The 144,179-nt window shown below is 48.0% G+C and overlaps 1 protein-coding gene across 1 annotated transcript; it reads left to right on the forward strand.

Moving 5' to 3' along the window:
- Positions 1-7,929: 7,929 nt before the first annotated feature.
- Positions 7,930-56,953, forward strand: LOC140387997 (interleukin-17 receptor E-like protein). Its single transcript, XM_072471446.1, has 18 exons — positions 7,930-8,183; positions 19,654-19,687; positions 21,627-21,773; positions 24,214-24,323; positions 29,051-29,165; positions 30,644-30,688; positions 32,314-32,453; positions 33,099-33,167; positions 34,660-34,714; positions 37,355-37,518; positions 40,320-40,364; positions 41,094-41,151; positions 43,937-44,085; positions 46,539-46,604; positions 47,052-47,106; positions 49,663-49,773; positions 51,479-51,533; positions 55,086-56,953. The coding sequence occupies exons 1-18, from the start codon at positions 8,067-8,069 to the stop codon at positions 55,120-55,122; spliced, it is 1,572 nt and encodes a 523-aa protein (XP_072327547.1). The 5' UTR covers positions 7,930-8,066; the 3' UTR covers positions 55,123-56,953.
- The last annotated feature ends 87,226 nt before the right edge of the window (positions 56,954-144,179 follow it).

The following is a 144,179-nucleotide window of genomic DNA, read 5'->3' on the forward strand; positions in this document are numbered from 1 at the left end:
ACACGGGCCCGCCTGCGGATTGGTGGGCCCCGATCGTGGGCCAGGCAACTGTGGGGGCACCTCCCACGGCCAGATCCCCCTGCGCCCCCCCCCCAAGTACCCGGCGCCCGCCCGCGCCGCCAGATCCCGCCGGTAAGGGACCTACTCCAATTTACGCCAGCGGGACTGGCAAAAGATGGGCGGGACTTCGGCCCCTCTCGGGCCGGAGAATACAGGCAGCCCCGGTGCCCATTGAGTCGCACCGGACCCCGCCATTCTCCGAGGCGAGTGGCGCGACTCACACCGTGCCGATTTTTGGGGGGCCAGAGAATTAGGAGGACGGCGGGGGCGGGATTCACGCCGACCCCCGGCGATTCTCCAACCCGGCGGGGGGTCGGAGAATCCCGCCCCTGCTGTTTGAATTAAAGGCACAGGCTACTTTGCCATAAAATCACAGGTCCATTAAATATCCAGGGGTCAACAATGTAATAACAGAAATAAAAGAAACGATAAATAAGGGAAGAAACAGAGAATAAACAGGAACAAACAGGAAGGGCCTTTACTGTGTTAAGTAATGTTCTGCACAAAAAAAACACCGGTCCCAAAAGTAAATAAGCAAAAGTGCAGAATATCTATCTAGCCTCACCTCACTACCGTTTATCAGACAACATCCGTCATTCTACAGCACTGAAACCATTATGTCCTATGGAAGAAAAGCAAAATACAGTGGATGATGGAAATTTGAAATTAACACAGGAAGTGCTGCAAAAACGTGGAATGTATGACTGTAGCTGTGGTGTAATGCTGGAAGCAGAAACAGAATAAGTGTTTTGAGTTGAATATATCTGTCCACAGATGCTGCCACATCTGCTGAGTTTTTCCACACTTTCTGCTTCCATGTCTCATGGAACATTTGGTTACCTTAGTCTGTTTATTATTAAGGCCAACTTGTAGACTAAGTGGTCATGTGGATGACATGATGACTGCTACGTAAGGTGTCATAAGTTAGGTGCCGCTCCAGGGAGACCAGGAGTGCTGGCCTATCAGACTAATCCAGGAAGGTACAGGTATACACTTTATTAAACTTAGTGGGCCCTGAGGCCTTCACGATGTTTGAATATTTTGTTTTCCAGTTAGAGGAGGAGAAAGTGGAACCTGAGATAATGTTAAAAATGTTTGAGAACATTTGTTTGTCAGTGAAGAACAGTATACTTGATAGGCACATGTTTAATAATACTAACCAACGATTTGATGAGTCGATACAGTCTTACATTACAACTTTAAATGTTTTAGCAAATAAATGTTCATTTGGCACTCTTACTAATGAGTTAGTCAAGGATTGCATTGTGTGTGAGGTTATTCATGAACGGTCCGCCTTCTCAACCTTGCCTCTCGCCTGAGGTGTGGTGATCCTCGGGTTAAATCACCCACCAGTGAACCCTCCACCTCAAAGGGGAAAGCAGCCTATGATCATCTGGGACTATGGCGACTTTACCTTTACCTGTGTGTGCAGTCCATAGTGATCTTGTCCACAAGCAGCTTCTTCAGGAGAAAGATCTTGGGCAGAATCCCCCCTCCCCGCCCCCCCCCGCCCCCCCCGCACCGCGCCGGTGCATGTGCTGTGGTGGTGAAGACGTCTTGCCATTGGCCAGCGGCAGGATCTTCTGGTCCCGCCGCTGTCAGCGGGGTTTCCCATTGTTCCTGCTCTCCGCTGCCGGGGAACTCATGACGGGTTGTCACCCTTGGCAGAACGGGAAGATCCCCTCGGAAGGCACAACCCTAACTTTGCAATCAGCCATCAGCATCTGTCTGCTAAATGAGCAGTCAGAGAAAAGCAGCAAGGAGTTAAGGTGGGAAACACAAGTTTTTGCGGTACATAGCACGCCCAGCCCTAAATGCGGTGGCCATCACCCTCCGAACAGAACTGCATGTTTAGCATTTCCTAAACGCTGCAATAAATGTGGTAAATGGAACCATTTTACAAAAGACGGCAGATCTAAACCACATCAGCCTTCCGGTGCCACATTGCAGCCAGTCAGTCCTCCAAGGCTCGGAGCATGAACAAGGTAAACAAACTGGAGCTCAATCAGAGCAACAAAACAATTGAGCTTCCAACAACACTCCGCTGTGAGAGTGTCGACTCCGCCATGGAGAAGGGTGAGATCTTCACCATCTTGAACATTGCCTACAGCAACGCAAGGCTAAAAGTAAAGATTGACATTGGAGCAAAGAGCATTGCTCAAGCAAATGCTACAGAAACTAGACCCATATGCAGCACCAAAGCCTAACACCCAGGTGGACCTTTTGACATGTGGCAGACAAAACATCGGCACAGAAGGTGTGGCCGCTCTCAATTGTATGCAGAGCAAAGGAATCACGATACTGGCCCCTCATGTGTGCTGACAAGGAGATGTGCACCATACGACGCGCTCTAGCTGCATCAAGCCAAAGAACCACCGTGCCTACATGAGGTCCCGGACCTCCTTTGGTCATTTACGGCAACTGACATTTTTGACTGGGATGGTGGACTACATTTGGACTTGTCGACTCATAGTCCAGGTGGTTTGTACTCAACCACCGTCCAGACATGAAATGAAATGAAAATCGCTTATTGTCACAAGTAGGCTTCAATGCAGAGTAATACAGTCAGAATAAAGCTTAAAATGCACTTACCAACACATGGCATCCCTCAGATGATAATGATGGACAATGCTCACCAGTTTGTCCCCAGTGAGTTTCCGAACTTTTCACACACATGAGACTTTGAGCACATCATGAGCGGCCCCCTATACCCATAGTCTAACAGGCTGACGGAATGGACGCAAGCTCAGCCAAGCACCCACTAGAGAAATGTGCCCGCAGTCACACAGATTACTATGCCGCACTCCTCAGCCTGCAAAATGTGCCAAGGCAGGATCTGCCTTCATTGGCACAGTGACTGCTCTCCAGGAGCACCAAGGCTGCAATCCCCATTGCCAAGGACCTCTTGCAGCTGAATAATGAAACGAGTCTGAGTGGCGCCCTCATGGAGCTATGATTGAAATAACACCTGCTCAAACAATTCGGATCCAGACCACACGCGGCAATGATAAATTGGCGGTGGCACACAGCCATGCCACGCAGCCAAACTATGATGTGGCAGTCTCAGATGGTGCCCACAACATATAAAAATGGTCTCACTTACTGGAGTTATTGGAACCACCACAATACCCCGGCCATCCAGCTAACATACAGGCCCCTTACACCAGTGAAAATGGAGGCTTCTCCAGAAGCCTATGCAGCAGGCCCTACAGCCACTGGGTACACTGAAGGAACAACTGATATCATCCGTATTGAGCACTCCAGCCCGAGTACATTTCCAGCACAGCCAAGTGGCACAATCACACACTTGGAGAGTTTGACAAAACCAAGTATAAGGTTCCAGGACTATACCACGGACTAGACTACAACTGGCCCTCATCTTTTAAACAACTGGGGGGGAGGGGGGCCCAGCCCACGGTGTGGCCGGGGGGAGGGGGGGGGGGGGAGATACCCGATGGGCTATGCATCAGTCTAATCTGTGTTTCATACAATGTAAACAGTTATGTTTCTTTTGCCCTGTTCAATTTGTATGTTGTAAAATATTTTGCGCACGCTGTTACAACTCAGTGCCACCAGTTGCCCAACCTAAACAGGGAAGATGTAGACTGAGTAGACACTTGGATGCCGTGATGGCGTAGCTACTTAAGTGAGTCATATGTCAGGAGTGTGAGAGTTCTCCCCGGATTGCGGGCAGAGTTACAGCATGTAAAAGGTGCTCAGAGCACCAAATAAAATTGTTGTTGTAAGTCACCGGTCATTGGAACCCAGCACTTCTACACAACTGCCCCTACCCCAAACAAATTTTTATTCAACAATTTTTAAAGCAGTCCATTGCCTCAGTTTCAACTTTTATTGTTGGGAATCTGCTCAACATACTTAAGACCTGTTCCCATTGTAAAAATGTAGAAATGGCTTAAATTGATTACCCTCTGGGGAAAAAAGAATATAGGGCGAGATTCTCCGGCCTCGCTCGCCCGGCGACTGGAGAATCCCGCCTGAGGTCAATGGACTTCTCCATTGTTCGTGTCTCGCCCTTGGCGATCTTGCGGTAGGTGGGGTGGAAGAATCCAGCCCATAGATACTTTACAATGGGCGGGTTTCTCTGGTCCGCCAGCCGCTTGGTTCTTTGCCGTGCGCCATTCAGTGGCGGTGGGATTCTACCTTCCCATCACTTGTCAATGGGATTTCCCATTGTAACCACCCCACACCACCGCAAAGCCCGCTGGCGTGGGCACACTGCCAACAGGAAACTTGAATCGCAACATCCGGAGAATTCTTTTTTTTTTAAAATATATTTTATTGAAGTTTTTCAAACAAACATTTTCCGTTTTTACAACTTAATAAAGGAATATACATTAAACGTTACTTAAATAATATATTAAACTGACAACAGATGGAAAAAGATAAACAAAAAGTAAATATCAACAACTAACTAAGAAAAACAAAAACACGGAATAATCCCCCCCCCCCCCCCCCCCCCCCCCCCCGGCTCCCCCCCTCCCTTCTGGGTTGCTGCTGCTGTCTTTTCTGTTTTTCCATTATCGTTCCACGAGATAGTCAAGGAACGGTTGCCACCGCCTGGTGAACCCCTGAGCCAATCCTCTTAATGCATATTTTATTTGTTCCAGTCTTTTGAACCCTGCCATGTCGTTTATCCAGGCCTCCATGCCCGGGGGCTTCGCTTCTTTCCACATAAGTAGAATCCTTCACCGGGCTACTAGGGACGCAAAGGCCATCATCCGGAGAATTCTGACGAACATGTCCTTTCTAAAATAACATGGGACATTCCCTGCAGTACTTTCCTTATATTCGCTGGTCACACGCGTCACCTGTGGTTTGGCTCAGATCCATTTGGCAACAACATTCATAAGTCTTCTTCATTTCCTATCTCAAAAATTATGTAGATAATTCTTATAGTCCAATAATAATTAATTCATATAAGGAGAAATTATATATGATCAATTAGTTCATCAAAAAGATGTAAATTGGACAAAATGATTCCAGCCTGATTAAGCATACACATCCATTTAGGCTGGAAATTAGCATAGTAAATGCAATTGGAGTGCATTTACGAACGTACAGGATTATGGAAAAAAATACAGTGATGTGGGACTAAGCACGACTGGATAACCTTCTTCAATGCTGAGAGTTTTTTATGATTCTTCTATGAAGTGTAATTCTGGAGTAATACTTTTTTCATCACATGTGCAATTCGATGTACAATTAGAGATGCCAATGTTCCCACGGTCAATACTTCACTCCCATAAATATTAAAATTTGCATGCAAATAAATATTTAACAACCTGCAGTATTTAGTCATGCTCCAAAACACTTCTAAAGATATGCTTAAGGTTGCACCAGAGGCCATGAACCAAGAAGATATATAACACATTTCATCAGTGATTGGAGACTTCCATGTGATGGTTCCCTTGTGGGAAAAAAATCTTACAACCCACAGCTATTTGGAACATTTATTAGGTCTAGACCTTTGAAACATGAGCTAGAATTGCTGCTACTCAATAATGGTTAGGTATGCTCTGTGACAAAGCAGAAATATTCTACCACTTACAGGGCCTTGCATGTGTTTAGCCTCAAATGTTTGAAATATATTCTGTGAAACCATTGCTGAACTTACCCTATTTAGCCTTAAAGGCAGGTGCACTTTATTTCATTTTGAGATACATTTGTCAGAACTGTGTATATGTGCAGAGAAAGCAGACGTGATCAATAAATTAATATACATGATTGAATTGTTACTTTTTTAATTTAACAGTGCGAGGTAGATGGCAGCCTTTGGATAGATTTTGAACGTTTAAATTATGCAGTTTCCCCTCTGCATTGATTTTCTTCCTTACCTGGAGACGACAATTCAAGCGAAGGTAGAACTACATTGCTGGAGTGAGGTCCCAAGTGACAATTCTTTCTGTGTGAATCAGAATGGTGAGCATCAATTGATCATGGAAGCCATGTTCTCCCCGTGTCTGCGTGGGTTTCCTCCGGGCGCTCCAGTTTTCTCCCACAAGTCCCGAAAGACGTGCATGTTAGGTGAATTGGACATTCTGAATTCTCCCTCTATGTACCCGAACAGGCGCTAGAATGTGGCGACTAGAGACTTTTCACAGCAACTTCATTGCAGTATTAATGTAAGCCTACTTGTGACAATAAAGATTCTTATTAAATAGTCAGAACTTCATCCGAGGTGAACAGTTTATTTGAGAATTTTATCATTTACAAGTTAGCTGTACTGTGTTGCAAGACTTTACTTCAAACTGTAAACGGTTAAACCATGACATTTAAAAAATCTAATATAACTGTAGACATTTGGAAGTATTCCCTTATCATTATGAGTTAAGTTTATTAACTGGAAATTGCACAGAATCAATATAATCTATAGAATTCCGACAGTACAGAAGGAGGCCATTCAGCCTATCGGGTCTGCTCAACCCGCTCCCCGAAAGAACAGCCTAACTAAGCCCACTCCCCTAGATTATCCCCGTAACCCCACCTAACCTGCACAACTTTGGACACTAAGGGGCAATTTAGCATGGCCAATCCACCTAACCTGCCCATCTTTGGACATTAAGGAGCAATTTAGCATGGCCAACCCACCTAATCTGCACATCTTTGGATTGTGGAAGGAAACCAGAACACCTGGAGGAAACCCACATAAACACGGGGAGAACGTGCAAACTCCACACAGTCAGCAACCAAAGGCCGGAATTTAACCTGGATCCTTGGTGCTGTGAGGCAGTACTGCTAACCACAGAGATAATTTGTATGCTTCAGTTACTGTAAACTGAATATCAAACATCCCACCATCACCAACCTCTCAATCTGAGCTGCTCTATTTACCCCTTCTCTCTTGAAACTGGCATGGCAATGCTGGTGGCGCTCAGTATTTTGTCCAACAGCTAGCTACAGGTACACTTTTGGGTAATGTGAAAGGAACAGTTACCTTGAAAGAAATGACAACTTTAGACAAACAACGGGAACTGTGCTGACGAAAATACTCTGTAATGTAGTTCCTTTGGTTATGTAATAGCAATTTTAAAAAAATGTTAGGTATACACAGCCTAAAAACATAATGAAATGAGTTTACTATATATATTTTGCAGATCTTGCATAGAATTTCCATGCTCCTTATTTTGTAACTTCTGCATCTCTTAATGGTTTCTTATTGCCAATCAGCACAGTGTTCTCAACATATTTGGAGAGATGCACAGGCTGACTCAGTGGGTCTTTTGAATAATCAGAATGTTTTATTCATTTGTAAGTCCCAGAGAGAATGGTGACTACTATTGTTTTGTACACACCGCTCCAGCTTTATGTTACATAACTGCTCACCACCATGTTATCATCCAGCTATGGATTGTTAACAGTTAGAGAAATCTGAACTGTTCTAACAATAGAACTATCCCACAAGATTTGATGTTTTACAAAAAATGGACGAACTTTATTGTATATTTAAAAAATCAGTATCAACTCAACAATATTGGTTTTAACCACACAAGTTTACTTCTTTCTCCCCACAAGAATTTTCTTATCAGACACATCAATCTTAAAGCTTTTTTTATTTCTATAAAAGCCACCCGTAAGTATGCCACAGCCCCCTGGCGAATTCTCTTCACGAGGTGAAACGTTTTTGCTCAGAATTCAATACACATTTTGGACCAAGTGGTCGAATGAAAATGCCAAGGATTGATGTAACTAACAGGCTGCGTATTTCTCGCACTGCTCCAAGCAACATGGGGCCGGGATTGGCTGTTAAAACCTTTTCCAAGAAGTCGTTTAATTGAAAGGAGCGGCTTTTTATTTGTCAAGCAGCGCCAGGGGATAGGAGGCAGGAATGTCTGGAGGCGGGGCAGGGGACTTCGGGTTGGCTTTTCGCTGCAATGTGGAGGCGGCGAGTCAAGTGTCGTCTTAAAAGGAAACTGTTACAGGTTGACGGTCAGCTTAAATAACGAGTCTGTGCATTACATGACACACTTTAAAGCGGCAAAGGCAAAATGCGCTGGAAGAACTGCTCTAGTCGGCTGAGCTGCCTCCTCACTATTTTGGGGCTGAACATGTTTTGCTGTCCCGCTATTGAGGACATCACTAAATGTGGACTCAGGTGTTCTCAGGTAAAAAAAAAATCTATCGGTGTTAATTTTGCAGTCATGCCTGTATTTTATTTTAATCTCCATTATACTCTGATAACGTTTGTTTAAATTGTGTTAATTTTAACAGGGGATTTTCACAGTAACTTCATTGCAGTGTTAATGTAAACTTACTTGTGACACTAATCATAAAGATTATTATGTTTTACGGCCGCCCCCCTCCCAAAATGTTATTTTGTTTCAAAGATTTTCAGTGTTTTCTTGTCAAGTGTCTCAAACCAAGGTGTTAGTTTTTGACCCTACGCGTTCTAGTTATTGAAATTAAAACACAGATGAAAAAAAATTGGGTGATTTTATGGGGAATCTTGTGGCTAGAATGAAGACAGAACTTGTGCTTTGAGGTTCAGAGTTGGACCCAGTTCCCAAAGATGAGAAGAAAGTAGCCGCGACAGGACTGCTTGGTCCTAACCCATCTTTTTGTTTATTGTTCTATCACAGCAGCTGACATATAATTTGAGGCAGTGGTGTAGTGGTATTCTGGCTGGACTAGTAATCCAGAGTCTCAGGATAATGCTCTGGGGATCTGGGTTCGAATCCCGCCAGGGCAGATGGTGGAATTAGAATTCAATAAAAAAATCTGGAATTAAAACTGATGATGACCATGAAACCAATGTCGATTCTCATAACAGAAATCCCATCTGGTTCACTAATGTCCTTTCGGGAAGGACATCTGTCATCCTTAACTGGTCTGGCCTACATGTGATGACTCCAGACCCACAGCATGTTCTTGACCCTTCAGTGTCCTCAGGAATGTACAATGAATGCTGGAGCAGCAAGTGACGCCCACATCCCAGAAACGAATAAAGGAAAAAAAATTCTGATCCGTGGTAAATATAGAGATAGAAGTTAAGAATCATATTTTCTCTGGGAGAATTAACAATGATAAATATTTTGCCAAGAGTGGAAAGTAACAAAGCTGTAAATATAACTAGTAGATGACCCATGGTTTGGAAATCAGGACCAGGAGAATTTCCCCCTGAGGGCACAGGTACAGGTATAATCTACAGTTTCAAGAGGCATTGAAGCTCCATCTAGTGGTATAATTTTAGAGTTGCAGATATGATTGTGTGTAATAATGATGGTGGAATGTGAACAGTAAATCGAATATGCTGTTATCCCATACCAGAGTTGTACGGCCTAAGTTGGAGATTATGGTTACTCTCTCCCCTGTTTTGTTTCTATCACCCTCATCCTGCTCCTATCTTTTCTATGTATCTTTAGCTCCTGTCTCTTTCTTTCTCTTCTGCTTCATGCTTACCTTTTTCTTGCTCGTCTGTTCCTTTCTGTTTTCCTTTCAATGTTTCTTCTTTGCTTTCTAAACTGAGGTTGTCAATGGCAATAGGAGATGTAATTATATTCAAAGGTTTACATTCCTGCAAGTTAAACTCCTATTGCTCTTATCCGAGATGTTGCAAATTTTAGTTAAGATAAAAACACAGATGAAAAGTAATTTTCGAACCATTTTGAGTGATTTTATGCGAACCTGGTGATTAGAGCCAAAGCACGACTGATTATGAACGTGGATATAGAAATATATAATGGGAAAAGCTGACAAAAGAAGGAAACCACACTGGAGGTAGAGGTGGATGTTTAAGAAAATAGATGTGTGCAGATATGCATTTTTGTCATCTTTCAATTAAGATATTAAGCCATCTGATCTTTTAAGGTGGATGTAAAAGTTTCCACAGGACTATCTCAAAAAGCAGAGTAGTTAACCTCAGTGTCCTGGCCAATATTTATCTCCTCACCAACGTCCGAAAAACAAATCATTAGGTCAATATCTCATTGTGTGTGAAACAAGACTGTGCCTGCTGTGTTTCCTATGTTACAGCAGTGACTACACAATTCAGAAGTATTGCATTTTCTCTGAAGCTCTTTGTAACATCTCAAGATCATGAAAGATACCGTTGAACTGCAAGTCTTTCTATTGAGAAGATTATTACCAAACAAACATGCTTGTAGATTAGATCTTTGTGTTAAATGAGCAGATTGTGGCTGGCACAGTGGTTAACACTGCTGCCACACAGCGCCAGGCACCTGGGGTCGATTCTGCCATTGTCTTGTGTGTGGCATTTGCACTCTCTCCCCTTGTCTGCATGGATTTCCTCCCACAGTCTAAAGATGTGCAGGTTAGGTGGATTGGCCATACTAAATTGCCCTTTAGTGTTCAAAAGGTTAGGTGGAATTAATGGGGTTATGGGGATAGAGCGAGAGCCTAGGTAGGGTTGGTGCAGGCTTCATGGGCCGAATGGTCTTCCTCTGCACTCTGTGGATTCTGTAGGATTCTATGATTTTAAAAACTCATATCTATTCAAAATAACCCATTTTATAGTATATAGTTGTCAGGAGTACAAAATTCTGTCAGTCACGGTGTCTTGACGAAATCAGTGTCCATCAAGATACGTACACTTTCAGCTGCTTTAAGGGTATTTAAATAGGGTATAAAGCAATTAGCAGTAATACAAATGATACATCATCACTTAATGCAGATGTTTCTTTAAGTGATTAGAGCTTTCACTCAGCATCTTTGCCTGTTCACTTGGTTTGGGGGGTCTCTTGTTCACAAGTCTAAGTTTTTGACCATTTATTCAAAAAAGGAGCACGTTTCTTTTCCTTTGACTGATATTATAGGTTAGAAACTGGTAATGGCCTGTATTCAGGTGTGAGGATTGTGCTTTCTAACGAGCCACTGCCCATTGTCACTGAGGCGGGTGGCATATAAACTTTGTGATGTTTCTTCACTTACTTGATTGTAGCATTGGTCTGAGTAGGGTCCACCCTACTAGCTTCCTGTGTATTCTGTTTCTCTTTAAGGCAGACTGTTCTTTTAAAGAGCATCACAACTTGAAGGAAGGGAGCTGATACTGGTTTCCTGCACTGATACTAGCTGCATGTTGAATCTATAAAAATGGAGCACCAGGGAAGGCTGAGGGTTCATCACTTGTTGCTGAAGGTCTTGTTGGTGGAGGTGGACTGAAGGCAAATTGTTTGGTTGGGTACGGGGGAGAGACGGAAAACGGGTGACATCGAGGAAACGGGTGATAAGGGAATTCAATAGTAACAGTCACGTCCCAATTCGCCAGCTGCAGCAGGAGGCCACACATCTGACTGTAATAAAGCCACATTTGAACCCAACTTTAGTCTTTGTGCAATTGATCGTGCATCAATTTATTACAGTCAGATTTTCCACAGAATGGATATCCAAATTAAGCCCGATTGCCTGCAGCTGGATCTGCACTTGTCCGACGCCAGAAAAGACTTTACTCACTGGCTAGCATGTTTTGAGGCCTACATCAAGGCTGCGGACCCCGCGCCAATGGAGGCTCAGAAGATAAACGTCCTGTACTCCAGACTGAGCTCCAGCGTGTTCCCGTTGATCCAAGACGCCACGAATTACACAAAAGCAAATGAACTCCTTAAGGAACACTATGCGCAGAAGGCGAACATGCTCTTCGCCAGGCATGTACTCGCCACCCGCTCGCAACTACCTGGTGAGACCATCGAAGACTTCTGGCGGGCCCAAATTCCACTCATCCAGGACTGTGACTGTCAGGCCGTTACGGCCGCCGAACATGCAAATCTCCTCATGCGTAATCCCTTCGTGACGGGGATTGCGTCGGACCGCATCCGAGAATGATTACTGGAAGGGGCCACGCTTGAACTGGCGGAGACGAAAACCTTGGAGCTCTCCATGATGGTCGCATCCCGTAACGTACAATCGTACCCCTCCCGCCGCGCTGCCCACCCATCTACTCCTTCCTACCCCTCCGAAGACCTCCTCAGCCGGGGCCCTGCCTTCCCAATACGCCTGCGCCGCATGCCGATCTGCGCAACCCAGGGGTCCCCGCTGCTACTTCTACAGTCAGCAGAAGCACCCCCGCCAACACTGCCCGGCCCGCACTGCAGTTTGTAAAGCCTGCAGTAAAAAGGGCCACTTCGCGAGAGTGTGCCAGGCCCGCGCAGTCACTGTGATCACGCCCACTATCGTCCCCTCCCCCACGCCAGATGCACAATGGGTGCCGCCATCTTCTCCTCCCGGGTCCATGTGCGACCAATGGGCACCGCCATCTTGTCTCCCTTCGGCCACGTGTGCCCTATGGGCGCTGCCATCTTGTTCCGACCCCGCAGTGTGCGCACCATGGGCGGTGCCACCTTGTCCCAACCCCACAATGCGCGCACCAGGGGCACCGCCATCTTGACCCCCCCAGGGTCTCCGGACATCCCGACATCAGAACTGCACATGCTTGCCACCCGAAGCATCCGATGGCTACCCGCAGCTCGCTTCAATGACGCTGGACCAATCTCGGCCGCACAACCTGGCCACCGCGTCGACGACGGTTAAAATCAACGGCCTCGCGACCTCGTGCCTGCTGGCACCGAAAGCTTCGTTCACACAGATACGGTAAGGCGCTGCTCCCTCGCGGTCCACCCTGCCAATCAAAGGATCTCCTTAGCATCCGGATCCCACTCCGTCCTGATCCGAGGCTTTTGTGCAGTCACCCTCACGGTCCAGGGCGTAGAATTTAGTAACATCCACCTCTGTCCTTGCTAATCTCTGCGCTGCACTCCTGTTGGGCCTGGACTTCCAGTGCAACCTCCAGAGCCTCACCCTCTAATTTGGCGGGCCCTTTCCCCCCCCCCCATTACCGTTTACGGCCTCGCGACCCTCAAGGTCGATCCCCTCTCCTTTTTTGCCAATCTAACTGTGGATTGCAAGCCCGTTGCCACTAGGAGCAGATGGTACAGCACCCAGGACAAGACCTTCATCAGGTCTGAAGTCCAGCGACTGCTGAAGGAGGGTATTATCGAGGCCAGCAACAGCTCCTGGAGAGCCCAAGTGGTAGTGGTTAAAACTGGGGAGAAACACAGGATGGTCGTGGACTCCAGACCATCAATCGGTATACGCAGCTCGACGCGTACCCCCTCCCACGCATATCTGATATGGTCAATCAGATTGCGCAGTACCGGGTCTTCTCAACAATTGACCTGAAATCCGCCTACCACCAGCTCCCCATACAGAAGTCGGACCGGCCAGACACTGCCTTCAAGGTGGACGGTCGCCTCTACCACTTCCTTAGGGTCCTTTTCGGTGTCACAAATGGGGTCTCGGTCTTCCAGAGAGAGATGGACCGAATGGTCGACCAGCATGGTTTGCGGGCCACCTTTCCGTACTTGGATAATGTCACCATCTGCGGCCATGACCAGCAGGACCACGATGCCAACCTCAATAAATTCCTCCGCACTGCCACTCTTCTCAACCTGACCTACAACAAAGAGAAGTGTGTGTTCAGCACGACCCGGTTAGCCATTCTCGGCTATCTAGTCCAAAACGGACTTCACGGGCCCGACCCCGACCGCATGCGCCCCCTCATGGAACTTCCCCTCCCCCACTGCCCCAAGGCCCTCAAACGCTGCCTGGGGTTCTTTTCCTACTATGCTCAGTGGGTCCCAAACTATGCGGACAAGGCCCACCCACTCATTCAGTCCACCCAATTCCCCCTCGCGGCCGAGGCACAACACGCTTTTGCCCGCATCAGAGCAGACATCGCCAAGGCCGGGATGCGCGCAGTGGACGAGTCACTGCCTTTCCAAGTAGAAAGCGACGCTTCAGACGTCGCCCTTGCCGCCACTCTAAACCAGGTAGGCAGACCCGTGGCATTCTTTTCCCGCACCCTTCATGCCTCTGAAATTCGACACTCATCCATCGAAAAGGAGGCCCAAGCTATCGTTGAAGCTGTGCGGCATTGGAGGCATTACCTGGCCCGTAAGAGATTCACTATCCTTACAACCAACGGTCGGTAGCCTTCATGTTCAATAACACACAGCGGGGCAAGATCAAAAATGATAAAATCTTGCGGTGGAGAATCGAGCTCTCCACCTATAATTACGAGATCTTGTATCGCCCCGGTAAACTCAACGAGCCCCAGATGCCCTCTCCTGAGGTACATGTGCCAGCGCACAAGTAGACCAACTCCGGGCCCTACACGACAGCCTTTGTCACCCGGGGGGTCACTCGATTGTACCATCTGGTCAAAGCTTGCAATCTTCCCTACTCCGTCGAGGAAGTAAGGACAGTCACCAGGGACTGCCAGGTCTGTGCGGAGTGCAAGCCACACTTCTACCGGCCAGACTGTGCACGCCTGTTGAAGGCTTCCCGCCCCTTTGAACGCCTCAGCGTGGACTTCAAAGGGCCCCTCCCCTCCACCGACCGTAACACGTACATTCTCAGTGTGGTCGATGAGTACTCCAGATTCCCCTTCGCCATCCCATGCCCCGATATGACGTCTGCCACCGTCATCAAGGCCCTCAGCACCATCTTCGCTCTGTTCGGTTTCCCCGCCTACATCCACAGCGACAGGGGATCCTTATTCATGAGCGATGAGCTGCGTTAGTTCCTGCTCAGCAGGGGTATAGCCTCCAGCAGGATGACCAGCTGCAACCCCCCGGGGAAACAGGCAAGTAGAACGGGAGAATGGGACGGTTTGAGGGCAGTCCAGCTGGCTCTATAGTCCAGGAACCTCCCAGCCTCTCACTGGCAGGAGGTCCTCCCTGACGCTCGACACTCCATCCGGTCACTATTGTGCACCGCCACTAATAGCACACCCCATGAAAGTGTTTTTACCTTCCCCAGGAAGTCCACATCCGGGGTGTCGATCCCGACTTGGCTCGCTGCTCCAGGACTGGTCCTTCTCCGTAGGCACGTCCGACTCCACAAGGCGGACCCCTTGGTGGACAGGGTTCACCTGCTCCATGCCAACCCTCAATATGCCTACGTTGAGTTCCCCTACGTCCGCCAAGATACTGTCTCACTCAGGGACCTGTCACCATCAGCTTCCACCCCAACACACACACCCACCAATGCTACCCCCCCCCTCCACCTCCCACCGCGCCGCCAATGTTGACCCCACCAGAGCACCCCCCCTCCCATTTTCCGCACAAGAGGACGAAGAGGACTTCTGCACGCTCCCGGAGTTCGCCGATGACTGGCCAGCATCAGCACTGCCACCTCCACCACCGCCAGCACCGACTTTGCCGCCACCTTACGCTGCTCCCAACGAAGCACCGAAGCACCGGACCGGCTGAACCTTTGACGGAATCCAGACCGTCAACATGGACTTTTCTTTCCCTACCACTGTACATAATTGGACTAATTGTATATAGTTTCACGTCACCTTGCCGGACTCATTTTTAACAGGGGGTGAATGTGGTGAACCACTGTAATAGGAGATGTAAGGTAGGACCTGCACTACAGGTTTGCCGGTAGCTCCTGCCGGCTGGTGCGCCCACGGAGAACTGTATAAATATGCATGACCGCCAATGCCCTGCCATTTCACCAGCTGCAGCAGGAGGCCACGCATCTGACTAATAAAGCCACAGTTGTACCCAACTTTAGTCTTTGTGCAATTGATCGTGCATCACATATTTAATAGTTTAGGATTGTACCTGGTACACAAAGCTAAAAAAACCCATAAAAATAGTTTAGAAGTTCTCTGTCTAAATTGCCATGGCAATGGAGTGGCCATCATCTGTAGTTCTTATACCACTCTGTATCCTAATTCTGCAGCATCTTTTTTGTTTAATGTCTCAACCACTACCCTCTTTCCTTTAAACTGATTGGCTGTAATCCAGCAAAGCACCACCCCCTTCCTCCCCATCCACTGCAGTAATTTACTCACTGAAATCTTTTCTCCATTTCCCTCACCTAAGCCTTGCATATGTGATTCATGTTTCTTGACACCCAGATTCCTATTCCATGGTCCTTGGGAGTGTTTTGCACCCACTACCATACTCTGTTTTGCCTTGCATATCTACTTCCCCTATTATATTTGCGGCCTCCTCCTTGACCTCACCTTCGTTTAAAGGCTTATCCCCTCTGAGATCTTTCTCTTTGTTCTTGGGATGTGGGTGTAACTGGCTAGGCCAGCATTTATTTCCCATTCCTAACGTCCCATGAGAAGGTGGTGGTGAGCCGTTTTCTTGAACTGCTGCAGTCCATGTGGTGTAGGAACACCCACAGTGCTGTTAGGAAGGGACTATTAGGATTTTGACCCAGCGACATCTTAATAATGGACAACGTATTTTCTTATCATGTTCTCATTTGCCATTCTATTCACATCTCATTCATTGTCAATTCATTCTCCCTTTACCATCTAACTATGGTAGAAACTATCCCCAGCTCTATCACTAGCATGCTGTTATTCCTCCTGTTCTTTTCTTTTATTCAACTTTACGTTTGATGTCCATCGTCTGCACCAAATCCCACATGGTCTTCCATTTGTCCTGTTCCCCTGGTAAAGTACTCACCTTTGTGTACTCAAATTACACTGCCAGATCTGGCCTGACCATCTTGGGCAATATTGTTTCTCCCTTTTTGCAATCAAATCATCTTCATTTTGTAGGATCTTTCCGATAGTTTTTTAAAACTATTTGTTTTCTCCTTTTTTCACATTTTCTCCCAAATTTACACCCACCAACAATAAACAATAATCAGTAACAAATATGTCAATCCCCATTTCAATAACAACGATCCCATCCTCCCACCAAACCCCAAACATTAGCCCGCATGTTCACACAAACAAATGACAAAAAGGAATTAGGGATCATCCATAGTCGCCATTAACACACATAGCCCCCCTCCCACCCATACGCCCCAACTAATGTTCGATGTTATTCAGTTCTTGAAAGTGAATAATGCCCATGAATTGTAGAACCCCTCCATCCTTCCCCTCAGTTCAAGCAAGAGTCAAAAATTCCAACAGGTCCCCCTGCCACGCCAGGGCACAGTTTGCCCACACCCCTGCCTGTAGTTCCTTCCTCTTTTCCAGCTTCCTGGGTCCCCACCTTCTGCATAACTCCTATCTACCTCCAACATCTCATCTATTACCCTCTGCTGCTCCAACCTCTCCTCTTTGTCCACCCTGGCCTTAAACAAAATCACCTCACCCCTCACCACCGCCTTCAGAGCCTCCCAGACAACTGCCTTCGACACCTCACCCGTACAGTTGAAACCTACATATTCCTCAATTACCTTTTCAATTTTGTCACAGAATCCTTGGTCCCCCAAAAGTCCCACATCTAATTTCCACCCCGGCCTCTGCGCTACCCCCTTCTCCAGTACCATATCCACCCAATGCGGAGCATGATCTGACACTGAAATTGCCGAGTATTCCGACTCCTTAACCCCAGCCAGCAAAGCCTACCCCACCACGAAAAAGTCGATCCGCGAGTATACCTTATGGACTGCTGAGAAAAACAAGTACTCCCGTTCCCTCGGGTGCAGAAACCTCCAAGGGTCCACCCCTCCCATTTCCACCATCAGCCCAGCCAACGCCTTCGCCCCCCCGATGGGACCATCGAGCGCGGCCGTGACGGGTCCAACCTTGGCTCCTGCACCAAGTTCCAATCCCCCCACTATCCGTTCATGTGTGTCCAAGTCGGGGATGGCCCCAAACATTTGCGAATCACACATTGTCCCAATTGGGACTGAATACACTTAACAGTGCCAAATGCTGACAATAATCTGGGTGGGGAGCGGCGGCGAAGAATCGGGGAAACCTCCGAAAGCGCTGCAAATAGTGGCCACTGGCGGGAGCTCCACTCGATGCAGCCAACCTGCTCGCAACCGCCACCCGATCTTTTTGATAGTTTAAAAAAAATAAATTTATAATACCCAATTCATTTTTTCCAATTAAGGGGCAATTTAACGTGTTCAATCCACCTAGCTTGCACATCTTTGGGTTGTGGGGGCGAAACCCACGCAAACGCGGGGAGAATGTGCACACTGCACACGGACAGTGACCCAGAGCCGGGATTGAACCTGGGACCTCGGCGCCGTGAGACTGCAGAGCTACCACTGCGCCACCGTGTTGCCTCGTCTTTCTGATAGTTAAGGATAGCCACAAAGTCTCCTTCTCAGCACATTCTTATGGAGTTTGAACTCGCTGATTGGGTCACTTACCTTGTATAATCTCTCAAACTGTTTCAATGGTGCCTTTGGAGCACTGTGTCTTGATGGTCAGATTTTTGACAGCCATTGGCAGCTGTATGGTAAATTCTCTGTATTAGTAAAAGACTGGGGGAGAAAGAAAATCCACTCCTTGACAGAATTTCCTTGTTGCTGCCAGGCGATATCTTTCATTAGTAAAAGAGGCTGATCCAATTACAGCACAAAGCTCAACAGTGGCATCATGAGTCAACCTTGGATATTTGGATATCACAATATCACTTCCTGCTGGCATGATGATTCACTTGTGTTCGCTGGCCAACCTGCCTTAGGTAATCTGTACATTGGCTTCGCTTAAAATAGTGTGTATAAATACAGGCTACATGATTTGGATAGAAGTGTGGTTCAATGGCACACTTGGGCCATCTCTCAAGGCCCATTGTATGAAAACAGCTCAACTATTTACTCATCTAAATGTAAATTAAACCAAAATTATTAAATAGTTTGTATAAATGTCTGTATTCTTTTGGAATTGAAAGACCAAATTGGCGAAATGCAAATATTTGTAGTATTGCACAACATTAAGGGGAAATTATTTTATTTTCTTCCTCCTTCCCTTTTCAAAAGATCACTTGTAATGATGCCAGAAGCCCTCGATGGCATCTTTAATTTGATTTCAGATGACCTACTTTATAGCCTAGATATTCTGGTGGTATAACCTAGATATTGTGGATGATAAGATTCAACGGAGGAACAATTCTGCTGTGTATTATTGATCTTTTATTGCAATGAATGTTGAGCTGTTTTCAGGCTGTGTTCATTTTGTAGTTTGATATGAATCGTTTTGGTATGTATTTTTCCTATGGAAGAAAAAACTATTGAACCACAGTGTGGAACCACTTCCTCAATAATATGCAAAAGTAAACTACTTCCTAGTTAAGTTTGCAGCAGGTTCACCAGTGTATGACGGAGGAAGATCAGTAAAAGTTTTAAGCTTCGGTGAAACTTTTTTTTTAAACCTCATTTACCCTCAAAATAATTCATTGTGTGCGATGTGTTCTAAGATGCTTCGAAGAGATGTTTTAACGCACTATATAAATAAAAAGAAATTAAAGGTGATCCCAGGCAATTGCCCTCCGAGCAATTTTATTTGCAGTAGAGGCGGGTTTGCAATTTCCTTTCTTGACTGACATGCTTCACTGCCGGCTCCCACTTTTCTTTCATTTTACCGTAATGGCGGTAAGAGTGGGCGAGATTCCTGGTCAGCCAAGTGATGGAAAGAAAGTTGGAGCCTCATACATCATTATCCATAGCATCCGACTACAGCATGCACGTAAAAACTGCACGCTGGCACGGCAATTATGATTCTGGATAATCTTGTGGCACACTACCACCATTCACACATACTTAACCACATGCACATAGAAACGTGCTTTTACACACACACAAACTGTGCAGAAAAGATCTCTAATTATGTTTTTGTTCTTTCAGGGTCTCCAATGCAAAAGCAAAAACATAACTTTTAGTAAGTATTACTTTTTAAACCGTAAAATAATTTCTAATTTACAGATATAGCAAATCTGTTTTTCTGGGAAGGTCTGAATAAACCGATGCCGTTTAAGTGAAGCCGGAATCCAAAATTAGCTCAGACCTCCTGATGGAGGTCTTTGGGCAGAAGGTATGCCTGCTGCAGTGAGTGTATCTGTCTCAGCTGGACATGAAGTCTTCCCTCCCCTGTGAGATGTTGCGGTTAACTGAAGGATGAATGTTGTCCAGGACAGAAGAGAAGCGATTTATTGCAGTCACAGTCAGATCTATTTGCTTCTGCGTTTTTGCAGTTCATTCCTGTTCTCAATTGTTGAACAAAAAAAGGGCAATAGAAAGTCTTTAATGATGTGGCAATTAGATGGTGCAGTGGGTTATCGCTCGCATTCAATTTAGAACCAGACAAATTAATGAACTACTGCACCTCTAAGGGTGCTAAGGGAATGAATTTTAACAGTTTTTCAATCCAGTTGCTCAGGAGAATGAGCTAATGATGAAATAGTTTGAGGTCCAGGAGGTACACTTCTGCAGCTGAGGCAGTAATCTTGTTACTGGGTAACAAGAATAGCAAAAGCTTTATTCGGCAACAAATTGTTCTGTACCCTGCCAGCGATTGTTCAATGCTGACACTGAGTACCTGAATGGTAAAATATCCGTTTCTCAACACTAGCATTCCACATCTTGGTAATCACAAAACACATTCCAATAAAAAAACAAAGTATAGTTTTTCTCCTCTCTGTTTTGAGTATTTATTCAGAATATATGACACGATGGCTGGATACTGGTTCAAAACTTTTAAGTAGACCTCCTCTAAACTTTGATCCTCAAAGTCTTTGGGAAGGACCGTAATCAGGAATTCTCGTTGTTGATCTCCACTTCTAGGCTCTGCCAGGAGCAGTGTGTCCCTGTGCTATGGCAAGACGTTCTGGTCATCTTAATTGGGATCTCGAGGAGCATAATTGCACTATTCCTGTCAAGTGGGGACCAAGCAAATCTGCCCTATTGATTCTACTTTCTGACTGTTGGATTGTTTCACCAACATCAATGTTCAAATTTGTTTGTTTCTATGCATAAGAGACCAATGTAAACACAAGACAATTTATTCTGGCAATTCTAGAAACATTATAGAACAATTCTTTTTTTAGAAAACTGTTCACAATGCCATTGTGAAGTTCAAGCAGTAAATTGCCATTAGAGTGGTTATTTTCTGTGATTAAATTGCCCATTAACAGCTAATTACTTTTATTCAGTTTTTTTGTGCAATACTAGTGTAAATGAGGGGGGTTCTCACAAAAACCTATAAAATTCTAACAAGACTAGAAAGGGTAGTTGCAGGAAGGACGTTCCCGATGGTGGGTGTGTCCAGAACCAGGGGTCACAGTCTGAAGATACGGGGTAGACCATTTAGGCCAGAGATGAGGAAAGATTTCTTCACCCAGAGAGTGGTCGGCTTGTGGAATTCGTTACCACAGGAAGTAGTTGAGGCCAAAACATTGTATGTTTTCAAGAAGCAGTTAGATATAGCACTTAGGGCGCAGGGGTTAATTGCCTGATCCCCCCCCGAAAGTTGGAGTCGCACTGTCAAGGCACCGGATCTATATGTTATGCTGTTGCATTGTCTAGTTATACATCTGCATTGAGAGAGACTTGCCAATTTTATGCACATAATTATTCATGGGCAATGCTGGGAGTTATTGATCATCCTTGGATGCCCTGAGAAGGTGGTTTGAGGTCTAGTCCTTGGCCTAGCAGTATAAGTACTTCCGCAAAATTATTAAGCAGTGAAACTTGAGGTATAGTTGGAGGACAGGCGCTTAGCTCTCAACTAGGAGGCTAACCACTAAATATGGTTTACATTAAAATGTGTGATATGATCCCATACATATCTAGCAATATCATGCAATCTATTCCCCTTGTAGGTGAGCAGAGCAGACCATGCCGAAAGCGTTCATCGTCCCTGCCCTCAAAAATTGTGGAGGATCTCAAAATATTTACAGTGGTGAAATGCATGAAGGAGAGGCAATGTTCCATACATCTGAAAGTTAAAGGGACATTGATACTTGATGGTAATGACATTTGTACTTTCACCAAAGACTTGAAAAGAATGTTTGGAAGAAAATTGTATCCTTGTTGCAAGGATAGTGTGTGACAAGCAATTTAGATTCTGGAAATTGCATACATCGATATTCTTTCGTTCTAAAATTTTGGAGGAACATTTCTGTAGGGTTCTCCTTGTCTTTGGCTGATGTTTTTAGCCAGGCGCATTGTATCCCTGGGGATGATGCTGACACAACGGACAACCCTAGTGGAAATTTCAGTTTATTTTCAAAGTAATTTAATATACAAAGTAAATATTAAGAAAACAGTCCTGTACTTGCTGGTAGAAAACCCTTTCTGTTAAGACCACGCAGCTCATAAACGTTACTGGCCCATAATCTCCTGCTTCCCCAGCGTTGCACTTGGGGGGGTACCCCAACGATGCATTGAGGAGCCCCTCCATGAATGTTCCACGTAAGGCTTTACCAGGCAGTTGCTGGGATAATTGTACTGGGTTGGGACCCATCTGACAGAAGTGTTTTAAATCGCTAGCTTTGGGTTGTTCTACCAGCTTTACTTTGATACTTACTCTGAAAGAGTTAAAGGAAAAAAGTCACTTCTAACAGAGTAACTATTTAAAAAGCCCAGACTCAGCCTTGCACATGACACATGACCCCCGCAGGAAACCCACAACACTACCACCCCCACCCTGACTCAACCTCCACCAACTCGGCCTGACCGCCCCACCTGATCCATCCACTCCAGTTTGAGCCTACCCAATCAAGCAACCCCCTTCTCCCCAGTCCGACCTGACTACTCGGCCCCGGTCCAGCTGGTTACCCCTCCAATCCTCCCTCCAGCCCGATCCAACCGCTACATCTTCTCTCTGGTCCGACCTGACACCCGACCCCTCTCTCCAATCTGATCTGACCCCACCCATTTTTCAGCTCTGGCTCCTCTCTCTCTCTCTCTCTCTCTCTCTCTCTCTCTCTCTCTCTCTCTCTCTCTCTCTCTCTCTCTCTCTCTCTCTCCCCCCCCCTCCTCCCAGCTAGTGCCATAAAAAATGGGGCGTTTTGTATCTCTCTGCACCCCAGTTACTCCACATCAATGCAGCCAAGGATGCGCTTGATCACTCCTCTCTCACCCAGCCTGAATGAGGGAAGTTGGGTGAGACAGGGGCTTTGGAATCGCAGCATTGGTAAGTCTGTCAAGAGTGGCAATCCGCCGGAGATTGCCACTCTGAGGAAGTTGCAGGCCAAGATCTAATTTCATCTGGTGATACACTTGCAGGGACCCAAAGATAATCTAATTACAGTAAATGGCTGACAATCCACTATCTCAAACAGTTGAACTCTTTTGTTCCCAATAAATTGATCACAAATTTGAATTTATAGGTTGTGCACTGTAACTTCCTTGATTACATTGTGCTTCATCTGACAGGAAAAACTGACAATGTGGAAATGGTGTTATTATTTTACATCCAGGGGAGCAATAGGCAATGAATGTTACTCAAAACACTCTGTATCACACTTCCTGCTGCACACTTCTCGAGCAGCAAGGATGCGGAGCCGCCTGATGTTTCACAGGCGGATATTCATTTTCTGAATTGGCAGCAGAAGACATCGTGATTCACAACCGTTTTATTGTGAGAATATAGTTCAGTATAAATACCTGTTTCAACTCTTGCCTTCTGGATCCTCTCCCTATCTAGAAGCAACTCCTGACCGGGTAAAACCCATTTCTTAAGTTTAGGTTTCCATGAGCATTACCTGCTCTCAACTCGCTCTGAAGTTGATCTTATTTTACTCTTAAGGGGGCTGGCATTTCTAACATTGCCACCTGAAACTCCGGGTTGGAGATGAAGTTATGACCAAAAAAACATAAAAAGATAAGCAATAGGAACAGGAGTAGGCCTGACAACCCTTTAACCCTTTAATAAGGTCATGGCTGAACTTTTACCTCCAATCTAATTCCCTGCCCCTATGTCACTGATTGCCTCATACTTTTTGCCAGCTGAGCAATAATTCTGAATCACTTAGATCTCTTTATCTTTCCAACTGCAAGGCAAGGCATGGCAATAAGAGGTGAAAGTGTAAGTTGCAAAGAAAAGAAGGCCGATGAAAAGGGACATGTTCAATTTGGTTAAATGTTAATTTGTTCTTTAAGGATGTTTGCCCTTAGCTGCTGAATAAAAAAGATGATAGTATCTCTTGTGTGATCTGAACACACTTGGTGTACGTGATTGGCTTGTGAAACTATTTGAAAGCTTCAAAGGGGATGTTAATAAGCAGGTGAACATTTCTATTAGGAAACGCTAAATCTCCACATATCCCAGCCAGTAACTGACCAATCCCCTATTCAAAGTACAAAAGTTGACTTTGAAGATAATACTGCCTCTTCCCCTCCACTTCTCTCAAATGTCATGTTCATTAAAAAGTGTCTTGCATTTACTTTGTTCTTGCATTTCAGAGCATATCCGTGGTGTGGAAATGTGCTCTATTTCAATGAGCACCTTACAATACCAATGCGCTGTTGTGAAATTCAAGAAAGATGCATATACGAAGCTTACAGCACATCCTGTAAGTTTGAACCTCTGAATGTTTAACTCTTAATATTGATTATGCAGCGAACCCGAGGGCAAAGGGGGTATCCCGGCAAAGGGGGGTGTGTGGTTTCAATGGGTACTCCCGCTGGCAGCAGCAGGACCAGAAGATCCCGCCAGCGGACAATGGTGGGCAACCTTCCGCTGACAAGAAGCACACCACGGGGAGGGGGAACATGGAAAATCCCCCACCCAAACTGTATTAGGCTAGATGCTGTAATAAAGCTGCACATCCCATTGGTTTAGACTTGCTTCTAATTTTTATTGTCCAAAGATTGTGAGTTGATAATTGTACAGTGAAGGCAAAAGAACATCACAGACCTTGATGAACAATGGGACCACCAGACAGTCTCCTTAATACATGAGGTTAAAGGATTGGGGGAGAAAAAACATGTCTTGGCTTTCTGTGGAGAATTGAATGGACAATTAATTTGCAAATGCAACAACTTAATGAAAAATCATGAATGTTCATTGGAGATGCAATTTTCCTGAAGGTAACAGTGCAGTATTGAAAATTGGCCAGTAATGTTTGGTGATTCACAAATCAGAGTATCTATAATTTGCTGGTTGATTTGTGCATTAATAACTGCATGTGTCATTCAGATATTATTATCTTAAATTATCATAAAGTTGACCCATTCTGTTTGATAATAATGGTATCGGATTGTAGGGATTATGTTACTAGACCTGTACTCCAGGGGCCTGGACCAATAAGCCTAAAATCACAGGAATTTGGAACATGAGGCTGCTGAGCCATTTGATAAGATATTGGCTGATCATTTACTTCAACTTCACTTTCCCACCCTGTTCTCATTTCCTATATCCCCATGGTGTCCAACAAGCTATCAATTTGGTCTTGAACACTCTCAGTGGTTGATCATTGTGGGGGTCAGTTTGTTCAGCTGGCTAGATGGCCAGCATGTGATGTAGCATGGTGCCACTGGGGTGGGTTCAACCCCCCGTACTGGCTGTGGTAATTCATGGAGGCTTACAGAGTGGCACCCCTCAAACTATATATAACCAATTTTCTCAAGGAATGCCTGTAGTACGTTGTGGACTACGGCTAATTGTGCATTTGCAGCACAGATATCTAGGATGGAGAGCTCCAAAGGTTTCAAAATACATTCTCCTCCTTTTCAGCCTGAAATGATCAGTTAGGGGAAATAATCTCTCAGCGCTTAACCTTGTCATACCCTCTCACTGAGATAACCTCTCATTCTTCTAAACTACTGGGAATATGGGCCATTCTGCTCCATCTCTTCTCATTGCACATCGCTCATGTTTCAGGGATCGATCTAATGAACATTCGTTATTGCCTCTGGGATAACACGGGCTGCTCTATCATGAGAGGCTGAGTAAATTGAATCAATGTTCTCTGAAGTTCAGAAGAATGTAGATGATCTCGTTGAAACATTCAAGATGACAAAGGGGCTTCACAGGTGTTGTTTCCCTGGCTGGGGAATCAAGAACAAATGGGCACAGTTTCAGGGTAATGGGTCAATCATTCAGTTCCTGGATGAGGAGAAACTTTGTCTCTTAAAGGGTTGTAAATATTTGGAATTCTCGACTCCAAAGGGTTGGAATGTTGCATCGTTGAATATGTTTCAGGCTCGGATCAATAGATTTGTGGGCCAGGATTCTCCCTGCCGGGGACTAAGTCCCCACGCCGGCGGGAAAACCGGCGCCAATGACTCCGGCGTCAACGGGCCCCCAAGGTGAGGAATTCCCACCTGTCTCGGGGGCTCGGTGGACGCCGGAGGGGTTGGCGCTGCTCTAGCCGGCGCCGAAGAGACTGGGCAAGTTCACGCATGCGCGTAACGGCCGTCGTGATCTTGCGCAGGCGCGGAACCGCCAGCGTGATTCCGCGCATGCGCATACCGGCCGTCGTATTTTTGGTGCATGCGCAGGGGGTTCTCTTCTCCGCGCCGGCCATGGCGGAGCCCTACAGGGGCTGGCATGGAAGGAAGAAGTGCCCCCACGGAACAGGCCCGCCCACAGATCGGTGGGCCCCGATCGCGGGCCAGGCCACCGTGGCCCCCACCCACCCCCCCCCGAGATCGGAGCCCCCCGGGGTCGGATCCCCCCGAGAACCGCCCACGCCAACCTACCTGCCAGGTCCCGCCGTGTGGGACCATGCGTAACCCACGCCGGCGGGACTGGCCAAAAACGGACGGCCGCTCGGCCCATTGGGGCCTAGAGAATCGCCCGGGGGGGGGGGGCGCTGCCAACTGCTCCCGACCGGCGTGGTGTGAGACCTGCCCCCGCCCAAAAAACAGCGCCGGAGAATACGACAGCCGGCGTCGGGGCAAGATTCGCGCCACCCCCCCTGGGGATTCTCTGACCCGGTGGGGGGTCGCAGAATCCCGCCCTTAGTCTCTCTGGGAATCGAGGGATATGGGAAATGAACAGGAAAGTGGAGTCGAAGCCACGATCAGCATGATAATTTTGAAAGGCAGAGCAGACCTGACCGGCCATCCCTACCCTTATTGCTTTTGTTCTTATAACACAGACTATAAGAGCCTCCACCATTTTTTGTGGGGAACAAGAGATGTATTATTTTGTACATCTCAAGAATTAATTAAAATAATTATTATTGGTGACACTGGGTGCAAATTAATATGATCATTAAGATAACAAAGCAGAATGGAGACATTTTTCCTCTGAGGCCGAATAAATTCAAAGTGTTTGCAAGGTTCCAAATTAATTCTATTCAGATACAAAATCAGATTCAGGAAATCTAGGAAAGGATCGGACTCCAAATATTGTTTAAGATCCAAACCAGAATTATAGATTCAGCATCTCTTGAGGTGTACTTATTTAAGGAATCATTCCTGACCTTCTTGGTTTGATTTTGATCGAAGATCTGTGTAGGCTTGGAAAATGACTGCCCAAATTCTTTTTCAGTCTGAAATTTAGCTTTGAAAAGCTGACCAGTTTTAACCCCATATAGCCCTTTATGAAGCACTTTTAAGCAATGTTCTTAAGTGAATGAGTCAAGTTTCAGCATTGGCTTTATACAAAATGCTAGCTCGTTGTAATATTTCTTAGAACCATAGAATCCCTACAGTGCAGAAGGAGGCCATTAGGCCCATCGAGTCTGCACCGACCCTCTGAAAGAGCACACCCCGTACAATTAAATACAATTAATAGGACCATCCGGCAATGTAAGAAACCAGCCAACCCATCATCCTGCTGACAGTTCTTTGAAATTATTATCTAATTAATCCCACTCCATGTTCCTTGTGGTTGACTCGGCAAACTATAAAAATTGTGATTGAATCTGCTTCTCCCAAATTTTCAAGCAGTGATCTGGGTTTCATAATGACTTGCAGCATAACAATGTTTTCCTTTATCTAGACCTTGGTTTTTTTTTGCCAGTTATCGTTAGCCCGTGCCCTTTATTGTCAGCCCACCTGCCATTGGAAATGTTTTCTCCTTATTTACTCCCCCCTCATAATTTTGAAGACCTCCATTCAATCTGTCCTTAACCTGCCCTGCTCTAAGAGAACAAATGCCATTTTCTCTAGCCTCTCCCCATAACTGAACTTTCTTACCATGGTATCATTGTCGTCAGTCTCACCTACACCCTACTCCAAGTCCTTGATCTTCTTGGGTTTGGTGCTACTGTGTTGCCTAAAATTGGACAGAATGCTCCTGCTGAAGCCTAACCAGTGATTTAAAGGTTTTGCTTGTAGTCTACCATAAAGTTAAATAGGTTTTATTAACAACCTTATTGTCCTGCTAGCATCAGGGACAGTTAATAAGGTAGGAATTACTGTTGCTGATAGCGCTGTACAAACGTTTCATGGACATGTATCACATTCTTTTATTTTAACAGGGGTGGTGATGCTTTTAAACTTACGGTCAAACACTCTTATCAACACCACTGTTAGGTTTATAATTTTATACTGGTACATTTTTGTGAAAATCATGGAAATAAGTCTAAAATTGTCGAATCATGAGCATTCCACCAGGATGATTTGTGGCAACTTAAATTATCTTTTGTTTTTATACAAACATTAAATTTGAGGCATTTTCTGAATTTGCTGGGCCATGTGATTTGCTTGTGTTTTTATGTCCAGGGACATGTGGGAAAGGATGATAGAGAATGAGATGAGGTCAGGTTGCATTGACTACCCTTGCATTCACTCGAGTACATAAGATTAAGGAGTGATCTAATGGAGATGTTCAAGATGATTAAAGATTTGATAGTTTCTCTCGAATTATTCTATGTCCAGTGATTGAGAAATCCAGAATAAAGGGGCATAACCTTAACATTAAAGCTTCCGGAATAATGTCAGGAATGTCTTAGCCATGCAAAGGTCAGTATGGAACTCTCCTCCCAAAATGCGTCTTGGTCAATTATGTCAAAACTGTGGTTGATAGAATTTTATTAGGAATATGGAGTTGAGGAGGATGAATCAAGTTCAGATTAACCATGGTCAAAACGAATAACAGAACAGGTTTTAGGACTGAATGGCTTACCTTGCTCCTATTGTGAAGATTAATTTGTCTATTAATTTTTAAAATCAGCATCTGAGAATAGCTAACTTGTGCCTTGCTTCTTGAGCGTGGTAGAATCTCTAGGCTAATTTTCAAAACTTCACAAATTCAAATAAATATGACCCTGAATACCAAATTCTATTGCCATGAATATATTGAATGAGGAAATGACAAATAATATTTCTAATTCTTCTGTTACAGGTAGAAATTGATTATGACTGTTTCAGTGCTGAAATGAGGGAATATACTTATGTGACACTTAAAACAATCCCTTACTATTGTGATGTCCACTTAAAACAGGAGCACCTAGTAGGAGGTAAGAACACATGTAGCTTACTGAAGTCTCATATCAACCCTTCCTTGATGGTGCATTGGGTTATTTCTGATGTGATATATCGCGTTAAATCTTCCAAGAAGTGGCATTCACCATCAGATTACCACTCCGCTCCTTTATATTTACCTTGCACCGTAGCTCCACATTTCTGACCCTGACATCTGAATCGGGCCCACTGAGACATATGACGCATACCTGTTCCAGTACTTCCTTCATAGTGCAGCAGTAGCGGGGAAAACTATTCATGTCCCCTTTAGATGGCACGAGCTGCCGTACAATGTAAGTTTACATGTCCCAAGGCCACTTCGACAAAAGACAAATGGGTGAGGGGATTGGATGGACAGGTTAGTGAATGGGGTGGATTGTCAGATGGCTAGGGGGTGGGGAATATGATTGGGGGATGGGTGGGGTATCCTTGGGTGGTCGGGGGAGTAGTCCAGTGAGGAAACGGCAGGGTGAAGGGTGGGGGTTCAGTAGTATAACCGCCCTGGTCTTAGAACTAGTTTTCATCCTTCTAACCTTTTCTTGGGGAACTATTCTTGTAAGTAAGCCTGAATCATCCGAAGTCTGTGACTCTAATTCAGAGTTTCGGAGGGTTCCAAACACAGGGTACTCCAGGATACGATTTTCTGGAGACCAGATGACCTGGGTCTTTAGCTTCTACCAGTGGGGGAAAATCATGAATCTGTGATGGAAACTGTGGGTGACTTTACATCATTTTCACTTTTGACTGAAATTTCCCTTTTGTTCCACAAATCTTGGGTGAGATTTGGCTGAGGCAAACATTACCAATATGAAACTAAAATTACTGCCATCAGACAGCAACCAAGGAGCATAAATATTTGATAATTTAGTGTGTAAATAATAATATCCAGTGGATAAATATACAAATTAAAATTGGTGCAACATTAAATTTCCATGACTAGAACAAAGAACATTACAGCACAGGAACAGGCCCTTTGCCCCACCAAGCCTGCACTGATCCAGATTTCTTATTTAGACCTATTATTTATTGCCTAAACAATCTGTATTCCTCCATTCCCCGCACATTCATGTGTCTATCAAGATACATCCTAAACGTTGCTATCGTGCCTGCCTCCACTACTTCACTGGCAACGCGTTCCAGGCACCCTCCACCCTCTGCGTGAAATCTTTCCCCGCATATCTTCCCTGAACTTTCCCCCTCTCACCTTGAACCTGTGCCCCCTTATAATTGTGTCAACCAGTCTGGGTAAAAGCTTCTGACTATTCACCCTGTCTATACCTCTCATAATTTTGTAGGCCTCAATTAGGTCTCCCCTCAGCCTCCGTCTTTCCAACAAAACCAATCCGAGTGTATTCAACCTCTCCTCCTAGAAGGTGGATTTCTCCATCCAATGGAAAAAGAAAATCTAATTGTATGATTATCCTTTATTTCTTGTAGGTGTTGGACATTAACTGGGTCTGTTTTTCTAATTTAGATTGCACTAACAGAGAGATTGGAAGACACATGCCAACCTGCATAGGTACAGTAAAACTCCAATGAATTATATGATTCATATGATAAGTATTTCAAGCTCTGATATTTCATCATTTTATTTTTTTAAATTTCTTGTGCCATATACTGACCGATAGGGCAGGTGGGTAACCCGTTCCTTTGTCTCTGTAATGAAACATTAGAGGCTGGATTTTGCAACAGGCTTCGGGACCCTGAGGTCCAGTCCCCATTTGCCAGCAGCGAGACTGGCTCAGGAATCATTCAAGGAGGTAGCCTCCTAATTGGTTATCTCCACATTTACTGTCCTAATAAGGATGGTTGGTGGGACCTCTGTGCTGTTGGCTCATGGTGCCAGCAGCTCTGAAAGGTGGGTGCTGCTGACTCAGTTCGGGAACCGCAAGGGTACCTCAACATGAAAGGCGCCCTCATTGGGTACACCGCAATGAAGAGGTAAATACAACCTAGACCAGCAGGTGCATCAGGATGGAAGGGCAAACGCCTCCACTGGATCATACTCGGCTGTGATTGCACCTTTTCATGCTCGCATTCCATTAGGGAATGGAGCCTCAGGTTCCGTGGAACCCCATCCTCCATTGAGTTGGCAACCTGATATAATGCTGGCGAGGCCACAAAATCTCCCTAATTGGAGTCTTAACCAGTGTCATTAGCTATGCACCTCCAATTCCCAGCCTTTCCTCAGGGAAATTCTGAGGCAACGTGAATGCACTGTGGAGCCATCTTGATGCTGTGTTCCCCTATTTTCCTGGCTCCCTCAACCTATGAGCCTGCCCTTACAGGCCAGAAAATTCACCCCTCACAATTGGTGGCTAGTCCTTTTGTTTTTCTTTGCCTATTTCACCCAGGAGAAGTTTCTTTCAAATTATTTTATTGCTATGTGGCCATCGTGGATGAAGCCAAAATGTGTTCCCCATCCTTAGTTGCCCTTGAGGAAGTGGTAACGAGCTGACCTCTCGTGAATATGACTGAGTAGTTTGGCATGCCACCAATTCAGAGGACAGCTAAAGAGCTAGGCACAAAGAGCCATTGCTGTCGGCTGCAGTCACATGTAGACCAGATCGGGTAAGGATAGGGGATTTCCTTCCCTGAAGGACGTTAATGAACGAGATGGAGTTTTAAAATAACAATTGGGATATCTCATGGTCACCATTACTGGGATTACCATTTTAATTCCAGATTTAATTATTATCATGACATTTTAAACTTGTACATCTGGATCCTTAGAGGCGTCTGTAGTCCTGTAAATAAAACCATTATTCTACTGCACCCTTGCAATTGCTTTGTGCCTCATAATACTGTAATGGGATGGCTTAGATCAGAGACTTATGCTGGGGATTTACAATTACGTCACAGTAAGGTATAAGATATACACGGATTGAGTTCTAACATGTTCACTGTCTTTGGTGGTGTGCGTTTTAATAAACCACAATACAATATAAAATATGTTAATCTCTCAAGCTTGGCTCTCGATGTGTATGATTTATAATTAGCAAATTGGATGTTGGTATGTACGTTTTTTTCATATCTTTTTAGATGCAGAGTCATTGAAATGCTCAACTTATTAGTTGGCGGTTCAGTAGGTTTTAGTATTTGAATACTAAATAAATTACTATTGATTTCCTTACTGTTTTTCAGCTGGCAAATTAGACTATGCTATTAACAAAAAACAGAAGACATTATCTGTTCAGGTTTCTGACTCAGTAGAAGATCACGCCTACAATGTGCGTTTATGCCACAAATGGTTTACCTGTGAAGATTTGGGAATAAATGCATTGGTAAATAAACACTCTTCTCTTTCAACATTTTTTTGGAGGAAATTGAATTTAGGCCCCAACATTTCTGAGTGGTCTGCTCTGCTGCTTCAAGCTTGGTTGGGTGGAATCCCAACCCATTTTAACCTGGGCCACACACCCTGTCCCAATTTCCAAGGGTGGGTTTGTTCCAAGGCAATGCAGTGCCCCACTGGCACGCCTTTATAAATTGGTGTGATGCCACGTAGTCCTCCCAAGTCTTGCTGTTCAGCTCTTCATGTAACTTTGTTGCCACTGGACAAGATAATCAAGCCTCGCCAAGATCAATTACTTCAGTCGAAAGGAACGAGCAGTAACAATCCATGAGTTCCAGTGAAGTAGTTCACAGGTGTAAAAGGATGGGATTTTCCAGGGAAGACCTGGAGCTATTATATAGAGGGAGGAGGCTGGTGATTTGCCCACTGGCATCCTGGGAAAATGCAAAGGCCAGAGAAAGAGGAGCAGAATCTCGATGCGCTCGGGTTCCACACCAAATGTCCTACTCAACCCTAACTCAGTCCTCTCCAGGCTCAATAATGTTTGGAGCTGCACATTTGATTCTTTGCTCCCTATTGTAATTGGATATTTATTGTCACCATCTGACTGCTGAATGTAACTTTTTTTTTTCAGATTAAAGTCCAAGACTCAAAAGAAGTCACCTTGCCATACTCTCAGATATTGCCCTGTTTGTGTATTGAGGTAATTCCTGAGTTAGTACAATGGTGTATTTGCATCATTCCATTGAAGGAATATGATCTGTTTTTGAAAATATAATTGTCCGTCGAATGTGAAAGGCTAAATGCTCATCTGTTCTGTCAAGAAAATAAATTAATGACTTGTCATGTACTGAAAGTACAAAGGATTTAAAGAACTAATCAAAATATTTATTTTTAATTGTCCTTAATTTAATACTGTTATGGAAAATCTGTCCAGCTGTTAGGGGAGGTGGTAGAATAGTGGTAATTTCAATGGACTAGTTATCTGGAGGCTCAAAATAATGTTCCAGGGGTATGGATCCAAATCCGGGATTGAAAGCTAGGTCTGAATTTCCTGCTCCCACCCAGGTGGGACAGGACAGGAAAATCCTGGTCCTAGGATGCGATTTAATAGCTTTGTCGCACCTGACATGGTTCACAATGCTTGGGACGTCTCGTGAGATTCAAACGAACCTCGTGAGACGTGGCGATCCGGATCTTACCAGTGCAGGGCTAGATCTAGATCAGCATATTTAAATGAGCCATGGGGATCATTTAAATACGCATTCACTGGATTCTCCCTGAGCGCGGGATTCACCAGCAGCTCCTGGGAGACCTCGCCAGGGTGCCGTTTAGTACTGGTTTCCACAAAGGTGGACCGGTCGTAACGGCACCTGTTGGGGGAGGGGGGGAGGGAGGGACGAGTCTCCCAAGCTATTGGAGACCCCAGAGTTGTCGGGGACATGGTAAAGTGGCATCCTGGCACTCTTGCTGGCAGCTGGGCACCTTGGCACTGCCAGCCTGGGTGACATTGCCAGGCTGCCCATGCCAGAGGTCGTCCCGGGTGTGCCTTACCCATGAGAGGTGGTGTGAGGGGGGTTTTGAGAATCCGGAAGAGGTACGTGAGTGAAGTGGGAGTCCTGAGGCTGAGGGGGGGGTTTAAAGGTTCAGGGCCGCCAGTGTAGGAAATGATTAAAGTTCGGCCTCGACGGGGTGTTTCTCGCCGAGGCCAAAAATGTGGCAAAGTGTCTTTGAATAGCAGGGTTAGTACAGAGGAACACCCTGCTAACATGCCCAAAATCGGACATAGAATTTTTTTGGTTGTAGTAATGCTGACCATGAAACTATCAATGATTGGTATAAAAAGCCACCTCGTTCCTTCAGAGAAGGAAATCTGCAATCCTTACCCGCTCTGGCCTACATGTGATTTCATATCCAGAGTAATGTTAACTGCCCTCTGAAATGACCTAGGAAGTAAATCATTTCAAGGACATTTAGTGATGGGCAACAAATGCTGGCCTTGCCAGTGACCTTCACATTGTATAAAAGAAGAAAAGCCTTCAGTGGTCTTATAAGATCTGTAAATGTTCTTTTCGCATGATTATATTCTTCCCAGGTTCTCATTTTGTTGCCTTTTATTGTAGCAAAACTTGTTATCCACTTGTAAGCTATGCTATGCTCTCAAACTCTATACACATGCTTTGTTGTATTTCCAGGGCTGGTCAGCGCTGCCTGATGCCAGGAGGGTTCAACTTTGTCCATTTAAAAACTGTAAGTCCAGAATTGAATTAAAAACCGCTCTTGTGTGCTTTCTAAGTGACTTGAGCTAAACACATCTGGGGTGAAATTAAACATTGACAGGGACATATTCCTTTTGTTTCTGACTACCAGGCAGTGAGTGTAACAGGACACCAATGTGAAACTGCCTGTTTTATCTCCCTTCACCCCCCATTTACTTGTACACATTTATATTACTTTGTTGTGGGTTAATCTGGAGTTTTAAGCTGCGACATTGACTTAATGATTTAATTTTGACTCCTTAAATTGTATTTCGCACAGCACTTGGTTTATCCATAACTTAGGTTTCTGGCCTTATCCCACTGGGTTTCTTGTGGTTCAGGTAGTGAGTGACATTAGAAATATGCTTCAATTGTTTCTGCAATCTGTGTATACCTCCCCACCTCCATCCAAAGGGGCAGGCCTAGTAGCTTAAAATGAACTGGTCATGGGATGGGGAAGGGGGGGCAGGGGGTGGGGGGGGGGGGGGGGGGGGGAAATGTGTAAATCATCGTTAATTAAGAGCATCCATTTGCATTGCATGAATGTTGCCTACAGGGGTTGCCTGCATTGTTCATAGGCACTCGGTGCTCAATGACTGGTAGAAGTAAGGAATTGGGTGCAGGAATCAATGCATTTACTCTGGGCACAAATCTACATTATGTGTCTGCCCAGACTCAAAGAGCAACAAATAGGTCGGCGGTTGAGTAAAATATTTTCAAATATAAAGGCCTGGATTCTCTGATCCCCCAGCCGTGTGTTTCTTGGCAGGGTGCCTTTTGGTGGCGGCGGGATTCTTTCTTCCCGCCGCTTGTCAATGGGATTTCCCATTGAAGACATCCCATACCATCGGGGACAGGGAATCCCAATGGCCGGAGAATGCTAGTCAAAAATGCTTACACCCCGAGTCCTCCATTCTTTTCCTCTTCAACAGGACTCGCTGGATGACCATCTGATATATAAGGACTCAGTGGTCAGGAGATTTGCTGGGGTCAGGGAAACATCCTTGTGGTGCAGCAAGTTTCATCCAACCAGGGTTGTGCTTCATTCACAAGCATATTTTCCGGTGGCGGAGGCGGCCCACAATTGGCCGGCGACAGGATTTTCCAGTCCTGTCAATGTCTACAGGGCTTTGCATATCTCACAGCCTCCGCCACCGGGAACATACTGTGGGCAGGGGGGGGGGGGGGGGGTGTCACGATTAGCGGGGCGGGAAGATCACGCTTGCGGAAAGGGCATAAAGGTTTTGGCCTATGCTTCGATGTGGTGGAATATACAAAGAACTGCCTAATTTATGTCCATCTGAAATTTAGTATAATTCATCTCGCTTTGTTAATTTCAAGCAGAGGCCTGCTTGGACACGTATTAAGGGATTTCTTATATTACTTTCCTTTGCCTGGTATCGTAATAAAACCATCAGAGTGGGTTGGGGGCTAGGGTATTGGGGGACCTTTCTGATTATTTCTGCTGGTTTTGCACCCATGTTCCAACAAGCCCTGGGTATGCCAAAAAAAAAAGATAACTTTAGACAGTTGCATCCAGAAAATTGAGCTAGTATTTTATATTGGTTCAACATTCAATTCACGCTACCCAGGTGCTGCCTACAAAATGGCCCATGTCAAAATTGCAAGATTCTATCAATTGCAGTAGTTCAAATATGTTCCTCAAATTGCACGGAATTTCTTGGGTACACTAGTTGGTTCACTGAAAGGAATTTTTTGGTATCAAAAGATCTTTATCTTACGATGTTAGGCCAAATTTTCCATTCTGGAGACCAAGTCCGGTGATGAAAGAGAAAGTCGGAATGACGTTCATTGGACACGCGGGATCTTGTGCTGTTCAGCTCATTAATGATGCAACAGCGTGGAGGATGTTGAGTATGGTGACGGGGCAGGCAGGGTGTTTCCTGCCTCAACCCTGCCATCAGCTCTTAGGCTCCAATGTCCAGGCGCCATATTTGAATGGCATCCAGAGAATGGCACTCTTGCTCTTTGTTACTTGAAGCTCCCCCCTTCCCCCACAGTCCTCCCTTGGTTTCACCCCTGACCTGTGCCCAGTATTGGTGCAATGTGCATGTCCGGCATCTGATGTCCCTTAGTGGCGGTGAGAAAGAAAGCCGAAAGCAGTGTCTTCTGACCTGAAAGATGTCTACCTCGCCAGGCGCGCGCCATCTATATACAGTCTTGAGATAGAACCTTTAAATTCCCTCTAACAGTACACATTTGGAGGGGAGGGCGGAGATTCCAGTGTGTGGGGCTTTTAATGAGTATTCATGAGACTCCCGACATAGATCAGCAGGACACTCGACTCACCCTTAATCCTCCGTGCAAGTTGGAAGAGCAAAATTCCAAACAACTTTCCCATTGTTGGGCAACTGACTTTTGACCTCCCAGCAAATCTTGCTTCCCTGCCGGCCCCGCTTCTTGCTGCTGGCGGGAATGGAAAATTCAGTTTTCAGTGAATTTAAATCGGTCCACTCCCATACGGAGAACAAGACGCACCTTAAAAATGCTTACCTTTTGCTGACAATTTTGTGCTCAGCTCAATTAATATAACACCTGCTGGTGCCTATTGTAACTATCTGTATTGTAGTTGCAACTGTTCTTCAATCCTGTTTCTGGTGTCTGACTTCAGATACAGCTGAACTCTGGAATGGCATAACATATGATCATGGAACACAGGAGTTGGCATGGGAACCGGCCTGCCCTGTGGAGGTTGGCGTAAATCTCTGCTGGACGACCGGAAGCAATGACCATTGCACCGACCTACAAGACTCCTTCCACAGAGTCCGACAAAAGGTAAGTGCAGGCATTTAGCAGTTAAATGCAAAGCAAAGACTGTTAACATGACAAATCCTGCATAATACCTCCCTAGATCCTAGGCTGAGAGGAGACATAGATATTTTCAATGAGGTTGACAAGGTCAACCTCACTGCAGGATGAGTCAGTAACTGGAGGGCATGGTTTTGAGAACAACAAAGGATTGAAGGGAAAAACCATGAAAAAGTAGATTAGCATTTTGTTTTGAATAAGAGTTGAAGGAAGGGCAGGGGAATTTAATTCCGCATGTGACTATTTCAATGTGCAATGAACAAATCAGCAATTTACACAGTACACTTGAATCAGGAGAAAACAATTTGTATGTATTGCGCTTGCTGAAACTAATAACTCCCCTTTTAAGAATCAAACTGTGCAATCACCAATTCGATCTATAACACCATAAATGCTTTCTGATTTGGACTATTTCCAATGTTTAAGTTTGTCTACCTTGCGTTGTAACTACCTGAGGGGATGTTTTCCTCAGGAGATGGAATGACATTTATTTACATTTAACAACGTTTCTTCAAATTCAGTTGCCTCCATTTTCTGGTGGGTGATAAGATTTTAATCATTCTCCCCACAGAAAGCTGGCCAATCATGGTGCCAGTAGGTTACAAATGTAAGGCCAGTTCTGGAGAACTGCAGATTATTGCAAATAGGTGTAGCCTAAATTCCTGTAGGGCAATTTCCAAATTTTGGAAGTGATTTACAGATCAATAACAATGGAAATATATCTATATGTTAGAGCTTTGAACGATGCAGAGAATCGATTTTGGAAGTCAACCTTGATAAGCCAAGGCTTAACCAGCGTTCAGTTTTAGAAATGTGTGGCTTGAATAGCAAATTTCATGGTTTATTTTGATTTCCCTTCTGTGTATTTGCAATGACATTTTTTAAAATGACTGACATGGGGAAGAGTGTGACACACAGCCTCACACGTCATCACACACACTGCTTCAATCCAGCAGTTAGATGAGACCGAATATGAATTATGATGCTGTTTTATTTTACAGCCAATAAGTGAACATACAGTAGCACATTAATCTACTTTCTAGTTTTGCCTTAAGGGGTCCCCTCCTCATAAATAAGAAACAATGCCACCCTGTCCTGATTAGTGGGCTAAAATATTTGCTTTTTCTCAGTCCCAGCATGTTCTCAGATCACTGCACATGCTGGGCTTTGCCATCTATTTTTTTGTACAAATTTAGAGTACCAAATTTTTTTTTTTTCCAATTATGGAGCAATTTAGTGTGGCCAATCCACCTATCCTGCGCATCTTTTTGTGTAGTTTGGGTGAGGCCGACACAGACGCAGGGAAAATGTGCGAACTGCACATGAACAGGGACCCGGGGCCGGGATCGAACCCGGGTCCTCGGCGCCGTGAGGCAGCAGTGCTAGTCACTGCGCCACCTTGCCGCCCACGGCTTTTCTATCTAGGAGCTGAATCTTCCTTTGGCAGCAGGGGGGGGGGGGGGGGGGGTCCTGCCTGGAGGGACGGCAAGAGACCTGTGCTGTCTCTTCTTTGGAAAGCGTGCAGGTTTTATACCTATCTGGCAGATCCGGATACCTCCTTCCAGAATTGAGTCCATTGAGGTGTAATTCCCGCCTTCCTAGAGCTGTTGGCTGATCGGAGGCTGGCCACTCCTGTGGTCGAGAATGCCATAGAGGAGACTGGTAGAATGGTACATCTGGAGTCCCAGCACCAAGGAGAAGATAGGTAATGGGATGGGGAGGGGTAGGGAGTGGTGTTCACAAAGAGACTCTCTTCGGGAGCAAGGAGGGGTAGGGTGGGGGGATGTGGATGTCAATGGCCTTTCCCCTGCCTCATGTCCATGTCCTTGATCGTGCACAGGCTAGTGTAGATCAAGGGACTACACCCCTCCAGCTGACATGCAGCCCGCAGTTTAACCAGTTGTGCAGGCTGCATAGTGGCACATCTGCCTGGATCTGAGCAATTTGTAGAAGAGGCCCTTACGCGATCATTACCTGATAACTAAAGGATCTCGAGTGGGGGAAGGACAACCATGAGCTTTCCCACTCAGAACCCCTTTCTAATGGAGGTGGAAAGGGGCCTAGCATCGGTCCCGACGCCAAGCCACCAAACCTTCAGGCCCTCCCGTCTCCCTCCTCGTATCAGGTCAAGGCAGAAGATTCCACCCATTTCTCAACAACCCGGGCCTTATTTGCCAACAGATTTAATCAGTTAATCTAGAACGTTTGGGTCTCTGTTCACTTGCCCCTATTTTCTGTGAATACAGGACACAAGGTGTGTGTCTCGAGCTTTGGCCCCCCCCACCCCCCCCCCCCCCCCCCACACACACACACACCTCTTTTCCAAGGGATGGAATTGCATTTAATTCAGATCTTTCCTGTCAAGCTCCTCCACTACTATCAGCCAGTTCATGCTGTGCACACAATAGTAGAACCACTTCATATGAACCATTATGAAATAATTTTAAATGACGAGAGCAGCTTAGAAGTTCATAGGTTCAAAACAACAAAGTTCCAACAAAGGAACAATAGTGAGAAACCTTTCTTCATGAAGAGTGATTAATGCAAGGAATTGATTCCTGGTTAGGGTGAAGCTGAAACACTGGCATTGCCTAATCAATTAGGAAAATTAAGAGTCATTCTTGGTGAATGAATTAAAATGAACTGACTTTCACTATCTATAATTATTTCATGAGATAAACTTTTTACGCATATAGTTTGTTTTAAAACACTCCAGTCAATTTTTCTCTGAAAATAATATGGCCTATTTCAATTACTTTGTCGAACAGGTCAGGTATTCGCGTGTTGATCCACATCCAAGCCTCTGTGTAAAGGTAAAGTGCTTTCCAGTCTATCATTTTAAATAGAATTCTTTAATTTCTAGTGAATTCTGCAAAACCTACCTGAGCCAGGTGTTGGCAGGATTCTCCGCCCCTCCCAGCCTCATGTTTCTCAGCAGCACGCCATTCGCTGGTGGCGGGAATTTCTACCCCCACCGCATGTCAATGAAGCCACCCCAATCCACCTGGAAACCTGCGGGTGGGGGTACGCCCCCGGCAGGAAAAGAGACTCACAGTCATTTTCTGCCACACGCACATCCCAGCTGTGGACAGCACTGAAGTGCAGGAATCCTGGCTGATGCTCTTTATTTCGGATTCAGCTTTAAGAGTTGCGTCGGCGAATTGTCATACTTCCACTGTTACTGTATTGTTGAACGCAGTCAATTTGAGCGCAGACTGGGGATGCAAGCTGGGTTATTTTGAAGCGTGAGGTTGCAATAAATGCTACGTTTTTCAGCTGAGTGTTCTTTATGTTTTCTCAACAATCAAATGTCAAGGATTGGAAGTATAATGGCAAATACAGGGACTTTTTTTTGTTTGGAACTGGAAAAATGTTGTTCTTTTCAATGTTTTGTCAGGGAATCTGCACTATTACATAGCCACATAAAGCTGCCTATCCTCGTGCATGCAAGTGTAAAAACGAAGGTTTTACAGATTATTAACACAGAACATGTCTGTAATCCTCATTCTAACTTGAGTATAAATTTTAAACTTGTTTTACAGTTTACCACAGATGAGGGTTTTTGGGTCAGATGCCCTTTTGCTTCTGGATATTTACCAGGTAACCTTGCATTTTAAAACGGTAATGTACTCAACCTGTGGTTTGCACAGATCCTGTAACGTCCCAGGTTTGATCTCTGGTTGGTTCTGATCAGAGTTCGCTGACCTCAGTCAGGGCAGAGGCTGCAACACTACGACTGGGTTAGGCAGTTGCGGTTCACGTCCTGCACGGTGTGTGGGTTTTCCTTCCTCATGTGAAGATCTGTGTGCACTAGTTTAACACAGCAATGCATTTAAGAAATTTAAAGTGAATCAAATAACCAGTGAGTGACTGGAGGAAATGAAATCCCACTGCCTGGGAGGGTGGTGGAGGCGGCTTGCCTCACATCCTTTAAAAAGTACCTGAATGAGCACTTGGCACGTCTTAACATTCAACGCTATGGGCCAGGTGCTGGCAAATAGGATTAGGATTGGCAGATCAGGTGTTGCGCAAACTCAAGTCTGCATGGGCTTCCTCCGGGTGCTCCGATTTCCTCCCACAGTCCAAAGAATGGGTTAGGTGCGTTGGTTCTGCAAAATTGCCCTTTAGTGTCCAAAGGTTAGGTGGGGTTACGGGGATAGGGCATATGATTGGGCCTTGGTAAGGTGCTCTTTTGGAGGGTCGGCGCAGACTCCATGGGCTGAATGGTCTCCTTTTGCACTGTAGGGATTTTATGATTGCTTTCTGGTGACCTTGTGGAAATGTGCATACATGTGGGCAGTTGTCCAAGGACTATATAGGGCTATATGTAGCTGTGATACTCCCTAAGGTCGTTAGTTTGTTGACATTTGTTTAAAGCAGGAACCATTAGCCCTCTAATAACATTAAAAATATTGAAAATAAAGGTTCAAATGTTGTCAAATTGCTGAGCGAGCTGATTCCTGAGATTTTCTTCAAGTTTTGAATTGACTAATTTTTGAAAATCAATTTTTATATCGTAGCAACGATTCAAGGTGGGGGGGGGGGATATCTTGGATTTTTTAATAGTACATTAGACAGTGGAATGACCACTTTTTTCTTCATAGCTCCTGGGGCAAGGGAGGCTGCCCAAAAATAAAACTCAATTGCATTCTCTGAACTGAATTAAAGAGCAATCAACAAAAGGAAAAATACCTGAGGCGCACCTGTTCAAAAAGGCATTGTTTAACCTTTTTACATGAAATTACTGGAGCTGTGCAAACATGTTTGACGTTTGAGTGAGATAATGATAGGATGGTGCAAGAGTATACCTTGTTACCCCCCCGCCTTTCGAACTGGAGTACCTCTTTGGCTGGAAGCTGCTGCAAGTGTCAGCTGACCTACAGTGAAAAAAATACACAGTTAGACACAAGGCCTTGTGCAGGAGACGGCAGGCTCTGCATAGAATGTGTATCAATGGAATACATATTAATTTTGTATGGCAGTACAAAAAGCATGACCATTAGACATAGGAGCGGAATTAGGCTATTTGGCCCATCGGGTCTGCTCTGCCATTCAATCATGGCTGATATATTTCCCACCCCCATTCTTCCTATAATCCCAGATGCTCTTATTAGTCAAGAGCCTAGCTATCTCTGTTTTAAAGACACTCAGTGACTTGGCCTCCACAGCCTTCTGTGGCTATGAGTTCCACAGGTTCAGCACCCTCTGCCTGAAGAAATTCCTCCTCATCTCTGTTTTAATGGATTATCTCTTCAGTCTGAGTCTTTGCCCTCAGGGTCTAGTTTCTCCTACTAGTGGAAACATCCTCTCCACTCTATCTAGGCCTCTCAGTATTCTGTAAGTTTCAACGAGATCCCCCCTCATCCTTCTAAACTCCATAGAGTACAGACCCAGAGTCCTTAACCGCTCCTCATGTAACAAGTCCTTCATTCCGGGGATCATTCTTGTGAACCTCCTCTGGACCCTTTCCAAGGCCAGCACAACCTTCTTTAGATACGGGGCCCAAAACTGCTCAGAATATTCAAAATGGGATCTGACCAGAGCCTTGTACCGCCTCAACAGTACATCCCTGCTCTTGTATTCTAGCCCTCTCGACATGAACATTGCATTTGCCTTCCTAACTGCCAACTGAACCTGCATGTTAACCATAAGAGAATCCTGAACTAGGACTCCTAAGTCCCTTTGTTCTTCTAATTTCCGAAGTTTTTTCCCATTTAGAAAATAGTCCATGCCTCTATTCTTCCTACCAAAGTGCATAGCCTCACATTTTTCCACATTGTATTCATCTGCCGCCACTTTGCCCACTCTCTTAGCCTGTCCAAATCCTTCTGCAGCCTTCCTGCTTCCCAACACAACCTGTCCCTCTACATATCTTTGTATCACCCAGATCATTAATGTATATCGGGAATAGCTGTGGTCCTATCACTGACCCTGCGGAACACTACTAGTCACTGGCTGCCATCCTGAAAAGGACTCCTTTATCCACACTCTCTCTGCCCTCTGCCAGTCAGCCAATCCTCTATCTGTGCCAGTACCTTGCCCCTAACACCATGGGCTCTTATCTTTTTAACAGCCTCCTATATAGCACCTCGGATGATAGAGAGGTTGCAGCCTGTTTTATATGGCTCCCAATTTATATTTCCATTTATAGCAATGGGAGAGATGTAAAACAGGCTATGGGCTTATTATCATAATTTCACACTTGTTACACAAATGTTTTTTGAATTAAGCCTCTGGAGTTGGGTAAGCCTCTGGAGTTGATCCAAAATACAAAATATCTGGTCATGGTTGAAATGTACACAGCCTCAAAGCTATGAGTGTACTATTTTCAGAACAGACATCTAACCACAGTTATCCTAGTTAATAACTATTTATTTGTTTATAGTTTGGAACATGAGTACTGATGGGCAGTTGGGGAAACTGCAGCTTACATTCATGACTCAAGATAAGGCTGATTTCAAGATGGTTCTGTGCAACAAAACTACACCCCACAAGTGTGAATCACTAAAGGAGTTACATGTTACGGCAAATACAGTAAGTTCATATTGAGTTGATGATTAGACCACAGGTTAATCAGTAGGACTTAAAGGTACTGGGCCCGATTTAACACACAAAAAGTCCCATTTTGGGCATGTAGAGTGGGGTCTTTCTCGGAGCCTACAGCACCTAGCATGACCCTGCTATCAAATGGGACTCTTGTTTTTTCTGGCCTCGGTCTGGAACACCCCGCCAAGGCCATACTTACCTCGTTTTAGCTTGTAAGTGCAGAACGAGATCTGGACGTCATTTTTACATGCTGCCCCTATCTCTCGACCCACCTTGGACCCCCAACTGTGGCTTCCGGACCCCCCCCCCCCCCACACACACACAGACACGCACGCACTGTTCCAACGTACCTCTTGAACCCTGACTCATGCATCTCTTAATGGCAGGGCACTCCCAGGCACTTCCCGCTTGGCACCCGAGCACGTTGGCACTGTCGGCCTGGCACCCTGGAAGTGCCACCTGGGGACCCTGGCAGCGGCAGGGTGGCATGACCAGAGTGCCCAGGTAATACTGCCAAGATGCCTGGGTGGCTGCCTGAATGCCAGGGTACCACCCCGCCCAGAGCCTGACCACCCGGGGGCCTCCAGTGGCCTGAGCTAGCCCTCCCGCTGCCGTTATGCCTGGTCTACGTTTGTGCAGACCACTGCTAAGTGTCGTCATGGCGAGGTCTCCCAGGCACAGGTGTTCGTTCCCGGGCCTCGGAGAATTGGGCAGTGACATATTTAAATGAGCCTAATGGCTCACTTAAATATGTTAATCATAGATCACGCGAGGCATTCTGAGCGTCGCAAATCTTGTGAGAGATCTCTCGCAAGATTTAACGGCCTCGTCGTGTCACTGAGTTGGGCACGACAAGGCTGTTTGATCGCGCCCGCTATAAATCTTAACATAACGGTTTTTGAAACAATAGGATATTTCGTCCCAGACTTGGGAAGGTTTATCGCTACTCAAATAGATAAAATATCTACAAAAGACAGAATTTCCCAATGAAATAGAGGTCAGGATTCTCCGTTCCATATTCTAAGTGTGCCTACCAGCGAAGAATTGGGACTGTGTCCTGCTGGCGCTGGAAGTATCGCTGTGGTGGAATTCTCACAGTTTGAATATGTTAAAAATATGTACAGCATCCAACATGCCAGTTTCCCTGCAGTTACTGGAGTCGAATCATCATTTTGAACAGGCACCCTGATCCCAGTGTCCAGAGACAGGCCCCCCTCCCTCCCACAATACAAACGTTATCCCCCCGCTGACGTGAGGAGCACCCATGACCCCTTATCAAGGAGGGCATCCCCTCCCACAACAGGAATAACCGATCACCCCCCCCCTCCATACTATGTATGCATTATGATGACCCAACCCCTTTGACCTTCTTTTCCCCCCTCTTCAGCCACCCCCCGTTCCCTCCCTTTAGTCCCTGCTCCTGGCATTGCCAATCGTGCACTGCTCCCTCTCACCATGGCATTGACACAATGACCTGAAATCCTTTGAAATTCTAAGCATTCATTCAATTTCACAGTGCAGTACCTTTAATTTGCCTTTGATTGACAGCTTAATGGTTTAAACACAGCTGTCAGGAGGTTTGTTAATTTATCTTTCCTTTCATGCTTGAATATATCTGACGCACTCTCCATTGATCCTAACCACAAATGTTTAGAAACATTGTTGTTATGATTGACAGCTACTGGCCACTTCAACAATGCCAAGTGATTTCTGCGGTTGGAAAAGAGGCCGTGAAACTACTTAGCTGCTTTGAAGTGGCCAGAGCTACACTTGGCAATACTTGCACAAAAGCCCACACGGTGGAGTTCCCGCTGCGGCATTGGTGCATAACGAGGGCCGGGGAGTGGGGGGGGGGGGGGGGGAGATTCTGGCTTTTAGCCCGTCAACTGAATCCTAATGAATGCACATGTTTGCATGGTCCCACTGGCGCAGGGCGGGAAGCCCGCTATGGCCGGTGGGGTTGGACCTGGGACTGGGGGCAGGTCTGCTGCTCAGCATCGATCCTATTTTTGGCCCGATTCTGGATTCTCCGCCCAGTTGGGATTCGGGATCTTGGGAACAGAGAATCACTGTCACTGGGATTTGCAATCTTAGCAGCGGGGAATGGAAAATCACGGCCAAAAGCTCCAATTCAACTCAAAACTTTTGCTTTTTTGCATCATACACTTAAAATGTTGACTTGCTATTTTGTTATTCCAGTACACATTCAGGACAGAATTAACATACAAAAGTAATCTTGTCCTGCATTTAAAATGGACATGATTTTGAGAGAAAAAGCACTTTGCATTTGATCTTCTTGTAATATAGTTTGAAACATTTCCATTTTTTGAAGTCGACCTTCAAATAGAAAGATTTGAAATAGCTTGACAGTTGTTCATTGATTTATACTTTCGTTTTTGTGTCAAAACAATAAACTATTTAAATGTTTTGCTGCATTACAGATTGGTGCCGTTTCTAGAGTTTTAAACCTGTCCCTTGAAGAGTGTGATAGCAATCTTTGTGTGCAGGTAAGCACATTTTTCCCTCAAATGTTTTTGTTTCCTGTTCTGAAACCAGAAGCTCATTGCGATTAGTCTCAACAAATGGATGTGGTCCTTTTTTGATATCTTATTCCCGTATGAGGCAAAACAGATTTTGGAAGGGGGTGCAATGTGACCTTGTGCTTAGCATTGTGGTGTGTGCCCTGTCTTTATCAGAATTCATCCAGCAGGGGTTTGCTTGATAGAAATTCGGAGCGGAAAACCGGGATTATTTGGTCCCTTCTCTATCCAGGGGTGATTAAGCTGTCTTGGCCTTACTCTCATTGCCAGTTGCTTTAGGTCAGCCAACTAATTGCAGGCAATGGACTGAAGTCAGTACATTTGCCACTGCGCTGTCAGGGTTTCATTGATTTTTTTTTTTTAATGCACTAATTAACAATTGGTAACACAAATCTAAATAATTTACCCCAACAGGGATGGCGAACGGATATAGAATATTCTGTACGGATTCAGTTCTGCAACATGTGCAGTAAGTAGCTGATTTATCTTCTTTGGTAACACACATCCACAGTTGCTGATATCCACAGTATTCTGATTTTCGATCTGTTTGAAATAACTTGGTCCAACATGCAGTTCACATAGATAGGGTGCAGCACTGTTGAAGGCACAGTCTTTTGGATGGAGTGTTAAGCTGAGGCCCCCATTCCTCTCAGATGGACATAAAATTGTTGAGTCAGTGGTGGAGGTTCAAGGCACCTCAAATCAGCTTTTCGCCAAGTTAGAATATTGGCACCAATGTGAAGGGTTTGTTCTGATCACATATATGATAGCAACAGTGTATATACTGAGAAAATATCCTCAGGTGACTATATATAGTAATGAGTGTAAATGTAGGGCGTGTTTGGCACTGACTTAAGTGGCCCACCATTGGCCATCAACAGGATCTTCTGGTCCCACCACTGTCAACGGGGTTTCCCATTGTTTGTACCCTCCGCTGCTGGGGAACCCAGGGTGGGAGGACAATCCTGCCAGCGAGAACGGCCGGAAAAATCCGAAGTCCTGCCCCCGAAACAGCTATTGCTGTTTACTTGGGGGAGGGGCGGGTATCGCACATGCAGTATTTCCAGAGGCAGCTGGTCATTTAAATCATCAGCTGCCTTCACTGAAGTAGCGTTTTGATTGGACAGGCATGTGAAATCCAAAGTATGCAGATTAGACCAGTTAGGAGCAGGTCTGAACTTTGTAGATTCACTTGGATAGCCAGGGTTCACCCTTGGAGAGGTACTGTGCCCTTTTGGATCTTGCCCCAGGAAACCTTTGGGGGATTGGATCTTGTCCCAGGAAACCTTTGGGGGACTGGATTTTGCCCCAGGAAACCTTTGGGGGAGATTGGATGACCTTTGGGATTGTTAAAAGCAGACATAAAAATGCATAAACTCATTACTGTTTAAATTCATTGAAACTGTCCACTAAACTATCATGCAAACCTGGCAAAGGGAGCCATCAAGCTGTCATTGTATTTCAAGGTCGTGTCCCGGAAAGAATTGTTTGGTGTTTTAAAAAAAAATGCTATTTCACTCTGTCTGGTGACATAAGCCTGAAGATTTTTATTTTTGGATGAGTGCCATGTGACTGATTTTACCACCTTCCATTATCAGACTAGGGTGCCTGCTATTTCTGTTTGGTTGACAGCTACAAGTGGTTATGTGGTACTACGAATTCTAATGCTGTTGTTAAAAGGGATCGTGCACGTGTATAGAATGTTTGTCATAAGGCATTGTGTATTTGAAGTAATGCAAACGTACTACCATTTTTTAATGAATGAGTGTTTTCTTCAAAATAGTGAATAGACACTCTGAACTTTACTTTATCTCATCTCTGCATGGGTTCTGAGGTTTGTCCATGGCGGACATTAGGTGCGTTGGCATGTGAAGTGTAAGGGTAATTGATGGGGGGGGGGTGGGTTGGCTCTACGTTGGCACAGGGGCTATAAAGGGCAATGGGGTTGTGTGGCATGGATGGTACATGAGAAATGTGTAGGTGGGGGGACGGACTAAGAGTAGGAGGCTGGACGGATGTTTCATGTTTCAATCTTTATTTTAAACTTTTGGACATGTGCCAGAACCTTAGGCTGGCCTTCTGCCCAGCTGACACCCTGCTTAGCTTTTCTCTGGCTGCCCACCCAACTCACCTTGGACCGAAAATGTCCAGACAACCATTTTTTGAGGTTGGATTCATGAAGCCGGGAATTCTCCTGTCTCTGGGCACCCAATCAAGGAGTGAAAAACTCGGCCATGGTCAGAAAATTTCCTTTGTTTCAAGCAAAACTCTTTCCCATGTCACGAGCATCCATACAAATCTTCCTATGACCTTAATGATTTTGCTAGCACATTGTGGCCAGAAGAGAGACTCATATAGTTCTGCCAAGTGATATACATGTGAATGGTTGGCTCTCTTCATGACCAAGCATGTCCAACAAACCTGTTGGAACTAGAATAGAAATATACTGGGGGAAGAAAGGTTTGTTGATCTGTTTGCAAATTGTAACAAAATGCTAAAGACAAGTATGAGCATGAGTTAATGATTTTGATATAAATAGCAAGCTGGGGGAATTAACGGTTTTAACCACACTGTGATGTGAAGCTGCTGAGTTGAATGCAATAGAAAGGAAATAAAATTGAAATGGATCACTCTCTGAAGATAATTGGGCTGGATTCTCCGGTCTGCCAGCCGCCTTTCCCTGGGCAGCATGCCCTCGTGGCAGCAGGATTCTCCGTTCCCGCCACCTGCCAATGGGATTTCACATTGTGGCCACCCCATTCCTCCGGGAAAGTCGCGGGCATTGGTGCGCTTGCCAGCGCAACGGAGAATCCTGCCGGCGGAGATGTATCACAGGCAAATCCCCAAGGGGATGGGAGCAAATCAGAAAACGTTAAGCACTCTGGCTAATGTTACACTTTGAGGAAAAACATGGGGCTGCACGGAGAGGCGAGTTAAGGTTGGAGTGAGTGATATGGCAATCGTGAATAGTTTACATAGCGTTGCTCAAATATGTTGTTCATTATCTATTTGTTTCTGCTTTCAGAACTAAACTCTACAGGCACTTCCTCACGTTATATCTGGCCAATTGCAATCACTGTGATTTTACTGATACTCATGACTGTGATCCTTTGTATTGGATACATGATCTGCAGAGGTGAGAAATAATAAAGGAAAAAATAATTATTTTTGAACTGTTTGCAATGATTGTGTTTTGTGGCCTTGTATAGTAAAGATATAAGTGATTCAAGCTGAAGTAATTAAGGGATGAATGGTCACTTATTTGCAAAGGTCGGGGCCGGAATTCCCCGGCCCTTCCCACTGGTGGGATTCTCTGGCCCCACTGTCAGTGCACCCCACTCCCACAGATTCGCCGACGGAGTGGGGTGGTTTCAGTGGAAATGGCCATTAGCAGTGACGGGAGCAGAAAATCGCACCGCTAGCGAATGGTGCATTGCCTCCCGCTGTCGAGAAACATGCAACTGGGAAACCAGGGAAGCCCGCCCCAGAGCAGCAACATGCTCTGGTGATTAATAGAAGTACGAGCAGACTTTTTTCTTCGTCTTATTTTCTCGGGACTCCAGTTTTTCTAAGTAAAGGCATTAAAAAGATGTTAAATATTTTTAAAGCTTTGAGTCTTTTATTGGAATCCCAAAATAGGCCACAGGTTTCAATGTGACACGTGTAAATCTTAAATTCTACTGTCCCTTAACTATACGTTTCAATTTAGTATTTATCACCCTCTTAGATACTGGGGTTAAGCTTGTATATGTGGCCATGTGCCAGTGAGCTTTACATTCCACCATTTTTTTGAGGACACTTTAATCGGTTTAATTTTTTTATGGGCTTGAACTGGTACTTTTGCGTTTACACAACCTACCTGGTGGAAAAAAGGCAGTGGATGGACCAAGAAATGTAAGAGTGACTATGTGGGCACCACAAGAATAATATCCTTGCTACCCCCAAGACCCACCTTCTTGCTGGGCTGGTTGGCAAAGGCACCACCCACTATTGCAAGCTGTTGAATAGTAATGGTGGCAGGATGGGGGTCCTTAAGTGACTGTCAATTGACTCGCGGGCAGGTAGCTGCCCACAAATCCTCCCCCTCCACAGACCTAATCGAAGGAAGGCAGCGAGATCTCCACCCTATCGCACGGCTGCTCGCCTTTGAACTTGCCGGGAAAGGGACTGGGAAAGGGGGGTGGCATGGGGGAGGCATTGGGCTGGACTCTTCGTCCTGCCGCGCCACATTTCCGTTTCACCCCACCGGCGGGACCCAGTCGGTCAATGGGGTTTCCCATTGTGGGGCAACCCCACGCCGTCGGGAAACCCACGAGCTGCCGGCAAAATGGAGCATCCCGCCGGCGGAGAATCCAGCCCGTTAAATCCCAATTCCAGCACGTGTTTCCTGTTTCTTCCCTGGAAAATCAATACTTTTTTTGCATATTATAATACTTTTCATCAATATTTTAAATATGAAAGTCAAATCCTATAGCCTCAATGACTTTACTCTTTAACTCATTTAAAAAGAGGAGTGTGGCAAATTAATTGATCTCCCCTTTATCTGTTTTTATTTACTGTCTTCCTGTCAGCCACACTTGGTAAAGGCGACAAATTTTAAAGAAGGTTAAGGCAGACGGCTGGAGACCTGTGTGCCTCGGGCCAGTGTCACGAACATTCCTCTGCAAGGCCAGCACAAAAATAGCTTTCGAGGAGATACAACTGCACTCCGCCATTAGAAATAGAATGTGCACAAAACTATTGTGCTTTTGAAAAATAAAATTGTTGAAAAATTAAATTGTATGTTCTTAATATTGAAGATTTATTTTCTTTTTCTTTCATGCCACTCAACATTTATATAGTCCTTCATCAGCCTTACAGAAAAGTGTTTCTGCATTCTACCCAATCATCTAGAAGGTAGGAAAACGTTTAATGGTGGAAAAAAGCAGAAATATTAAAGCAAAGCAAAACTTTTCTTGGTAGTCGTCAATGCTGGGTGTTCTATTTTTATAGTGTAGGTATGTGTGGGTGACTTTGGGCATGATTTAGCAAAAATAAAACCGAATCCCACTTTGGGCACAAATAGCGGGGTGTTTCTTAGTGACTTAGTGAGGGCAAATCAACATCTGACATGTGGGAGGCTTTCAAGTGTCAGTTGAAAGGAATACAGGACAGGCATGTTCCTGTGAGGAAGAAAGATAAATACGGCAATTTTCGGGAACCTTGGATGACGAGTGATATTGTAGGCCTCGTCAAAAAGAAAAAGGAGGCATTTGTCAGGGCTAAAAGGCTGGGAACAGACGAAGCCTGTGTGGCATATAAGGAAAGTAGGAAGGAACTTAAGCAAGGAGTCAGGAGGGCGAGAAGGGGTCATGAAAAGTCATTGGCAAATAGGGTTAAGGAAAATCCCAAGGCTTTTTACACTTACATAAAAAGCAAGAGGGTAGCCAGGGAAAGGGTTGGCCCACTGAAGGATAGGCAAGGGAATCTATGTGTGGAGCCAGAGGAAATGGGCGAGGTACTAAATGAATACTTTGCATCAGTATTCACCAAAGAGAAGGAATTGGTAGATGTTGAGTCTGGAGAAGGGGGTGTAGATAGCCTGGGTCACATTGTGATCCAAAAAGACGAGGTGTTGGGTGTCTTAAAAAATATTAAGGTAGATAAGTCCCCAGGGCCGGATGGGATCTACCCCAGAATACTGAAGGAGGCTGGAGAGGAAATTGCTGAGGCCTTGACAGAAATCTTTGGATCCTCGCTGTCTTCAGGGGATGTCCCGGAGGACTGGAGAATAGCCAATGTTGTTCCTCTGTTTAAGAAGGGTGGCAGGGATAATCCCGGGAACTACAGGCCGGTGAGCCTTACTTCAGTGGTAGGGAAATTACTGGAGAGAATTCTTCGAGACAGGATCTACTCCCATTTGGAAGCAAATGGACCTATTAGTGAGAGGCAGCACGGTTTTGTGAAGGGGAGGTCGTGTCTCACTAACTTGATAGAGTTTTTCGAGGAGGTCACTAAGATGATTGATGCAGGTAGGGCAGTAGATGTTGTCTATATGGACTTCAGTAAGGCCTTTGACAAGGTCCCTCATGGTAGACTAGTACAAAAGGTGAAGTCACACGGGATCAGGGGTGAACTGGCAAGGTGGATACAGAACTGGCTAGGCCATAGAAGGCAGAGGGTAGCAATGGAGGGATGCTTTTCTAATTGGAGGGCTGTGACCAGTGGTGTTCCACAGGGATCAGTGCTGGGACCTTTGCTCTTTGTAGTATATATAAATAATTTGGAGGAAAATGTAACTGGTCTGATTAGTAAGTTTGCAGACGACACAAAGGTTGGTGGAATTGCGGATAGCGATGAGGACTGTCTGAGGATACAGCAGGATTTAGATTGTCTGGAGACTTGGGCGGAGAGATGGCAGATGGAGTTTAACCTGGACAAATGTGAGGTAATGCATTTTGGAAGGGCTAATGCAGGTAGGGAATATACAGTAAATGGTAGAACCCTCAAGAGTATTGAAAGTCAAAGAGATCTAGGAGTACAGGTCCACAGATCACTGAAAGGGGCTACACAGGTGGAGAAGGTAGTCAAGAAGGCATACGGCATGCTTGCCTTCATTGGCCGGGGCATTAAGTATAAGAATTGGCAAGTCATGTTGCAGCTGTATAGAACCTTAGTTAGGCCACACTTGGAGTATAGTGTTCAATTCTGGTCGCCACACTACCAGAAGGATGTGGAGGCTTTAGAGAGGGTGCAGAAGAGATTTACCAGAATGTTGCCTGGTATGGAGGGCATAAGCTATGAGGAGCGATTGAATAAACTCGGTTTGTTCTCACTGGAACGAAGGAGGTTGAGGGGCGACCTGATAGAGGTATACAAAATTATGAGGGGCATAGACAGAGTGGATAGTCAGAGGCTTTTCCCCAGGGTAGAGGGGTCAATTACTAGGGGGCATAGGTTTAAGGTGAGAGGGGCAAAGTTTAGAGTAGATGTACGAGGCAAGTTTTTTACGCAGAGGGTAGTGGGTGCCTGGAACTCACTACCGGAGGAGGTAGTGGAGGCAGGGACGATAGGGACATTTAAGGGGCATCTTGACAAATATATGAATAGGATGGGAATAGAAGGATACGGACCCAGGAAGTGTAGAAGATTGTAGTTTAGTCGGGCAGTATGGTCGGCACGGGCTTGGAGGGCCGAAGGGCCTGTTCCTGTGCTGTACATTTCTTTGTTCTTTGTTTGACTTCAGCGCCGCTATCAAATGGGACTTTGCTTTTTTTGGCCTCAGCAAGGGATACCTCGCCAAGGCTGTACTTATCTCACTTCCTGCACCGACGAGCTGAGCTAGTCAGTGCAGGCAGAAATTGGGGTGCCATTTTTAAATGCTGCGCCAATCTCTTGACCCCTCAACCATGCAACCGTGGCCTCAAGACTCGCCCAACATTCCTTTTAGGGGGACCTAGAGCACACCCCTCACCTCATCGCTTAAGGGAAGAGCATCCTGGGCCCGATCCCTGGCACCTGGGTGGCACTGCCAAGGTGCTAGCCTAGTGGTGCCAGGCTGGCAGTGCTAAGGTGCTGGGTGGCAGAGGGAGTGTCAGCCTACCACCCTACCCAAAGCCCAACCACCCGGGGCCTCCGATGGCCTGGGAGACCCAACCACCCCCGGTGTGCCGTTATGCCTGGTCCAGGTTTGCAAGGTCCCGTGGTAAACGGCGCCACAGCGAGGTCTCCCAGGCGTGAGCGTTTGTTCCCAGGCCTCTGGATAATCGGGCAGTGATATATTTAAATGAGCCAAATGGTTCACTTAAATATGTAAATCTGAATCTTGCTCTATGAGGGCAAGATACTGATCGTGACGTCTCATGAGATCTTGTTAGAAAAAGATTACTCTGGATCTCTTGGGCACAAGGCCATATTATGAAATGTTGTTAAATTTAATCAGGGATTCACTACTGTACTATAATCTTTTTTGTCCGCCGATGAGTTTGAGTGGAAACACACACAGGATAGCGCGAAACATTTTTAAGATGGGAACTCTGCCTCCATATATTGATAATTATCTAAACAGGAATTGGTTTGCTTAAAAAAAAAAAAGCAATCGTAAGATTATGGTATAGTTTAAATCCCATGAGTAAATTTAACAAAATTTCAAAACATGTCCTTGTGCCCAGCTTTATTTTTGAAGACACTTTAAAAGTCTGCAGATGAGCACACTTAGAAATTCCCAAAACAAGTAACTGCACTGAATGTGTAACACGTTTCGTGGAACAGGGCTTGTTTTATGTTTTTTTTCAAAACCAGTGCAAACCACGGAAACTTGACTTGCGCTTAAATCCTGTGGTCTTTTGCCCTGGTTACAGCAATGTCAGATGAATTGTGCTGAGGGGAGAAAAACCTCAGTGTATTTGAAATGAAATTCCATGATCCTCATCCATTTATATTACAAAAATGTTCTTGGTTGCTTTTCAGAATGTCTGTGGAAGTAGATGGAATCTCTCCCTTCTGAAGGTTGTGCCACCGACAGTGAGCTAGTCAAAAGTTTTGCGACATTCCGCTGTGAAATGAGCAGAGCTTACCGTAAGCTGCTTGTATGAGAGGACGCAATCAGCAGATGTCCTGTTATTTATTGTAGCAGAAGTTTTTCCAAGATTATGGATTCAACTGTTATTCCTTTTGGTCAGAAGTACGCATAGAAAAAACTTCAATGCTTGGTTACGGAAAATGGAAATAAAAATAAGCTTAAGACTGCATATTTTGCTATTTTGTTTCTTGAGAATAGGCCAACTTTTGTTTTCAGATCTTAACACAGAAAGGTGCAGACACATCGATGTGCTATTTATTTGCCTGGCAGACTGAATCAAGTATACGTGTGCGCATTATTGACTGGTGCTTATCAATATAGAAGAATGTTTTTCATCTTTTGCCATTAGATTAGTGATGCCTTGTAGCTTGATGGTAGCTGTGGAGAAAAAAAAGTGTTATTATGTGAATCCATCTATGAGTCAAGAAGGACGGGATTCTCCACGTGTTTCTTGGCAGCGAGACACGGTGCGCTGTTCTTTGGTGGCGGGCTTCCCTGCTCTCGCTGCTGTCAATGAGATTTCCCATTGAAGCCACCCCACGCCGCCAGGAAACCCAAGGGCTGGGGAATCCCGCCACCAGCGAACAGCCGGAGAATATCAGCGCAGAGGGGGCGATGTAGATCTGAGTCATTTAGATTCTGCAGGGAAAGACATATCTTTGCTTGGTACTGTGAATTGGAAAGCCAGTCACATTTTCTCACATTCTCCAAAACATTGGTGACGTTAATGAAGTATGAAATGTGTTTAAGATGCTCAAGTATTAGTTCCATTCTTGAATTAGGATATATCATTTGTACTAGCTGCATTCGTGTAACATGCATGTATTTTTAAAAGACCTCTGTGATAATCTATTTGGAAAAGTAAGCTGTTGGTGGCCAGTGTACAATGCTCAAATTAATATATTTCAAGCTATACCTTAATCCAGGACTGAATTAATTAGACAAAGATATATTACATATGTAACGTGTCTCAACTAGACAGATATGCCAAGCAACCATCAAAATGCAACAAGAATGTAGCATTTGCTAATGTGTTAAATTTTGGGGGAAAAAGCCATTTTGATATTTGAAAATGCCCAGTTGAGTATTGTGTTATATTTTATCTGAACGTCTTTTCTTTTCAAGAATTTTCACTCTCAATGCCACAACAAACAATGAAACCAGTATTAGTGAATCTGCAGCTAGGAATTGTGCACAATTTATTGAGGTTTATTTAAAATATTTAGAAACCCCTATGTAAAAAAATAAAGTCTTTATGTTGTTCTGTAGAACTTGTAATTTTTCTGTATGAACCATATCCCTCACCACATTAAGGAACAGTTTTGTCAAAGAGCTCAAGATGAACAATACAAGCTATATTAGATGTGACAGAATCATTATGATTGATTATAATTTGTCAAATACCATATTCACTTGTTCTTAGACATACTAAAAAGTGAATATGCATGAGTGGTTGTTCCTCTTGCTAATTGAAATATTTTCTCCATTTGGAAATGAAATAAAATGAAAATCGCTTATTGTCACAAATAGGCTTCAAATGAAGTTACTGTGAAAAGACCCTAGTCGCCACATTTCGGCGCCTGTAAACTGGAAATGCATTGGTAAGAGGATGGGAGAGTACAAGTTAACTACTCTATTAATTTGTCACATTTTTAATTTTGTAAGTAAAGAATACATATTACCATTTTGCTAAGTATATGAATTTGAATTCCATTATCATTTTAAAAGAACAAAAATAAAAGGAAATTATTTTTTATATTTCTGTGTTCAATTAATTTGAGTTGTTTTTGAGTGGCAACTGAATGTGTTTTTTCTGTTGCTGTAGAATATTTATTCTAACCGGATAGTGATTAAAGAACTCCGAGTCTAGATATAACACACGTTCAATGCAGGTTGGCAGATCTGGGACGAGATTCTCCGACCCCCCCGCCTCGTCGGAGAATCGCCGGGGGCTGGCATGAATCCCGCCCCCCGCCGGTTGCCGAATTCTCCGGCACTGGAGATTCGACAGGGGCGGGAATCGCGCCGCGCCGGTTGGCCCCCCGCCCCCCCCCCCCCCCCCGCGATTCTCCGGCCCGGATGGGCCGAAGTCCCACTGCTAGGATGCCCGTCCCGCCGGCGTGGATTAAACTACCTACCTTACCGGCGGGACAAGGTGGCGTGGACGGGCTCCGGGGTCCTGAGGGGGGGTGCGGGGCGATCTAGCCCCGGGGGGGTGGCCTGGCGGAGGCGGAAGAGACTCCCTCCACAGCGCATGCGTGGGGATGCCGTGAGCGGCCGCTAACGCTCCCGCGCACTCGCCGCCCGGCAATGTCATTTCCGCGCCAGCTGGCGGGGCACCAAAGGCCTTTTCCGCCAGCTGGCGGGGCGGAAATTAGTCCGGCGCGGGCCTAGCCCCTCAAGGTTGGGGCTCGGCCCCCCAAGATGCGGAGGATTCTGCACCTTTGGGGCGGCGCGATGCCCGACTGATTTGCGCCATTTTTGGCGCCGGCCGGCGGACATCGTGCCGATACCGGAGAATTTCACCCCTGAAGTGAATTATCTTTCTAAATAAAAACCGACAAGTTAAGTGCGTGTTTTGCCGCTGCTTTCGGCCTAGTCGGAAAAGTCTTTTTATCATTTTATTCTATTCCTTTCTCTTTACCCTCCAATGGCATTCTGAATCAGAACAAAGTTACGCAAACTTTGGGCGAGATTCTCTGACCTCCGTACCGCGTGTTTCTCAGCAGCGGGAGGCAGCCCGCTGTTGGCCGGCATGGAATCTTCTGGTCCCACTGCTGTCAATGGGATTTTCCATTGAATTCACCCCACGTTGCCGGGAAATCAGTGCTGCGGTACACCATCGGAGGGACTGGAATATCCAACCGACTTGAACAGCTAAAAGATCTCGCCCCTTGTGCCTGGAATCAAGTCATTGAACAAGGGAAAGCTTGAGTCAGTCAAAAATAGTTTATCTACTTTTATTTGCAAACAATGAAAGTAAAAAGTTAGCACAAAAGAGGGAAAAGAAAACTGAACGAGCTGCACGAGAAAGAGCAAACCAAAAAGTGAAAGTGGAATATTTTAAAAGTAAAATTTATTTTTTAAAATTCAGTTTAAAGCTAATATTACAAAATATATCAATCGTGACATTCTAGTCACCTTTGGACCACTAAATATTTGTTTCAATTTGACAATGAATAAACTTCAATTTTTCAAAACTTGTCAGCTTGGGAGACAACAGATTGATCAGCAATTAAGGGGTTATCTGCTCAATTAAGTTCACAATTTACTATATCAGGATTAATGATAATAATTGAAGAGGCCTAGCTCATATACTGATCAAATTTCCGATTAAATGTTCATTACCCAGATGGTGGGTTTCAAGGGGTTATCGCAATTCACACTTCATGATTTTACCAAACTTGAACTTTCTTCCGACTTTTAACAAACTTAAACGTTCTTCTGGCTCCAATTGTCTGTCAGTGGTTATAATGCCTAAATTGGGTTAAATCTGTAAATTTAAGGTATAAAGGCGTACTCCAGGTGCTTATCATAGTATTATTAGGTACATAAAGGCATGGGCAAGTTGGGAACAGCTGCTTTCCATCATTTTATGCAGGTAAGTTCCAAATTTTGCTTTTAAACTTGATTAATTTTTTTATTGTGAGACTGTTGGTCTGAAATGTTTGTGCTCAATATCTTTTGTACAGTTAATTTGTGAAGGTACATCTACTTAGTCAACTGTTTACTGGTCTAAGACATTGCATTGGGAGCCTTAAATATGACTCTTGCCATAATCCTGTCAAAACCCAGCTGAACTACTTTTTATTAGTTGCAAAGATCCATTTCTAAGGGGAAGCCCATGTTTCCTGTGACCTGAAACATGACCTCATGAGAACTTGTGTGCAATGGTTTGCGGCGGAGTTGTTCAATGAGTCTTTTTGCTATCGCAGCACCAATTGGGATTGATATGGGATATCTTGAGGCTCATTAACTGACAAACTAGTCTCCGCTTACAAACTGCGAGTGGGATTCACCACAACGTGAATTTAAGGAGATAACAGAAGAGCAACCAAAACAAATGTTTGTGTTTGACAGTGATTTCTGCAAACTAATGAAACTTCATGCAGTTCTCCAACTTCTGCCTGAATTTCCATCACCCTGCAGAAAGTCTTCTGCTTTAGCAAAATGATATTGGAGCCCCGATTCCAGAATTCCTGAACCTGGCGCCCTCTATTTTCACTGGGGTGTGGTGCGGGTGGGGGTGGGGAAGGGGGTGGAGAACACAAATGGCCTGTAGTTTGCACATCCATGGCTCATGAAGATGGTTCAAGCAGACCCAATTTTCATTAATACAATGTCGAAAATATGACTTTGAGGACTTTACACTTTTCAAAAGAAGGTTTAAGCCGAGTTTCGGGTAAGGCCCTAGATGGATTTGGGAGTGGTCAAGAGTCCCCCAGCCGCGTGTTTCTCTGCAGCGCCATTCGCTGGTGGCGGGATTCTATACTCCTGCCGCTTAGCAATGGGATTTCCCATTGAAGCCACCCACGCCGCTCATTGATAGAAACTTACAACTTTATTTAATCTCTGTGTAGGTCCTGAGGCCTGCCCATTGTGGATACTGGGTGAGTTGACATGGAAGGTATAAGGGCATAGGGTTGTGGATGTAGGGGCATGGGTTGACATGAGTTGACACTAAATTGGCAGGGGCTATTGAGGATTATGGGATTGAGGGGGATATGTTGTCATAGATATTATGAGAGCCTGCAGGGAGGGTAGGTGAAGGTGGTCTAGGTGCCCATTGATGCTGTGTTTGGAATAAACCATGAACAATAGCAAATGAAAATTCCAGAGAGGGTACTCTCTGATTATACCCATTGAGGCCCTCATTCAGTATGATTAAATTCAAACTCTCCAGAAAATTGAGATAGTTTGTGTTTATTTTGTAATAGTCACCTGACTCTTGGCAGCCATCTTTGCTACCATGTGAGTCTCCATTTTAAAATATGAAAGATAGTTCTAGAAACATCACCAGCAATACAGTCCCTCTATGAAGTTATGAAGAGGATGTGCCTTCATTGGGCATCACATTGTTTTCAGCCATATGATTTCTGAAGTTTTCTGTGGCTTTGATTTACCCTTGTATGGACATTTATTTGACACCCCCACCCACTCCCAAGGAGGGAATCCACTTCTAAAGGTTTAGAATCATTTTAGTGGTTCTTTTTCCCTTCACCACACAGGTGATAAATTGGTGTGCGTGACTATCTGCCTGTTACAGAATCTACTGGATGAAATCAATAAATGAAATTGGATGGGTTCTATAACAGGTGGGTGATCCATTCTGCCAGTTTACCATCTATGCAGTGAAGGTGACAATTACTTATTATCATTGGCGCACTAATGTATGGACGGTCACTTCTTAAATAGAGCTTTAAGGCAAATGAACACTGTCAGTTTACACGTCTTTTGCAAATTGAGAGATGGGGTGATTTGTCGCTCCCACCCTGCAGTCACGGCAGTGGGAAGTCCAGAGGACACCATCTCCGATTAAACGGACGATCCTTTAAAACAGAGATGAGGAGGAATTTTTTCAGCCAGAGGGTGGTGAATCTGTGGAACTCTTGCCGCAGAAGGCTGTGGAGGCCAAATCACTGAGTGTCTTTAAGACAGGGATAGATAGGTTCTTGATTAATAAGTGGATCAGGGGTTATAGGGAGAAGGCAGGAGAATGGGGATGAGAAAATATCAGCCATGATTGAATGGCGGAGCAGACTCGATGGGCCAAGCGGCCTAATTCAGCTCCTATGTCTTATGGTCTAAGTCTGGTCAATTTTCAGGCCTCGTTTGAATCGAGTGGGCGAATTGCCAGTTTGAACTCCGTTGCTTGTGGGCTGTTTGCTCCTGGGGCAGCTTGGGAAATCAGATGGGGCATAAGATCCTTAAAGGGGGAAGTGGAATGATCAGGGGTTAACACAGAAAAACAGAATGAGGCAAAGGAAGCCCAAGGTATCCTTGTGAGGTCAGGAGGAGCATCAACACAGTTCTTGCAACTGTAAAAAAAAAATTAGGGACGCGATTCTCCCAAATTATGGCTAAGGGCGCGATTCATCGGGAAAATGTCAAAGTCCGGTTTTGGACGCATTTGGCGGGGTGTTTTGCGATGACTGCAATGCTGAGATTGAGACCCTTATTCAACGAGGGGTTTCTCCCTGTTGAGGCCACATTTTGACATTTTTCCGGCACTGGGAATCTGAGCTTGGCAGCAGGACTGGCTCCTTGTACATCGGGGACCCTTGACTCCCCCTCCCCAACCTTTATAAGATGCAAAATACTTTTAATTAAAATGTCAGAAATATGTCCAATTCCAATTCACTTCCCACACCTAGCGGTGCACGAAGACAGATTTTCATCTGTTTCCATAGCTAATTATTCCTGGAACAACATTTGTTGCCAGGGGCTTGTAGCTTGTTGTCACAAGTAGGCTTCAATGAAGTTACTGTGGAAAGCCCCTGGTCGCCACATTCCGGCACCTGTTCGGGGAGGCTGGTACAGGAATCGCACCGTGCTGCTGGCCTGCCTTGGTCTGCTTTAAAAGCCAGCGATTTAGCCCAGTGAGCTAAACCCTCCGACCCACTTAAGCCCTCACTTCCACCCTATCCCCGTAACCCAATAACCCCTCCTAACCTTTTGGACACTAAGGGCAATTTATCATGGCCAATCCACCTAACTTGCACGTCTTTGGACTGTGGGAGGAAACCGGAGCACCAGGAGGAAACCCACGCAGACACGGGGAGAACATACCCCAGCGGGGGGTCGGAGAATGTCGCCCCCTGGGTTTCATTGTGGGGCTGGGGCAGGCATCAGTTGGGCTGGCTGACCTGGGACAATGTTTGAAGGCACGAGGGCTACCTAGTCCTGATGTGGACTATTTAAAAGGTTTGCCTCGGCGTGTGAGACTTTGCCCCAGTTAAAATAAAAACAGACAAATTCCCTCAGGGAGTGCAAGGTGTTGAATTTTGATCCGAAGCAGCTCGCACATTGAAAATACGTTTGTCAACTCCTGGAATGGGCTCAGTAATCCTGGAGTAGCATCCAAGCCACCATCTTTGAAAGGCTCCTGAGGAATCCAGGGCGTAATTCTCCCATTGGGAAACTAAGTCCCGACGCCGGAGTGAAAACCCGAGTGTTTCATTCCGGCATCGGAGGCCTCTACCAGCCCCCTATTCTCCCGCCCCCAGGGGGCTAGAAGCGGCGCCGCGTCATTTACGCCCGCCAGGCCTTGCCGCCGCGTAAAAGCGGTGCCGCGTAAATGACGTGGCCTGCGCCACGTAAATGATGTCATCTGCGCATGCGCGGTTGCCATCCTCCCCGCAGCTGCCCCGCAAGAAGATGTCGGATGGATCTTGCGGGATGGCGGCGGAAAGGAGGTCCTCCGTCAGAGAGGCCGGACTGCTGATCAGTGGGCACCGATCGCGGGCCAGACCCCTATGAGTCCCCCTGCCACAGGCCGCCCCCCCCAGCGTTCCCGCGCTGTTCCCGCCGGCAGAGACAAGGGGCGAGATTCTCCGACCCCCCGACGGGTCGGAGAATCGCTGGGGGCTGGCGTGAATCCCGCCCCCGCCGGTTGCCAATGTCTCCGGCACGGGAATATTCAGCGGGGGCGGGAATCGCGCCGTGCCGGTTGGCGGCCCCCCCCGCTCGATTCTCCGGCCCGGATGGGCCGAAGTCCCGCCGCTAAAATGCCTGTCCCGCCGGCGTAAATTAAATCACCTACCTTACCGGCGGGACAAGGCGGCGCGGGCGGGCTCCGGCGTCCTGGGGGGGGCGCGGGGCGATCTGGCCCCGGGGGGTGCCCCCTCGGTGTTCTGGCCCGCGATCGGGGCCCACCGATCCGCGGGCGGGCCTGTACCGTGGCGGCACTCTTTCCCTTCCGCCTCCACCACGGTCTCCACCATGGCGGAGGCAGAAGAGACTCCCTCCACTGCGCATGCGCGGGGCCGTCAGCGGTCGCTAACGCTCCCGTGCATGCGCCGCCCGGAGATGTCATATCCGCGCCAGCTGGCGGGGCACCAAAGGCCTTCTCCGCCAGCGGGCGGGGCGGAAATTCATCCGGCGCCAACCTAGCCCCTCAATGTTGGGGCTCGGCCCCCAAAGATGCGGAGCATTCCGCACCTTTGGGACGGCGCGGTGCCCGTCTGATTTGCGCCGTTTTGGGCGCCGGTCGGCGGACATCGCGCCGTTTCCGGAGAATTTCGCCCAAGGTGTGGACGGCGCCGGTGGGAACCTGTCGTGTTGGGCAGGCCGCTAGGCCCATCCAGGCCGGAGAATCGCTGCTCGACCGTTACAAACTGCTAGTGGCGATTCTCCGAGCGGCCAGCCATGATTCTCGCTGCGCCGGTTTCGGGGGGGGGGGGTTGGTGGGAGAATCGCGTGCGGGTGCCGGGGCGGCATGGTGGGACTCGGCGTGGGGGTGGGAGAATTCCGCCCCAAGGCTCTGTGAAAATCCAGGCCGTACTCTAGCTTTGAAGTGAGAAAATGGGGGGTGGGTGGAAGGGCATATTACCAGACTTGGCGGCACGGTGACGCAGTTAGCACTGCCGCCTCACAGCACCAGGGACCCAGGTTCAATTCCGGCATTGGATAACGGTCTGTGTGGAGTCTGCACACTCTCCTGGGGCGAAATTCTCCTACCCGCCCCGCCACATTTCTGCGCCGACCGGCCGGCGGGAGTCTCCGTAACACCGGCCGGTCAATGGGGTTTCCCATTGTGGGGCAGCCCCACGCCGTCGGGAAACCCCCGAGCGCCGGCAGAACGGAGACTCCCGCCGGCGGAGAATGACGCCCCCCGTGTCTGCGTCGGTTTCCTCCGGGTGCTCCGGTTTCGTCCCACAGTCCAAAAATGTGCGAACTAGGTGGATTGGCCATGCTAAATTGCCCTTAGTGTCCACAGATGTGCAGGTTAGATGGGTTGCGGGGATAGGGCAGGGGTGTGGGCCTAGGTAAGGTGCTTTTTCAGAGGGTCAATGCAGACCCAATGGGCCGAAAGGCCTCTTTCTTCACTGCAGGAATTCTATAGTAATGTTTAAAATATTGAGGCACTGTGGAGCTGCATTCAACAAATCAAAAAGATCACACAGCTGAAACAAAGCATGAGTTCGAGCAGTGTTTTTCAAAGTGGGGGTTGCGACCAACGGGTGGGTCGCGGGATGATGTAAAATGGGTCACCAAAAGGTCACCAAAAATTATCCCTAAGGATCGCGTGACATTTTTTCCCATTTTCTCCCTGTGTGAATTCTGGTTACAGTGCAGTGTGTGGCCACATTAGGCTGAGGTAGAGGCCGGTGCCCTGGACTTTCTGCCTCCCTGGGTCACTCTTATAGTCATCGCCACCGACATAGCCTCCAGCAGCCACTCCTGTTTCTGCAGCAGCTGATCAGCCAGGTTAGTCAGCACATACATAGAGCATAGAACATACAGTGCAGAAGGAGGCAATTTGGCCAATCGAATCTGCACCGCCCCACTTAAGCCCTCACTTCCACCCTATCCCCGTAACCCCAATAACCTCTCCTAACCTATTTGGACACTAAGGGAAATTTAGCATGGCCAATCCACCTAACCTGCACGTCTTTGGACTGTGGGAGGAAACCGGAGCACACGGAGGAAACCCACTCAGCCACGGGGAGAACGTGCAGACTCCGCACAGACAGTGACCCAGCGGGGAATCGAACCTGGGACCCCGGCGCTGTGAAGCCACAGTGCTATCCAACTGAAGGGTTTAAAAGAAAAAATCAATTATCTTTAATTTCAATTCCTGCAGATATTCCTTTTGCACAATGTCAGTTTCCAGCAGTGCTTCGCGCTCTTTTTTTTTCCAGCATTTCCCACCCAAAGCCAAGTGACTGCTGACTGGAACATCTTTCCACAAGTACCCCAGTCAGTCACTCATAGCCGGAGTACTCCCTTATACAGGATCTAGCTCTAGCAGATAATTCCTGTGTATCCCGTGGGGATCTCCCCACCTTTCAATTGGTCCATTGTCAAAAAGCTGTTTTATGTTTGCCCCATTCTGAACTCTGCTCTGGGGCGACGGGTGTGGGTTTGAGAAATACATCCATCCCAGTCAGGGGGGAAATGCATCTTTTCAAGTACAGCTCATAGGAATCACAGAGTCAATGAACACACAAAGAGACCGATTTCAGGGTTAATGTTCTGAATTGGATGCATGTTTAATGTTTGCAACTATTACCATTGTCAATTAATCTTGAATTTCTATTACCTTTAACGTTGTCAGTGTTGGTTCAATTTCTGCAACAGCTAATCTTTTTGATGTCTTTTCAGCTACTCTTAACCTTGCCAATCAGATCCATGTTTAAAGTTGTGCTGTGTGTGCATAAGGTGTTTGACGTATATTTAAAATGGGGAGCCGCTCTCTGCTCACTTTCTGAGATCAGTCGCTCTCTCAGTGAGACTGACTTTGCGATCAATGGTGAGTCGCCTTCCTTCCCCATCAGCCCAAAATCCAGGCGTGTTCTGAAGAATTTCCTCATTCCCCCTTCAAATACCTCAGGAGTCTGCGATCAAAGGTCTCGCACACTGATCTGTGCAGATCTTTTTATTACAAGTTATTTAGATCTCCAAATAACAACAAAAAATCGAAAATATATTTTAATTTACAATTTTTTACATTTGATAATACAAAAGTGCCAACAATGAATGTGATGTTTTAAAAAGAAACTGTGGATAATCTATTGTGAGCATGGTGTGGGTCACGAGAGACGGCCATTTTGTAAAAATGGGTCACCGGAAAACAAGTTTGAGAAACCCTGAGTTAGAGGATGGTACATAAACTCTACATGCTTCAGGCAGACTGTACCCTGGCAACTATGTCATAATACACAAAGGAGACATTCAAGTTTTGAGATGGTTCGGAGCCACAAGGCTATTTCCTAATGCCATGGAATGAATTATGAAGATAAACCAGCCTCAAAAGGTTAAAGGATGTATTTGAGATAGTTATGATTGTAACTGGAATAGAAAATGCAAATCTGGGTGTACCAGTTGAAACTGACTTCAGACAGCAGGAACCGGGTGAGAGGCAAAATTGCGACTAAAGTCGGAAAATTCTGTTCAGTGATTAAGTGGAATTTTATAAGAAGATCTCCACCTTTTGACCCGGCAGTGCATGGATGATCTGAGTTAGAGAAAGCAACTGTAAACCCTCTGGGGCAGAATCAACAGATCCTCTCATTCTGCTGCATCCACGTAGAACAAATCTCTCCCTTGAAATAAAAACTCACCTTGAATGGTCTTTCATGGCGAGTTTGTCCAATGCCATTTGTCATATCCTGTCCTTACTACAATCCATTGGAGACTCAATCTGCAAAACCTTTATCTTCAGTATGGGTGTTTGTGAATGCCACATAATCCAGCAAATTACTCATTTACATCTGGGGCGTCATTCTCCGACCCCCCGCCAGGTCGGAGAATGGCCGTTGGCCGCCGTGAATCCCGCCCCCGCCCCCGCCGAAGTCTCCGAAGGGAGAAAAGTCGGCGGGGCGTTAATGGCGCCGCTGCCGCGGAGAATGTCACGGGTCTGCGCAAGGCAGCCGATTTTCGGCCTGCTGATATTCTCCCTTCCGGATGGGCCGAAGTCCCGTCGACGTGATGACCGTTCACATCGACGTGAATCAAACCTCCTTTTCATCGGCGTGACCCGGTGCTCCAGGCTCACGCCGACCAGCGAGGAGGTGAGTGACGGCCTGGGGGGTTGGCTCTGGGCAGGAAATGGCGTGGCCGCAGACTGATTGCGTGAGGAGAGGTGTGTCTCGGCTTGTGTGTGTGTGCGGTGGGGGGGGGGGGGTGGTTAGAGTAGGCTGGGCTCCGGGGGAGTGCCGGGAGGGGGTCCGTGCCGGGGTGGAGGTTGGGGGTTGGGGGGGGGTCCGTGCCGGGGTGGAGGTTGGGGGGGGGGTCCGTGCCGGGGTGGAGGTTGGGGAGGGGGTCCGTGCTGGGGTGGAGGTTGGGGGTTGGGGGGGTCCGTGCTGGGGTGGAGGTTGGGGGGGGGGGGTCCGTGCTGGGGTGGAGGTTGGGGGGGGGTCCGTGCCGGGGTGGAGGTTGGGGGGGGGGTCCGTGTCGGGGTGGAGGTTGGGGGGGGGTCCGTGCTGTGGTGGAGGTTGGGGAGGGGGTCCGTGCCGGGGTGGAGGTTGGGGGGGGTCCGTGCCGGGGTGGAGGTTGGGGGGGGCGGTCCGTGCTGGGGTGGAGGTTGGGGGTTGGGGGGGGTCCGTGCTGGGGTGGAGGTTGGGGAGGGGGTCCGTGCCGGGGTGGAGGTTGGGGGGGGGGGGTCCGTGCTGGGGTGGAGGTTGGGGGTTGGGGGGGATCCGTGCTGGGGTGGAGGTTGGGGAGGGGGTCCGTGCCGGGGTGGAGGTTGGGGGGGTGTCCGTGCCGGGGTGGAGGTTGGGGGGGGGGGGGTCCGTGCTGGGGTGGAGGTTGGGGAGGGGGTCCGTGCTGGGGTGGAGGTTGGGGAGGGGGTCCGTGCTGGGGTGGAGGTGGGGGAGGGGGTCCGTGCTGGGGTGGAGGTTGGGGAGGGGGTCCGTGCCGGGGTGGAGGTTGGGAGGGGGTCCGTGCCGGGGTGGAGGTTGGGGGGGGGGGTCCGTGCTGGGGTGGAGGTTGGGGAGGGGGTCCGTGCCGGGGTGGAGGTTGGGGGGGGTCCGTGCCGGGGTGGATGTTGGGGCGGGGGGTCCGTGCTGGGGTGAAGGTTGGGGGTTGGGGGGGTCCGTGCTGGGGTGGAGGTTGGGGAGGGGGTCCGTGCCGGGGTGGAGGTTGGGGGGGGGTCCGTGCTGGGGTGGAGGTTGGGGGGGGGGTCCGTGCTGGGGTGGAGGTTGGGGGTTGGGGAGGGGGTCCGTGCCGGGGTAGGTGATGGGAGGGCAAATGAGTTGGTCCACCTGGCCAGGTGCCAGCCTCCAACAGTTGGACCCATGCGGTCCATGCCACCTGGCTGGGGGGAGGAGGGGATATGGGCAATGATGACATGTCGTCGTTCCCCTCCCCCCCCCCACCAGGCCATCATGTTTTCAGACCATCCAGCGATGTTGGCCGCCGTGGTGGCAGCCGCTCATGTCTATGTTGCCCTGGATGAGGAGGAGGAGGAGGAGGAGGAGCGTGCCAGAGAGGCGGCGCAGGCTGCCGCAGAGGGGCAGGCGGCAGCCGCCCAGGCTGGAGGGACACCTGACCGACAGGACGAGGAGGGGGAGGAGGACGTCGCGGCCCCACGGCAACGGAGGCACCCGATGTGTGTGTACCGGCCCCGGCAGTCATCCCAGGACCTCACGGACCGGGAATGCAGGAGGAGACTCCGGATGAGCCGGGAAACCGTGGCACACATCTGCCACCTGCTGGCACACCTGTCACCGCGTGGCACTGGCGGGGGACACCCTCTCCCCGTGTCCGTCAAGGTTACGGTGGCCCTGAACTTTTATGCAACGGGGTCATTCCCGGCACCGAGTGGGGACCTGTCCGGCATATCGCAGACATCGGTGCATCGGTGCATCCGGGCAGTGACAGATGCCCTTTATGCCATGGCGCACCGCTACATCCGCTTCCCCGTGGACCGGGTCAGCCAAGGTGCCCGGGCCGTGGGCTTCTCTGCCGTTGCCGGGTTCCCCATGGTCCAGGGCGCGATCGATGGGATGCACGTCGCCGTGCGGCCACCTGCAGAGAACAGGGCCGTGTTCACTAATAGGAAGGGGACCTATTCAATGAACGTACAGGTGGTCTGCGACCACCGCATGATGATCCTGCATGACTGCGCCCGTCACCCAGGCAGTGTACACGACTCATTCGTGTTGTCGCGGTCATCCATCCCCGGCATGTACGAGGGACGCCATCCCCGGCTGAGGGGCTGGTTGCTGGGCGACAGGGGCTACCCATTGCGATCGTGGCTGATGACGCCTATACGGAGGCCACGCAATGAGGCGGAGAACCGCTACAATGATGCCCATGTAGCGACAAGGGGAGTGATCGAGAGGTGCTTTGGCGTGCTGAAGATGCGTTTCAGGTGCCTGGACCTCTCTGGGGGCGCCCTCCAGTATCGGTCAGATAGGGTCGGCCGCATCATTGTGGTGTGCTGCGTCCTGCACAACATAGCCCAGCAGAGGGGCGATGTGCCGCAGGCAGAGGAGGGCGGAGTGGAGGAGCAGCAGGAAGAGGCCCAGTCCTCCCCAGATGAGGGGGATGGGGGCAATGGTCAGGGCAGACGGGGTAGACACAGACGGGTGGCTGTCCACCGTTACCGGCTGGCCCAGCGGGCACGGGACAGACTGATAGACGCCCGCTTCACTGACTAGATGGGCGTGGGAATCGGGTAGTATGGCCACAGACCGCACACCATGACAACAGCCGACCACCCACACCCCCCACCCATCCACCCACCCAGCACCCTCACCCCCCTCCCCAACCCCACACACCCCACCCGCATGCACACCACCCCCCCCCCCAATTGCCGATCCACCGGCGGCACAACGGGCCGGGCTCACCCAGTTGCGGGTGGACGCGTGTCTATCGCAGGCCATGGAGGATGATGACAACCCGCCTCCGATGAGCTCCTGGCTCTACATCGTTGGACTATGTCTGACCCATGGCCACAGTACCACCATCCACCCGGACCATCCCTGCATGCGGCTGTGACACTGCAGCGCACGGTCCCGTCCTCTGCCCGGGGGATGTTGATGGCGGCCCAGGGGGAAGGGGGCAGACTCACCTGGGGCTGAGGTAAGACCACCCGTCACACACACACTTGCGCTCAACGTACATGACACGCCCGCACACTTTGGACAGAGCACAAAGGCAGCTTCGGTAGGTGCAACATTGACTTTAATAACCAAAGGAGTTCATGCACGTGCCCTAGCCCCTAAAACTCATCTGTGCCCTGCACCCGTGCCAACTTACTCAGTGTCTAATTGTTTGGCCTTACGGGCCCTTTGACTACGTCTACGTGGTTCCCCAGACGGTACAGCAGAACTGGAGGTGGACTCCTGTGATTCCTGCCCTCTGACACTGGATCCCTTTGGCGGCCGTTTCCTGGGGCGTCCTGGCCTAGATGGGCCAGGCTGCGGCCCGGGCGACTGGGATGGCGAGCTGCCAGCCTGTCCTGCCCGTTGCCCACCCGATGCACCTGGGACGGAAGGGGGGGAGTCCGAGGTGTCGCGGTGTACCGGGACCTCCCCTACAGAGGGAGCCGGGACGGACCACACCACCTCCTCCCCCCCAGGCCTCTACATGGGTGGGGGATGCGAACGGACTGGCCATCCGACGCGCCCCCGACATCTGGCGCTGCCAGTCCTGGAGGCCCGTGCTGGTATCGACAGGGGTCTGCAGGTTTGCAGCCATGGATCCCAGGGGGTTGTCGAACCCTGTCTGTGACAGTGCGACGCCGGCTCGCTCATGGCCACTGGCGCCGATGCCCTCAGCGATGGCCTGCTGAGACTGGGCCATGGCCTGCAGAGACTGGGCCATGGCCTGCAGAGACTGGGCTATGGCCTGCTGAGACTGGGCCATGGCCTGCTGAGACTGGGCTATGGCGTTGAGCGCCTCTGCCATCTGGCGCTGGCACTGGCTCATGGCCTCCTGTGAGAGGGCAGCCATTTCCTGGGCCACAGACGCCGCCTGCACGGAAGGCCCCAGGCCTCGCAAACCGTTCCCCATGTCTGACACCGTTGCACCCATTGCCTCCACCGCGGACGCCACCCGTGCGGTGTCAGCCTGGGTGGCACGCATGACCGGGACCACTCCCAGCTCCTGGACGCGGGTGGACTCCTCCACCTGCGACCGCAGCCACCGCAAGCCACCCGTCACCCTATTCGCTCGTCTCCGTGTCGGTGGTTGCATCGGATCTATGTGTGGGTGTGGTAACTGCAGGAACCCGGGATCCATCTGGGCGGCAGATGTTCGCTTGGCCTGGGCTGCCCTCCGACCGCCCGGTCCCTCTGCTGCTCCTACCTCCACCTGCTGTACCGGGACGGCTGTATTGTGCGCACCAGTGAGTGTACCAGACGCCTCATCACTAAAGTGCCCAACCGTGGTGTGTGTTTCTGCGATGGTGGAGGTTGTTGGTGACAGCAGTGGCGTTGTGTCGTGCTCTTCGTCCCACTCTGAGTCCATGGCACTTTGGAGTGGGGGTTCGTCTCCACCCATCCACTCTGAGTCACTGTCCGGTATTTCGTCGTCCTGGGTAGTGCTGTCCCGGGTAGTGCTGTCCCGGGTAGTGCTGTCCCGGGTAGTGCTGTCCCGGGTAGGGGTGTCCTGGGTAGTGGTGTCCCGGGTAGGGGTGTCCTGGGTAGTGGTGTCCCGGGTAGGGGTGTCCTGGATAGTGGTGTCCTGGGTAGTGGTGTCCTGGCTCGGATGTGACGGGGGCCTGTGGCTGCCCCCCTCATCGCTGGGTGGTCGCTCCCGCACGTGACGGGGGTGTCGTCTCCCTGTTGCTCCAGGTCTCTCCGTCTCCCGTGGTGTGCGAGGGGCATCCTGCGGGCGTCGCATGCTGGAGGGTGCGGGTCTCTCAGTCTCCTGTGGTCTCCGAGGGGCATCCTGCGGGCGTCGCATGCTGGAGGGTGCGGGTCTCTCCGTCTCCTGTGGTCTCCGAGGGGCATCCTGCGTGCGGTGTGCATCTGCGGGGATGGGTGCCTGGACGTTTGGTCCTGCGATACACAATGAAGCATGCATGGTTAGACATCACGCAGTGATCAGGTGATACGGGGGAGGGGGATATAGGGGAGGGGGGATATGGGGACGGGCTGTTGGTGGCTCACTTGCTCGTGGGGCCCCGACCTCTGCATCAGCAACCTCCCGGTCCTCAGGTCCGCCAGCCAGTTCCAGGGCCCTTTCCTCGTGTTCGGTCAGTGGTCTCTCATCAGCGGGGCCTCCTCCAGTCCTCACATGCTCCCTATTGTTGTGTGCGCGCTTCTCCTGTGGGGGGGGTGGTGGTGGCAGGGGTAAAAGGCAACAGTGTTAGGCAGGTATATGAATACACGCCATCGGTTGCGCGTGCATTGCAGAGGTTAAGGTTAGGGCTGGATTCACTTGGGGATATGGGGGATATGGGGGAGGGGGGATATGGGGGAGGGGGGGATATGGGGGAGGGGGGGATATGGGGGAGGGGGATATGGGGAGGGGGGATATGGGGGATATGGGGGAGGGGGGATATGGGGGAGGGGGGATATGGGGGAGGGGGGGATATGGGGAGGGGGGATATGGGGGATATGGGGGAGGGGGGATATGGGGGAGGGGGGTATGGGGGATATGGGGGAGGGGGGATATGGGGGAGGGGGATATGGGGGAGGGGGGATATGGGGGAGGGGGATATGGGGGGGGATATGGGGGAGGGGGGATATGGGGGAGGGGGGATATGGGGGATATGGGGAGGGGGGATATGGGGGAGGGGGGATATGGGGGAGGGGGGTATGGGGGATATGGGGGAGGGGGATATGGGGGAGGGGGGATATGGGGGATATGGGGGAGGGGGGATATGGGGGATATGGGGGAGGGGGGATATGGGGGAGGGGGGATATGGGGGATATGGGGAGGGGGGATATGGGGAGGGGGGATATGGGGGATATGGGGGAGGGGGATATGGGGGAGGGGGGATATGGGGGAGGGGGGATATGGGGGAGGGGGGATATGGGGGATATGGGGGAGGGGGGATATGGGGGAGGGGGGCTATGGGGGAGGGGGGATATGGGGGATATGGGGGAGGGGGGATATGGGGGAGGGGGGATATGGGGGATGGTGAGATATGGGGGATATGGGGAGGGGGGATATGGGGGAGGGGGGATATGGGGGATATGGGGGAGGGGGGATATGGGGAGGGGGGGATATGGGGGATATGGTGGAGGCTCACCCTGCCTGCTCTGACGAGGTCGTTCACCTTCTTGTGGCACTGGGTGCCTGTCCGTGGTGTTAGGGCCACAGCGGTGACGGCCTCTGCCACTTCCCTCCACAGACGCCGGCTGTGGCGTGGGGCAACTCTGCGGCCGTGCCCGGGATACAGGGCGTCCCTCCTCTGCTCCACCGCGTCCAGGAGCGCCTCCACATCGCGTGACTCGAACCTCGGGGCTGAGCGACGGCTAGCCATCCAGTCGGGTGTTGCGGTCGGGTGTTCCGGTCGGGTGGGGGGGAGCTGCGCGGCCTTATGAGCCGTCACGCCGTGCAGCGCGTATGACGCTGCACGGTGTGAACCATTGCGCAAGCGCGGATCCCGTCACGTCGCTGCTAGCCCATTTCGGGCCGGAGACTATCGGCCCATTTTTATGACGTGACGCAAGTGGGATTTGCGCCGTTTTTTGCGCCGATCGGCGGACCTTCCGCCGATAACGGAGAATTTCGCCCCTGATCACATCTTTGCTCTTTAATCTGACCAAACAACATTTCTCAAAGCCCCTGAAGGAGTATTTACTTATTTTATGGATCTTGCTCTTTAGTATTACAGCTGAATGAGACTCTAGTCTCGAATGCAGGCCCAACCCCCCTCTGTTACAGACTCCCTACGACAGCTGAAAAACTGAAGTGATTAAGGTGACTCTGTGTTGTATTATTATAATGATATAGTGTCTTGGGCTGTTTTACTGCCACAACACACAAATTGCTCAGAGGAGACTGAGTAAACAGGTTGCGTCTTCAATTATCACGACTAGGCATATAGAAACATTTATACATAGGTATAAAGCGTGAAGACAAAAGAGCTCAAAGCAAAAGTGACACTCAGTCTGGATCACCTGACACACTTCCCTTCTAGTGATGCCATGCTGATATCCCTGAAAGGCATATTACAACAAGATACTTTGCCTCCTTCCAAAGAAGTAAAACTATTTATAACACATGTTCATGTACAGTTACCATAACAAAGGTGTGTAGGGCGGCACGGTGTCACTGCTGCTTCACAGCTCTAGGAACCCGGGTTCGATTCCCGGCTTGAGTCACTGTCTGTGCGGAGTCTGCACGGTTCTCACCATGTCTGCGTGGGTTTCCTCCGGGTACTCCGGTTTCCTCCCACAAGTCCAGGAAGACGTGCTTGTTAGGTGAATTGGATATTCTGAATTCTCCTCAGTGTACCCGAACAGGTGTCGTAGTGGCGACTGGGGGATTTACACAGTGACTTCACTGCAGTGTTAATGTAAGCCTACTTGTAACACTAATAAAAAAAAGATTATTAGAATTGATGAATCTATGAGTCTCTCATAAACTGTGACGGCAACCTGCTGGTATGCCCAGATTGCGTAATGGTAACCTTGTCTGGAGATTTCTTTAATGGCTCATGATTGAAGCCATGAATGAATGGCGGAGCAGGCTCAATGGGCTCAGTGGGCCGAATGGCCTAATTCTGCTCCGATGTCTTATGGTCCTAGGGCTCAGAATGATCTGTGAGATTGTCTTCCTTGGATGTTCCTGCATGCATTTGGGATCTTTCCTAGGCGCAACAGGACTGGACTGTGGTTGAGGAACTGGAATGGATCTGATTTGTCATCGGTTATGCCTCACCATATTGCCCTTGTGTGTTACGGCTTCATAGGACCTTGGTTCTGAACAAATATGTGTCAGCTTGGCTGGCTGCTGTGCACTTTGGGATACTGGATAAAGACAAAGGGACAGAATGGCCATCAAATCTCAAGAGATCCTGTGTGTAATGGCCAGTCAGGATTGTGGATTTACCTTCACTTGGAAGATACAAACAATGGGTTAAAAGTCAGCTGAAAGGACTGCCCCAGCATTTGTCTCTGTGTGCTCTGTGAGAACAAACAGCTAGAAGTTTGTTTTTCATACTGAAGGTGTATGATGCAGTAACTGAAGCAGCCAGAAGTACCCCTGCAAAGTAGCCAGCTCAGGTAAATCCGTGGCATGAGCATCATATGTGGTCTTCTGTTGGGCCCGGGACTGCTGCACCTTTTGTAGTACCGTGAGGTGGTCAAGGTCTGGAACATGGATGGCTGGAAATGTGGTCCTCCGAGTGTGATTCATGAGCATCTGCGCTGGAGACAACCCAGTGGACAGTGGAGTTTGCCCTGTATGCCAGCATTGCCAGGTTGAAGTCGGAGCCTGAGTCTGCAGCTTTGCACAGCAACCGCTTGACAATATGGACCCCTTTCTCGGCCTTCCCATTTGATTGTGGGTAGTGAGGACTGCAGTAACCTGACGGAAGTTGTAGCACTGTGCAAAATCAGACTATTCTTAGCTGGAAAAGCATGGACCGTTGTTGCTCATTACCGTGAGCGGTATCCCATGCCTGGCGAACGTTTCTTTGCAGGTTTTGATGACCGCCTTCAACGTGAGGTCGGACAGTATTACCACTTCTGGGTAACTGGAGAAGTAGTCGACCAGGAGTACGTAGTCACACCCCTTGGCGTGAAAAAGGTCTACACCTACTTTGGACCACGTAGAGGTCACGATCTCGTGCTGTTGCAGTGTTACCTTGGGTTGAGCCGTTTGAAACTTCTGACAGGTGGGGAGTTGAGGACCGTGTTGGCAATATCCTGGTTAATGCCCGGCCAGTAAACCGTCTCCCGAGCTCTGCGTCAGCATTTCTTGACTCCAAGGTGACCCTCATGGAGTTGACCCAGCACCAGAGCCTGCTTGCTTTGAGGAATAACAATCCTGTTGAGTTTCAGAAGGATTCTCTCCACAACCGTCAGCTCGTCTTTAACATTAAAGAATTAGGGACATTATCCCTTCTACCAACCATGGGTAAGGTGCTGCATCACACGCTGCAGTAAAGGATCCTTGGACATTTCCTCACAAATTTGGACCACCGGTTCGTCAGAGGCGGGGAGGTTGGTGGCACACAATTGCACTTGCGCTTCTTTGTGGCAGATGAAGTCACCTTGTTCACACGGTGTGGTGATGGACTGGTATAGGGTATCTGCAAGGATCAGCTCTTTGCCTGGCGTGTAGACAAGGTCGAAGTCATAGCAGCGGAATCGAAGAAGAATTCGCTGTAACCGAGGTGCCTTGTCATTTAAATCCTTCTGAATTATGTGGACTGTGGTCTGTTTCCAGCGTGAAATTTGGCAAGCCATAAACGGAGTCATGAAACTTGACTATTCCTGTCAGGAGACCCAGACACTCCTTTTCGATCTGGGCATACCGTTGCTCAGTGGGAGTCATGGCCCTGGAGGCATTTGCCACTGGAGGCCAGGACAAGGAGTCATCTCGCTGGAGGAGCACCGCCCCAATGCCGTCCTGGCTTGCATCAGTTGATATCTTGGTTTCCTTGGTTGGGTCGAAGAACGCTAGAACTGGGGCTGTGGTGAGCTTTGCCTTCAGCTCACGCCATTCCGCTTCATGTGTGGGCAGCCACTGGAATTCCGTTGACTTCTTGACGAGATGGCGGAGGGCCGTGGTGTGGGATGCCATATTGGGAATGAATTTCCCGCGAAAGTTGACCATCTCGAGGAAGCGGAGGATCGCCTTCTTGTCCTCCGGGGTCTTTGTGGCGTTGATCGCCAAGACCTTGTCGGCGTCTGGCCGCACACCCTGCCGCGAGATGTGGTCGCCTAGAAACTTTATATCAGATTGACCAAATGAGCACTTGGCCCTGTTGAGCTGGAGACCATGTTCATGAATTCGCTGGAAGACCTGCTTGAGGCGAGCGGTGTGTTCCTGGGGCGTTGTGGACCAGGTGATCACGTTGTCCACGTATACTCGTACCCCCTCGATGCCCTCCATCATCTGCTCTATGATGCGATGAAACACTTCGGAGGCAGATGTGACACCGAAAGGTATGCGGTTGCAACAGTAGCGGCCGAACAGGGCGTTGAATGTGCACAGCTTGCAAATGGACACGTCCAGTTGTATTTGCCAAAAACCCCGGGCGGCGTCCAGCTTAGTGAAGAATTTGGCATGAGTCATCTCACTGGTTAACTCTTCACGCTTCGGGATCAGGTTGTGCTCCCGCATGATGTGGCGGTTTAAATCCTTGGGATCAATGCAAATGCGGAGCTCCCCTGATGGCTTCTTTACGCAGACCATGGAGCTGACCCAACTACAGGACCTCCGCGACCTTCGAGATGATGCCCTGGTCTTGGAGGTCCTGTAGTTGCTTTTTCAGACGAGGGGCACCGGCACCCGGCGTGGTGCATGGATTACAGGGGTGGCGTTCGGCTTGAGCAGTATTTTGTATCGGTACGGGAATGTGCCCAGCCCATCGAATACACTGTGGTACTGCGTGATAATGTCGTCTATGTTAGCTTGCAAATTTCCATCGGGCGAGGCCATCGCCGGTGATGATGACATAGTGTGGACTCGCTGAATCAGGTCCAGGAGCTTGCAGGTGCGAGCACCGAGCAGGGACACCCTGTCAGGCCTGACGATTTCAAATCGTAACGTTTCCTTGATCACCTTGTTGGATACCCCTAGTTGACACGAGCCACTGGCAGCTATGGCATTGCCATTGTAGTCAAGGAGCTGGCAGGCCGGTGGAAGAATGCTTGGCCGGGCCCGGATGATGTTGAGGTCGGATTGTGAGATAAGGTTCGCAGACGCGCCTGTATCCAGTTTAAATTGGATGCAAGCCTTGTTAACTGTGAGGACAGCACAGCACTCGTCGTCGGGATCCACACTGAGGATCGAGAGGCATTGCGCAGGTGTGGTGGAGGCCAGCTCATGTGTGGTTATGATACCCACCCGATATGGAGACTTGAGGCAGTCAGCATCAGGGTCCGTTGGGCTGTCGGGGTCAGAATCTGGCATGCCTTGTTGTAATGAACGGATATTTCTGCGCTGCAGCTGGGATCGCTGGCTGCTGAGCAGTGGAGCGGATCTGCAGAGGGCTGCGTAGTGGCCAAGCTTACCACACTGGAAACATCGGCGTCCTCTTGCCAGACATTGCCGTTTTAAATGGGCGGACCCACAATTCGGACACGTCATGACGCTGACGTCAGCGCGATCCGTGGGCCATCGTGCATACGAAGGGCGGTCGGCCGACGTACGCACCTGCGCAGTCGGGTTTTCGGTCTTGTCGTCCACTCGTTCATGGCGCGCCTGCGCAGGGATCTGAGAAAAGCGCGCAAAACGGCCACTCTCCTCGATGCTCAGGCCCTGCATCTGTGCAATGGCCTGCACCCTTTCCGCCTCATGGGAGGCCAGCTTTGCAGTTTCTGCCGCCCTGATGTGGGAGTAACGATTCTTGGCATGCTCATGGACAATGCACATCTCGATAGCGACAGAGAGGGTCAAATGTTTGACTTTCAGGAGCTGCTGCCGAAGGGAGTCGGAGTGGACCCCAAAGACGATCTGATCCCGGATCATGGAATCAGCCATCGAGTCATAGTTTCATGACTGCGCTAGGATGCGGAGATGAGTCAAGAAGGACTGAAAAGGTAAATCCTTACCCTGAAGCCTCTGCTGGAAGATATACCGTTCAAAGCTCTCATTCACCTCAATGTCGCAGTGGCTGTCGAACTTCAGCAGGACTGTTTTGAATTTCGTTTTGTCATTGCCGTCGGCGAACGTAAGCGAATTGTAGATATGGATGGTGTGGTCCCCTGCAGTGGAGAGAAATAGTGCGATCTTCCTGGCATCCGATGCTGCCTCGAGGTCGGAAGCCTCGATATACAACAGGAACTTTTGCTTGAACATTTTCCAGTTGGCGTCGAGGTTGCCGGAGAAGCGGAGTTGCGGAGGAGGCTGGATGTTCTCCATTTCGCTGGATGGCTGTTTGCTGGCCGATGCTGATTCACTCGAGGTAGGTCCGTCAAGATCAATATCACTCTGGTACCATGATGTGTTAGGCAGGTTGGTTCGATGTGGACTGCACTCGATACAGGGAAGTTAAAAACAAACACCTAACACAGGAGAAGATCCAACACCGTTTTATTCAACTCGATGAACTGCTGTACATATTCAGCTGTGGGTCGACACTATACTGATCTGACTAGTGACCTTGTAGTAGCCTGACCAAACTTAGTAGCTACCGCATGGTATTTGTGCTTGCTAGCTCGTGGACTCTGACTGTCTCAGTAGCTGGGTCCCGAGAGAGCGGGAAACCTAGTGCCCTCTGGCTTTATAGTGGTAGTGTCCTGCCTGGTGATTGGCTGTGCTGTGTTGTATGCTTACTGGTCATCCTATATGTCAATTACTGCCTGTCTGCATCTCTTTATATACATGAGTGGATATTATGACAGGCAGCAGCGTGAGTTCAATTCCCATATCAGCCTCCCCGAACAGGTGCCGGAATGTGGCGACTAGGGGCTTTTCACAGTAACTTCATTGAAGCCTACTTGTGATAATAAGCGATTATTATTATATTATTATTACTGGAAACAAATTGTAAAGGCCACAAGTTTTATAATCTACTCTTTACAAGTTAAGGGTGATAAAGGGGTTTCGGGCAGCACGGTGGCGCAGTGGGTTAGCCCTGCAGCCTCACGGCGCCGAGGTCCCAGGTTCGATCCCAGCTCTGGATCACTGTCCATGTGGAGTTTGCACATTCTCCCCGTGTTTGCGTGGGTTTCGCCCCCACAACCCAAAGATGTGCTGGTTAGGTTGATTGGCCACGCTAAATTGCCCCTTAATTGGAAAAAATGAATTGGGTACTCTAAACTTATTTAAAAAAAGAGAAAGGAGTTTCACCTGGATCAACAACTTTTGGGGAACCTCACCTGGGGGATGGTTGTAACAATGAGCGCGATGCTCCGGCCACGCCGCACCAGAAAAGCAGCTCACCGCGACGCAGCGTGGCTGGTGAAAGCCAGGAGAACCCGCTCCCGAGATCTACCTGGCTTGCAACGCGTCACGAGTTTCAACGCAAGGGGAGACGTGAGACGTTGCAAGGGGAATCCTGCCCACAATGGGCAGGATAACCTGTTAGCAAATTTGCATATTAGAGCGAGGCAGTAAGCATCACTCTAATGTCCAGTTTCCCGAGGTACGTGAGGCTTTGGGAATCAATCCGTTTGCCTCAGTGGCCTCAGGCGAGCGCCGTCCCCACTGGGACCAGATAGAATGACATTCATGGGGTCTCCAAGGGGATTGGAGGCTCCCAGCTGCATGCCCTTTGGGCAGAGTGGTGCCTTGGCACTTCTGGTGCCACCTGGGTGCCCAGATTGCACTGCCAGCTAGCATGGCCACTGCCAAGCACGATCCTCCCATATTGCATTCAGGCTGGGGGGGAAGGTCAGGGATTCTTTTGGGGGTTGTGGAGATCGGGATGCCATATCTCTCGCTATGACAGGGAGCTCCGGTGAGCGGAGCTCTCCATTGTAAAGAACGGGGCTATGTGAGGCCTTGGCTGCACATTCCCTGTTCAGGCCCCTTATTCAACACTAGTCATGTTGACTAGCCATGTGCTTCTCGGCACTGCAAGTGACAGGAAGCATGCGGCTGAACGTGCTTGCTCATCACTTTGTTCCCTTTTGGGAAGTTTGTGCTCAATATCCTGAAATGGTTTCCCAATAAATTGTGGAACATTATCTGTAATGATGCCTCTAGGCACACCAAATTAACTAAAAATAGCAACAGTTGTGGAACAGTTGAACTTGATGTATTGTGGAATTGTCGAATAATGGGATACTTGGTAAGGTCATCGGTGATGCTGATGAAGTCAGTGCCATGGACATGAAAGAGATCGGATGTAATTTTGGACCAAGGATGGGTAAGAACCTCATGGAAAAATGGTTCTTTGTGTGGACTTGGCAAATGCTCTTGACGTACCTCACACTTCAATGTCATTGTTCATAACTGGCCAATAGACTTTCTCTCTTGTGAGTCTTCTCGTCCGATCTGTGCCCACGTCGGAGCGGTGAAGTTGTTAAGATTAACAGGTCACAGCGATTCCAGTATGACCTGCCTGCCTCTAAAAATGAACCTCTCATCCCAATAAGACCAGAATGGTCTCTAATGCTCGTGGACATGTTGAATTCAATTGGGCCATCCTTCGAGATGGTTTCCACAGTTTCTGTAGTGTAGAATATTTCACCGTTTCTTCTTGGAGCTGCTGGCACATACGTTGCACAAAATGTACCAGATTGATTTGGAGAACATCTTCAAGTTCAATGTCATTGAAGTCAACTTGTAGTTCTAAGGATATGCCTTCGGTTTTACCTTCTGGATTAAACAATCTGCTAAGTGTATTTGATATGAATATCAAGTTACCTGGCTTGTACCTAATGTCACTGTCATATCCTTGAATCTTTATCAAGAGATATTCCAATCTTGGTGGTGCACTGATGAATAGTTTTCATTAAGTCATTCCCAGTGGCTTGTTGTCGGCCTCTACCATGAATGTTTTGCTGAAGAGATGCGTATGAAAATGTCTGCTTTGCCGACAGCGCGTTCACGGCCGTTGATTTCCCGATGGCGTAGGTGTGCCCACAATGGGAAACCCCATTGGCCGGCTGCCGGGACAGAGGATCCCGCTACCGCCAGGGGTCAGCGGCACCAGGAAACTGGTGCAGCAGGACAGGCAATCCCATCCAATGTTTCCCGCTTAATGCTGGAGTATGATTGTGTTACAGACAGAGGTTTTGGATCAAATGCAGTTTGTTTGTCTTTTAGTAATGTGAATGCTCCCAGATCTTTATCTATCCCCAGGGTAGTTATATCCCTAGGATGGTAAGATTGCAATGTCAGTGCTTCTGATAAAGACTGTTTCAGTGCTTTGAAGTGGTATTGGTGGTCTTTGTGCCATAGAAAATTCACAGCCTTTCTGAACAAATTCCTTGGCGATGAAGATTTTTGATTGAAATTGTGAGTGTGCGTTGAGACAAATAATTAAGCAGACCTAGATAACTTCGAAGATCATCTTAATTTTGAGGAGTTGGCATGACTTTAATCTCCTCTATCTTACTTGAATTGGGACATAGACTGGCACTGGAATAAATAGAACCAAAGAAACTGATCTGCTGCAATTTGAAGTCACATTTCAGACTTTTGAACACCAATCTTCCATTACGTGGTACTTGTTTCGTTAAGTGCAGATTTTGGTCATGTTCTTGCTTCGTTTGTCACACAACAGCAGTGTCATCTGTGATGCAAATGCATCCTAGTCCAGTGCAGTAAACTCTTGGGACTTCTCCACACGATGAGCTGACCAATCACCATGTTTGGTATCAATTTTCCAGAAGGACTTTGCACCTGCCTAAATCAGATTTAACTCTTCTAATGTGGGTATTTTGTAAGGACAACATTTCAACTCTACTTTTAAATGTCATGGATTGAGCCATTCTCGCAATGATCCATCCATCTTTATGACACATGTGATTGCGCTGCACCATTGTGTCTGCTCTTGTACTCGTCTAATGATTCTGTCTTTCTGCATTTGTTTAGTTTGACCGTCAATTCGTTTGTGATGTGGACGTTGCTCTTACGTGATGGATCAATTGACAGACTTACATTCTCCTCAAGTATAATGTTGCAGCTCCCTTGAAACTGTCAGTTTTGTCGTAATATTGTGGCTATTTCAATAAAAATATAATAATGCAGATGCTGGAAATCTGAAATAAAAACAGGAAATGCTGGAAAAACTCCATGGACTGAATTCCCCGTTCCTGAGTCTAAGTGCTGACGCCAATGGAGGATCCGTGGAGTTCCATGTTAGAAATATCGGTGCCAAACCCGCACCGATTCCGCTGCCGCTGAGGGGCTAGCACCGGCACCGCGTGGAACACCAGCCGAACACACGGAAAATGGTGCAGGAACCGCTGGGTCCGTGCTGGACACGCTGCGTTTAGACTATACACCCCCACACGCACACTGTTCACGGCTGGAAAGATGGCACTGGTTGTGCTGGAGCACTCATACAGCTGATGGGTTGGCTTGGACTAGAGGACACCCGGGGGGGGGGGGCACCCTGGGGGAGGATGTGCAGACTCCGCACAGACAGTGACCCAAGCCGGAATCGAACCTGGGACCCTGGAGCTGTGAAGCAATTGTGCTATCTACAATGCTACCATGCTGCCCTTAACAACAAATGAATCTACACTATATCATTCTACCATAATCCATGTACCTATCCAATAGCTGCTTGAAGGTCCCTAATGTTTCCGACTCAACTACTTCCACAGGCAGTGCATTCCATGCCCCCACTACTCTCTGGGTAAAGAACCTACCTCTGACATCCCCCCTATATCTTCCACCACTCACCTTAAATTTATGTCCCCTTGTAATGGTTTGTTCCACCTGGGGAAAAAGTCTCTGACTGTCTACTCTATCTATTCCCCTGATCATCTTATAAACCTCTATCAAGTCACCCCTCATCCTCCGTTCTAATTCGAAAAGGCCCAGCACCCTCAACCTTTCCTCGTAAGACCTACTCTCCATTCCAGGCAACATCCTGGTAAATCTCCTTTGCACCTTTTCCAGAGCTTCCACATCCTTCCTAAAATGAGGCGACCAGAACTGTACACAGTACTCCAAATGTGGCCTCACCAAAGTTTTGTACAGCTGCATCATCACCTCACAGCTCTTAAATTCAATCCCTCTGTTAATCAACGCTAGCACACCATAGGCCTTCTTCACAGCTCTATCCACTTGAGTGGCAACTTTCAAAGATGTATGAACATAGACCCCAAGATCTCTCTGCTCCTCCACATTGCCAAGAACTCTACCGTTAACCCTGTATTCCACATTCATATTTGTCCTTCCAAAATGGACAACCCCACACTTTTCAGGGTTAAACTCCATCTGCCACTTCTCAGCCCAGCTCTGCATCCTATCTATGTCTCTTTGCAGCCGACAACAGCCCTCCTCACTATCCACAACTCCACCAATCTTCGTATCGTCTGCAAATTTACTATCCCATCCTTCAACTCCCTCATCCAAGTCATTAATGAAAATCACAAACAGCAGAGGACCCAGAACTGATCCCTGCGGTATGCCACTGGTAACTGGGATCCAGGCTGAATATTTGCCATCCACCACCACTCTCTGACTTCTATCGGTTAGCCAGTTCGTTATCCAACTGGCCAAATTTCCCACTATTCCATGCCTCCTTACTCTCTGCATAAGCCTACCATTGGGAACCTTATCAAATGCCTTACTAAAATCCATGTGCACTACATCCACTGCTTTACCTTCATCCACATGCTTGGTCACCTCCTCAAAGAATTCAATATGACTTATAAGGCAAGACCTACCGCTCACAAATCCGTGCTAACTATTCCTAATCAAGCAGTGTCTTTCCAGATGCTCGAACCTCTCTATGAACGGCCCGTGAATGAGGTCTACGCGCGACACATCCTCACCACTCGCCGCCAGCGCCCCGGGGAATCGCTTGAAGACTACATACGCGACCTCAAAGTCCTCGCACGCAGTTGCAACTACCAGGCCATTACGGCCACTCAATATATGGAACTCGCCGTCCGAGACGTCTACGTGGCGGGAGTCCGGTCCAACTACGTGAGACAGCGACTACTCGAAAAGGGGGCCCTGGACCTGGATCAGACGGTAAAGTTAGCCTCCTCTCTGGAAGTAGCGTTCCAGAGCCTTAACGCATTCCCGGCTGTCCACACGACCCCCTTGTGGACCCCCGACCAAAGACTACCTCAGACCTGTGCCGCGCGGCCGCCCGCCGACCATGGGGGGGCTACCCTGCTATTTCTGCGGCCAGTCCCAACATCCCCAGCAGCACTGCCCGGCTCGGAACGCGAACTGCAGCAGCTGCGGGAGAAAAGGCCATTTCGCCAAAGTTTGCCTGGCCAGGTCCAAGAACTCTAACTCACAGGCCCGATCCTCAGACTCACAGGCCCACAGACCCCACAGTGTGGCAGCGTGTCTGTCGACTCCGCCCCCTGTAGACGTGTCATCAGCCTCATGCTATCTGTGGGGGCAGCCATCTTCCAGCCCTCAGAGCACGTGCGACTCACGGGGGGGCGCCATCTTGGCCATTCTCCCCCATGCGGCCGGCCACGTGCGATCCATGGGGGCCGCCATCTTCCTCACCGCCCGCCACGCTCGACCAATGGGGCCCGCCATCTTGGCCGCCACCTGCGACGCGTACGATCAACAAGGACAGCCATCGCGGAACTGCCCCAGCATCTCCGACCACGCTGGCTACCCGCAACTCAGTGCGGTCACCCTGGACCAGTCGCGACCCAAGAACCTCCGGAGCTCCACGATGACCGTCCGGGTAAACGGGCACGAGACGCCTTGCCTTTTCGACTCCGGGAGAACAGAGAGCTTCATTCACCTGGACATGGTAAGACGCTGCTCGCTCCCAATTTTCCCGGCTCACCAAACTATCTCCTTCACCTCTGGGTCGCACTTGGTGCAAATCCGAGGATGCACTACCGCAACCCTCGCAATACAGGGCGGCGAGTACGCCAATTTTAAATTATATGTGCTCCCAGACCTCTGCGCTCTTCTCCTATTGGGACTAGATTTCCAATGTAACCTCAGGAGCCTAACCCTGAGGTTCAGGGGGCCGCTACCCCCACTCACCATATGCAGCCTTGCGACCCTAAAAGACAACCCTCCCCCACTCTTCGCAAACCCCACCGCCGACTGCAAACCAGTCGCCACTAGAAGCAGGCGGTATAGCATACAGGACAGGACTTTATCAGGTCCGAGATCCAGCGACTCTTGCGGGAGGGAGTCATCGAGGCCAGCAAGAGCCCCTGGAGAGCTCAGGTGGTGGTCATCAAGACAGGGGAAAAGAACCGGATGGTTGTAGATTACAGCCAAACCATAAACCGGTATATGCAACTTGATGCGTACCTGCTTCCCCGGATTGCAGACATGGTAAACCAGATCGCACACTACCGGGTGTTCTCCACGGTGGATCTAAAGTCTGCATACCACCAGCTCCCAATCCACCCGGAGGACCGCCACTACACGGCTTTTGAGGCAGACGACCGCCTTTTCCACTTCCTCCAGGTCCCCCTTGGCGTCACGAACGGGGTTTCGGTGTTCCAAAGAACAATGGACCGAATGGTGGACCGGTACGGGCTGCGGGCCACATTTCCATACTTGGACAATGTCACCATCTGCGGCCATGATCAGCAGGACCACGATGCCAACCTCCACAGATTTCTCCAAACCGCCCAAACCCTAAACCTCACGTACAACAAGGAGAAATGCGGTTTCCACACAACCAGATTAGCCATCCTCGGCTACGTCGTGGAAAACGGGGTTCTAGGACCTGACCCTGACCGTATGCGCCCCTCCTCCAACTCCCCCTCTCCTACTGCCCCAAGGCCCTGAAGAGGTGGCTCGGGTTCTTTTCATATTATGCCCAGTGGGTCCCCAACTATGCGGACAAAGCCCGTCCACTAATCAAGGCCACCATCTTCCCACTGGCGACTGAGGCCCATCAGGCCTTCAGCTGCATCAAGGCGGACATCGCTAAAGCCACGATGCGCGCGGTGGACGAGTCCGTACCCTTCCAGGTGGAGAGCGACGCATCATAGGTCGCACTCGCCGCTACCCTCAATCAAGCAGGCAGAGCGGTAGCGTTTTTTTCACGCACCCTCACCACCTCTGAAATTCGGCACTCCTCAGTCGAAAAAGAGGCCCAAGCCATCGTGGAAACCGTATGGCACCAGAGGCACTACCTCACTGGTAGGAGGTTTACCCTCGTCACCGACCAACGATCGGTAGCCTTCATGTTCGATAATACGCAGCGGGGCAAAATCAAGAACGATAAGATCTTGAGGTGGAGGATTGAACTCTCCACCTATAATTACGAGATAGTATATTGTCCTGGGAAGCTCAATGAGCCCCCAGATGCCCTGTCCCGAGGCACATGCGCCAGCGTGCAAGGTGACCGACTACGGGCTATCCACGATGACCTCTACCACCCGGGGGTCACCCGGCTTATCCACTATATCAAGGCCCGCAACCTGCCCTACTCCACCGAGGAGGTCAGAGCCATGACCAGAGACTGCCAGATCTGCGCGGAGTGTAAACCGCACTTCTATCGACCAGATATGGCCCACCTGGTAAAGGCATCCCGGCCCTTTGAGCGCCTCAGTATCGATTTCAAAGGGCCCCTCCCCTCCAATAACCGCAATACATATTTTCTCAATATTATCGATGAGTTCTCCCGCTTCCCCTTTGCAATCCCTTGCCCCGACATGACCACATCCACGGTCATTAATGCCCTACATAGTGTCTTCACCCTGTTTGATTTCCCCAATTATGTTCACAGTGACCGGGACTCGTTGTTCATGAGCGACGAACTGCGCCAGTACCTGCTTGGTAAGGGCATTGCCTCGAGCAGGACTACCAGTTTTCACCCCAGGAAAACGGGCAGGTGGAAGACCGTCCTACTGACCCTGCGGTGCAGGAATCTCCCAGTTTCTCAGTGGCAGGTGGTCCTCCCCGATGCCCTCCACTCTATTAGATCCCTACTTTGCATGGCCACAAACGAGACGCCTCATGACCGCCTATTTGTTTTCCCTAGAAGATCCACCTCAGGGGCCTCGCTTCTGTCCTGGCGGAAGACACCGGGGGCAGTCCTACTCAGAAAACACGTCAGGAGCCATAAGTCCGATCCTCTGGTAGAGAGGGTCCAGCTCCTACACTCCAACCCTCAGTATGCTTATATCGAACACCCCAATGGCCGACAGGATAGTCTCCCTCCGGGACCTGGCGCCCACCAGTTCCACCACCACCACCACCACCACCCTGCCACCATATCCCGCCCAACCTACCATGACCAGCGCCCCCGCCCCTATATGGCTCCCGCGCTCCCTCCCGCCCGCCATCCCCCCTTCACCGATCCACAGGAATGAAGCTCCAGAAGAGACGCTCCCGGAGTCCACGTCTGTACCCGCACCGGCGCCCTCACTACCGAAACCAGCATGGACCAGCTCGACTCCCGGGCCAGCAACAACGCCAGAGCTTCGGTGATCACAGCGCACAATCCGTGCGCCGGACTGGCTGAACGTACCCCACCGGACTTCATTTTTAATAGGGGGTGAATGTGGTGAATGTATTATGCCAATAATCCACCATTGTATTTGTATCTATGCTGTTGCCCTTGTATTTGTATCTGTGCTATGCTGTTGCCCTTGTGGACTCCTCCTATGGGCCATTGTATGGCATTATCCATAGGGGAACATGTTGGGGCTGTATGGGCTCCGCCCATGGCTCCTCCCCTTGAAGGGAGGTATAAAGAGCAGTCGACCTGTAGGCGGTTCTCAGTATTGGATCAGTCACAGGCAGGCACTGTTCTAAGTTGGTTAAAGCCATGGTTTACTTCTACTCTTGTCTTGAGTGAATTGATGGTCGCATCACATACCTTTGTCTTTCCACTCTGTCTTACAACCAGCTTTAGATGAGATATTATTTCCCTCTGTTAAACACTGGGAAAACTGAAGGCATCGGCCAGAATTGTCTGTCCATTTGTTCGCAGCAGGATTTTCGGATACGCCAGCTAAGCACCCTCACTTGCAGGTTTCCGGGTGATGTGGGCTGGACTCAATGGGAAATCCCATGGATAGTGGTGGGAGCAGAGAATCCCGCTGCCAGTGAACGGCACGCTGCCTGGCATCACTGAGAAACATGCAATTGGGAGGCTGGAGAATCCCGGCCATCATCTTCAGCAACCTTCCCCAGGTCCATAAACTTTATACCCTCATTATTGATCATTGACTCCATCTTGCATCCTGATCACTGTCTCCAATTGATCCTCAGTGTTTTATTTGATGCCAAGTATGAATCTTTGATCCTATGTCGTTTCCACTACAAAGTCTATACACTCCCACTTACTCCACACATGCCTCAGTACTTCTGTTAATCATCCATACCTTTGTCACCCTCAGAATTGACTATTCTAATGTTCATTCTTCCATTGTCCACCCCTACTAAACTTCATCCCATCTTAAACTCTTCAGCCTGTCATCTATCTCAAACTAAATCCGACTCACTTCTCCATTGTGTTGCTGAACTAAATTGTCCCCTGGGGCGCGATTCTCCGACCCCCCACCAGGTCGGAGAATCGCCGGGGGCTGGCGTGAATCCCGCCCCCGCCGTGTCCCGAATTCTCCGCCACCAGAGATTCGGTGGGGGCGGGAATCTCGCCGCGCCTGTCGGCGGGAATCATGCCGGTCGGCGGGCCCACCCCCGACGATTCTCCAGCCCGCGATGGGCCAAAGTCCCGCCGCTGTCAACCCTCGCCCGCCGGCGTGGATTAAACCTCCTTTTGAACGGTGGGACAAGACAGAGCAGGCAGGCTCCGGGGTCCTGGACGTGGGGCGTGGGGCGATCTGGCCCCGTGGAATGCCCCCATGGTGGCCTGGCCCGCGATCGGGCCCACTGATCCGCAGGCGGGCCTGTGCCGTGGGGGCACTCTTTTTCTTCCGCCTTCGCCATGGTCTTCACTATGGCGGAGGCGGAAGAGACCCTCTCCCCTGCGCATTCGCGGGGATGCCGTGAGCGGCCGCTGACGCTCCTGCGCATGCGTCGCCGGCGAAGACCTTTCGGCGCTGGCCGGCGTGGCGCCAAAGGCCTTTCCCGCCAGCAGGCGGAGCGGAAACCACTCCTGCGCGGGCCTAGCCCCTCAGGGTGAGGGCTTGGCCCCTAAAGGTGTGGAGAATTCCACACCTTTGGGGCGGCCCGACGCCGGAGTGGTTCCCGCCACTCCATTACGCTGGAACCCCCCGCCCCACCGGGTAGGGGAGAATCCCGCCCCTGGTCTCTGAACTACCATGCTCTCGGTATTTAAATCCATTCTTTGCCGTGCCATTTCACCTCTTCTTTAGTGGTCATGCCTTCAGTGAGTTAGGCTATAAGATCTGGCATTCCCTTCTTTAACCATTCTGTCTCTCAATCTTCCTCGCCTCCCTCAAGACCATTCTTCAAATCAATCTTTTATATATTTTCTTTGACTTGTACCCATTTCTATCTGACTACACTTGTGTGTGGTGCCTTCAGAACTGTGCTAAATATGATTAGTCCCATGTTCAGCTGATTATATGCAGACTTACAAAATCTCTTGTGAGAAATGGGATACTATGCAAAAGATTTTATGACATTTATATTGGAGCCTTCACAGACTGTCTCTGGTGTCTCTGCGAGTTACGCATATGCACAGTGCTTTTCCAACTATATTTTCTACACTGGTAAATAGTGTGAAGCAGGTTAAATTTATCAGGTAGTAAAGACTCTTGGGTTGATACTTCGCACTTGGAATTGAAAATGTTTCACTCGGGCCAAATAAGACTTTATTTTGGTTCCGAACGAAAATGACATCCTTTTCACCTTGGTGCATTGTGCTTTATTCCTGTTTCACACATCTTCCCAGGTTCTGGATACCTCTCTGACTATTGAGATTATGTTGCACTGGTGCCTTTTATTTGACATTTCCTGATTCCTAATCATTCTACCAGATGTAGCCGTAATGGTTCTAGTTTGCCTTTAGAACAACAGCTGCTACAAACATGGCTTTAAAACAACCTTTAGCTCTCTTATTCTCCTTCTATAAGCCATTTTACTCTTATATTGTTTAATTTGGCCTGAACTGACTTTCCTAAAGGGGAAAAAAAAGTAAATGTAGACGGTAGACATGCTGAACTCCCCCTGTCCTTGGAAAGAATGGATCCATTCCTGAAACCTTCTTCGCTTTCAGAAATTAACAGCAGAATGATCTGAATCAGAAAATCCCAATGGATTGGATTGGATTGGTTTATTGTCAGGTGTATCGAGGTGCTCAACAGATCATTAAGTACATGAAAATAAAAGAAAATAAAAAGCAACACGGTAGCCTTGTGGATAGCACAATTGCTTCACAGCTCCAGGGTCCCAGGTTTGATTCCAGCTTGGGTCACTGTCTGTGCGGAGTCTGCACATCCTCCCCGTGTCTGTGTGGGTTTCCTCCGGGTGCTCCGGTTTCCTCCCGCAGTCCAAAGATGTGCAGGTTAGGTGGATTGGCCATGATAAATTGCCCTTAGTGTCCAAAATTGCCCTTAGTGTTGGGTGGGGTTACTGGGTTATGGGGATAGGATGGCGGTGTTGACCTTGGGTAGGGTGCTCTTTCCAAGAGCCGGTGCAGACTCGATGGGCCAAATCTTGGGATATCCCTGTCAAACTCCTTTAGCATCGTATTTACCTCAGTTAGATCTCCTCTCATTCTTCTAAACGTCAGTTTGTATGGGGCAGCACGGTAGCCTTGTGGATAGCACAATTGCTTCACAGCTCCAGGGTCCCAGGTTCGATTCCAGCTTGGATCAGATGTGCAGGTTAGGTGGATTGGCCATGATAAATTGCCCTTAGTGTCCAAAATTGCCCTTAGTGTTGGGTGGGGTTACTGGGTTATGGGGATAGGGTGGAGGTGTGTACCTTGGGTAGGGTGCTCTTTCCAAGAGCCGGTGCAGACTCGATGGGCCGAATGGCCTCCTTCTGCACTGTAAATTCTATGATTCTATGAAATGGCCTCCTTCTGCACTGTCAATTCTATGATTCTATGAAAATAGGGCAACACATGGTACACAATTCTATGATGCCAAATTGCTTTTTGTAAAAGCCCACCTGTTAGGCCATCTTTATCCAGCCTGGCCTACTTGTGACTCCTGATTCACAGCAATGTGGTTGACACAAGAATGTAAGAACTAAGAGCAGGAGTAGGCAATCCAGCCCCTCGAGCCTGCTCCGCATTCAATATGATCATGGCTGATCTCATCTCAGTCTCATCTCACCTTCCAGCCAGCTCCCCGTAACCCTTCCTAACCTATCTATCTCCTCCTTAATTGTAGTATCCTGCAGTCCACAACACTCTGTGATACAGAATTCCACAGATTCACAACCCTTTGAGTGAAATAATTCCTCCTCATTTCCATTTTAAATCTGCCACCCCTTAGCCCAGAACTATGGGCTGGATTCTCCGATTTTCAGGCTATATCCTGATGCCGGCTTGGGAACGATGGCCTTTTACGACCGTAAAGTTGGCGCAAAACGGCCACCGATCCTCTGTTTGGCTGGGGGCTAGCACCAAGGCAGCATAGAGCACTTGGCTCTAGCTGCCGATTCTGCCCGGGGAATTGCCGGGTCCATGGCCACGCATGCGCACGGTGGTGGCCTGCAAAATAGTGCCCCCCCTTTGGCCGGCTCGCAAGCCCCAGACCACCCCCCAACAGTGCCCCCAGCCCTGCCAAAGTCCTCCCACCCGCAGATCGGCCCTCCCCCAACTGTGGCGCCGCTGGATTGAGTCCGCAGCCACTACACCGAGTTCCCGACAGGTAAGCCCATGAGAGACCGTCGGGAACTCGGACAGTCGGGGGCGGAGCATCAGGGGTTGGGCCTCAGGCAACGCCTTGAGGCCGTCGATATGGCGCGCGTTGTACTCTAGGAGTATGCTGCTTTGTGGGGGGGTGGGGGGGGGGGTGCGAAGCATCGTGAAAGTGGTGCCGCCCCTGATTTAATCGGAAATGGGATTCTACGGCTGGTCACCGAATGCGATTTTAGCGTTGGCGACTGGAGAATCCCGCCCATGGTGTCTCGTTCTAGAATGTCCAACACGGGGAAACGAGGGGAAATATCCCTGTCAAACTCCTTTAGCATCGTATTTACCTCAGTTAGATCTCCTCTCATTCTTCTAAACGTCAGTTTGTATGTGCCTAACTTGCTCAATCTCTCTTCATAAGCCAAGTCCTTCATTCCTGGAATCAATTGACTCTTAACTGCCCTGTGGAATGGCTTAGCAAGCTGCACAAGAACAACTAGGCATAGGCAGCAAATGCTGGCCTTACCACATTCTAAGTAAAGGAGATGTATAGGAACTTTTATTTATGAGTGTTTATATATCAACATGAAATGCATGTAAGTGATTTGACACTCACGGCATCTACAAGTGTAGTTTGTTGGAAATATATTTATGGATATCAGCCAAGGAGTTGAATTTTCCTTTCCTAACCCAGGAGAAATCAGACCAAACTCTAGCTTTTCAATCACTAAATTCTGAGAATTTATAACAATGGAGTCTGGGTTGATTTCAGTCCCGGTTGCTGACAGCTATACCACAGTTGGGCTTAACAATACAGGGCAGGAAAGGGAAAAATAAGCTAGTGTTTTCACTCCTGTCTACTATTCAATTATCTGTGCTGGGCAGTGTGTGTGTGTGTGTGTGTAGATTTTAGCTGAGAAAATACATGGGCCTGCGTGTTTCTCTAACCTATAATTATTGTGAAATGTTCAATATACCCTGGCAGGAATCATCAAAAGCACAGCAGAAAGTTGGGGAAAAACCTTTACAGCCGCGTTGATGTATTAATGATTTCTGTCTGAGGGATAGCGTCAGTGTTTAAAAAAAAAGGTGAGTGATTTTACCAGTCGTTCGAAGTTGCATCAGCAGTATTTTGGGATTTCCCGTATGAAGGATGTGGCTTGCCAGAAGGAAATTATTTGTTCTTTTCTTATCAACCTGTTACCGTATTTCAGATTGAGATTTGAGATAGAAACTCAAAATGCCGTAATTCTATATCTTTTTCATTTGTAATCGTTGACACTGAAATGTTCAGTCCAATGAAATATTCTGAATTAAGCACAATTACAGCTTGAAAATATCTATAAAATACTGCCTAATCAAATTGAATTTTGCACGTCATTCAGCAGTATTGAGTTGATTCAGTGTTTAATATTTAAGGATGACAGTTCCTTTATTTGCTTCACTTTCCCCTTGTCTCCCTGGAGGCCACGCACGCATTCAACTCAGCTGGGTGCCATTGATCATCCCTTCCCATTCAAAATGCATATCAGTGTCCCAGGAATGTGTCCTCTGAAATTTATTTTGTTCGTAGAATCCCTACAGTGCAGAAGGGGGCCATTCGGCCCATCGGGTTTTCACCGACCCTCTGAGAGAGCACCCTGCCTCTGCCCATCCCCCCATCCTATCCCTGTAACCCCACCTGACCTACACATCTTTTGACACAAAGGGGCAATTTTTAGCATGGCCAGCCCACCTAACCTGCGGATCTCTGTGGGAAGAAACCGGGGCACCTGGAGGAAACCCACGCAGACAATGGGAGAAAGTGCAAACTCCCCACAGACAGTCACTGTGCCACCGTGCTCGCCGGTGTTTCCTGTAACAAAATGTTCTGTGACTGCTTTGGGAACCGGAACCCTTTGTGGTGGACAGTCTGTCGCTGTCGTGAACTTTTGTCTCTCTTCTTCGCTTTCCAGCTTCAGAACAAACCTTTGGAGGCAGTTCTGGTTCTCAATTTTCAACTAAAGATTCCCTGGGAGAATACGTGACTATATTCACAATTTAAACATGTCCAAGTATTGGGCGTGCATTCCAGGAACCCCAGCGTTTATTTGGAAAGAAAATTTGTTTCCTTTAACCAGCTAATTTTAACCATTTAAAAAAAAGTGTGTTTGTTCATCTGATCTGAGCCTCACTACTAAAACAAAATGACTTAATTTACTAGTAAGGCCAGCATTTATTACCTATCGTTGACTTGCCTTGAGAAGATGGTGGTGAGCCACCTTCTTGAACTGCCACAGTCTGCCTGGTGATGGTCCTCTCACAGCACTGTTAGGTAGGGTATGCCTCCAGCAATGACAAAGGATCGGCAATATGTTCCCCAGGCACGATCATTTGTGACTTTGAACAGACCATGGGGGTGATGGTGATCACATGGTGCAGTGCCCTTGTCCTAGGTGACAAAGGTTTGTAAAATTGTGGTGATTGTCCTTTTAACAGCAACACAGCAGAGTAAAGGTCACCTGGCTTGGGAGACACAGAGTGCGTAATCACCTCTGTGGGTGGAGTCCTTTTAAGCAGGAGCGAGCTAGGTGCCGCTGTATGGTTCTTATATAATTCTTCTTATTCATAAACCCTGATGTGTTTCTAATGAAGTCTGTGAAAGTGTGTCGATACAGAAATGTTGCTGCAGGACATTTTGTAGAAATTACTTGCAGGCTTGAATTTTCAGCCGGAATTTTGGAATCTAATTTTTGACTGAATTAGCATGCACAATAAGTCGGAGGGTGCAAGGACCATGACTGAGATTGATGAGATGAAATGATGTTGTGCATCATCATCAATAATAATAATCTTTACTGTCACAAGTAGGCTTACACTAACACAGCAATGAAGCTACTGTGAAAAGCCCCGAGTCGCCACATCCCGGCGCCTGATCAGGTACATAGAGGGAGAATTCCGAAGGTCCAATTCACCTAACAGCACATCGTTCGGAACTTGTGGGAGGAAACCGGAACACCCGGAGAGCGTGCAGCCTCCACACAGACAGTGACCCAAGCCAGGAATAGAACCTGGGACCCTGACGTTGTGAAGCAACAGTGTTAACCACTGTGCTACCGTGCTGTGGGGTGTGATCCGAGATCACTATTGCGAGTACTCCAACCTCTCATTGCCAGCCCCCAGCGCCTTTCCGACAAAAAAGTCAATTCTCAAAAACACCTTGTGCACCGGGAAGAAAAACGAATACTCCCAATCCTTTGGGTGTAAAAATCTCCATTGGTCAACTCCACCCCCACACACACCCCCACCGCCATCTCCCTCATGAGCCCAGCTAATGGTTTTGTCATCCCTCCCTGGGCTGGGTCAGCAAACATGGTTGCACTTGCACTCAGTAGTTCTGTACAAAGAAACTATCGCCAATTAATTAAATATCATCACTGATGCTTTGTACAAACACCATTATCATTTGACACTCAGCAAGGTCACATCAAAAGGCATGAAGATAAATAACCAGTTTAATCTACTTTTTGTCAGCCTTGCTTGAAGAGTAAGTAAAGTCCAGGGCTAGGATTCCCTGTTGCGAGTCCGCCCCGCTACCACTGTTAGCGAGAATGGGGAATGTAGCGCGTTGTTCACTGGCAGCAGGATTCTCTGTCCCTGCCGCTTGTCAATGGGATTTCCCATTGAAGCCCCCATGCCTCCGGGAAACCCACGGGCAGGGGTGAGCTGCCAGCGGGATGAGAGAATCCCCCCGCCAGCGAACCGCCGGAGAAGTCCGCCCCAGGACTCTGCGAGAATCAGCCTGATATTCGAGTTGTGCAATGATCACTTTTACAACTACCTAAGCAAGGAACTTAATATCTTGCATGAAAGATGGTGCCTTAGGTTTCCATACCAGATATAGTTTCAGCCTCAATTATGTGTTTGGATCCTGGAGTGGGGCTTGAGCTAATGATATTGTGATGTAAGCAAGATTAATGCTGAGCCAAACACAAACCCAATAACCTTACAAACTACCACTCAAGGAATTGTTGCACTCACTGGCAGCCTGTATGAACCATTCTGTCACAGGAGTAGTTGAAAACCTATTTTTATTTTGAGCAAAACATCTCTCTAAAGTCAGAGGAAGTTCCTTAATGCGAGTGTGGTATAGGAAATGTATCGGGGTGTTGCAATAGAAGTTGTATCTCCTCGGTTAGTTAAGCCACAAAGAGAACCTAATTCCCACTGATGAGGATGAAGGGTGAAACTGACAGAATATCAGAATATTGTGGTATTTTTAAAATACAGACTTGCAGACCATGAAAGGTAAAAAACAAACAAGAGCTTTGTGAGAAAGGTGTTTTCTCACAGGCTGCTAGATTAGACTGACTGTCAGCCCGCCTAAACTACCGATGGCAGCATCAATACTTCACATGATCAAAAGTGGAAATGAGGAACAAACACAACTAATGTAAGCTGAAACCACAAATTCTTCAATAATAATAATAATAATACCAATCTTTATTGTCACAAGTAGGCTTATATTAACACTGCAATGAAGTTTCTGTGAAAAGCCCCTAGTCGCCATATTCCGGCGCCTGTTCGGGTACACGGAGGGAGAATTCAGAATGTTCAAATTACCTAACAGCACATCTTTTGGGACTTGTGGGAGGAAACCGGAGCACCCGGAGGAAGTCCACGCAGACATGGGGAGAATGTGCAGACTCCACACAGACAGTGACCCAAGCCGGGAATCGAACCTGGGACCCTGGCGCTGTGAAGCAACAGTGCTAGCCACTGTGCTACCGTGTCGGCCACAAAATTTAAACCACATCTGGCAGTGGTGGAATTCGAACACACACACCCCTGAAGAGACTGGAGCCTTAATCCAGCACTTTAGGCCGCTCAGCCACGCTACAACACTTGCCTTCAACCAAACTGACAATGTTATGGTTTATATGGTGTGGTCAAAGGCGTCAGAGACAGCAGAGTGATCCAGACGATTAAGAAGACAGGGTGCACCATGAACACAATTATGATGAATATTTGTGACTTTATCAGGACCACTTCAGTGTTGTGACAGGGGCTTGAACAAATTCACCATCCAATGGTGAAAAATACCCCACTCAACCTCTCTGCCCTTGCAAACTATGATCCTATCTTCAAATTCCCTTTACTGTTTAAAACCCTTGAGTGTGTTGTTGCCTCCAGAATGTGTGCCCATTATTTGATTTGAATCTGTCCAATATACGTTTAGTCCCTGTCACAGCACAGAGATGATTCTCATCAAAATCACAAGTGCCATCTTGTCCAACTGTGAATGTGGTGCATTATCAATGCTTATCCTTCACAAACACTCTTTTTATGGGGTATTCATTTTTCTCTGTTCAGTTAAGCGGAGTGAAATTGGGAGCAATATCAGTTTTGAAATCTAATGTTTTGCTTATTAAGAGCAGTTAAGAAGCTTTCAGAAAAACTGTAGCACTTTTTCACTCAGGGAAATTAACATGACCAGCTAGAAATGAAGCTCGCTCACTGAAGCTGCAGTTAATTCAACAATGGACGAGCTTAACTCTTTTACCAAGCATCAGCTAAAGAGGATTTTGTCGTAATTATTATATTATCTGGTTTCATAGAGCCGTAGAGGTCGACAACACAGAAAAGGCACTTTGGCCCATTGTGTCTGTGCCAGTTAGAAATAAACACCTAAGTAGTCTAATCCCATTTTCCAGCACTTGGCCCATAGAGTTGGCATTGAAAATGCACATATAAACACTTTATAAAATTATGAGGGTCTCTGCCTCCATCACACTTTCAGGCAGTGAGTTCCAAAACATCACCCAGTTCTGCGGGGAAAAGACAGTCGTCCTTAATGGGCCCTATGCTTTCCCAAGTTATCCGTTTATTCATTTAGAACCCTAACTATGTCCTCCGGCTCCACACACAAATTACTGATATGGTCCTTAATGGGCCCTATGCTTTCCCAAGTTATCCGTTTATTCATTTAGAACCCTAACTATATCCTCCGACTCCACACACAAATTACTGATGTGGTCCTTAATGGGGCCTATGCTTTCCCTAGTTATCCTTTTACCCTTAATGTACTTGTAAAACAACTCAGGATTTTCCTTTATTTTACCTGCCAGTATCCTTTCATGTCCACTTTTTGCCCTCCTAATTTTCTTTTTAAGTTTATTTTGCACATTCTATACGCCTCGAGAGCTGCTGTTGTTTTGAGCCCTCGATACCTGTCATAAACCCTCCTTTTTCTCCATGTCTAATGACTTTTATCCCTTGATATCCAGGATTCACTGGATTTGTTGGTCCTATCCTGTTGAAAAAAAATAGTCAGCACTTCGAGTTTTCACAAAAGGTCCTTTATTTAACACGAAGTTCGTGGAGGGAATTAGAATGACTGTAATCTTTCTAATTGTCCCTGCTTTACAAAGGTAAGGCAAGTAATTTATATAATATCATAAGCAATATCTAGGACAGAGAGGCATTGTTGAGATTAAACAAGGAGACAGAAAGCGAGCAAAGTTTAATAACAGGCCTTGAGTTCCTCGCCTCAGCAAAACAATGTGCAGCTGTACGCCTGTTTACATGGTGTGACCTTCCGACTGTTTCATACAGAGCTTCAAACTTTTTGACTAAAAATAAGGCAATATATATCCATCATGCTTCGCTAAGTGCCTATTTCCATGAAATGTAGTCAAGCAGCTGATTAAAATAATACAAGGTATCTAAGGCAGCTCATCCACCAAATAAAGTCCCTTCTACATATCCTTTTTCTTGATTGAAACATGTTGGCCTCGTACTCTCCCTGTTTTTGTCTTGAATATGACCCACTGTTCTGTCACAGGTTTACCGAAAAGTGTTCGCTCCCAGTCCACTCTGGCCAAATCACATCTGATCTTATTAAAATTAGCCTTGCCTCATTTCCTCTCCAGCCAGCAACTTAAGTTGCTAGTGTGCCGCAAACGAACGGCACGACAACCTGGAAGTATGGGCGTACAGGCATGCGCGCTGGAAGCGGGCAGCATTCAAACTCCCGGTTGCTTTTTTTTGACAGCTTGAAGCCCTGAGCTACGCTGGAGCAGCTGAATGAAAAATCCAGCGACAGCACTAATCTGGGCCACTTACCCGGATTTTAGGTGAATTTTTACACCTTTTTATTTACACTAAAACTTTTCAGTCTAACAGAAGCAGGAAACATTGGGAGAAATTTTTTTGGTAGGTTATTGTTTTATAGCATTTGTGTTTAGCATTTATAAATATGTTTAAAATGCAAATAAAATGAAAGGAAGAAATATATATATTAAAACTTTGTTTGTTATGATACTGTTAATTCCATTGAAAGGATCCTTTACTGTATAAAGTGAATTTGAAATCACAGGAGGTGAAAGAATGATTTTTTAAAACTTTGGTTTGTTATGGCGATGTTAATTCCATTAAAGGGATTGTAATGAATAGAATGCAGTGATCACTCACTAATGGGTATGATTGTCCACCAAAGATACTCAGTGTGACTGATCATGGGTGGGATTCTCCGACACCCCGCCAGGTCGGAGAATCGCCGGGGGTCGGCGTGAATCCCACCCCCGCCGGATGCCGAATTTTCCGAAGCCGGGGTTTTGGCGGGGGTGGGAATCGCGGCGCGCCGGTCGGCGGCTGCTGGCAGCGGTCCCCCCGGCGATTCTCCGGCCCGCAATGGGGGGTTTCGGCAGGTCCCGCCGGTGTAAATCACAACGGGTCCTCACCAGCGGGACTTGGCTCCACGGGCAGCTTGCAGAGTCCTCGTGGGGGCGCAGGGGATCTGGCCCCGGGGGGTGCCCCCACGGTGGCCTGGCCCGCGATCGGGGCCCACCGATCCGCGGGTGGGCCTGTGCCGTGGGGGCACTCATTCCCTCCGCACCGGCTGCTGTCAACCTCCGCCATGGCCGGTGTGGAGAAGAACCTTCCTGTGCATGCGCTGGGATGACGCCAGCACATGCTGGCGCTCCCGCACATTTGCCAACTCGTGCCGGCTGGCGGAGGCCCTTCCGCGGCGGTTGGTGTGGCGCCAAGCCCTTCCGTGGCAGCTGCCGAGGTGTCAAACACTCTGGCGCCGGCCTAGCCCCTGAAGGTGCGGAGGATTCCTCGGCGCCGGAGTGGCCCGCCCCACCGATTTGCGGAGAAAACCGCCCCATGTCTCTGAAATTGGCCTTTGTATCTGCACTTCTATTCCTCTTGGACTGTAAGGGGGGGGGGCGTGGGGGGGGGGGGGGGAGGTGGGCTATAGAACACTGCCAGGAATGTGATTGCTCCTTTTTGGTTTTTAAGTTATACCCATATGGCTCCATTTGAAGAGCCTTCTAATATGTCGTCCTGCTGTGATTGATTCCATGATCAAAATTGCCACCCTCCTCCACATTTATCACCTTCCCTGTCTGAACATCCTATATTCTGGAAAATTGAGCTGCCAATCCTGCAACCATGTCTCAGTGACAGTAATGCCACCAATGTTTTAATTTGTGCCCTCAACTCATCTGCCGAGTTCACCAGACTCCTTGCATTAAAACAAATACCATCCAATCTTGCCAAACTTTCTTGTGACTTAACTGGCCTATAACACCTCTGCCTTCCTGACTCGCTTGCTGTCTCTTTTAATTTTGGCTGTGCATCTCCCTCTGCTGAACCTTCTTTCTGGATCCCACACCCCTGCTAAGTTAGTTTAAATCCTCCCCAACAGCACTAGCTAACCTGCCTGCAAGGACGCTGGTCCAAATTTGTTCCAGGTTCAACCCATCTGCATTGTACAGGTCCCCCCCCCACCCCAAAAACATTCCCAATGTCCCAGAAATCTAAAGCACTCCCACCTGCACCATTTCTCCAGCCACGTATTCATCCTATATCTATACTCACTAGCACATAGCACCAGTGGTAATACAGAGATTACTATCTTCTAGGTCCTGTTTTTTAATCAACTTCCCAGCTCCCTAAACACTGCTTATAGGACCTCATCCCTTTTTCTGCCTATATAGTTGGTACCACAATATCTGTCCGTTTTCCCTCCCCCTTCAGAATGTCCTGCAGTCGTTCAGTGATCCTGGCACCAGGGAGGGAACATACCATCCTGGAGTCTCCTTAATGACCACAGAAACACCCGTCTGTTCCCCTTACAATTGAATCCCCTATCACTATAGCCCTGCCACTCTTCCTCCTCCCATTGTGCCATGAAGCTGACTGCCACTGCTTTCCCCTGCACAGTCATCTCCCCAACAGTATCCAAAATGGTATATCTGTTAGAAAAGGGGTTGGCCACAGGGGACTCTTGCACTACCTGCCTTCCTCTACTCTGCCTGGTGGTCACCATTGCCCTTTCTGCCTGTTCAATCTTCACCTGAAGTGTGACCATCCCACTGAATGTGCTATCCATGACTTGTTCAGCATTGCGGATGCTCCACAGTGAATCCATCCTCAGCTCCAGCTCCAATATGTGGTTAGCCAGCAGCTGCAGTTGGACACACTTTCTGCACAGATGATCACCAGCGGCAACTGAAGCTTCCATGATTTGTCACATAGCACGAGGAGCATAACATGGGTGTGAGCTCTCTTGCCTTGATTGACAGTGAAAAGAACTCACATTCATAAAAGCAATTCAAATCATTTAACTCTTCAAAGTGTTTTTTCTCTTATAAAACAAACAAACTTCCATTGAGTAGTCACATCAGAACAGCTAATCCTTTACTACCCACTTTAAGCTGTCAATCAAACTGTGAACTCGGAACCCCATGTTGAGATAATTGTTGTTTTTGAAACTCAGCCTAGCATTCATAATGACACAATTACTTGACCTGATGCTTTCCCCCCTCACCTATGCCAGTTAATCGAAGCAGTCCAGCAGGTTTTATTTTTAACCTTCAACAGTGGCAAGCTTCAGATCATGACAGTTGTACATATCTCATTTGCCCTTCAAGAGAATTTACATCTACTACACCAATTTGAGACTCCCACATTGCAGGTTGAAGCACTTCCTTCAGCCAAATTGGTCTGCTTGAACTCAGCACTGAGCTCGGGTTTCCTGTTTGTGTGAGTCATGCCTTTTCCGCTGCTGGCAAAAATTGGGTCCGTTGAAAATAGAGGCGGAACATCTGAACCTAAGTTGCACCCACCATTTTTATAAAGGTCCACAAAAATTCTGACCATAAATATCCTGCCTAGTACTGGTCATCAGGATTTGTGTTTTTTTAATAGAACATCAAAGATATATTTCCAATACTTTGCCACAGGTAAAAATGTAGTGGTCAAAGATGATCTGACAGGGTATACAAATTTAAACTTGTTCAATATGGAAAGAAAATGAACCCATTTTCACCCTGGTAAACAAATCACCCTGGTAAACCACCTGCTGGAGTTTTAAATGACAACACATAACTCATTAAAAAAGTTACAAATTGAACTTGTTGGCTCATGCTGGAAGATTCTTGTACGAATGAGCTATTAGTCTTTTGACAGGCGCATCGATCAGGTGGATACTTTAATCTGAATAAACAGCCATTTATTGCTTAATAACAACATGTTTTGTTCGTGCCATATGATCAATCGAAATTCTCAGAGACACCCACAAGAATAACAGGCAAGAAAAGTGCAGCAGCAAGTTATAACCCTCACGCGACCCCCAGGGGTGACCCGATTAATCTTCCTGTGGGGCTCGTGGAGTACGAGCTCCCCAGCTGAGGGGGGAGGGGGAGGGGGGGAAGGGGGGAGGTCCAACAGCGGGCTTGTTAATCCCCTGAGATAAAAGCCAGCCCAGTAAAGAGCTGGCATCTCAGGATGGTCCTGGCTGGGAATGTTGCTATATTTCCTGGCTGTGCGTAGGAAATAAACTACTTTTGACTCACCTTTTCGACACTCCTCATTGACTACAATACAAGCCCATCATGTTTGTCCTGCTGCTGGATTGAAGCAACTGATCGCTGACATCCCCCTTAGCCTGCACAGGGCTGAATGGCCTCCTGCTGTGCAGTGAGATTTGATGATCCCTGGAGCTTTGCTTACAATTGGCTTGTGTCCCCTGCATTTTCAGTGTAAACTCTTGACGTTACAAGTAACAATACCAATTCTCAGAATTGCTTTCGGACAGTTAGATTTTTTTTGGCCGGGGAGGGTGAGAGTATACCAGTATTTCTGATTCTGTTGGTTAATTTTATGCGTTGATGTGGATCGCACCATCAAGCAAGTAAAAACTGAATACCTTTGAATTTTTCTTGTCAGTGAAAACCTAGCACTGAATGTTTAGCGAACATTTAAACGATAAAACATCTACTGGTGATAGAACAATGGGAGCAGGAGTCAGCCATTCTGCTTCCTGAGCTTGCTCTGCCATTCAGTTAGGCCACAGCTGATCTGTAGCTCAACTCAATTTATCTGCCTTACCTCCAAATCCCTTGATGCCCGTACAAAATTCTATCGGTCTCCGTCTTGAAAGCGACAATTGCTGCAGCATCCACGGTCTTATTGCGAGAAAACATGGTGCAGATTGCCTTTCTAAATAGCCCGTTCTCTAATTTTCAGGTTGTATCCCTGTTCTCGATCCCCCAATCGTGCAAGTAGCTTATCTATGTCCGCTCTGCCAATTCCTTATAACATTTTAAACACACCGATCAGGTCAGTCTTCTCTACTGAAGGGCCAACTGAGATTTGACAACCTCTGAACTTGATAAGATTACCTTACCGTTACGTATCAGAGAATACATCCCTGTTGGTGGGACGTCACGTGATCTGTAGTAATGTCGGCAGAGAGTGTTTGCATGGGCTTCAGTTCTCCATCTTAGTTTGTATGAGCAACATCCCCTCAGAGGGCAGCACGGTGGCGCACGGTGGCTGCCTCACGGCACCAAGGACCTGGGTTCAATCCCCACCCCAGGTAACTGTCTGTGTGGAGTTTGCACATTCGCCCTGTGTTTTCATGGGTCTCAACCCCACAACCAAAAGGATGTGCAGGGTAGGTGAATTGGTCTTGCTAAATTGCCCCTTAATTGGAAAAAAAGAATTGGTTACTCTAAATTTTTTTTTTTTGAACTCTCACAATGTTTGTAGGAATCTAAATGTGTGGCACCTCCATACCTTTTCTCTTTGCGGCATACTCAAAGATAAAACAAAAGAGAAAACTGCCGATGGGAGCAAAAATACAAAATTGCTGAAAGAAATCATCAAAAAGAACAGTGGAGGCAGCATCGAGAGCGGAAAGAAGAATCTTGGGACTGGACTCACACTTAGGGTGAAGGACAGACGCTGATGCTGAAGGTTTAAAAAAAACGGAACAGAATTGTGAGTGAGAAGAACTACAGTTTGGGTAACACCAATAGTTCCTATATTGAAGCGTAATGGCTCAGTGAAAATATATGGAGATTTCAAAACAATTATTAACCTGATATTGTGCGCCGATCACTATCCACTGTCGCTGATTGAAGACTTGTTTGCTGGGCTTTCTGGAGGGCAGCAATTCAGTAAAACTGATCGATCACAGGTGTATTTACAAATTAATGTGGCTGCAAAATCACAGTCGCTACTCACTATCTTTCCACACAAAGGTCTATTTCATTACAGAAGACTTCCTTTTAGAATAACATCCACTCCTGCTCTTTTTCAGAGGTCTGTGGATCAAATTAGGAGTGGGATAAATGGGGTGCAATGTTATTTAGATGACATTGTCATCACCAGTTCAAGTGAACAGGAACACTTGAAGGACTTTGCATCAGACTTCATGCTGGAAGACACCATTGGGATATTAGAACTTCAGGAGTTCACCGACATTGCTGCTGTTCAAAAGGAAACTGAAAACACTGTTTGATCTTTCGATACCACCTGATTATTCAGAGATTGTCAAACGACAACAACAAGCACAGATTGCTAGGAGGGAACAAGAACCCTGAAAAGTGAGTGTTCACTCAAGGAGAGCGAGTGCTAGTCAGAAGCTACACCACCAGTGAGAAGACGGTTCCTGCTGCGATCGCAGCAAAGGCAGGTCCAACATCATACACTGTACTGACGGATGATGAAAGCATTTGGCAACATCATACTGACCACTAGCTTCACATAGTGACATCGCTGAAACTTCTCAAGAAGTATTTCCGTTGGAAAATCAAGACCGTGATACTTCTGAACTGAAACCAAACACAGAAACAAGTTCTTATTCGGTTTCTGAGGAATTTCCAGTACGTACAGAGATGGACACTCGAGCAACCTCCCTGCAAGTACCACCTACTGAAGGAAGTGAGGACACTTCCAAGGTCCTAGGGCAGCACGGTAGCATAGTGGTTAGCATTGTGGCTTCACAGAACCAGGTTCCCAGGTTCGATTCCTTGCTGGGTCACTGTCTGTGTGGAGTCTGCACGTTCTCCCCGTGTCTATGTGGGTTTCCTCCGGGTGCTCCGGTTTCCTCCCACAGTCCAAAGACGTGCAGGTTAGGTGGATTGGCCATCTTAAATTGTCCTTAGTATCCAAAAAGGTTAGGAGGGGTTATTGGGGTAAGGGAATAGGGTTGAAGTGAGGGCTTAAGTGGGTCGGTGCAGACTCGATGGGCCGAATGGACTCCTTCTGCACTGTATGTTCTATGTTCTACGTCCCGAGTAGTCAGGTTCCAGAACATTGAATAAAGTACAAAAGGAATAGACGTCTACCTGGGAGACTGTCTTATTGAGTTGTATATGTGTACAGAGATAATGCACAAGTAAAAAACAATCAAGTATTTGTCGTCATTCTAAAGAAGTGAAGGGGGAGGGGTGTTATGCATCAGAGAATACATCCCTGCTGGTGGGATGTCACATGATCTGTTGCAGTGTCAGCAAGGAGTGTTTGCATGGGCCTCAGTTCTCCATCTTAGATTGTATGAGCAACATCTCCAATTAAAACCTCTCATTTTGTTTGTCAGAATCCAAGTGTGTGCGCACCTCCACACCTATTCTCTCTGCGGCAAACAGAGATATAACACTTACCACCGGTCGAACTTTCTGAGGTAAAAGTTGGGTATTCAACCAAATCTTGCGATTAAGTCTTGTCCACAGGAAGGAACAGAAAAACACAACTCTTCATTAACTAAATTCAGATGGTTGGTGACTCAATATTCAATTTGTGATTGCTATTGAATATCATATAGGTGCTGTACTCGTGTCATTTACTCAAGTATCAAGTGAGGGTGAGTAGCTGGATTATTCCCAGCAATGATGACAGATGTGAAAATTACATGTTTCCTCACATTTGTATCCCGTAATTGCACAAGATGTTTGAATCCATAAAGCGTTTTGAATGTGCTTTGCAACCAGTAATTGTTAAAAAGATATGTTGCTTGACATAAACCCATTCATTATGTGGTTGGGCATTCTTTGCTTTATTTCCTAATTTCACTTATTCACGTTTTGCCTTGTGCTCCAATTCGTGATTTTTGTGGCTTCAGACTTCCCCTGTATATTTATTTCTTCCTAATTTCAGTTCCTTTGAGGTAGAATTTTCCCCTTTTGGCTGTATTCTTCACAATAGTAGCATTCTTACCTTCGATTCGGAATACCTTGGGTTAAGTAGGGTGCTCTTTCCAAGGGTCGGTGCAGAGTCAATGGGCCATAAGGCCTCCTTCTGCACTGTAGGGATTCTATCATTCTAAAGCCCCGCTCTCGGATTTGAGCACATAATGTCGAGTGAAAGTTCAGTGCAGGTTATAGGGACTGTTGCGGTCTCTAGAATAGTTGTTTTTTGCAAAATGAGATGTGAAACGATTATGCTGTCTACCAATTTAGCTGGGTGTGAAAGATCCCATGGCACATTTGAGAAAAAAAGAAAGGGAGTTTTTAACAGTGATCACTCAGTGAATGCATATTGTCTCCTCCACAAGTTCACCATCCTGTAGTTTAAAATAAGAAGGAGTGGGAATAATTTCTGTTAGTCATAATAGGGTGAGGGCTTCCCACAAATTCATAAAACGCTTTGATCTTTCTTCTGTTTTGTTCCCTAACCACAGCCTCAGTATTGCTTAAGCTTCCAATAGAGAGTCATGTGGCTAGATTACACATTCCCTCCTGCAAACAGGTGTCCAGGAGGTCACGTATAATCCAGGGGATGCTGGGCTCACCGCCCTCCCACCTGCCCCTGCCCCCAACACAATTAAATGGGGGACAGAGGAGCTACCTGGTGGCCTGTCGACTCTTATAGAATTATAGAATCCTGCAATGCAGAAGGAGGCCATTCAGCCCATCAAGTCTGCACCGACAGACTTTGGGCAGCACGGTAGCATTGTGGATAGCACAATTGTTTCACAGCTCCAGGATTCCAGGTTCGATTCCCGGCTTGGGTCACTGTCTGTGCGGAGTCTGCACATCCTCCCCGTGTGTGCGTGGGTTTCCGCCTGGTGCTCCGGTTTCCTCCCACAGTTCAAAGATGTGCAGGTTAAGTGGATTGGCCATGATAAAGTGCCCTTAGTGTCCAAAATTGCCCTTAGTGTTGGGTGGGGTTACTGGGTTATGGGGATAGGGTGGAGGTGTTGACCTTGGGTAGGATGCTCTTTCCAAGAGCCGATGTAGACTCGATGGGCCGAATGGCCTCTTTCGGCCCTGTAAATTCTATGATAATCAGTGATAATCTATGACCCTTTGAAAGAGCAACCCACCAAGGCCCACCCCCCTGCCCCATCACCACTAACTCCTAGGGCGGAGTTCTCCCAAGCTGCCCATGGCGGGTTTGGTGGTGGTTGGGCGCAGTGAAACTCGCGGGAGTCAAAAATTCGGGAAACCGCTTGAATAAACTAACTCTGTCCTGTCGTACCACCACTATCTCAATGCTCAGGTAAAATGGTGTCTTCCAAAATTGAAAGTAAGACCAGTTCTTTATGGTAGGTGTGTGGTGAAGTGTGTGTCATGATATTCAAACACACACATCATGATAGACACACCAACAGACAAATCAGAACACACACCACCACAACCAATCACAGAAAGATATAAAAGCACAAACACGACACCTGGTGGTCAGTATTAGCTGGAGAGGAGGACCAGGACAGACCTGCTACACGACACACTCAGGGAGACAGCACGTGCAGAGTATCCAGAACGAACTGTATTATAAGAGTTAAAATAAAATAGAGTTGTACCACATACAACTGTGTTGGCTCATCTGTGCACCAGAGCACCCAACACCACATGGTACAGGAGTGGATCGATACCTGCCGGCATACCTCAGTGTACACAGACAACCAGCAGTGCCCAGGCAAAATGATAGAGCTCCTGGTTCCGCAGCCGCTCCAGTGCTACGGCGATCTCCGCGAAAACTGGCGGCGATTCCGGCAAGTGTTCGAATTGTTCCTGGTGGCAGCTGAACTCCAAGACCTGGATGATAGCGAAAAAATTGAATTTCTCCTCACCATCGCCGGTGCAAGGGCAAGAGAAATATTCACAAGGCTCAGGTTCTTCAGGAGGCAGCAAAGGTACGATTACCAGGCAGTCCTGGACAAATTCTCCAAGTACTGTGAAGAAAACGCAATCCAATCGGCAAGTAAAGGTAAGAAAAGCGGCAGTACTCACCTCGTGGCTGGGATCCCGGAGCCCGAATTCCCAGAGGCCAAAATCCCGGGCCTGAGAGAGGGCTGGGTCGAGGTCGGCGGCCATCTTGATAAAGGTATCACGCTAGCACAGTTGCGCAAGCAGTGCGCAGAACCGGAAGTTTCGTTTGCGCATGCGCGAGATGCTGCGCATGCGCAGTCAAGAAAACGGCCATCGGTAAAGGAACAGCGATCTGAGCATGCGCAGTCGCTTCCTACGTGTGCTCAATGATAGCTCCGTGGTCCTATACGACTATGACTCGGACGAACCTTTCGTGTTGCACATTGGCGGCCCCCATATTGAATCCGACGCAGATGCGGATTCACTTTTCGGATTTGAGGATCTTCAATCCAGCAGATATGACGTCCCAACTTATCAGTACCGGATGATGCTGCAGCCTGACATTAACAGACAGGGAGCGGTGCAAGCACACGGAGAGCGCCCTGCTGCCACACAGAGCGTGGTCCACGTCCCGCTCAACGTTCCCGACTCTATGAAAGAAGACATGCAAGACTCCAGAGCGCAGTCCTCGCATGAACCAGAAGTGACTCCAGTGTCACAAGCCTCCACAGCAAGCTCGTGGACAGACTCCACAATTGCAGAAACGCAAGACTCCAGAACGCAGTCCTTGCATGAACAAGAAGTGACTCCAGAGTCACAAGCCTCCACAGGGAGCTCGTGGACAGCCTCCACGATAGAAGCAACGCAAGACTCCAGAGCGCAGTCCTTGCACGAACAAGAAGTGACTCCAGTGTCACAAGCCTCCACAGAGAGCTCGTGGACAGCCTCCACGATAGAAGCAACGCAAGATTCCAATGTGCGGTCCTTGCAAGAACAAGACCATGAGGGTCTAGCAACCTCTCCTGACCAACCAGCGGCAGACGATGCAAGTCTGCCATGCTCACGTGAACAGCAAGAAGGCTATAACAGCCTACCATGCTCCACTACACAGCAGCATGACCATGACTGTCTCTCATGCTACAATGAAGGGCACAGCGCTGAAGACTGTTCAAGCCCAACTGAAGACAAGCCAAAGGAATCGCCTCTTCCAAGCCCGAAGAAAAAAGGTTTATGCGCTGACCTTCAGGATCATTATAGCCGAACAGAGATTAATAATGCTGCACGGTCACAGAAGGATGCTGAGGATTTGCTAAAGAAATTAATTGAATGTTTAACTTGCAAGGAGCAGACTGAGAATTGCCAGTGTTTTAGTACGGATCGAAAAAATGGACAAGACATTGATCCTCAGGTAATGGAAATAACACAATCTGAATCCTATCTACAGCACGGACAAATGTCTCCCTTCAACACAACGCCGCAAAGTCCCAACTTCGGAGACCAGCAGTTAGTCAGTAATGACTCTTCAAACCTTGAGGGGAACATTAATTGCATTGAACCTATACACACTCCACTGATAAATGAGCAGAACATTGGAGCAAGAATCCTGAGGACACCGACATCGAGTAGCCAGATAACAAATTTAAAACCCGCAGCAGTTTCAAGTGAACCAAGTGTGCTTTCCACTAATGGTGAAGATGCAGATAAGGTCGACCCGATTATCCATTGTACCACACTAACCCCAGTGATTAAGCAGTTATGTATGGGGAGTATAATGTGGGCAATTGAGAACAGTAAAAGAGAGACTGTGACCATGCCAGTCCCAGCAAATTCAGACCCAGAGACCATGAAGGCATGTACATTAGACAAAGATACATATGAGGTACCTGAGAAGAAAAGTGAAATGGAATGTTCTTTGGAAAATAGTACAATGTCGATAGAAACATTGGATCCTATATTCGAGACCATACATATGGGAGAATTTGGGGGTAATAAACAAGGTTCTGCAATGTCTGGGGGAAGATTTAAAATTCCAAAGAAGAAAAGCCCAAATGAAGGACAACGGCAAGACAATGACAGTCCACCGACATGGTGTGCACCACCAGATGAAAACTCTGACAATTTACCCAACCCTAGTGAACAGCAAGCTGCTAATGAGGATCTATCCACGGGATGTGAGACGAGTGACGACAGCATCCCACTTCCCATGCAAAAGGTGCAAGGTGACAGACCTCGCCTAGTGCGTACCGAGGCACTCGACGATCACGGTGGGACCACTGACGACTGCGGTGGCGGCGCACCGCTTCCACCCTCGATGGCTCGAGCCTCTCCACTGGTTGGTGCATTCCTGCATGTTCCGACTCCAGAAGTGCAGCTTCAGGGAATCTCGGCTGCCTCCAGTGAACCTGTTGGGACTCCGGACAGGGAGCATCGACGGAAGGCAGACCGGACTCCAGATGGGGAGCAGCCAAGCGCCGACTCTGATTCGCGCATGCCAGACCTTGCTCCGGGCGGGCGGTGTCGCGGCCTCGGTGATGGCACGCTCAGGGTGACGGCGGATGCCACGGCGACAGGGAATGGATCGCGTGGCAGTCCCACTGGGTCGGCAGTGGCGACCAGCATCGGCGGTCCAAGACGGACACACCAATTTGCGCCATCGCCAGACATTGATGCGAGCAACAATTCTCTCTCCAAGGCGACATGCTTCGACGTTTCTCTGCGGAGTCGCCCTTCCGGTACAGCAGGTGGCCGGAACCAGCGTGCACGGTCTCGGCCAACTTCCACATCTGGCACAGTCGTCGCCTTGCATGATATTAGTGATGGTGCTACTTCGATGGCAACGACCCATCGGCTACAAGATGCCGTCCACCACAAACATAAAAAGAAAAAAGACTCCACCTTGTTCCTGGCATGCAGGGCGGATGGATTGGTGTGTAGGCGCAATCAGCGAGCTTTGCGCCGCCTTCCACGCTCGCAACTGAACCGTACGCACACGCCGGATCCTCCACTGGTTCCCAAGGATGACTTCGTGGAGATGCCATGGATCCTGCGCCTTCCATCGCCACCAGAACCAAACCACGGCCAAGGCAACACTAACAAAGATGTTGAATGTTATATTTGCACGAATAAAAAACCAAGCACTGCACGAAGTACAACAAATGGAAAAGTAGAGACTTCGGCAACAGCATCACCTCCAACAGTCCAAGGTGAACCAGTGTGAACCCAAATCTCCACAGCTGAACCGGCTTGAGGACCAGCCTATTCTTGAGGCGGTCACCCATTAGACTGGACTTATAACGCTGTTCATACGTTCAAAAAGTCAAACATTTCTGTATTATAACCTGTTGTTGTTTATCGTTCCAGATATCGTCTGACCGGACCACTGTTCAAGTTGTTTTTTTTCTCGCATTCATGTTTTGTTATGGTACAACCTTGTTAGTGTGACGCACCCGACATCGCCCCATGTAAATAGTTACGTCATATACACACGCTGTACACAACACACGCACACACTCTTAGATGCACTCACGACATGATTATATTTATAACCACGTAGGCACATATCTTTGTAAAAAGGGGGATGTCATGATATTCAAACACACACATCATGATAGACACACCAACAGACAAATCAGAACACACACCACCACAACCAATCACAGAAAGATATAAAAGCACAAACACGACACCTGGTGGTCAGTATTAGCTGGAGAGGAGTACCAGGACAGATCTGCTACACGACACACTCAGGGAGACAGCACGTGCAGAGTATCCAGAACGAACTGTATTATAAGAGTTAAAATAAAATAGAGTTGTACCACATACAACTGTGTTGGCTCATCTGTGCACCAGAGCACCCAACACCACAGTGTGGGGGGGACTGTGGGGCTCCTTCTTGCAGCACTGTCTCACTTGTGGGTGCCGCTACTGTGCACTGGGTGCACATTAATTACAGGACTCAGAGCCCGTTACCCAGGGAGAAGAACACGCCAGGCTTTTAATTCTGCACTTTGAAAAGGATAGGCCACACTCAATAGGCTCACATCAAATTTTGAAAAGCTACGTAGTGGGAGACAGTAATGCAGCCTTGGAGAGTGAAGGCTATAGTGAAGGGGGCAAAGCAACATCAAATCTGCCATCCCATAAATAGATGCAGAGAAGTGAGGCCTTACCAGAGGCCAGAATTGGAGGTCTTATCAGAATTGGTGGAGGAGGGTCCCCCTGTGAAGATGAAGATGAGGAGGTGCAGGAAGTGCAGGGGGCTGCTGGGGGCTTCATGGACATCATGATGTCATGTAAGAGGGGAGTGGTGGGAGCGATGCGCAGGAAACTCTCATAGCTGAAACATTTCAAGAGGAGTAAATCAGCCTGATTATCAGGAGACATCCCCTTTAATCTTCCAGGCCATTTTGTGACTCCTGAGGGAATAGCTGAACAATCGCTGAGAGGACAGGTCCAGCATTCACACTTAGGCCTTAAGTGCTCACAACTCATTAGGGTCAGATCTTAACTTTGGTCTTTGATGTCCTGGTAATGTGCTCACTGTCAACTTATCGTCCAGCGAGAAAGAACAGTGATGTGAATTGAGGCTGGACATTTTTCACTCCATGTCAGGGTCCAAACTCTGCCGTGAGGAAGGTGTGGACCAACATAGGGCTCTCACCCTAGAGTGCATGTCTTGGTTTGGGAAATTGTCAGTTAGGAAAGCCAGATGCTCCGAGAAACATATCTGATGGGCCCTCCTTAACCAATGATAACCCTTGAGGACTAATGATTAATGATTCACTTGTCATACACTCTGAATAAAGAAATACAGACATCTCCCTGACAACACACAAGGGCCTAGTAACAACTCATGTGAGTTTTGGCATCACATGAATGTTAATCTTAAAGGGGACATTCTTGAGTGTGAGAAAAGTTGAACCACAGGATAAGTGGATTGCAAAGATCCAAACCAAAATGCTTTCATCTGACCATTACATTCACATAACCATGGATTGGTTTCCAAAAAGGCAATTCATGCACAGTGATAGTCCAACCATGACCCTGAGGTGACATCAAAACATTTTAACTCTCCTAACTCGACCACTACCCCTTGGTGCAGCCCCGACATTTGCAACAGGGGCAGGGGAGTCTGCTGACTGCTACATCCTGATGCTGTGATGACTTTGGCAGGCGACCTCTGATAGTCCGGGGCCTGGAGAATTCCGGCATCTTAAGGACCTCTTGCTCAAGGACTGGAGCACCCGTGGCAGGCTTGCACTTCTGGAATTGGCGTGGGCAGAGGAGATGCTGAGCAACTGCACGTCCTTGGGGGTGTCCTGAGTGAAGGCCCCCCCCGGGTGTTTGGCTGACACTTATCTTCCCTGTAGGTGGCAGAGGTGACTGCCACACCGGCATGAAAACGGTGGCGTTTTATGCCAGGAAAATTGGCGCAAAACGGCCACCGATTCTTTGATCCGGGGGCGGCTAGCAGCCAGGCAGTGTAGAGCACCCAGCTCTAGCTGCCGATGTGGCCTGAAAAATCGGCAAGTCTGTAGCCGCTCATGCGCATGACGGCGGCCTGCAGCCCGCGGACCCGGCCCGCGAAATAGTCTCCTCCTTCAGCCGGCTCGTGCTCCCCGGACCACCCCACCACAGTGCCCCCAGTCCCGAATAATGCCCCCCAGCCGGCGGACCGGCCCTCCTCCGTCTGTGGCGGCGCTGGACTGAGTTCCCGACGGGTGAGTCCATGAGAGTCCCATGCCGTTCGGGAACTCGGCCGGTCGAGGACGGAGCATCGCAGAGCAGGCATTTGCCGATGTTCGGAGGCCATGGTTATGATGCTTTTCAGAAGGCGGAGCATCGCGAAAGTGGCGCCGCCCCCGACTTCGGCGTCGGGTTCGGAGAATCCAGCCCGAGGTACTTGGAGGGAGGTCAAGGCACCTCGTCCCCATGTGACCTACATCCTGAGGGTGCCCACCAGAGTATGTGGCCATGGAGTGCATGGCTGAGCATAAATCTGGCAGGACCTGCTGGACCCAAGGTCTCCATGGTGGTCGCCAACCTTCCCATGATGGCCATGAGGCACTTGCAGCTGGAGCCACAACATCAGGCTGAATGTGGAGGAACTCCTCCATCGTATGCTCTAGTCTGCAACGTGACTGTTGAAACACTGTCTGATGCTACGCTGCCTCCCTTTGCACCTCCACCAGTGAGCTGACAGCCATATCCAGAGGCTCATCGTCTAACTGGGGCTAAGTGGGTGGCTGGTCTCCGACAGCCCTCAGAGTGCCTGAGACCTGGGTTGTCCCGGCCTCCAACTGCTGCAGGGGTGTGTCTGTGAGGTGTTCTTCAGAAAGTGACCAGAGTCTAACCTTGAAGGACACCCCACCGAGATGTGTGTCTCTTCACTGGTGGAGGGTGCGGGTGAGTGCTGCGATGGTTCTTCTGAACCCACTCATCCTCTAATATGCTTCGGGGGCACGGGAAGCTGCTGGGCTGGCTAGCTGGTGCCAACAAAAGACTAAAAAGTACTTTTAGTGGATGAGCTGAAGCTAATTCAGAGTATATAGCAGGAGACAAAGCTCTGCGTTGCCACTGTAGCTCTCCCAGTCCTTTCTTGCGAGCTCTGTTGCAGCCTCCTCCTCGAAGCCGGTGGGGCTGATGATCTCTGCTGTCCTCCCCTGGTATGGGCGCACTCTTGCTTGTTGGCCTGTATGGAGACATAAGTAAGACATGTGATGGGAGGGCATGGAGCAGAGATTGGGAGAAATGGAAGTCTCCTGCGTGTGGTCAGTCCTCCCAGATGTGTCTGAGAATTGAGTATGAGCAACAAGACAGATGGAATGGTGGTTTTTGTGAAAGTTCTGTTGAGAGAATGAGTGTTTAACTGTCACTCCCCCTCGGATAATGGATGTGTGCGACCTGTGAAGTGAGTGGCTGTTTGGGTATGTGATGCCATGCTGAGAGTTTGGTCATGGAGGGAGCTGAGGGAGGACTTATCCTGGTGGAGCGGACGAGATCATTCATCCACTATTTACGCTTTGTGGTGTTTCGCGAGTGGGTGCCAGCCAAGCTATCCTCCTGTGTAATGGCCTCCAGGACAGAAAGGTGAGGTTGGTGTGCGTCTTTGAGTCGTCTCTGAGGTAGCGGGCATGGTGGTGGGCCTGGACTCTCCAGATAAGAGCCATAAGGGCCCTGGTGCTGAAAGCCAATGCTGCCTTCTTCTTGAGGCTGCTAGCCTTTTGCCTCTTTTTTCTGGACGTGTTGGCGGCACTGGTGAAAATAGTTGGCCTGGAGAGTCTGATATGAGTGTGTTGGACTGGTGTTTAAATATGGCGCTGTCAGCTGAAGGCAGGCAGATGAATCAGCTGCACGATCCCGCCATTCTGGTCGGTCGGATAGGCACCACCGGAGCTGCCTGCCACCGCACTTGGTCTTAAAATGGGAGAATGCCACCTGTAGGCCAGTTCAGTTTCTGGCCATTTAGTGGACATTTAAGAGGCTCCTCACCACCGCAAATATTATATCCATAGCCGGGCTAGGCCCAGTCCACTCAGGAAGCATGGCAACTTTAGTCACGTGTGCTGATAATGGACAAGGAGGATGGGGAACACCCTTTGCATGCCCCTGGGCACAACCAAGCTACCCCCACCCAAACGTTCCACCATTATTGGTGCATGCCACCCTGGCCTCGTTGACCTCAGACCCTGGATTTACCAGGGCTTCCCGCCCGGCATGGTGACTGGCTGTATTTTCAGCAGTGGCCACCATTCCCAATGGCGCTGCTGGGCTACAGAGCTGCCGGCCATCACATAGGCTGGCTGCTCTCAAAGGTTGGATTTCCTTCCAAGTGACTGTCGGGAGAGTCCTTCCTCCAACCACTTAATGCTGCTCCAAGTTGTAAATGGTTGTGGGGCAGCCATTGGGTTCACAGATGCTCTGATATCACCTATTTTACGCCATTGTTGAGAGCTAAGAATACACCAGTATCTTGTTAGACAATCGTCTGACAAAAGAAAAATAACTTTTGGAGCCTCTCTGCACATTTAAATAGATGGTAGTTAAATCCGACAACCCACAGTGGGAACAAATAGAAATGATTCTCCTGACTATTTCTCAATAAATATTATTTTAAAAAACTTTAAGCATAATGGCAGTAGACAGGATTTGACTGTAATGCGAACCTACAAACTGTATTGTACAGTATGTCTTTCAAAGTTTAAGTTCTGAATTTTTGCATTTATGTCAATGGAATTATTAATATCATTTGGATGCCATAAAATATCTTTGCACAGGCTGGTAACTGTGGTTTATCAGTGGAAACTGGCTTATATTATCTTTACCCCTGTTGAGTAAAGGACACATCTTACACGGTATTCTTTCCCACTGAGATAAATCTGATGGTGTACCATTGCTCAAGATCTGCACCGTGGACACATCGGCTGATTCTTATGAGAAAGCAGGATGTAAAACACTTTTGATGGTTCTTCCTTGTGTGACATTTAAACATTCCAGGAATATATAATGACTTGTGTATTACTTAAAAGATTAAAGTAAATTAAATTTCCCAATTGTTGCAAGCATCGGCAACCTAGAGCTACTTATTTGCGCACTGCTTTTGTTTGAATGCGGCATGTTCAGTAAGTTTAACAATAGATTTCCGTAACACAATGATCATGTTAAGTTTTTGAGGCATTAATCATGTTGTGACAATAAAAGCTCGATGACAAAATCTGTGTGGTTAGTACTGGAACACAGGTCTTCAGCACTACAACCAGGATGTGTGGGCTGGCCATGCCCTCAACCCCAGCAGTCATTTTCTTGACTGCTTTTAAAAATTAATTTATGGATGTGGGGTCGCTGGCTAGCCTGACCATTATTTTTTTAAAAAAATTTAAGTACATTTTTTATTTTGTTTTTTTAAATAAGTTTAGTGTACCCAATTCATTTTTTCCAATTAAGGGGCAATTTAACGTGGCCAATCCACCTAGCCTGCACATCTTTGGGTTGTGAGGGCGAAACCCACGCAAACACGGGGAGAATGTGCAAACTCCACACGGACAGTGACCCAGAGATGGGATCGACCTGGGACCTCGGCGCCGTGAGGCAGCAGGGTTAACCCACACCGCCACTGTGCTGCCCATAGCCTCATCATTATTGCCTAGCCATTGGTTGCTATTCAGGAGGTGGTGGTGAGCTGCCTTCCTGAACTGCTGAAGTCCCTGAAGTGTAGGTACACCCACAGTGCTGTAAAGAATTCCAGGAATTTGAGCCAACGACAGTGAAGGAACAGGGATATATTTCCAAGTTAGGATGGTGAGTGACTTGGAGGGGTAGCTCCAAGCGGTGGTGTTCCAGGTATCTGCTGCTCTTGAGCTTCTAGATGGCAGTGGTTGTGGATTTGGAATGTGCTGCCTAAGGAACCTTGGTGAGTCACTGCAGTGCATCTTGTAGATGACACACACAGCTGCCACTGTTATTCTGTGAATGATTGTGGAAGGGGGAGCAATCAAGCGGGCTGCTTTGTCCTGGATAGTGTTGAGCTTGAATGTTGTTGGAGCTGCACTCATCCAGGCAAGTGGAGAGTATTCCATCACACTCCTGACTTGTGCCTTGTAGATGGTGGACAAGCTTTGGGGGGTCAGGAGGTGGGTTATTCACCTCAGGATTCCTGTCCTTTGACCTGCTCTGGTAGCCACAGTATTTATATGGCAGGTTCAGTTTCACGGTAACCCCCAGGGTGTTGATAGATTTCATAACTACTAAGGTGATTTTTTCAAAAAGGACAGGGGAGAGGTTAACCATTCCACTGCATCCCCCACCACTACCCCCAGCCCCAGTTTCAGGAGGTAGGTCTGTAAAGGGAACGGGGAACTGCTGTTTTTTATCCAAATAAATTCAGATTCTTTACAGTGCATTTGAGACAGTTGTCTTTGAGAATTAACTTTACTCCAGTGCGTGTGGTAATTCTCAAGCTAATCTAGGCTGAAATGTCATCCAGAGTAATTCTGTCGCTCTTACTGGAATTCTGGATTATCATTCCCAACCACCAATATCTGCACTGAATCAAAGGCCATGTCAGATCAAAATAGGGTTAAAAATTAATTAATTCTATTCCATTTGGTCCCACGGCATATTGTGCTATGTAAAAGGAGGAATGAAGTAATTCTGTAAATAATCACACTGATATAATGGCTTCCACTTTAGTCTGTGTGTTACAGCTTACAAATTTTACTACACCCTTCAAGGCTTGGATTGGATCTTGCTCGAGGAGAAACAAAAAAGCTGTTTTGACTTTTATAGATGCAGCAATGATGATCCTCAGTTTGGCATCAAAACTAAACTAAGTGGCCAAATTCAAGGAAGTTGTTTTGTTTAACTCCTTATTAAATTTCTAGGGGCTTTTCACAGTAACGTAATTGCAATGTAAGCCTATTTGCGACAATAAAGGTAATTTTTATTATTATTGTCCAATACATTTCCTGTTGGCCTGTTTCTTCAACGAAATCATTGAATAAGTGCATTGATAGACACAGGAGGTGGCATTTTCTCCTTTCCCACATGGGCGAGACTTTTGCAGAATGGAGTGCCTGCCCAGTTCATAACCCACCTGACCTCTACTTCGTCATCCAAATAATGAGAGTGGAAATTAAACCCCACCTTTCATTGTACAAAAATGCTTTCAATTCTCTATTATACCTCTTTATCTTTTCCAATCAACATGGGGGTGTGATTGATGAATAGTTGCCACCTGGAGTTGGAAGCAAACTGCCAGTAGTGTTGGGAATCCAGACCATGCAAATTGCTCGAGGCCGGAAGACTTAGCATTTCCTTCCCATAAAGTTACAACATCTCAGTACACTGGATTCAGCAAGAGACCTATGAGGAAAGCCCAGGCATTCACTAAAATAATGAAGCCACAACTAATTGTGTCCAACTAATAAGAGTAAATCTTCTGACGTTGTCAGCCATCCCTGCACATTACCTCCCACCCCAGAACATCCATTTTGTCAGGTTCAAAGACAATAAAGAAATGGACTGGAAAATAGTTTCTTGGATCTCTTTTCTGTTGCGTCAGGTTAATTGGGACTCTTATGGGTGTGATGGGGAGGACGGCGACCGGCAAGCCTTCCAGTATAGTAGGCACAGGCCCATTGTAAACATGTTCATGAGAAGATAGCAGGCATTCCTGAAGGCCTCATAGTCCTGGAAAATTGCTCCTCAAATGACACAGAATGGTCTGCTGGAGATCCAATTAAACTTATGGCTCAATGCTCTCGGAATGTCGGGGAGGTAATCAGATCTTCTTCACCAGAAGCTCGGAGAACATGAAAGATCTTGGTGCCCGACATATAATTGCAGGCCTCTGAGGATTGCACCTGTGTTCAAAGTTATAGCCCGTTTTGTTACTGTTAGGGATCACCATTGGGACATACCTGTGCCAGGAGTGCTCCTGGGATGTGTTAATGATCAGAATTGTCCCTGGCAATGCAGGTCAGCTACCCAAGGAACAAAACTGATACCAATTGCATTGTTCATTCAAAGGTTGAGGGTGAGAGAGCTGCTGATATTTATACTCCTGTACATACATGTTTTTTAATTGCTTTTTAATTTCCTATTATTGATGAATCCATTGCTAATTGAATCACAGAACATTTTTAATTGTTCAGAAATAGAATTCTGACACTGGATTTTTTAAATATAAGATTCTCCGATTGCCGATGCCAAAATTGCGTTCGGCGATCGGCTGGAGAATCCCTTTTCATGTCGAAATCGGGGACATCACCTGAGGCCCTCCCCCGATGCTCCGCCCCTGATGAGCCGACTGCCTGACAGCGTGGGACACATGTCCTCTCAACTTTCGTAAACCTGGCTTGACGTCTGCGGACTGTGTCCAGCGCCGCCAAGTCGGGGGGGGGGGGGGGTGGGGGGGGGGTGGGGAGGAGCCATTCCGCTGGCAGGGGGGGCTTCGGCTGGGGCTAGGAGGACTGGTGGGGAGTGGTCCAGGGGTGGTAAGGGGAGTTACAGGGGGACAGTGTTTGTCAGGCTGCCGCCATGCGCATGCGCGACCACGTACCCGGCCATTCTACGTCCATATCGACATGTAAAGCCATGGGCTTTACTTAGCGTGGCTGCTAGCCCCCCACCGGACGGAGCATCGGTGCGGGGGCGTCACCGACTTTTTAGTCGTAAGAGCAGACGCATCCTCCGGACATAGCCGCAGAATCGGAAAATCCAGTCAAAAGTATTTGAAGTATGTGCTTTAAGGTGATAACAATATGACAAATCATGCTATCACTGGAATTAATTTTAATAAATACATCTATTTACTTCTTACAGGTCAACTTTTGACAAATAGTTAGGTCGTGGTTCATGTTAATATTTCAGAGCTAATGTGTAGTTCTGGAAAGATTATTGTTGTGAAGGTAAGGTAACTAAAAGGCTGGGCTTCTGAAATTACCAGAACACCTAAAAGGAAATGGCAGTTCAGAAGATTACCTGTTTGTTTATTAGCATCAGATACAAGAAATGGAGCCTTAAAAAAGCCGGAGAGCTTACTTAGCTGGAGAACTGGAGACAGGGGCCAAGATTCTCAGTTGGGAGACTGTCCCACTATCGCCGCAAGTGAGGGTGGAAAACTTGGTGCTGAGCCAAATCTCCCATCCACTGTCGCAGAACCGGAGAATCCCACCGGTGTGAAGGAACGGAGAATCCCGTCTATGCCGTCTACACTGCTGGTAAAGAAATGCATCTAGTGATGCTTAGTTTTGGGAGTTAAAGCTAAATTAGTATAAAATGATTCAATGAACTCTGGAAGGCTACTTCATCATTGAGATAAGTAGAGCTTAAGAAGTCTCTTTGGTTTCAAATCATCTGAGTCATTTGCAGCAGGGGAAGAGGTGCCATACCAAAAGGGTGCTGCGGTTAGCAGGTTCCAGGCATTTGGGGTTGAACATGTCGTGGGAGGCGTTTGATATGGCTGTTAGTTGCAGTTTGGACCTCATGAGGTTTGCAGCTCACAAAGAAGACCTGGAAGCTGAGGGCTGGGTTCAGGTAGTTAAGGACAAATATGCTCTGGGAGCCATTTATAGCTTGGTGTAGCTGGGAGATGTGGGGCGGGATTCTCCGACTTCCCGCCAGGTCGACGAATCACCGGGGGGACGGCGTGAATCCCGCCCCCGCCGGCTGCTGAATTCTCCAGCGGCGGGGATTTGGCGGGGGCGGGAATTGTGCCGCGACGGTCGGGGATCGTTGCAGCGCTCTCCCCGGCGATTCTCCGGCCCGCAATGGGCCAAGTTTCGCCCGTTTTCGGCCAGTCCCGCCAGCGTAAATCACAACAGGTTCTTACCGGCGGGACCCAGCTCCACGGGTGGCCTGCAGAGTCCTCGGGGGGGGTGCGGGGGGATCTGGTCCCAGGAGGTGCCCGCACTGTGGCCTGGCCCATGATCGGGGCCCACCGATCCGTGGGCGGGCCTGTGCTGTGGAGGCACTCTTTCCTCCGCAACGGCCGCTGTCAACCTCCGCCATGGCCGGTGCAGAGAAAAAAACCCCTGCGCATGTGCTGGGATGATGCCAGCACACGCTGGCACTCTCGCGCATGCGCCAACCCGCGGTGGCTGGCGGAGGCCCTTCGGCGCCGGTTGGCGTGGCGCCAAGCCCTTCCGCGCCGGCTGGCATGGCGCCAAACACTCTGGCGCCGGCCTAGCCCCTGAAGGTGCAGGAGTGGCCTGCCCCGCCAGTTCGCGGAGAATCCCGCCCAAGAGTTTGGAGAAACTCATAGAATCATAGAATTATAGAATTGACAGTGAGAAAGAGGCCATTCGGTCCATCAAGTCTGCACCGGCCCTTGGAAAGAGCACCCTACTTAAGCCGACGCCTCCACCCTATCCCTGTAACCCAGTAACACTACCTAACCTTTTGCACACTTAAGGGCAATTTAGCATGACCAACCCAACTAACCCGCACATCGTTGGACTGCGGGAGGAAACCGGAGTACTCTGAGGAAACCCATGCAGACACGAGGAGAAAGTGCAAACTCCACACAGACAGTCAAGCGAGGACGGAATTGAACCCAGGACCCTGGATCTTTGAGGCAGCAGTGCTAACCACTGTGCCACAATGCCACCCCTAAGGCGCAGTGCCAGATCAGTGAAGCTGGCATTCTAAGAAAGAGCTGGAAGTAGAGATAGAAGCTGGTAATTAGAGATAGGAATGCAACTTTGTGAATCCCTCAGATTGCAGTCTCAGGCAAAGAGACTGAACCATTGTGGGTGAGCAGCCATTAAGCAGCCTAAGTTGGTGCAGCTTCTGAGGGAATTCAAAGGTTAGATCTTCAAAAGTAAAGAATTGAAATCCCTTGTGTGGGACACAGAGTGTTAATGAGGTTTTGTGATTCACCCTGGTCACTGATGTCGGAGTGGGACTGATTTCCGCCCCGCCAGCTGGCGGGAAAGGCCTTTGGTGCCCCGCCAGCTGGCGCGGAAATGACATTGCCGGGCGGCGCATGCGCGGGAACGTCAATGGCCGCTCACGGCATCCCTGCGCATGCGCAGTGGAGGGGGTCTCTTCCGCCTCCGCCATGGTGGAGACCGTGGCGAAGGCGGAAGGAAAAAAGTGCCCCCACGGCACAGGCCCACCCGCGGATCGGCGGGCTCCGATCACGGGCCAGGCCACCGTGGGGGCACCCCCCCTGGGGCCAGATCACCCTGCGGCCCCCCCAGGACCCCGGAGCCCGCCCGCGCCGCCTTGTCCCGCCGGTAAGAGAGGTTGTTTAATCCACGCCGGCGCGACAGGCATTCCAGCAGCAGGACTTCGGCCCATCCGGGCCGGAGAATCGCCGGTGGGGGGGGGCCCGCCAACCGGCGCGATTCCCGCCCCCGTCGAATCTCCGGTGCCGGAGAATTCGGCAACCAGCGGTGGCGGGATTCACGCCAGCCCCCGGCGATTCTCCAACCCGGCGGGGTGTCGGAGAATCCCGCCCCAGATCTCTATGTTTTTTTTTCATATCTCAGAAAGGCTCAAGATCTGGAGAGAAAACAGGTTTGTGCAACTGGAGAGCTACACACCAATTTTCTATCAGCCTGACACCGAAAAAATATGGTAAGATTCCACCCATTGTAGATTGTCCTGATTCTCTGACTTTGCATAGTAACGTTCATTTTGTTTATTTAAACTTTGGAATTGGGGTACACCACGGTGGCACAGTGGTTTGCACTGTTGCCTCATGGCGCCGAGGTCCCAGGTTCGATCCCGGGTCTGGGACCTCTGTCCGTGTGGAGTTTGCACATTCCCCCCGTGTTTGCGTGGGTTTATCCCCCACAACCGGGTAGGTGGATTGGCCACGCTAAATTTCCCCTTAATTTGAAAAATGAATTGGGTACTCTTTTTTTGTAAATAAAAAACAATGGAATTGTGTCCCTTGATCCTCAAAGTGGGTAACTGGGATATCAAACTTTCGCTACTTTAAGCAAAAAGTTCCTGGTCCCCAGCCAGATCATAGCAGACTCCATTGCACTCCCACAAGCCAACACAAACAGAATTACTTGGGACTTTTGGCATGGTTGCAAAGAAAGTTTTGGCCAAAAACCAACGCCAAAGGGCATTTGAGGAGCAGTATGACTGAAGTTACTGAGTTAGAAATGCAGATTGATGAAAAAGGCCATTATGCTCAGCTTTTCTACTTTGTTTTGCACTTCTAAAATTCCTGAGTGATCTTATTGTTGATTTGTCAAGAATGGAAGTCTTTTTGTTCCCAAAGCAAGCGAGAAACAGGTCATCCAGACCACCCTTTCTTGGCGTTGGCAGCTATTAATAAAATCCACACCATCAGCCGCAAACAAGTTCAATACTTTGTAATGTGATTTGTCCTGGAAGGACAGTACAGCAAGAACTAATCAACATCTTTTTAATTAGTGGCAGTGAAAAGGTATTGTTTATGCTACGAACCAGCATAAATATAATGGAGCACAGCTGAACAATTTTCAATGGTTTATCCAGTCAGTTCCTGTTTCTTTGTAACCTAAAAGCCTGGACTAATAACCCAGAGATCCTGAGTTCAAATCCCACCATGGTAGTTAGAGGTTTTTAAATTCAGTTTAAATCATCTGGAAGTTAAGAAAAATATATGTTCGTGTTGGTACGTGTGACCACGAAGCTGTCAAATTATTGTGAAAGACTGACTGGTTCTCTGGTTTCTTATAGGGAAGGAAATCTACATCCTTACTTGGTTTGGTTGATGTACGACTCCAGTTCCACACCAACATAAGTGACTCAACGTGGCCTACCAAGTTGTTCAGTTGTAGAAAACCGCTTCAAATACTTCCTACTTAGCAGCATTTTGGAAGTACCTTCAACCACATGGAGGCAGCAGCTTCAGGAAGAGGTTCAACACCACTTTCTCAGGCAACTAGATGTGGCCAATAAATGCTGACCGATCCCAAGAATGAATTAAAAATGAATAAGGCAGTGGCTTTTCTGAGCTAGAGAAGGGGGGGGGGGGCAATGGTTGGAGAGGGAGGTTGGAGGGGGAGGTTGGGGAGGTGGAGTGGGACTTATCCAGCGAATCCGCTCTGGGAGGGAAAAATTGCTTTGGGAGCTATGTGGAATCGTATCTGAGATATATTTCCTGTTTAAGTACTTGAGTCACCACATATCGCAAGGAAAGTATTTTCACCACTGCCCGAATGTATTCAATTACTTTTGCAGCAAATGTTGCTTGAGAGCAGAGTAAAGACTGTAAGGATACCTGCATTCAAATAGTCAGATCAGATTCACTATTTAATCACATATGCAAGGTCGAATTGCACCCCGGTATCTGAGCCATCAATTTACTGTCCCGTTTCTATCATATTTTCAACACTGCAGCAAAATAAACTTGAATTATTTCATTTAGCTAAGGACCATCATTGTGTAGAAAAAAAGCTACAAAAGGAGATTGTCACAGGAACACCTCAGCCAATGAACCTTGATTTGTGTGTGATTACACATGTTATTTTTTGATACAGCAGGGTCTGTTCAGGCCTAAAGAAGATTACAGTGATCTTGGATAAGCTATGTTCAGGAGGTGACCCGTTCTGCAGTACTTTCACAAAGTAAAGTGAATGGGGCTACAGAATTCTGACATCTAAATTGAGATATTAGATTTGCCAACCCTCCCATGCATGTGACCCAGGATCATCAAGAATTGGCAATCGATTTCCTGAACTCTGTTGTTGGGAATCCAGGGAAAAAATAGTTTGTGTATTCCTGAAAAATTTTTTTTTTTTTTTTTTGTCAAAGACTTTCTTCTTGCACCCAACAGGACAAATTGATAATGTATGAGAAGAGAATGCTGTTTGGTTGGCAAGTGACAGTCAGCACTCCCTTCTCATAGAGTATAACTTTGTTAATTCCCTTACATTGTATTCCTACAAATGTCCTGACAAGTGTAAGACAAAAGCTTTGACAATATAGAGCGAGATTCTCCGACCCCCCACCGGGTCGGAGAATCGTCGGGGGCTGGCGTGAATCCCGCCCCCGCCGGTTGCTGAAGTCTCCGGCACCAGAGATTCGGCGGGGGCGGGAATCGCGCCGCGCCGGTTGGCGGGCCCCCCCGCTCGATTCTCCGGCCCAGATGGGCCGAAGTCCCGCCGCTAAAATGCCTGTCCCGCCGGCGTAAATTAACCACCTACCTTACCGGTGGGACAAGGCGGCGCGGGCGGGCTCCGGGGTCCTGGGGGGGGGCGCGGGGCGATCTGGCCCCGGGGGGTGACCCCGCGGTGGCCTGGCCCGCGATCAGGGCCCACCGATCCGCGGGTGGGCCTGTGCCATGGGGGCACTCTTTCCCTTCCGCCTCCGCCACGGTCTCCACCATGGCGGAGGCAGAAGAGACTCCCTCCACTGCGCATGCGTGGGAAGCTGTCAGCGGCCGCTGACGCTCCCGCGCATGCTCTGCCCGGAGATGTCATTTCCGCGCCAGCTGGCGGGGCGGAAATTCGTCCGGCGCCATCCAATCCCCTCAATGTTGAGGCTCGGCCCCCAAAGACGCAATGCCCGTCTGATTTGCGCCGTTTTGGGCGCCAGTCGGCGGACATCGCGCCGTTTCCGGAGAATTCCGCCCCATAATCTCTATTTTTCAGCAATACTGCACCACTAAACAACCATGTGGAAAAATACTTCTTTGATGCATGTTTGCTCTAAGTTCGTGGCATCTGAATCATCATCATGTAATGTATAGAGTTATCGAGTCATACAACGCAAAAGGCCCATCGAGTCTGCACTGACAGTAACTACCCCTAATCTCACGCTAATCCCACATACCAGCACTTGTCCCATATCCTTGAATTTGATGGTGTTTCCAGTGCTCATCCAAGTGCTTTTAAAGGTTGTGAGGTTTCCAGCCTCCACTACCTTCCCAGGCATGCACTCCAGATTCGCACCACCCTCTGAGTGACATTTGTTATTCTAAAATCCCCTCGGAATCTCCTGCCCCTTACCCTAAAACTATGCCCCCTTGTGATTTATCTCTCAACCAAGGGGAAGAGCTGCTTTCTATTTACCCTGTCCAAACCCCTCGTAATCTTATACACCTCAATCATAACCCCCCCCTCAGCCTTCTTTGTTCTAAAGGAAACAATCCAAGCTTATCCAGTTTGTCCTTATAGCTCAGATGCTCCATCCCAGGCAACATCTTGGTCAATCTTCTCTGTACCCCCTCTAGTGCAATCACCTCCTTCCTATAGTGAGGTGGGCAGAACGGCACACAGTACTCCAGCTGTGGCCTGGCCAACGTTCTGTACAGCTCCATCATAACTTCCTTGCTCTTATAGTCTATGTCTCGACTGATAAAAGTAAATGTCCCTCCCATGTGTCTTCTTAACTACCCAATTCACCTGCTCTGCTACCTTCAGGGATCGTTGAACAAGTACTCCACGATCCATCTGAGCTTCCTAATGTCCTGCCATTCATTACATACTCATTGTCCTGTTTCTTCTTCCATAGTGCCTCACCTTACCGTCATCAGGGTTAAATACCATCTGCCGCTGCTCTGCTATTCTGACCAACCCATCTATATCTTCCTGTAACCTACGACCCTCTTCTTCACTGTTAACCACCCTACCAATCTTGGTGTCATCTGCAAACTTACTAATTATTCCTCCCATGTCCTTGTCTATATCATTTATTTATTTATTTTTTAATTTAAAATACCCAATTCATTTTTTTCCAAGGATCAATCCACCGATCCTGCACATCTGTGGGTTGTGGGGGTGAGACCCACGCCTAGACGGTGAGAATTTGCAAACTCCACACGGACAGTGACCTGGGGTAGGGATACATATAAATCACAAACAGTAAGGGACCTAGCACTGATCTCTGTGGTACACCGCTGGACACTGGCCTCCAGTTACTCAAACAGCCTTCTACCACCGCCCTTTGTGGCCTATTATTAAGCCAGTTTGGGATCCACCTCGACAAATTTCTTTGAATTTCATGTGCTTCAACCTTCTCAGTCAGTCTCCCATGTGGGATCTTGTCAAAGGCTTTTCTAAAATCCATCCACACAATATCAACTGCACTTCCCCCACATACTCGGTCACTTTATCAAAAAATTCTATTACATTTGTCAGGCATGACTTCCCTTTGACAAAGCCATGCTGGCTATCTCTATCAGCCCATGCCTTTCCAAATGGAAATTAATTATCTCCTTCAGAATTTTCTCCAATAGTTTCCCTACCACAGACGTGAGACTCACCGGTCTGTAATTCCCTGCTTTAACTCTACCACCCTTCTTGAGAAGTAGATCAACGTGAACTGTTCTCCAGTCCTCTGGCACATCCCCGTGGCCAGAGAGGAATTATAAACTTGTGTCAGAGTCCCTGCAATTTTCTGCCTCGTTTCCCACAGCAGCCTGGGATGCAATTCACCCGGGCCTGGGGATTTGTCCATTTTTAAGCCCTCAAAGCCTCCAATACCTCCTCACTTCCTATGTCAAACTGCTCAAGGTCCTCCAGTCCCATTTCCTGAATTATGTACCTACGTCCTCCTCCTGAGTGAAGACCAATGAGAACCATTCATTTAACCCCTTAGCAATGTTCTGTGGCTTCACACAGAGATTGGCCCTTGGTCTCTAATGCGTCCTATTATTTCCCTGGTTAAGCTCTTCTTAATATGTTCCTAGCATGTTCACCCTAATCTTATTCACAAGTCCTTTTTCATGCCCCCTTTTTGCTCTTCTAATTGCTTTCTTAAGTTCCCTCTTGCAATTTCTATCTTCCTCTAGGGCTGCAGTTGAATTTTGCCCTTTGGACTTGCAAAAAGCCTTTCTCTTCCTCCTTATCCAGCCCTGAACTTATTGCTCCTGCATTTCCTGCTATAGGGAACATGTTGGTCTCGTACTCTCCCCATTTCCTTTATGAATGCCCTCCACTGCTCTGCTGTAGATTTTCCCGCAAGGTGCTGTTCCCAGTCAACTTTGGCCAAATCCAGCCTTATTTTAGTAAAATCTGCCTGGCCCCAATCCAAAGCTGTCTTTTGCGGATCATCTTTTTCCTTGTCCATACCAAACTTTGTCACGTGACTTGTCGAATGTTCTTGCTTTCTTCAGTGTGTGTGGTCTGGTAAAGCAGCCGACTTGTGTGGTTCTTGAAACAATTGTCAGCTGATTTACATTGATACTGTAACAACTTAGGGCCCAGCCTGCTATTTAAAGAGAGTTTGGTTTGCTTCCGACTGCCTGAATTTAAAATTACTGATGATGATTTCTTAACAGCATAACATGGCAACGTGTGAATCAAAGGATAGCATTGCATGTTCCTTGGCATCCTGTAAATGTACATTTATATTTATTCCCCAGAGTCATTCAAGCACAGTCCATTGATTTATCCATTGTTCACACATTTCGGAAGCAATTAATATGCCAAAGAATAGCCACTCCGTTTGGTCTGTGTATGACTCAGATACAGATTTATTGTGCAAATCATAATTAAGTTGTCTGCTTTGGTCAAGCAACACTTGAGGGGGATGAGTTTCTTTGTGTCAGGGTCAGAATTTTAATCAGTAAACAGAGTAAATTCCTCCAGATGCTGCTTGAGCTGTGTTCAAAACACAGTTGTAAAGTAACTTAAATTGCATTTCTCTCTCTCTTCTTTTACATAACATAGTGACCAACTTCCATTTGACCCAGATTAACATTCACTACATTGAAGTATCAGATAAAATAAATGAGTTACGATGTTTAATTACACAGAGCTGCATTTTAAACAAATACATACATTCATATTGGTCATGGTCTAGCGAAGGTAGGCTGCAAGATGCCCCCGGGCTGCATTATGGGACTTGCGATACTGAAGCACACAAGGCTGTACAGTCAGAGCATGCATGTCACGTGTGTCATAATATACACCAGTATATCATGGTGCAGGCACACAGTGATGAACACACAGTGGGACCAATCAACATACACAACACCGCAGCCAATCACCAGTGAGAGCACACGCACTATAAAGACAGGGGGCATCAGAGTTCCCGCTCATTCGAGTAGCAGCTAGCTAGGAGCACAGAGCTCACAGCCTGCAACACAGACATTCACCATGTGCTGAGTGCATCAACTGGTTCGGACAAGGCAAAGGTCTTTAGTTAAAGCTGGTATCGTATTTACCCACAGTTCAAGTATGTTTAAATAGTTAACCTTTTAATAAAATTGTGTTGCACTACTTCAAGTGTTGGTGACCTGTATGTGATCCAGAACACCCAACACGTCAACGTGAACACACATTGGGATTGAATGTCCACAGAGTTCTCCTTGGGTTGTCATCTTTCTTGAATTGTCCGTTAGTCTCTTGAAATGGAACATGAATTTGAGAGGTGGTATCATTTGCTTATTGGTGGCGAACTGCCAGTGTAGGCCAATGTCAAGATGATCAGAGGATGATCAGAGGATTGGATAGATGATCAGAGGATTGGATAGGGTGGACAGTGAGAGCCTTTTTCCTCAGATGGTGATGTCTCGCACGAGGGGACATAGCTTTAAATTGAGGGGAGATAGATATAGGGCTGATGTCTGAGATAGTTCTTGACTCAGAGCGTAGTAAGGGTGTGGAATGCCCTACCTGCAACAGTAGTGGACTCGCCAACACTAAGGGCATTCAAATGGTCATTGGATAGACATATGGATGATAAAGGAATAGTGCAGATGGGATTTAGAGTGGGTTCACAGGTCGGCGCAACATCGAGGGCCGAAGGGCCTGTACTGCGCTGTAACGTTCTATGTTCTATGTTCTATGTACTATGTGTGTGATAGAAGGAAAAATGGAAGTGGCCTTATTTATTCCTAATTCAAGTCTCTGCAGCAAATGTTGCAAAGCATTTCTCAGAAGCTGAAATGGATCTGTGCAGTAGGAAGAGGGGAATTAGAAGGGGAGGCAAAAATTGTTAATTAAGCTCCAGATTGAGGCACGATCAATTTGACTGGAGACGAAGTTGAATCCAAACTGAGGCTTTATTAGTATCAGATGCGTAGCCTCCCACAGCAGCTGGCGAAATGGCTGCGAACTGGAGGCCACGCATATTTATACCCCGCCTCCTGGGCGGAGCTAGCATGCAGGGGCCACAGGTGAACCTGTAGTGCAGGTTCTACCGTACAACCTCTAATATCAGAACACAGTGGTTTATCACATTCACCCCCTGTTAAAATTGAATCCGGTGGGGATGGTGGACAACTATATACAATTAGAAATTTTAATATTTACAGAGCAGCAAAAAAAAAAGTCTCTTGGCATCCGGCGGGCCGGTCAGAGGTTCAGCCGGTCCGGTGCCTTGATGGTTCTATGAGATCGACGAAGTGGTGACGGCGATGTGGGCGCTGTCGTGGTCGAAGTTGACTCCGGGAGCGTGCCAAAATCCTCTTCATCAACGGGCGTGGGCAGGGGGAGGACTGATGGTCCTGGGGGGGGGGTGATGGGAGCGGCGGGGGAGGGGAGGGTGGTGCCGGGGGCGATGGGGGTGGTGTGGGGGTGGAACCTGCTGGTGCCAAGTCCCCGAGGGAGACGGTATCCTGGCGGCCGTCGGGGAACGCCACGTCGGCATACTGGGGGTTTGCGTGGAGCAAGTGTACCCTTTCCACCAACGGATCTGCCTTGTTTACGGAGAAACATGGTTCTCGGAGCTGTAAGCCAAGTTGGGAGCGATACTCCGGATGTGGACTTCCTGGGGAAAGCAAAAAGATGTTCATGTGGTGTACTGTTAGTGGCAGTGCAGAGTAATGAGCGAATGGAATGTAGTGCATCAGGGAGGACCACTTGCCAGCGGGAGGCCAGGAGATTCCTGGACCGCAGGGCCAGCTGGACGGCCTTCCATACCGTCCCATTCTCTCTTTCTACCTGTCCGTTTCCCCAGGGGTTGTAGTTCGTCGTTCTGCTGGAGGCGATACCCCTGCTGAGCAGGAACTGACGTAGCTCATCGCTCATGAATGAGGATCCCCTGTCACTGTGGATGTAGGCGGGGAAGCCGAACAGAGTGAAGATAGAATTAAGGGCTTTAATGACGGTGGCAGGCGTCATGTCGGGGCATGGGATGGTGAAGGGAAACCGGGCGCATTCATCGATCACACTGAGGAAATATGTGTGTCGATCGGAGGAGGGGAGGGGGCCTTTGAAATCCACGCTGAGGCGTTCAAAGGCGTGGGAGGCCTTCTCCAGGCGCGCGCGGTCCGGCCGGTAGAAGTGCGGCTTGCACTCCGCACAGACCTGGCAGTCCCTGGTGATTGTCCTTACTTCCTCGACGGAGTAGGGCAAATTTCGTGCCTTAATGAAATGGTACAACCAAGTGACCCCTGGGTGACAAAGGCTGTCGTGCAGGGTCCGGAGTCAGTCTACTTGTGCGCTGGCACATGTACCTCGGGATAGGGCGTCTGGGGGCTCGTTGAGTTTGCCAGGGCGATACTTAATCTCATAATTATAGGTGGAGAGCTCGATCCTCCACCGCAAGATTTTATCATTTTTGATCTTGCCCCGCTGTGTGTTGTTGAACATGAAGGCTACCGACCGTTGGTCCGTGAGGAGAGTAAATCTCCTGCCGGCCAGGTAATGACTCCAATGTCGCACAGCCTCAACGATAGCCTGGGCCTCTTTTTTGACGGACGAGTGCCGAATTTCAGAGGCATGAAGTGTGCGGGAAAAGAATGCCACGGGCCTGCCTGCCTGATTGAGGGTGGCGGCAAGTGCGACGTCCGATGCGTCGCTTTCTACTTGGAACGGAAGTGTTTCGTCTACGGCGTGCATTCCAGCTTTGGCAATATCAGCTTTGATCCGGGCGAAGGCCTGTTGGGCCTCGGCCGTCCGGGGGAAGTGAGTGGACTGTATGAGTAGGTGGGTCTTGTCCGCATAGCTTGGGACCCACTGCGCGTAATATGAGAAGAACCCCAGGCAACGTTTGAGGGCCTTGGGGCAGTGGGGGAGGGGGACCTCCATGAGGGGGCGCATGCAGTCGGGATCGGGCCCCAGAACTCCGTTCTGGATCACGTAGCCGAGGATGGCTAAGCGGTTTGTGCGGAACACACACTTCTCCTTGTTATACGTGAGGTTGAGGAGAGTGGCGGTGTGGAGAAATTTAGCGAGGTTGGCGTCGTGGTCCTGCTGGTCATGGCCGCAGATGGTCACATTGTCTAGGTACGGAAACGTGGCCCGCAAACTGTACCGGTCGACCATTCGGTCCATCTCCCTTTGGCAGACCGAAACCCCGTTGTTGACGCCGAAGGGGATCCTAAGGAAGTGATATAGCCGGCCGGCTGCCTCGAAGGCGGTGTATGGACTGTCTGATTTACGGATGGGGAGCTGGTGGTAGGCGGATTTCAGGTCCACCGTTGAGAAGACCCGGTACTGTGCAATCTGGTTAACCATGTCAGACATGCGTGGGAGGGGGTACTCGTCGAGCTGCGTGTACCTGTTGATGGTCTGGCTGTAGTCCACGACGATTCGGTTTTTCTCCCCAGATTTAAGCACTATCACTTCAGCTCTCCAGGGGCTGTTGCTGGCCTCGATGATGCCTTCCCGAAGCAACTGCTGGACCTCGGACCTGACGAAGGCCTTATCCTGGGTGCTGTACCGTCTGCTTCTGGTGGCGATGGGTTTGCAATCTGGAGTTAGATTGGCAAAGAGGGAAGGAGGATCAACCTTTAGGGTCGCGAGGCCGCACTCAGTGAGGGGTGGTAAGGGTCCGCCGAATTTAAGGGTCAGGCTCTGGAGGTTGCACTGGAAGACCAGGCCGAGGATAAGTGCAGCGCAGAGGTTAGGGAGGACATAGAGGTGAAAGCCGTGGAACTCTACGCCTTGGACTGTGAGCGTGACCGTGCAGTACCCCCGGATCGCTACGCAATGAGATCCGGAGGCCAGGGAGATTTTTTGATTGGTAGGGTGGACTTTAAGGGAGCAGTGCCTTACCATATTTGGGTGTACAAAGCTCTCGGTGCTCCCGGAGTCCAGTAGGCAGGAGGTCACATGGCCGTTGACTTTCACGCTGGTGGATGCGTTGGTTAGGTTATGTGGTCGAGACTGGTCGATTGCCATGGAGGCGAGCAGTGGTTGATCGTCGGGTAGTGAGGGGGCCATTGAGTTGAGGTCCTGGAACGCCGTTGGTGTCCATATGCTGCGGGGTGGACAAGATGGCGGCGCCCAGAGATCCTGGGGGTTACAAAATGGCGGCACCCATGGAACGCACGTTGCGGGGTTGAGCAAGATGGCGGCACCCATGAAACGCACGTGTTGCACGGAGGAAACGATGGCGGTGCCCATTGGTCGCACATGGCCTGGGGAGGAGAGGAGGATGGCGGCGCCCACTGTCCGTGGCCCGGGGGGGGGCTACCGCGACCGCTGAGCGCCTGGCACACCGCCAGCGAAGTGGCCCTTCTTCCCGCAGGCCTTACAAAGGGCAGGGCGGGCCGGGCAGCGTTAGCGGGGGTGTTTTTGCTGGCTGCAAAAGTAGCATCGGGACCCCCCCGGGGATCGCTGGCTGGCGCGTAGCGCAGGCGTATTGGATGGGTAGCGCCCCCAATGGGGCGGCTGCGTGTGGGGCCCATGAAGCGTAGGAGGAGTGGGCCACGCGGTTGGGGGCGCAGGACTGGAAATTGTGCAGAGCGACCATCATGGAGAGCGCTAGTGTTTTAGTCTCTGCAATGTCGCGCGTGGCCCCTTCTAGGAGCCGCTGTCTGATAATATCAGACCCAATCCCAGTCACAAAAGTGTCCCGCATAAGGAGATCTGAGTGCTCCTTAGCTGTAACGTCCTGGCAGTCACAGTCCCGAACTAATGGGATCAGGGCCCTCCAGAAGTCCTCGATTGATTCACCAGGTACGCGTTGCAAGCGCGTGCCTGGCGAAGAGCGTGTTCGTCTTCTGTTCATAATTTTCTTTGAGTCGAGTCTTGGCATCAGCGTAATTGGGTGCATCCTGGATCAGCGGGAAGACTTTGGAACTGAGTCTGGAGTACAATATCTGGATCTTCTGAGCCTCTGGAACAGGGGTCGGCGCAGCGTAGATATACGCTTCAAAACAAGCTAGCCAGTGCTGGAAGTCCTTTCTGGCGTCGCCTGAGTGTTGATCCAGCTGCAGGCGATCTGGTTTAATACGGAGGTCCATCTTCTGAATCTGATACTAATAAGTTGAGGCACGATCAATTTGACTGGAGGCGAAGTTGAATCCAAACTGAGGCTTTATTAGTATCAGATGTGTGGCCTCCCACAGCAGCTGGCGACATGGTTGCGAGCTGGAGGCCACGCATATTTATACCCCGCCTCCTGGGCGGAGCTAGCATGCAGGGGCCCCAGGTGAATCTGTAGTGCAGATTCTCCCGTACAACCTCTAATATCAGAACACAGTGGTTTACCACACAGAGTTTGAATGATTCTCTTTGATTAAGTCCACAAAGTCAAGGCACATGCAGACAAAGGTTGCCCAGACATGTAGGGCTGAATTTTCAGTTCGGCAGAGTAAGTACGGTGGAGGAAGTGAAAGTTGGAGTGACTTCCCCGGAGAACAGGGCGGCTGAATGCGCAAAATCTTGCGCTTCAATTATGCAGTGCAAGAGGCAAGTTGAATCTCATGGTGAGGCTGACAAGAAGTCATCCCCCCCCCTCACCTCATAGGCTCCAAATTCTGGGCACCATGTTTGAATGGCACCAAGACAGCCGTTCACTCTTCCACTTTGCCTCTTGAGTCCCTCCCCCCGAGTCTTTGCTAGGTTTCACCTATCTCTGTGTCCAGCCTTAGCGCAGAGTGTGTGCAGGCAGCTGCTATCCCTCAGTGATGGTATGAAAAGAGGGCAAAAGCAGCGTCCACGAACATGAATGTCCAGGAAGAGGTTTACGTCACCAGGAGCATGTTGGTTATTACAGTGATGAAACAGAACATTCTAAATTCCCGCTGGCGGGCTGCTAAATTTTGAGGGGGGGCTGTGTTGTGTAAGGCTTTTGAGATGCAAATGGGATTAGAGTTATAGAGTCATAGATAGCTACAGCACAGAAAAGACCCTTTAACCCACTGTGTGTGTGCCGGACAAAAACAACCACTAATTCCATTTTCCAGCAATTGGCCCATAGCCTTGTATGCCTTGGCATCACAAGTGCGTAGCTAATACATCTTAAATGTTATGAGGATCTCTGCCTCCGCCACGCTTTCAGACCATCACCAGCCTCTGAGTGAAAAGCTTTTCCTCACATCCCCTCTAAACCTCCTGCCCCTTATTTTAAATCTATACTCCCTGGCCATTGATCCCTCTGCCAAGGGGAAAAACTTCTTCCTGTCTACCCTATGTGCCTCATAACTTTAGACATCCCAATCACGTTTGCACTCAGTCTACCTGCTGCAAGGAAAACGACCCCAGTTTATCCAATCTCTCTTCACAGCGAACACCCCTCAGCCCAGGCAACATCCTGGTAAATCTCCTCTGCACCTTTTCCAGTGCTATCACCCCCCTCTTATAATGTGGATTCCATAACTGCACACAATACTTCAGGTGTGGCCTAACCAATATTTTACACAGTTCCAGCATAACCTCTCTGCTCTTAAACTCTATGCCTCAGCTAATAAAGACAAGAATACCATATGCCTATGTATCTTCCTGTCCTGCTACCTGAAGGGACCAGTGTATATGCACTTCAAGATCCCTCTGATCCTCGGTGCTTCCCAAGGTCCTGCCATTTATTATGTAGTCCCTTGCCTTGTTTGTTCTGCCCAAGTAAATTACCTCACACCTATTGGAATGAATTCCATTTGCCACTGATCAGCTCATTTGACCAGTCCGTCTATATCCTCCTGTAATCGAAGGCTATCCTCACTATTTATCACCCCGCCAATTTTCGTATGATCTGCAAACTTACTGACCCACCCTCCAACATTCATGTCTAAATCATTTATATAAACCACAAACAATAAGAGCCCCAACACTGACCCCTGCAGGACCCCACTGGACGCAGGCTTTCAGTCAGAAAAACACCCATCGACCATCACCCTCTGCTTCCTGCCACTCAACCAATTCTGAATCCAATTTGCCAAATTTCCTTGGATACCATGGATTATCTTCGTTGTCAGACTCCCATGTGGAACCTAATCAAAAGCCTTGTTGAAGTACAAGTAGACTATGTCAAATAGTCTACATACCTGCTCACCTCTTCAAAATATTCAATCAAGTTGGTCAGATATGACCTCCCCTTAACAAAACCATGCTGACTGTCCTTTATTAATCTCCAAATGAAAATTAATTTGGTCTCTCAGAATTGCTTCAACAGTTTCCACACCACTGAGGCTAGGCTGACTGGCTTGTAGTTTCCTGGTTTATCCCTTCCGCCCTTTTTGAATAATGGCATCACATTGGCTATTCTCCAATCCTCCGGCACCTCTCCTGTGGCCAGAGAGGAACGGAAAATTATTGCCATTTCCCCTGCCATTTCCTCCTTGCCTCACTCAACAGCCTGGGATACATTTCATCAGGCACTTGAGATTTGTCTACTTGTAAGCCTGCACGACCACTCAGAACCTCCTCTCTGTCTATGTTAACCTCTTTAACTTTGTCACAGTCCTTCTCCCTGATGTCTGTACCCACATCATCACAGTCCTCCGGCTCCACACACAAATTATCACTGTGGTCCTTAATGGACCCTACTCTTTCCATAGCTATCCTTTTACCTTTAATATACTTGTAAAACAATTTAGGATTTTCCTTTATTTTACCTGCCAGTATCCTTTCATGCCCCCTTTTTGCTCTCCTAATTTCCTTTTTAAGTTTCCTTTTGCAAATTCTACATGCCTCTAAGGCTTCTGCTGTTTTGAGCCCTTGATATCTGCCATAAATCTCCTTTTGTCTCCTTATCCAGTGTTGTATATCCCTCGATATCCAGGGTTCAGTGGTTTTGTTGGTCTCCCCCTTTTCTATGTTGGAACATGTTGGCGCTGTACTGTCCTGATTTCCTTCTTGAATGCTTCCCACTTTTCTGTCACAGATTTACCTACAAGAGTCTTCTCCCAGTTCATTCTGGCCAAATCATATCTGATCTTATTAAAACCGGCCTCCCCCCAGTTTAGAACTTTAAGTTCAGGCGCATCCTTGTCATTTTCCAGAACAATCTTGAATCTAATGGAGTTATGATCACTGTCTGCAAAATGTTCATCCACTGGTACATCAACCAGTTCTCGGCTTTGTTAACTAAAATTAAGGCCAGGACCACCTGTTCCCTTGTAGGACCCCCTACGTCCTGGCTTAAAAAGTTCCCCTGGACGCATTTTAAGAATTCGCTCCCTCTAAACTTTTTACACGATGACTATTGCAGTTAATGTTGGCGAAGTTGAAATCCCCCACCATCTCTACCCTATTACTTTTAAACTTCTCTCAAATTTGCCTACATATCTGCTCTTCTGTTTCTCTCGGATTTTTGAGGGACCTATAGAACACTCCCAGCAAATTGGTTGCTCCTTTTTTGTTTTTAAGTTCTACCCATACGGTGTTATTTGAAGAGCCTTCTCAGATGTCTTTCCTCCTTACTGCTGGAATTGATTCCTTGATCAAATTTGCATCCACCGTCAGCTCCAGCTCCAAAATGCAGTTGGACACACTTTCTGGTCACCAGGAAGCTTCCATGATTAGCCACATATCACATGTGGCGCATATCACGGGTGCAAGCTATCTTGTCGTCACTACACTTAAGTTCTTTATTTACTACCTTTTTAGAAAAAGAAAAAGCTCATATAAGTACACTATTAATTTACCTTCCTTACACAGACTTTAGTTTGTTAACTTACTTTGTTTATATATATTACTTTATTATATAAACCCAGAATTTCACTTACTTGTGTTGTTCCTCAGTTAGTCCCTTCCTCCATGAGCAAAACACTTTTTAAACTCACTATACTCTGTCCTGTTGTGTATGTTACAATTAGGAACCCTGGCACCAGGCACCAGGCAAACAACCATGGCCATTTGGACAGTGTTAATCCCCCTTACTATACTCTCCCTTACTAACAGTACATTCCTTTGTGCTCCCTGCACTTGAATGGCTTCCTGTACCACAGCACCTGTTATTGAAAATATGGAAAGATGTGTCATTTGAAACATAGAAGTCTGGCAATATCTGGTCTGAGAGAAACATGAGAGGATACAGGGAAAGATCCCACAAAGGGTTAACAGCAGCTGCAAAGAGCAGGATTGTAAAATACAGATAGCCTTGGTCAAGCAGGTTGTTAACTAAAATTAAGGCCAGGACCACCTGTTCTTTTGTAGGACCCCCCACGACAAACAGGATTTTGAATGAAGCCCAAAACAATGGCTCACACCTTCCTTGAAATTAACTATCTTAGTAGCACCTGGAAAAGAAAAGGATGAGGTTCAGTTGAATTTGGGACAATTCTAGGTGTGAAATTTTGCTAACACCAGGTAAATTAAAGAAAACTGGAGACTATCAGTCTACGAGAAATATAATTCAAAGCCAAAATCAAAGTCAAAATTATGAGCTGAGGACACAATTGAAAAATAAAACTATAGAAATGACAGGAATGAAAAGTAACATCTCTTGAAGTCAAAGCATTTTGAACATCACAAAGGAAACAATGTAATCAGATCTATGAGATGAGGTTATGTCAAAATGAATACTTAGTTGGATTAGAATGTTTAGATCAAAGATACTTTTTACAATCAAAGTTAAATAAGAGTTACTTTACAATAAAGTCATAAAAACTAGATAACTGTTCGAAAAATATATAAACCCGAAGAAAGGGAACAGCAACCATAACCAGAACTCAGAGGGAGAGAGGGGAGAAGCAGAAGAAGGAACAAGCAGCTCAGAGTCAGATTACAGTCAGCTCGGCCATGGGAAAGGGACAGGGCAAAGCAGCCGAGCTAAAATAACTAATACATCAAAGGAAGACTAGAAATTAAAGAGTCGACAGAGTCAGCTCAGAGATAGCCAGCAGAGCCAGCTCTCACAGCTCGGTACATGGGAAAGATAGGACACAGCAACCGAGCTCATCAGCGAATACATCTAAAGAAGACCAGATTTTAAAAAGAAGATTGATTGTCAAGTTGGGCCTGAAGGTCCCTTCAACCAACCAGAAGGATCCAGAAGCAAGATATTTTTCCTTTCTGTAAAGAAAGTATTTGCAACTTTTAAAAGAAAAAATATAATAATAAAATAACTTAATTTAACCTGAAATAGTGGTTATTCCAAAGTTTACTTTACTTACTTAGCAATGCGGGACCCAGGATCGATGCTACTAAGTGGTAAGTAGATGAAATCTTCGGTGAAGGTATGGGTTATACTGGGGGATAACTTGAAAACATAGTTTGACCTGAATAGCACCCACTGAAGCCTGCATCGGAGTCGGGGAGTGAGAATCCCTGATCACCATTTAGAATGTCGGCCCTTTTTGGTATAGCGGGACTTCTAAGAATAGTGGTGAGTTTTCACGTGGTAGTCCCTTCCCCCTGTCAGTGGTGGGGCGTGTTTCCTGACATTCAATGTCAGGAATAATTTGCATTCATTATCATCTCATTATTAGGCCCCTATATCTGAAACATTCCCCTCCTCCACCCCGCTGCCAATAGAAAATCCATTCACGTCGGCGTGACGGGCAGAAACCTGACTGGTTTCCCAAGGTATGTACCTGGTGTTTAGACCTCCCAGGGGATGCAACTGAATGTATTGCTCAAGGGGAGCGGGTAATCCCGGGCACAGCTCTGACCAGGGGGCGGTGCTGGGAGACAAGGGGGGAGGGGTTCCAGGCTGAACATTTTTGCGCTGGTGCAGCCTTTGGCACGGTAGCACAATGGTTAGTACTGTTGCTTCACAGCGTCAGGATCCCAGGTTCAATTCCCGGCTTGGGTCACTGTCTGTGTGGAGTCTGCACGTTCGCCCTGCGTCTGCGTGGGTTTCCTCCGGGTGCTCCAGTTTCCTCCCACAAGTCCCGAAAAACATGCTGTTAGGTAATTTGGACATTCTGAATTCTCCCTCTGTGCACCCGATCAGGCGCCGGAGTGTGGCGACGAGGGGTTTTTCACAGTAACTTCACTGCAGTGTTAATGTAGTGACAATAATGATTATTATTATGAACAGGGCCCTCCGATCCTCAAGTTACTAAGTTACTGGCAGGGTGGCTTCTGATTCTCCCGCCCCGCCAGTGATATGTCGTGGGAACCCCCCCTCCCCTTCCCTTGAATATTTTTCCTAAATCCTGCACTATATGGCAGAGAAAGCTACGGCTGTTTTTCCTGTCCGCTATTGACCTGATTTCTGGGAAACCACACCCTTAGAATTTAAACAGTACTTGCAGTTAAATGTTAAATACAAATAATATTAGATTTTTAGAAAGATATTTAAGTTTCCGTCAGCTGTGGACTTTGCATATTCCCCCTGTATACGCGTTAGTCTCACTCCCACAACCAAAGATGTTTCGGGTGTGGTGGATTGGCCACACTAAATTGCCCCTTAATTGGGAAAAAAAAATTAAAAATAGTTTCCCTCAGCTCACCATACACTCGCACTCCATTGAGGTTGCACTTCAGTGTGCAACCTGAGGAGCTGAGAAGGATGTCGACCTTGACTCAGATGAATTGGCAGCCTGTTTTGCATCTTTTCCATTTTTAACTCGATTGTCACCCCTGTCATAATATACACCAGTATATCATGGTGCAGACACAATGACATCAATGACGACATCGCCAACACAGTGCTCAACTGCCCCACCTGTCAGCGCTTCCAGCCGGCCCAACCACGTGAGACCCTACAGCCCCATGAGTTGGTCACGTCCCCTTGGTCCAAGGTTGGCATCGACCTGTTCCACGCGCTGGGCAGGGACTATGTTCTGATTGTGGACTATTTTTTAAACTACCCGAAGGTGGCACGTTTGCACGACATCACATCGTCTGCAGTCATTCGTGCCTGTAAGGACACCTTTGCTCGTCACGGCATCCCACTCACTGTGAGGTCGAACAATGGCCCCTGCTTCGCAAGCCAGGAATGGTCCAACTTTGCCAGGAGGTACAACTTTGTTCATGTGACATCCAGTCCCCTGTACCCCCAATCCAATGGCAAAGCGGAGAAGGGCGTCCACATAGTCAAAAGGTCCTCTGCAAGGCTGCCGATGCAGGATCCGACTTCTACCTCGCCCTGCTGGCCTATCGCTCAGCTCCACTGTCCACTGGCCTGTCGCCAGCCCAGCTGCTCATGGGTCGCACCCTGAGGACGACGCTGCCGTCCATTCACGTCCCAGACCTCGACCACGTTCCGGCCCTTCAACGAATGCAACTGTCTTGAGCACAGTAGAAGGCGGCTCATGACTCCCGTGCAGCTGATCTCCATGCGCTGGCTCCAGATGACAACGTCGGCATCCATGTTCCAGATGGTGGCTGGTCTGCAACTGCTGTGGTTCTTCAGCAGGTGGCTCCCCGCTCGTTCCTGGTTCGTCTACCGGATGGTACCATTCTGCGCCGTAATCGACGTGCCCTTCGTCTCGTTCCGCGCTCGCTACGTGATCCCCCGCCAGTGCCACGCACTCCTGTTGTCCCTGACCTGGACTATGCGGAGATTCCAGTTACTCTGCATCCTCCTCACTCTGACGCAGTCCAGCCCGCTCCTCAGCTGGTGGCTCCTGACCCACTCTTGAGGCAGTCAACCAGAATTCGTCACCCACCTCAGAGACTTAATTTGTGAACTTTGTGCACTAATGGACTCTCTGGTCTGTTCTGTTCTTCCGTTTAATCGTTCAAGTGGTTTGTATATAGTGTTCATCTCGTTATTTGTGTGACACACTGATTTTTCTGCACCAGGCATCTTCCCATGTAAATAGCTTAGTTTTATGTACATAGTCCTGTAAATATTTCGCACACACGTAGTCAGGAACATTCACCACACAGTATTTATTGTCACGCAGGCACATTTTTTTAATATAAAAGGGGGGATGTCATAATATACACCAGTATATCATGGTGCAGACACACACTGATGGACACACAGTGGGACCAATCAACATACACAACACCGCAGCCAATCACCAGTGAGAGCACACGCACTATAAAGACAGGGGGCATCAGAGTTCCCGCTCATTCGAGTAGCAGCTAGCTAGGAGCACTGAGCTCACAGCCTGCAACACAGACATCCACCATGTGCTGAGTGCATCACCTGGTTAGGACTAGGCAAAGGTCTTTAGTTAAAGCTAGTATCGTATTTACCCACAGTTCAAGTATGTTTAAATAGTTAACCTTTTAATAAAATAGTGTTGTACTACTTCAAGTGTTGGTGACCTGTATGTGATCCAGAACACCCAACACATCAACCCCTTTCACAGAAACACACAAAGTTGATTTCTACCCTAATCACTGGAGCAGTGCTCAGTTCAAATGACACTTTAATCTCACTTTCAGCATCTCCCTCTATGTTAACAGCCGATAACCAATTCACCAACACAAAAAGGCAAAGGTTGGTGCTGGCCTCCTTGTGACAAAATAACTCAGGGCTAGTTTGTTCAGTTGGCGAAGAGTGTGGGTCAAAATAATGCCTTCAATCTCTGTGCTGGCTGAGATAGGGCCTGCCTCCTTACCTTGACCCATAGTAACAACTTGGCATAAACCATGATTAGCAACTCTTGGTGAACTGCAACAAAGGGCGAAAGCAGGGAAACCTCATATATGGGTCATCCACTGCATCTGCCAGGTGAGCCAGACATTTTTGGCTCTGAGGTAATGCAAAAGCAGCCAAAAGAATGGAGTCAGCAGCCTATGGCCCTCCTCCACCATAATCAAATTCCTTTATGTCTCTTTAGCTGTAAAAGATGTGACCTTTGAAATCACTTACAGCTTGGATTTACTCCAAAAATGAGGAGCCTACCATTACTACTGCTGCCAAAATTAGCTAACATTGCACGCCAATACAAGGTCAGTCCTGGCACTTAGATCATGGCGTGTTCGGATCATTATAGGGATGGAAGTGTAGACTTTGGGCACCAACAACAGTGGGTGACCTTCTGGTTCGTTGTAAAATGCTACTACTTCTTTTCTCTTTGA

The sequence above is a fragment of the Scyliorhinus torazame genome, chromosome 13 (assembly GCF_047496885.1).
Source record: "Scyliorhinus torazame isolate Kashiwa2021f chromosome 13, sScyTor2.1, whole genome shotgun sequence".
In the NCBI taxonomy this organism is placed as follows: Eukaryota; Metazoa; Chordata; class Chondrichthyes; order Carcharhiniformes; family Scyliorhinidae; genus Scyliorhinus; species Scyliorhinus torazame.

Coding starts and splice junctions, on each gene's coding strand:
- LOC140387997 (XM_072471446.1), top strand. CDS start 8,067: ATGCGCTGGAAGAACTGCTCTAGTCGGCTGAGCTGCCTCCTCACTATT. Junction 19,688..21,626: donor AAGCAAAAACATAACTTTTA/GTAAGTATTACT, acceptor TTCCCCTTGTAG/GTGAGCAGAGCAGACCATGC. Junction 41,152..43,936: donor TGCTTCTGGATATTTACCAG/GTAACCTTGCAT, acceptor ATTTGTTTATAG/TTTGGAACATGAGTACTGAT.